The 144,179-nt window shown below is 38.6% G+C and overlaps 1 protein-coding gene and 1 long non-coding RNA gene across 2 annotated transcripts; both read left to right on the top strand.

Moving 5' to 3' along the window:
* The first annotated feature begins 31,384 nt into the window (after nucleotides 1–31,384).
* Nucleotides 31,385–86,593, top strand: ACBD3 (acyl-CoA binding domain containing 3). Its single transcript, XM_074222818.1, has 8 exons — nucleotides 31,385–31,723; nucleotides 53,744–53,885; nucleotides 54,672–54,812; nucleotides 58,444–58,602; nucleotides 60,318–60,492; nucleotides 65,270–65,456; nucleotides 66,633–66,917; nucleotides 69,386–86,593. The coding sequence occupies exons 1-8, from the start codon at nucleotides 31,414–31,416 to the stop codon at nucleotides 69,589–69,591; spliced, it is 1,605 nt and encodes a 534-aa protein (XP_074078919.1). The 5' UTR covers nucleotides 31,385–31,413; the 3' UTR covers nucleotides 69,592–86,593.
* A 16,467-nt stretch (nucleotides 86,594–103,060) lies between these two features.
* LOC141511185 (uncharacterized) lies at nucleotides 103,061–112,916 on the top strand. Its single transcript, XR_012475282.1, has 3 exons — nucleotides 103,061–103,173; nucleotides 111,979–112,328; nucleotides 112,665–112,916. It is a non-coding gene; the product is annotated as an uncharacterized LOC141511185 (long non-coding RNA).
* Nucleotides 112,917–144,179: the final 31,263 nt, after the last annotated feature.

Genomic DNA, 144,179 nt, shown 5'->3' with positions numbered 1-144,179 from the left:
TCCCACCCGTACTTTGAAAGGTCCCCATAACTGAGGCTTTGATTAATTTATTGGATGGGAGTCCAAGAAGAAACCACCAACCATCCAGCCCAAAGTGTGGCAAGGGAAGGGAGCATAGGTTGGTATTTTTCCTGCTTGCAGACCCATGTGGCTCCGATGCAGGGGGAGGGGGAGAAGATTGGGGTAAAGACAGAAGCCCCCAAATGCCTAGAGATTTCTCTAGCTCCAACCACCTTTAAGCATTAAGAGATGCTTTAGGCCCTCTGTTCTTAACCTGGAGTCCTCAATCTTGGTTTTATTTTATGTGTTTTAAAACCTTAGTGTGAGAAGAGGTTCATAGTTCACCAGACTACCAGAGTCCAGGACATACAAAAACCTAAAATCTCTGGTTTTAGCCCCTCCTATCCCATCAGTGCTTGGAGATCACCCTCTCTAGCTTTAAGCGGGGGAAATCCTCATAATCCTGGCTTTCCTCTTTCAGCACTTATTGAGTATTTAGAAATCCCCTTCCATAACAATCATAACATTTAGTAATTAATCCCTCTCAAATAAGTATGTAGAGATCAACTAATTCAGAAAAGTATGCAAGGAGTCCAAGAGCCAGGACTGCTACTGAAGATATAGCCATCCCTGGCTCAGAGAATGAACTCCACTTTCATTGAGGAAAGGTCATTCTGGAGAGGCCCCTATCAATTGATCTCCCCTGGCCCTGTCCTGCTCCATTGGTCAGACAGGAAAACCATTAATAGATGTACTAGTTGGAATGGTAACTTATGATGTGACTATCCAAGCTGTCCCCAGGGATAAAGGTGTATACCCTTGACTTAGCAGTAGGGACAGAAATTGTGTCCCCAAGCCTGGCAGAAAGATTCTCAACTTTGATCAAAATCCTGGGCATTGTTCTATTGTCAGGGTGGCCATTTGGGGAATTGGAGCTTGGGGAAGGCACCAGGCATTCTCCAAATCATATGTGTTATCTAAAGGCTCCACAGTGCTAAACTGCTATCAAAACTAGCTTCTTTTGAGTTTCATTAAAGACTTTTGGACAAAAAAATAATGTAATAACTTTTGTTTCCAATTTGAACAATATCTGTGGAATGAAGGTTAAGGAGATCTAAGAGAACTAAAATAATTTTAAAATTACTTCCTATTAACAATATTATAAGCAAACTAGAAGATCAAGGAGTAGTTTACCTGTCAGATCTCTGGAAAGGGAAGCAGTTTATGACTAAGGAAGAGATGGAGAACATCACTAAAAACAAACTAGGTGACTGATTACATTAAATTGAAAAGCTTTTGCACAGACAAAACCACTATAACCAAGATCAAAAGAAATGTAGTAAACTGAGAAACAATCTTTATAACTAGTGTTTCTGACAAAGGACTCATTTCTAAAATATATAGAGAACAGTCAAATTTTTTTTAAAAAGTCATTTCCCATTTGACAAATGGTCAAAGGATATGCAAAGGCAATTTACAGATGAGGAGATCAAAATAATCCATAGTCATATGAAAAATTGCTCTAAATTATTACTCATTAGAGAAATGCAAATTAAAGCTTCTCTGAGGTACCACCTCACACCTCTCAGACTGGCCAATAAGGCCACAAAGTACAATAATCATTGTTAGAAAGAGTTGTGGGAAATTTGGAACACTAATACATGTTGGTGGAGCTGTGAACTCATCTGACCTTTCTGGAGAGCAATATGGAACTACACCCAAAGGACAACAAAAATGTGCATACCCTTTGATCCAGTAATACCACTACTGGGTTTATACCCTGAAGAGAGGATGGAAAAGGTTAAAACATCACTTGTACAAAAATATTCATAGCAGTCCTGTTTGTGGTGGCAAAGAATTGGAAATCAAGTAAATATCCTTCAATTGGGGAATGGCTTAGCAAACTGTGATATATGTATGTCATGGAACACTATTGTTCTATTAGAAACCAGGAGGGATGGGATTTCAGGGAAGCCTGGAGGGATTTGCATGAATTAATGCTGAGTGAAATGAGAAGAGCCAGAAAAACACTGTACACCCTAATAGCAACATAGGGGTGATGATGGACTTGCTTGTTCCATCAGTGCAACAATCAGGGACAATTTGGGTCTGTCTGCAATGGAGAATACCATCTGTATCCAGAGAAACAATTGTGGAGTTTGAACAAAGACCAAGGACTGTTAACTTTAATTTAGGAAAAAACCCGATATCTTATTGTCTAATCTTGCTATCTCTTATACTTTATGTTTCTTCCTTAAGGATCTGATTTCTCTCTCATCATATTCAATTTGAATCAATGTATACCATGGAAACAATGTGAATACTGGCAAATTCTTTCTGTGGTGGGGGGAGTAAGATTAGGGGAAAAATTGTAAAACTCAAAAAAAAAAAATAAAAAACATAAAAATTACATCCTGTTATTAAAAAATATAAACTTCTCATATCAAATAGGCAAGAGCAAACTCTTCCTTGAGCCATATTGAAAAATAAATGTACCTAAAGAAAAAAAAAATGTACTTCAGTTAAATGAAACCTTATATGGTCTCCAAATATTATTTTAGGTAGTTTAAGCATTTCTCCCTTCTCTACCAAACTTTAAAATATAAAATAGGTCTTGGAGTTGCTAAACAAATGATAACAGAGAATTGATTTTAAAAAAACATGTTAACAAGTATTCAGGTGTCTACTGTGTGCCATTTTAGAGGAATATATGGAATAATCTATAATTTTATTAAGTGTGGGGAGCTCCCTAAAAAGAGGCTTAGAGGCCTAGAGGCTAAGGGGGGGATAAGGGGAGGGGAATATTTATTTTATTTTAACCAGTATCAGTAACAGCATGATGCACTGTTCTGTTGGGTTTTTTTTAAAGTAAAAATTATCTCATTTGATCCTTATAAAAACATTGTGAGGCTGGAGTTATTATCTCCATTTTACATTGGAGGAAACTGAGATAAACAGTGGTTACTTACCCATAAATATCTAAAACTTGAGTTTGAGCTCTGGTCTTCCTGACTCCAGAGTTCATGACTAGTCATTGTATCCCCCAGTTACTTCCAACACTAAGTGACTTACCAAGATCAGAGAGGGTTAGTGAGGGCCAGAGAAGGGGTTTAAACCCACCTCAGCTTTCTCTTATTTATTTCTCTTGCTCCACAGGAGTTTAAATGAATGACCTGGAAAACAGGAGAGAGCAGAAAAAAAGCAGAAACAATGAAATGATCTAAAGAAAAGGATGCTCCTGATTCAAATTCTCCCAAAGTGTTGCATATCCTCTTTCTCTGAAATGTTCAGGCAAACCTTGTTCTTTGCTTCCTGGGTACTTCCTGTTCAAGATCTTTACAAGATCTCGTGCCTCAGTGCCAAAGAGTCTACCCTAGAGCCATTAAACTGCCAAGAGAGGATGCTGGAGACAGCTAGAGCAGAGAAGGTAAAGGAAGAGAGTGGCTCTTGCTGAGATGGAGCCAGAATCCTGGCTGATCAATAATGATCAGAGTTGGAAGGGATCTTCGAAGCCATGAAGTTCACTTCCTATCTGGATGAATAAATGCCTCTTTTCCCAACTCCATTTTGTTGGTACAGTAAATAGATCCCTGAGCTTGGAATCAGAGACATGAGTCTTCCTGAGTTCAAATCTGGGATTAGATAATTTACTAGCTGTATGATCCTGGACAAGTCATTTAACCTTTTTGTCTCACTTTCTTCATTTGTAAAATGAGCTGGAGAAGATAATGGCAAACCATTCTAATATCTTTGCCAAGAAAAGTCGTACATGACTGAAAAGTAACTGATCAACAACAAAAATAGGGATAACATCATTTACCTCAAACACATCATTGTTATCAAAATCACAGTGCTTAACAAAGGACCTGGCATGTGGTATAGGGGCTAAATAAGTGCTTATTCCCTGTCCTGCCTCATATCCCATTCTCTTGCTAATTTTAGAGAATCCAGAGGCAGATCAATTCCCCAAGAAAGTACTTTAAAGTGCTCATCTTTTCATTCAATAAATTCCACCCAATTGTCATTTTTTCTTCTAATATATTCAATGAGCAGTTATTAAGCACTTACTGTATACCAAGTATATACCTAAGTTCTGAAAATATGAATTAAAAAAATGAGCCTGTTACTGCCTCCCTGGAGTTTATCTTTTGTTAAAAGGATATACTACATGTACATAGATAAGAAAATACAAAATATAAATTTTAAAAAAGTAATTTGTGATATGTTAGGACCACTGGGGTGGGGGGCAGGGCAAATATCAAAAAAGGAGGTTGTTGTTCATTTTTTCTTTTTTTGGCAAGGAAATTAGAGCTAAGTAACTTGCCCAGGGTCACACCACTAGTAAGGATTTGAACTCAAATCCTTCTGACTCCAGGGCCAGTGCTCTATCTACTGTGCCCTAGTTGCCCTTATCTTTTGTTTTTGAAGAAGACTAATAACATTATGACTTGCTCATTAATTGGTTTTAAATGAGACAGAGCTGTATCAAGTCAATGTGAGCTGAGTCTTAAAGGAGATTGAGTCAAGATTGAGGAGGTAGTGCATTCCAGAAATAGAAGATAGCTTCTGGCCACAAATACAGGCAAATGCATGAAGAGGAGAGATAGAAGAACAAATAGACCGGTTTGACTGGAACTTAGTGTGTGCCAAGGACAAGAATATCTAATGAATCTGGAAAGAAAGGCTGGAGAGCTTTAAATGCCAAAGAGAGTACTTTGTATTTATCCTGGAGGCAATAAGGAACCATTAGAATTTCTTGGCAGGGAAATGACCCAGGAGATCTGTGCTTTAGGAATATCTATTTGGCAGCTGGGGGAGGATGCTTAGGAGAGGAGAGAGATTTGAGACAATCAGGGGAATTTTTACAATAATCCTGGGGAGAGGTGATGGGGGCCTGAACTCCTGAGGATGTGCAAGTGTGTGTAGGTATGTGTGGGTGTGTGAGTATAAAGGGATGGAAGAAGTGAATATATTGGAGGTAAGATCATACTTTGACTATTGATTGCATGTGGATGGAGAAGCTGACATTGGACAGTGTTTCAAGACCTGGTTAATTGGAAGAATTGTGGAACACTCAACAGAAGAGGTAAAACTTACATGTATTAGATGCAAACTGAAGTGAAGGGAAGAAAGCAATATATATATACAATGATTCTAACAATATAATGAACACTGCAAAATTACAAAGAGTAAGCTTGATTGCAAAGAGAGATGAAATACCTTGTCCAAATTCCTCTGCAGTGGTGTGACTAGATATACATACATATCTACTGATCATGGAAAATATTGTTGGGCTTTTTTTTTTAGATTCATTGATCAGTTTTTGAAAAGAAAAAAAATTTCCTTTTTTAATTTTTGAAAAATTAAGGGATTGTTGCATTGGGGGTGGGGAGAAAATATGGAATATAGGGGAAACAAGTGACATAAACCAAAATACATCAATAAAATTTATTTTAAAAAGTTATAGGGAAGTTGGGAAGAATTATCAAGTACTTTGTTTAGGGTGCTGTGATGGCTCTGAAGTTACAAAAAATGAAATCAGACATCATCCCTACCTTCCAGTAATTTACTACCTATTAGGGAAGATAAGCTATATACCAAAGAACAAGATAAGTGGGACACTCAAATGCTCTAGAAAATTCAAGTGCAGAGAGATTGAGGTCCATTCCCTGACATACCACCCCCCCAGTGAGGTACAAAAACTGTATCCCATTTCATATTTCTCTTAGCTCATTGAGATCTCTAAATCTGCAACCCTGGCTGGGTTCTGTTCTCTCTAGGGGATGATCTCAATATCTCAGACAAGACATTGTCTCGTCATCATCAAGAGGCATTTACTTCCCAAAGTTCTTTCTATTCTGGGACTGTCTGTGTCATCGTGGAACCAGCAGCAAACTTAATAGATTGCTGAAACTACTGGGAGGTGAGATGAGGCAGCTCCTACCAGATCTGAGAGAAGGAATTGAGTAAACCATGAATTTCCTGGGATATGATGCTATTTACTCTTTTCTCCACTGGAGAGCAGAAGGGGTTCACATATTCAGGACAAGAATTTATTTGATAGCATTTTCTCCCTTTCATCTTCTCCATACTTATCTCTCTGAAAGGAATAAAGGGAAGGAAAGAAGGAAAGAAAGAGGAGAGGGAGGGAGGGAGAGAGAGAGAGACAGAGACAGAGACAGAGAGACAGAGAGAGAGAAAATGTTGTTTAGAAATTGCCTAGCAATAGCATTTGCTTTTTGTCCTTCAGTATGATTCCCAGGTGACTCAAGATTTCACACTGAGTCACCTTAAATAAAATATAATTCCCCAAAGCCCTTCTTTCCAAGGCAGCTGGCTAAGTAGTCTCCTGGGAGAATGATGGTTCAGGATTGCTATTTTTCTTCTTCCCCCTACCCCCCATCCAAATCTAAGTCCAAGCACCTAAGATTGGAAGTAAAATTGGTTTCATCTAATTTTGCTGCCACCATATTAGAATCTAGCATGACTCACAGCTCAGAAGAGGGACATGATTGAGTCTTCAGTACCTGACCATGACAGGTCTGATTGGACCAAAGCCTTGCTGTCCGTCAGTGGAAGGTGCAAATCACCTGGGTCTTTGGTTTAAAATTAGTGCAGTAGGACAAGACTGTTCTTCTCAATGGAAATAGGCAGTATGAGTCAGGCCAAAACTTGAGGTATTGCAATGTTGACTTTTGCATTATTTCCTGAAATCTTTACATTGTATTTGGAGTGTAAATTTTGGTTCTGTATGCATGTATGTTTGTTTACAAAAGGGGATAGGTAAAAAAGATGGCAACGTGTAAAGAGTTTGTGGGGGGAGAGAAGTACACAAATTATATTTAAGATAATATCTATACTGATATTGGAGGAAACCAACTAGAATGAATGAATGAATAAAAAAGCATTTAATAAACTCTTACTACTACAATAACAAATATTATGCCAAGTGCTAGGATGTCAAATAGAAAAATACAGACCTCTTTTCTCTTGGGGCTCACACTTCCACCAGGGAAGACAACTTATAAGAGCAATTTCAGCTGCAGGACAGAGAAGTCCCTAAATTCTAAGGGCCCAGCAAAAGAGCAGATGGCAAGACTCGGGTTTCTCTGTCACATCATAGGTCTGATGATAGTGCCAGGAGTCTACAGGACATGAAGATAGGGAGAATGGTAAAGACATGAACATCTTAGAAGTTAGTGGCAGTGCACAGATGGTGATGCCTTATGGTGATACGCACATCTTATCCAAGTGTGTATGATCAATCAAGCATCCCAAAGAGTTTTTGGACTTCTGAGAAGAGGGAGTGAAAGGGAAAGGGGGAAGGGTGACTCCAAGGGATCAATGGAAGGGGATAAATAGAGCAAAAATCAGGGAAAATGGTAAGGTTAAAGGGAATGACAATAAGCCAATCAGCAGATTCAGGTGTAATGTGCAAGATTTTTTGGAGAACATCTAACATCAAAAAGCATTTATTGAATTTTCTGATTAAGGGGCAATAAGTAAACTTGAGTCAGAAGCCCTGGGTTCTGACCTACGTTTGACTACTTACAAACTAAAATTTTAATTTAATTTTTCAATGAATAAAAATACACTTTCTCTCCCTCCCATCTTTCTTCCCCCATTTGAAAAAAAGATTAAAAACTACTCTTGTAATAAATATGCATAGTTAATCAAAACAAATTCCCAAATTGGCCCCACTTGCCCCCCAAGTATTTCTCTGTGCCCCATCTTCATCACCTCTCTGTCAGGGAGTGGGTAGCATGTTTCTTCATGGGTCCTCTGGAATCATAGTTGGTCATTATATTGATCAGAGTTCTTTTTTCCATAAGACTTTAAAAAAATTTTTACTTTTTCAAGGCAATGGGGTTAAGTGACTTGCCCAAGGTCACACAGCTAGGTAATTATTAAGTGTCTGAGGTCAGATTTAAACTCAGGTCCTCCTGCCTCCAGGGCTGGTGTTCTATCCACTACACCACCAAGCTGCCCCCATTCTTTTTTTTTTTTTTTTAGTTTTTTGCAAGGCAAATGGGGTTAAGTGGCTTGCCTAAGACCACACAGCTAGGTAATTATTAAATGTCTGAGATCGGATTTGAACCCAGGTACTCCTGACTCCAAGGCTGGTGCTTTATCCACTACGCCACCTAGCCGCCCCCATTCTTTTTCAATGAACAGAAATTTTCTCTCCTAACTTCTCTCATTGGAAAAATGCATAATTATGCATTGTTGAAAAAAACCCAACTAATTCCTGCATTGGTCATGTCCCAAAAAAGTCACAATCAATATCCTTAGGCTATCATCTCTCTAACAGCAGATGTGTAGCATATTTTATGATGGATCTTCTGAAATCATGGTTGGTCATTGCATAAATAAGGGTTCTTAAATCTATCAAATCTTTCAAAGTTGATTTCCTTTTAATAATGTTATTATTAGATAAATTTTTCTCCTGGTTCTGCTCACTTCACTCTGCATCAGTTCATACAAGTCTTTCTAGATTTCCCTCATCATTTCCTATGGCAACATATTCTATTACATTGTCATATCATGTTTTGTTTAGTCATTCTCCAATTTATGGTTGCTTCATGTTGACCAGAGTTCTTAAGGCTTTCTTTATCATTTGATATTCACATGATTTCGGGAGAATCATTTAATGATTGCTCTGAGCCTCAGTTTCTTCACGTTTAAAAATGGAGATAATATTTGGATTATATTTCAAGGTTAAGGATTGAATGAGATAATATATAACACTTTGTAAATTTTTAAATGGTATGTGGATGTCATTTGTTCATTATTTTCCCCTAGAGTATTGTCTTTTATTTTTTAATCCTTAAAAAAATTTTATTCTGAATTTAAAAAGTAAACATTTCCATAACGAAACAGAGTAGAAGAATATTGCACATGAAACTACAAATCTATTATGTAAAAATTGCTTTTGCTTTTCCTTTTAAATATGTAAAAAGCTATCACATAACTTTCTTTTTTTAATCTCTCTCCCCCATCCTAGAAATGACTACCATTAGATACACACATATATGGAAATCCATACTATATATATTTCTGTTTATCATTTCTTTCTCTGAAGATGCAGATAGTATTTTCCTTCATAAATCCTTTGAAGTCAATTTGGATATTTATAATAATCAAAATGACTTGGTCACTCAAAGTTGTTCTGAAAACATTTTTCATATGGCTAAAGTGTTTTGATTTTTTCATCATAAAAGTGCCTGTTCATATTCTTTTACCATTTACTTATTGGGGAATGACTCATATTCTTATAGATTTACAAGTTCATTATGTATTTGCAATATGAGACCTTTTTTTTCTGAGAAGCTGTCTATAAAATTCTTACTCCCCTCCCCCCAATTTTCTGCCTGCCTTCTGATCTTGGCTACATTGGTTTTATTTGCACAAGACATTTTTAATTTAATATAATCAAAGTTATCCATTTTAGTTCTCACAATGCCCTCTAATTCTTGTTTATTAATAAATTCTTCTCCTATCCAAAGTCTGATAAGAAATATGTTCCATAATTCTTCAGATTTTCTTGTAATAGCTCCCTTTATATCCAGGTCATATATCCATTTTCATCTTATCTTAGTAAATGATGTGAGATTGGTCTATGCCCAATTTCTGTGAGACTGTTTTCCAGTTATCCCAATATTTTTCTTCAAATAATGAATTCTTTTTTGCCATTTATTTTTTCATCCATTGGCATATGTATATTTTTAAGTTATAAAATTTTCTTCCACCTCTCTTTCCCACCCCCCTCCCCTCAGTAGCAAACAGTCAGGTTAGCATTGTCCATACATATTTTTGATAAACATGTTTAATGATTAGTCATTTTCAGTATGAGAAATTAGGATTAAGGGAAAGAAATAAGAAATAATTTTTATAAAGTGTTCATCAGATTCTGAAGAGTTGTTCTTTTGTTTTGTTTTTCTTTCTCTAGATGGGGATAACAAATATGGTTGTCCTAGCTCTTTGAATTGCTGAGAGGAGCTGTTCCATCAAGATTGATCATCTCACATTGTTGTTATTAATGTGTACATTGTTCTCTTGGTTCTATTACCTTCTCTAAGGATCAGATTTTGTAAGTCATTCCATGTTTCTCTAGAGTCTGATCTTTTATGGTTTCTTATAGAACAATAATATTGCATAGTATTTGTGTACCATAACTTGTTTAGCCATTTCCCAATTGATGAGCATTCTCTCAATTTCCAATTCTTTGCCACTACAAAAAGAACTGCTATGAATATTTTGGAACATGTGGAACTTTTCCCATTTTTTTATGATTTCTTCTGGATATAGGCCTAGAATTGGAATTACTGGGTCAAAGGGAATGAACATTTTTATTGCTCTTTAGGCATAGTTCCATATTGCTCTTCAGAAAGGTTGGATCCATTCAGAACTCCACCAGCAATACCTCTTCCCCAACTCAGAGGAGCATAGCATTTCTTCCTCTTCTTCATTCAAAGGCCACCAGGGAAGGAAGGAGATTTTGCCTATTTGTACACTCAGTTTCAGTCAATTAATAGGTTCTTTTAAAAGCATTACTTAGTAAGACAACTGACAAAGGATAATAATGTGTTCTGAACTGTGGAGATCTCTTCCATCACAAATTTTGAAGGGCAGCTAGCTAATACAGTGACTAGAGCACTGATTCTATAGTCAGGAGGATCTGAGTACAAATGCTTCTTAGATACTTACTAATTATGTGACCCTGGGCCACTCATTTAACCCTGATAACCTCCCCCCCAAAAAAAAATTTTCCAGAAGAAGGTTACCAAGTGTCCATGTAATTGGTTGTTATTGTTTAGTCATTTACAGTTGTGTCCAACTCTTCATTATCCCATTTGGAGTTTTCTTTGCAAAGATACTGGAGTGGTTGGACATTTTTTTCTCCGGCTCATTTTACAGATAAGTATCTGAAGCAAACAGGGTTAATCACACAGCTAATAGGTTTCTGAGGCCAGGTTTGCACTTAGGAAGCTGAGTCTTCTTGACTTCAGGTCCAGCACTCTGTAATATGGTACCGCCTATGGCTTATGTAATTGGTAGTAGGCATTTATTTTTAAAAATTTTTTATTTATTTAAGGCAATGGGGTTAAGTAACTTGTCCAAGATCACACAGCTAGGCAATTATTAAGTTTCTGAGGCTGGATTTGAATTCAGGTCTTCCTGGCTCCAGGGCCAGTGTTCTATCCGCTGTGCCCTAGCTGCTCCTGGGAGTAGGCATTTATTGTGCAAACTGTGAGGGATGGACCTTCATTGACAAGTATTATACTCATATGGATAAATAAGATACAGATAAACCTCCTGAGGGCAGAGAGTGCTTCATTTTTGCCTTTATATCCCAGCATTTACCACAATGCCTAGTACAGAAGAGCTACTTAATAAAAGCTTTTTCATTGATTAATTGAAATTACATAATTAAACTTTTGCCCTTTGAAAAAGTTCTGAAGAGAATATGTTTTCATCTGGTGCTGATGTTAGAGTTATTACCTTGGATCTGAAGTTAGCTTAGACAAGTGTCTTAAGAATGGAGGCATCCAGGAAGGGGCAACCACTTTTCTAGTCTTCTTCTTCAGTTGTATATTACCCCCCTCCTTACCTGGAAAGTACTCAAATGATGCTGAATCCAAAGAAAGATATTGCCATATTCCTGATAGATAAACATCCCAAATGAGGTTTAGGCATTAGACATTCATTCAACGAACATTTATTTAGTTGTTTGTTTATTTATTTATTTATTACCTGCTATGTGGACTGTGAATTGTGTACCATCTGGATAAAAACTGGATGATTTTTATGCATCTCTAAATATTCATATCCAGTGGAGAAAACCTTAGGGAAAGATGATTTTGATAGGACTTGCCTAAGGTGATATAGGAGAGTCAGTTCAAATCTTTATTACAAAGTCTCAGTGAAGCACTTTAGCTCCCAGGTCCACTTCCTGTTCTACCTTCTGTCCAGCTAATGAGATTTTAGTAAACTATTTAAAGTAAAAAGTACTGCACTGGATTTCAGAGGCAGCTGCTACTTGATCCTTCTGGATTCCACCCTCCCTTCCCTGAATGATAAGTGAGAGATTATACCTGCACCAGACTGGACACATATAATTGGCTCTAGAGTTCCTTAGGTCCTCTACTCTTGCTCTTATCTTTGAGTCTCTCCTCTGCTACAATGAAAAAGTCCCGAAAGAATTCCAATATCTATTATGCATGGATTATGTGGAAGCCATGGTATGGAGTCACGTTTTCTGTATTTTAGAAATATGTATCTAACTTCAAATATCTTCAATTCCAATGCCTATTATTTTTATAGTAAATGTGAGAATATTCTTTTCTAAAACAAATGGACAGAAGAAAAGGTATTAAAACATTCTCTCTGTCTCTCTTTGTATGTGTCTCAGTTTCTTAATTGCCAACAGAACACAAAGAGTCAGACCTCGAGGGCTTGGATAATCTATCAACATGAACACCTAAATCTAGGATTAAAATAAGTCTCATGATACCGACTTACAGATATAAAAAAAGTATAATTTCATTAGGGTGGGATAGAGGAGAAAGAATTCTCTCCAGCTATCAGGTAGTTCTTGGATTAGTGTTATTTTTTAGAGTTGCAGCAGTTTTTCTGTAAAATGGTGGTGGTGGTGGGGTGAATTAAGGAAATTTAACCATTGGGTAGCTTCTGCCAATGAATGATTTTGTGGCTAGTGTGTATGTATTTCTAATGGAAGGAGACAGCCAATTTACCCAAAATAGCAAAGGAGATTTCCTGAAGGATCTTTATTAAGACCTCAGTGGAGCTTCAGATGGGGATGCTACAAGTCTCCAAGTATCCTTTAGATTCTTTGGGGGTATAGGGCAAGAAACAATTCCAAAGGTGACTTATCAGCTTTCTCCTTTTTTATTGGAAAGGTCTCGTCTCTGACCTTTATTAGGAATGTTTTCCCTGCTTCCCAGGGACTCTAGGGAGGCAATTGGCAAAGAAGCAAGGTGTTATCTTTTACCTCTACTTCCAGATCTATGCTCTGGGATCTTTTAGCACAGTAATTGGTTGAAGAGGTAAATCAAGGAGAAAAGGAAAGGGGGTGAAGAAGGGGAAAAAAGGGAGAAAAGTCTATCTTTTGATCTCTTCTCATATAGATAGGAGCATGTTCTTCATGTCCTTCCCTTGATAAACACTGGAAACTTTCCCAGAGCTCAGGGTTCATTCCCTTGTATAGGTGGTCATGAATTCATAAGGGGATGCACACAAAGAAAAGAACAAAGATGCCAAGGTTTGTTCATGTCCTGAATTTCTCATTTAACTCAACTCCCCTGAAACAGTTTCCAGATTCCAGTTTGGCATGCTTTAGGTATAGTGAACAGATGAACATTCATTTAGGGTCATTTGTTTAGTACTTTATATATTTAGGTAAAAGCTCTCTGAGAGCAGGAATCATTTTTTTATGTCTTTGTATCACTAAGGGTAATTAGGTGATACAATTGATAGGGTTGAAGGAGAAAGAGCAGAGAAAGGTCTTCTTTAGTTCAAGTCTGGCCTCAAACACTTATTAACTGAGTGACCCTAAGCAAGTCACTTACCCCTGTTTCCTTCAGTTTTCCCACCTTAAAATGAGATGGAGAAGGAAATGGCAAATCACTAGTATCTTTATCAAGAAAATCTCAAATGGGGTCAAAGAGTTAGACATGACTGAATAACGAAATGTACTTACTAAATCATTGTTGATTGACCATGACATCTTGTATCTCTTGGCTAGCAGTTAATTTTCAGGGATTTAGAATAATTCTTAACATACCCCTAATATATCACTTTGTAAAAAATAAGTCTAACCTGAAACAAATAGAGGTAAAACGTCTGCTAACAAAAAAAATCCAACGAGCACCTAAATCTAGGATTAAAATAAATCTCATTATGCCAGGATCATAGAGCTGGTAAATTTCAGAAGAAGAATCTGAATCCAAGTCTTCCTGAATCCAAGATCATTTCTCCTTCCTACAAATGGACACCTATATAGTAACCACTATAATCTTTTTCTTTTTTGGTGGGGGATTAGTAATAGTAACAATTAAGTTTTATTGACTCATTTTGCTTTTACCTTTCAAACATTTATATGTTACTTACACTTTTAGGGAGATTCTTGTGACAAAGTAAAACAGTAAAACTAAAAATGCATGCAGCATTTCACTTCTGTAGTACCTCCCTTCTCCTACACTGCTCTATTTAAAAAAACAGAAAGAAAAGTAGAAATCTATTTTCTCTCTCCCTCCTATCCTTTCATCTGAAAAAGAAAAAAGAAAAACAAATTTCTTTCAACAAATATATGTAGTAGAGCAAACCAAATTGTATCAATGACTGTACCTAATAATACCCATGCTGCACTCTACCTCTCTGAAATGGATATATAGAAGTGTACCATGTACTGTGAGTTTGATGGGGAAACAAACCTTCTCTCCAGAAGCAAACGTCTGCTCCCTGAAGAGTGCCCTCTGCAACTCAGGAAAGAGATATATAGTTGGGTATGTAGAAACAGACTCAGGCTTATTCTATTCCCTTCAACTCTGGCAACTGATTTGATCTTGAAGATCTCCCACTGGAACAAATCTGAGTTTTGGCAACCCTTTGACCCTAAAGTTAATGCTATCTTCCCAGCAACTGTTCATCAGCTGATGCTAATTATGTTTTCATATTCTAGCTCTGTCTTCTGATTTTTCCACTGCCAGTCTAATGGACTAAGGTGAGAGGAATTACTCTCTGGGAAGATTTTACAATAGCACCAATCCTGAATGGTCAGTATAATCACAGTTTTTGAAGTTTTCAAAGTTTGCTTTTACAATGTTGCTATTAAATACAATTTCCTCCTGATTGTGCTGATTTCATTCTCAGTCTGTTTATAAAAATACTCAAAATTGTTCATTTTTATAATCTTGATGTTATAGTTCAAATTGTTCTTCTGGTTCTTCTAACTTTACTTTATATCAGTTTATATATTTTTTTCATTTCTTTATTTAAGATCATCTTTCTCAATTTCTTATAGAATGAGAGTACTCATATACCATAACTTTTTCAGTCATTCTTAAATTTTGATGGATATCCCATTAGTTTTTAGTGACTTATTGGTTTGTTGTGGTTTTTTTAACTCCCACAAAAATAGATACTATAAATATTTTGTACATAAAAGGTTGCTAACACTTTCTTTGATTCTTTTGGTAGGCCTAGATGTATAATAGCTGGTCAAAGGGCATACATAGTTCAATAATTTTTTATATGTAATTACTAATTACTTTCAGGAATGGTTCCCAAGTCAGGTCTGTCAGCAGTGAATCAATTTGCCTATTTTCCACACTCCCTCCAACACTTAAAATTTTCCTTTTTGTCATCTTTGCAATTACAATGGTATGAAGCAGAATCTCAGAATTGCTTTAATTTGTGTATCTCTAATTAGTTGTGATTTGAAGCATTTTTTTCATATGGCTATAAATAACCTGGGTTTCTTCCTTTGAGGACAATCTGTTTATATCTTATATCCATTTATCAATTAAGGAATGGCCCCTTTTCTTGTAAACTTGAAACCTTTCCTCATATATCTTAGATATGAAATCTTAACTTAAGTGATAAATAGTCAAAGAATAGAATAGACAGTTTTTGGATGAAGGAATCAAAGATTTCTATAGCCATATGAAAAAATGTCTAATTATTAGACAATATTAACTAGAGAAATGCAAATTAAAACAACTCTTAGGTACCACCTCACACCTATCAGATTGACTAATATTACAGAAAAGGAAAATGATGTTGGAGAAGATGTAGGACAATTGGAACACTTGATGCATTGTTGGTGGAGTTGTAAACTAATCCAAACATCTGGAAATTGATTTGGAACTATGCCCAAAGGTCAATAGGACTAGGCATAGCCTTTGTCCTACCACTACTAGGTCTGTATTCCAAAGAGATCATAAAACAGGAAAAAAGGATTTACATGTACAAAAATATTTATAGCAGCTCTTTTTATTTTAGAGTCTTGATATACTGCATGTTCTATACTCTTCTACATTATAGCCAATTTAGAAGAGTATAGAATATGCAGTATATCAAGACAGGTATTCAGGGTGAGCTAGCATCTCTGACTTGAGAATTCTGAGCCCTTTTAGAACTTCTTTCCACCTTTGGTGGTCACCTCTTAGCTATGACCCCAAGAAACATAGTCAGAGATCATACCCTGGTAAACTATTTCGACAGGCAGACTAAACCAGGTTGAGGGTAACTCAAACCCATCTGGAGAGTTAGCAGGGTATTGAGATGAATTGATTTGGAAATAGCAATAGCAACAGTCACTTACTACTGAAATTTTTTATCCTGATCTTCTCTTTATCAACATTAACTGTCACTGTAAGGAGAAGAGATAGGATGTGAGAGTGACAAAAATGATGTGTAACAGCAGAGTGCTGGACCAATTATAGACTCATCTTCTCCAAGCTAAACATTTGAATTCAACAAAAACAGTGGCAAGACACTAGAAGACTAATATCAACAAATTAGAGCATTTCTCTCTGGGGGTGGGATGTGTGGAGTTGTAGTCAGGACCTGTACATGACCTGCTTATTTCTAACTTGTAGGGAAAGCTGAGGCAATACATGGTAGGCAATAGTGGAGCAGAAAAGGAATGAGCAGCTTTTAAAGATTTGGTGTGCAGTGCTGCATTTGATTATCTAGGTCAGAACTCTCCTATACATCAAGAATGGTTTGATGAAAATGGTGGGGAAATTGAGAAATTAAGTGAAATATGAGAACTTCACAGGATTTATTTTCCTGAAGGATTTATCTTTAAGAAGGAAGTATTTAATTCTATCAAAAACAAAATGTAAGTGAAACTGAGAGTGATGCAAGATTCTTGACTTAGTAATAAGGCAGATGAATTCAGTTTTATGCTGGTAATAATCATCCAAAATGCTTTTCTGATACCCTGAAGGCTGGTTAGGAACTAAAGACCTATAGTGCATCTCAACTACTTAACTCTGATGGAGTCACATTAATTAGAGATAAGGACATAATCCTGGAGAAATGGGCTGATCCCTTCTGTTCTCCAGAGACTGTGATCAACTTATGCTGAAACCATTGACTTAGTTGATCCATTTCTAGCTGAACTTCCAACTGTAGAAGAGGTTTTGAATGCATTTAGGCTCCTCTCATATGGTAAATAACATGATTCTGATTCTATTTTAGTTGAGATTTACAAGACAGGGGTGGTTAGGTGGCATAGTGGATAAAGCACCGGACTTGGAATCAGGAGTACCTGGGTTCAAATCCGGTCTCAGACACTTAATAATTACCTAGCTGTGTGGCCTTGGGCAAGCCACTTAACCCCATTTGCCTTGCAAAAACCTAAAAGAAAATAAAAAAATAAAAATGAGATTTACAAGGCAGTAGTCTAATGCCCATACAAAAGATGATTGAAATCTTCTGGATTATATGGTGGTGGTGGTGGGGGTTATCCCTAGGAGTTCAAGGATGCTTTCTTTGTCCATCTCTATAAAGGAAGAGAAAATAGGTAGTCCTTAACAATTGCAGGAGAGTGTTTCTCCTTATCATTGCCAGAGTCCTCCCTAATAAAGTAATCATTTATCTGGAAGAGCCAATGTGGCTTCAGAAAGGTCCAAGGAACAGTTCATAAAGTGTTTGCTGTCTTGATAACTTCATAAGAAATGCTAGGAGATAGGGCAGCTAGGTGGCACAGTGAATAAAACACTGGCCCTGGAGTCAGGAGGACTTGAGTTCAACTTGGGCCTCAGACACTTAATAGCTGTGTGAATTTGGGCAAGGCACTTAACACCATTGCCTTGCAAAAACCTAAAAAAAAATGCCAAAAGAAGAATGGAGGTTTGTACAATATACTTGCCAATATGATCAAGGCCTCTGATAATTTCAGTTGTGAGAGCTTATGGAAGATCATAGCAAAATTTGGTTGCCCAGAAAATTTAATCAATATTGAAAGCAAGTTTCATAAAAGCATGCTTATACAGGTTGGACGTTGCTCTCATCCTTTTCCAGTGAAACAGGGCTGTGAGCATGCTCCCAAACTTTTTTAGCATATTTTTAGTATTGTGGGATGCTTTCAACAAGGACAAAAATTTCATCAAAGTCAGCTATGACACTGACATTAAATTATTTAACTTGAAAAGGCTACAAACCAACACTAAAGTAGGAGAGTTGATAATATGACTTTTTGTTCACAGATGATAGTGCGTTCAATGCAACCTTTAAGACTAGGATGCAATAGAGTGTAGATCAGTTCTCTGCCACTTGTGCTAATTTTGACCCAACAACACCAAAACAGCAAGTTCTCCACCAGCACAGCACCATCCACATGTGGATGTGAAATCATCAGTTATAGCAATGGAAAAAATCTGAATACTGTGACTTAAGTTAATGCACCTTGGTGATATAATTTCCAGGGAGATATACATAAATGATGAGGTTGGTACACACATTGCCAGAGCTATGGCAAACTCAGTGTTTGGAAAGTGCCATGCTGGGGTCAAGGTTGAGTGTGTCTGACTGTGACTTATCAGACCAATACAAATTCAGAAGGCTCTACTACAGGTTAGGCACAAATAGTCCATTTGAATATTTGGAGTGGAGATATCTCCAAATGTGAGCATCTCCTGTTTCATTTGACATGTTTCATGCTTCATACTGCAATCCTACGTTGCTCAAAGAGTTTTACTTTCTATATTAGAGTTTGAATATTTGGCAGTTCAGCAGGAGAAAGGAGCTCAATGTACTAGAGTACCTTAGTTTACCAGGTATTTTTTAGAATCTTCCTAAGACAGTTCAAATGGAAGTTATTCAGTTTCCTGGTGTCATATCATGTCAGGTTTCACAGACATGCAACAATGAGGTCAGCATAACAACTCTGTAGACCTTCAGTTTGGTAGGCAGACTAATACTTCTCTTCCACTTTTTCTTTGGTGCCTTCCAAGCACTGAATTATTTCAAAGAGGACTAAAATGACATTGCTATGTTGGGGTCAGGGTCAAAAGGAAGAACCAATAAATCACACCAGGGCTGAGAATCAGAGCATCTCAAAAGGCAATGTGGTATATAGATCCTAGCAATAGGAGACCCAAGTTCAAGTCCTTGCCCTATCATTTACTAGCTATATGAACATAACATTCCTGAGCCTGAGTTTTTTTTCATTTTTCATTTTTGGTTTTTCAAGGCAATGGGATTAAGGAACTAGCCCCAGGTCGCAGATAGGTAATTATTAAGTGTCTGTGGTCGAATTTGAACCCAGGTACTCCTGACTCCAAGGCTGGTGCTTTATCCACTATGCCACCTAGCCGTCCCTAGTTTTCTCATTTTTTAAAGTAGCTAATAACTGTCCTCTTAACTTGCTGACTGTTATTACTCACAATGCTTTGCAACCCTAAAGTCCTTTATAGGTTATTATTAAGGGTTAGGAATTCTGGATTAATGAACTTGCAAAATTTTATAGTCCTTTGGGCACAGTTCCAAATTGCTCTTCAGAATGGTTGTATCATTTCACAACTCTGCCAACAATGCACTAGTGTCCCAATATTCCCATATTCTCTACAATATTTATCATTTTCCTTTTTGGTCACATTGACTAATCTGATAGGTGTGTGGTAGTACTTTGCCTTTCTCTTATCAATAGTTATTTAGAGCATTTTTTCATAAGACTATAGAGAACTTTGATTTCTTCTTTTGAAAATTTCCTGTTGATATCATTTGATCATTTATCAATTGGAAAATAACTTCAATTCTCATCAAGTTGACTCAGTTCTCCATATATGTGAAAAATGATGTTTGAGATTAAGGATTCTTTTAAATAATTTTCAAAATGATTCCTATTTGTATGTTTAACCACCAGATGGCAGCAATAATCAATCACTAGCCCTTCTCTTCTTAAGCAGGCGGTTTGACTCTGTCCAGCTTTATGATTGACAGAGAGAGGCAGGGGCCACCCAGTATAGGACAGTGTTGATTTGTTATCAAGGAGGGTCTGGGTTTGTGAAATGACACAGTCAAAAATAGCCCTGAGCCCCCATCCACTGTCTCATCCTCCCCCTTCTTTTGAACTAGTTATGATATATGGTCCTTAGCTTTACTGTGAGGTGGTACAGCAGATAGAACACAAGATCTGGAGTCAGGAAGACCCAAGTTCAAATCTAGTCTCAGATACTCATTAACTGTGTAACCCTGGACAACTCATTTAACTCCTGTGTGTCTCAGGTTCCTCCTCTATAAAAAAGGTATCATAATAGCACCTACCTTGAAGGAATACTGTGAGGATAAAATGAGATAGTATTTGTAAAAAGCACTTAGTAGGTACAAGACAAATGTTATAAAATATTATTATTATTATTATTAGCAAAAGTGCTTGATTAGATGCTGTATGTAATATTATACAATATCACTATGCAAATAATCAATAAGCATAAACCCTACATAATAATAAGAGAACACTATATAATAAATGTATAAAACACCTACCACAAAGTTATGAGCCGATTGCTTTCCTAAACCCCACAAGTTCCTCAAGACATTGGATTGACCCTTGGACATGAAGGTTTTTTGGGTTTTAAAGTTCCCTGCCCCTGCTCCCATCAAGCTGGCAGAGGAGGGTTCTTTTAAATCTAATTCACTTAATCATGAATCAGAATTCTTGAGGTCCTGTAGTCCTGAGATTCCAAGACAGGGAATGAATTTGGGATCTTGGCTCAGTCTGGGGTGTGAGACTCAGCATCTGGTGCCACCCAGACCAATGGGTTTGTGTTTTACAGAGCTTGGGCTGTGTGGGGCCTCTAGCTGCTTCTGGCCTTGGCTAGCCCATCAAAGAGCAAAATGAATGGACTCAGTTGCCAGCCCCAGCAAGGAGCTGCATGACCATAACAGGGTTCTTTGTCCTTTTTTCTTTTCTATCTTTCTGGGGAGAGAGAGATGGTTCTTTGACAAAGCTATTTCACATGATCTCACTTCCTATAGCCCCCATCCCTACTGTTTCTGAGGTGGGGCAGAAAGAGTGAAGTGGTTCTATATGTCAGTGCCAAAAACCCCATTATGTATAATGGTTATAATATACGATCTTAAAAATAATAATAAATATTTTCTATGATATCCTATAGGATCATGTTGGTTTTACTATTATAAAAAGATTCAAATAAATATATCATAAGCCCTAACCAAGAGGGTAATTAAATTCTAAGTTTCCTCCATTGGAAGAGTTCAGAGTTCAGTATATTTCAAGATTTATGAACATAAATGCCATAGAATCTATTATAATAGCAAGAAACCTTATTCGGTGTATTTACTATATTGCATATATTTCATCAAATCCATCATGTTAATTTTCTTGAACCATAAATAGATTTCTTTAGAAAATCAAAAAGTTACTTAAAAGAAAATATAGGTAATATAAATACAGGAATATTAAATCAAGAAGAGCAATCACTTTGTAATAACAGATTTTATTATTTTAGCTTCTAATTTAAAACTGAACAATAGGTTTATTTTCAAATTAGAAATGATCATTTCAATCCCCTTCTCAGAAATCTCTAAAAGTTCCCTATTCCAGGATAAAATAAAAATATTTTAGGTTGGCATTTAAAGCCCTCTCCAATTTGAGTTCTATCTACCTATAGAGTCTCATTTCACATTACTCACTGTTGGAATAAGTTGGTAACACTTTCAAGGAACTTTCAAGAATTACAGAAGAAAGGCTAAGAAAGAATGTGCCATACAAACTGGGTTAGTAGTTGACACTTTCAAAATAAGGGTAGCCTAAAGGCCTCCTATGCTGGGACCAGAAATGATACTACCTGAGTAGAAGGTGGTGGAAGGGATATAACTGAGAATGTTTCTGCCAGAGAGGGCAGTTTTGTGAGGGACTATTTCCAAAATGAATCTTTATTCTTGCTGGGACCTTGAGGTTCATCTTCATTCAAGCAATTGAGAAATCAGGGCTATTCAAGGTGGTTTATAAGGGAGGCAGACTGATTGGTTTACTATTTCCAGGGTAACAGGTAGGAAGGTGCCAGTTTGCCAGGAAACTAGAAAGTTTCCAGGCAGAGAGATGTTGATATAAGGGGTCCTAGAAGATGAGAAAGTAAGAGGGAAGAACCATGGGTGAGGTTTCCTAGTTAAGACATAAATAGCTATTTGTTTTATTTTTCCAAATAAAATAGTCCCCTTCAAGAATCCTCCATTTCAGTCAAACTGTCCAGAAAACTGTTTTTTAACTACAATCCTTTCTTAATTTCTATGCCTTTGCATATGTGGGCCTAGAATCTACTTCCTCTTCCCTCTGCCTTTAAGAATCCCTTTGCTTTTCTACCTGCTATATGGAGCTTCTCCTGATTTCCTCTGTTGTTGGAGGGCTCTTCTTGAAATTATTTTATAGTACTTTTTATATAATTTTCAATTACTTGTTTATAATTTGTAACCTACTAAGATAATGTAAATTCCTTGAGGTCTGAGATGATTTTTTTCTTTTCTTTCTTTTCTTTTCTTTTCGTATCCCTAGCCCTTGTAATTGATCAATAAATTATTATCAAATTAAATAGGAATTGAATTTTGAAATCTTCTTGAAGTATATATTTAGAGGTACATGGATAGATATATTATTCTTGCAAAATAAAAAAAATTACTGCAAATTACTAAGTGAAAAAGTAGGATATTTGGATTGATTAAATTGACCAGGAATTGTAACATAAATTTCTAAGTCATTTTTTTTAGTTTTTTTTTTTTTTTTGCAAGGCAATGGGGTTAAGTGGCTTGCCCAAGGCCACACAGTTAGGTAATTATTAAGTGTCTGAGGCCAGATTTGAACCCAGGTACTCCTGACTCGAAGGCCAGTGCTTTATCCACTGTACCACCTAGCTGACCCTTTAAGTTATTTTTATTGGTTGTCCTCTGTATCTTTATCCATTCCATTCAGGTCAACCTTCTAAACTTATAGATGAGGAAACTTAAAGACACAGGGAGTTTAAGTGATTTTTCCAAGGTCAAATAATATATCATTGGTGAGATTTGAACCCAGGTCTTTTGACTCTGACAGCTAGGTGGTCTAGGGGATAGAGCCCTAGGCCTGGAGTCAGGAAGACTCATCTTCCTGTTTTCAAATCCAGTCTTAAACAATTACTAGGTGTGTGAACCTGAGCAAGTCACTTAATCCTGCTTGCCTCAGTTTCCTCATTTATAAAATGAATTGGAAAGAAAATGACCAATCACTCCAGCATCTTAGCTAAACCCCAAATTGTGTCACAAAATGACTGAACAACTTCTGACTCAGGAGCCAGTATCCCCACACCCTGTAAAAATTTATTAAGGTAAAACTATTTTTATATGTAACAGAAGATAAACCCATTCACAAAGTACATCAGCATATTTGACTGATGGGGTTCCTACTTCTGGGAGAGTTGTGATATTGTATAAGGGAAATATTTTAGAAAGTCTCTGAGGCATACTTAGATTATTTTTTTTTTATGCCTAAAATGCTTGATAACTTATTCTGGTCTGCTAAGTAGCAAACAGTTACAGAGTTGCAGTTGTCTTCAAAAGACTTTAATTAGCCTTGACACTTTCTATTTATGGATGTCTGGTCTTGGTTTGACTCCATCCATGACCAAGTCTAGTGAAAGTCAGTATTATAAGGGGAGAATCCTTGGGCCCTCTCCGTCAAGGTAACATATGGCCCTGTGAAAACGGACTGCAGCCCAAAAGGACTCAGAGTTTGTTCTTTCATTTGATTTGGAGGAATTGGTGGCTACAGTCTTACAAGATATAGAAATGAAAGATATCATTTCAAGTTTAGGAAACTACCATTTAAGTTTTGAAAGGTCAGGAGAACAGATCATCCAGGTGTCAAGGCTAGGTTCTGCAGCTAGACCATCTGTGGATTCTCTGAAGAGTATCCTAGTTGATAGTAGCAAGAACTCATAATGGCAGTCATTCCACTCTGGATGTGAACTTGTTGGGAGCAATGCTATGTAGAAACCATGCTAAATCTGAACCTGTTCACCCTAGGGAGTATTAAAAAGAGTTGCTTCCAAGGTTATTTGGGGAAAATATCTATACTTTTGTTTTTATTATGTATTGGAAGTAAATATTTCTTTGTTAAAGAAAATTGATGTTAAGTGGTCATTAAGTGCTACAGAGGGAGCTAGGTGGCACAGATAGAAACTCATCTTTTGAGTTCAAATCTGGGCTCACATATTATTAGTTGTATGACCCTGGATAAGTTACTTAAACCTGTTAGCCTTGGTTTCCTCATCTATGAAATGAGCTGGAGAAGGAAATGGCAAACCATCCCAGTATCTTTGCCAAGAAATGGGGCCACAAAGGGTCTGAGAAGACTGAAAAACTGAACAATATCATAGAGAAACAGAATAGAAACAATAATCACTGGTGGCTAACAATAGGAGGAATACAACCCTTTGAGGTTTCAGCCAATGGCATCCCCTCAGAGCAAATTCCAATATAATTTGTCTGGCTTTGGGAAAGTGAGCAAGAGAACTATGAAAAACAAGTCAATTACGTTAGGACAACCAAAGGAATTTGATTTTCTCTCTAGATCTAGACTCTCTTGAGGGGTTTGGCAAACAACAATTAGGGATAGCTCATTGTAAGGAATACTTAGGTAAATATAACACTTGGAATTTCCAGTTATCCTTTCCACATCTCAGGGTTAGGGACCTGATATCCCTTCAATCTGGAAAATCCACATAAATTTTTTTTGTCCTCCCTTTATACCAGAGAAAACTAAAATTTTTCATTTTTTTAATGGGGTGTTTACAGTACCCTATTATAGAAATTTGGATTAAGTATATGGTCATAGGCTCCCTAAATTCTTGCTAACCTTTACATGTCTATAGTTTCTGCAAAACTCCCCCCCCCAAATTCCCATTTGATTTCTTATGCCAACTCATATATATTGATACTTCAATGGGGAAAGTCAAGATGTGGGGAACAGTTCCCATTCATTATTCAGGGTTCTGAATCAGATATTTTTATATTCCTTTCCCCTAAAAATGCTTCTGTTGGTACCATATAAATGTACACCTCTTGAAATATTGTTGGCCATGATTTAATTCTATTTGCCAAATGTTTATTAAGTAACTCTGTGCAAGGCTCTATAATAAATGAAAAGTATACAAAGATTAATGATTAATGTTGAGTATCATGTCTTGTACATTTCAGGAAATATTTGTTGAGTTTAATAGTCTAAATAATTGATGATTCATAGGGCAGCAAGTGACAACACAAATTTGCCAATTATGTTGTTTTTCTTCAGTTGTTTCAGTTCTGTTTTACACTTTGTGACACCATTTTGGGATTATCTTGGTAAAACTCCTAGAGTTGTTTGTCATTGCCTTCTCCAGATCATTTTACAGATAAGGAAACTGAGGCAAAAAGGTTAAGTGACCTGCTCAAGGTCATATAGCTAGTAAATGTCTGAAGACAAATTTTAATTTAGGAAGATGAGTTTTCCTGATTCTAGGACCTGGATCTACACAGCATTTTAAAAATGCTTTCTCATTTGATTCTCACAACTTTATCAAATAACCTGTCATTATCAAATATCTTATCATTAATATTTCTATTAATTAAGCTGAGATTTAGAGACATTATGTAAATCATTCAAGGTCACATAGCTAATAGGTGCCTGAGGCAGGATTTGATTTCAGATTTAAATCAAGTCCAGTGTTCTTTCCAATGCACCATCTACTTGTGTCTATTGCTATTGTGTATTATGCCAGGATTACAAAGAAAAAAAAATTTGTTCTTGCTTTTAATCAGTTTATTGGGGAGCCAATCCAAGAATAACAGTGGTAGAGCATAGTAGTGATCTGTTTTGTTAAATCATTCCTTTTTACTCTCCATCCTAATACTGATTCAATCAATTATTAGTCTTATTAATTCCTTCTTTGTGCCAGACACTGCAAAGTACAAAGTGTACAAAGAAAAGCAAAAGAAAATTTCACAGTGTAATATACAAATGTCTCCTCTGCTTTGGAGAGTTGAATTGAAGAAGCAGTAATTTTATCTTTTATGAGCCCCCAGTCAGAGACAGGAATATGGCAAAGCATTTTTCTCTTCTCTATGGATATTTCTCTTTATTATCTTCTTCCAAATACATTTACAATAAACACATCCAAACTTGCAAAGGTCTTGTTCAGAATTGCTTATAAATAAAAAACTTGTTGTTGGGACGGCCAAGTGATACAGTGGATAGAGCACTGACCGGCCCTGGAGTCAGGAGGACCTGAGTTCAAATTCCACCTCAGACATTTAATAATTACCTAGCTATGTGACCTTGGGCAAGTCACTTAACCCCATTGCCTAGCAAAACAAAAAAAAAACCAACCCCAAACTTGTTGTTTGTCCTTCATTTTCAAAGAAGACCATGACATCAGTGAGGTGAGGCCATGAAAAGCACATGAATTAGATTTGAGTGAGGGGGTGCTGTGTTAAGTCACCAGCCTCACTTTCTCCTCCAGACCTATTTGGGTCCATGGCCAGATATGAATCAGGAAAACAGGAGATGGCCCTGGATGTGAGGCAATCAGGGTTAAGTGACTTGCCCAAGGTCACACAGCTAGTAAGAGTCAAATATCTAAGTCTGGATTCAAATTCCCATCCTCCTGACTCCAAGGTTAGTACTCTATCCACTGTACCACCTATCTGCCCCAAATTTAAAAAAAAATACATTTAAAACAAAGACAGACATAGATTTTCTCGTATTCAGGAAAAGTTCAGACTTCCATGAGGGAGTCTACAGGAAGGAAGAAAGATTATCAGCTTGAGGTTTGTAGTTGGATGAAGGAGACTGCTTCAGTAATATACGGTCTTTCCTAATAATCCTCCTGCCCAATAAGCCCAAGCAAACTTCTCCCCAGAATCCTGGGAATTCTATTTCTTTTCTGCAGTGTCTGCCATCGTTTGTACTTGTGCTTTCCTTTCCTCTAGCTCAGTCTATCTTTCTCTGCCTCCAAGCAGTTTCAGTCTTTAGCTGGATAGTACTGTAGCTTTTCAAAAAGAATAGAGATCCTTACTCTGTGACTGTCAAAAGCCTCTACATTTCTACTTCTTTAATGTTTGATATAAGAGAATAAGGTCAACCCAGGAAGTTTGTGCTTTTTTAAATCTTGGTCTTGCCTTTTGACCCTTTTCCTGTTACAAAGTTGATTTTCCTCAAAGACCTCACCCTAACTTTGAGTATCAGTAACAGATATGTGGCATGACTTTAATATTCATTCATTGGACTGGCTTGTTCACTTCAATCTACCTTCATGTTGGTAGGTCTCAGACTCCCTCTGGGAAGCTATACTCAAACTCAGAGTTCCAGAGATAATCCTATTGTGGGGAACTATATACATCTACTCATAGCCATAACTCTCAAGAAACTCAACTAGTAAGTTTTGATTTACATAATCCTGGTCACTCAAATGGATCATACATTAGATCATAAATATAACCCTTCACAAGTACTCATAAAGCAAATGTAGGATTAATAAATAAATCACAGTCCACACATATATCTGAGTTACACTTTCCTACCTATGTACTTATCTGTGGAAAAGACTGAGCATATGGAAACCCATGAGAAAATCACATAAAGAAAACTCATATACCCAAGAAAACTCACATTCTGACCTAGAAACTGCATTGTTCCCTTTGTGTTTTAGGAACTGTCCATAAAAATTCTTTAATGAATTTCAATTTATTTCTGTATTGGGCTTCTGATGTAGATTTGATTCAGTGATTCACAATATACTTAACTAACAAGATTAAAGTTACATGACATCTCAGTCAAAGGACAGGACTGGGTGAGTTCTCTAATTCCAAGCTCTCCCTCTGGTCTTCTGAATATACCCCACAGCAGCAATTGTAATATCTGTCACTTAAGCTTTACACTTACCTGTTGATATTTGATCTGTAGATTTCCTGAACATTTTCTCCTCTCTAGATTTTCATGACACTGCTCCCTCCTGGTTTTCCTGCCACTCCTCTCTCTCATTTGCTGCTTTTTAATTCATGTGATGATCCATGTGATGACCACAAATGTCCTCCAAGATTCTATCCAGAGTCTTCTCTTTTTTATTCTAAACTATCTTACTTGGTGATCTCATCACTCCTATAGGTTCAAATGTCATCTCTATAAAGATGTTTCCCGGATCTAAAGGTCATCTTTTTTTGGACATCTTGATTAGTCAAGAGATGTTTTAAATTCCTGTTCAAAACAGAGCTTATCTTTCCTTCAAAAACTCCCCTTTTGTTACTTTTCTTAAGAGCACCACTATCCTCCTAGTAGCCCAGACTTGCAACCTCAATATTCTTTATACCCCTTACTAAACATATATAAGTTGTTTAAATCTGCATATTTGTCTTCACACTATCTCTTGTGTATATATATATATATATATATATATATCCCTTCTTTTCATTTACACAGTTGCAACCATAAGTCAGACCCTCTCCTTAACTATTGCACTAGCTCTCCAACTAGCTTTTCCTGTCTTAAGTCTTTCTTTTTCCCTTTTCTCACTCTAATTCACCTTTTGCTCAACTACCACTGTGATTTTTCTAAAGCATGTTATCACCCTACTCATTTTTAAATATTTATTTTCCCTCCAGTTACATGTTAAAACAATTTTAAAACATTTTTAAAAAAGTTTTCAGCTTCAAATTCTATCCCTCCCTAAGATGATAAGCAGTTAAAGGTCATGCATGTGCAATCATGAAAAATATTTCCATAGTAATCATTTTGTACAAGAAGATTTGAATAAAAAAAATGAAAGAAAGGAAGGAAGGGAGGGAGGGAAGAAAGATGGAAGAAGGAAGGGCAGAAGGGAAGAAGAAAAGAAAGGTGAAAAATGCTTCAGTAGTATTCAGACAGTTTTTCTCTGCAAGTAGATAGCATGTTTTCTTATGAGTCTTTTGGGATTGTCTTGGATCATTGTATTGCTGAGGATAACTCATTCAAAATTGACCATTATATGATATTACTGTTACTGTACACAACATTCTTTTGGTTCTGCTTACTTTTCTTTGCATCAGTTCATATAAGTCTGTCCAGCTTTTTGTGAAATCATCTGGATTGTCATTTCTTTTAACACAATAATATTCTATCATAATCATATAGCTTGCTTAGTCACCCCCCCCCAATTGATGGGCATCCTCTTGAATTCCAGTTCTTAGTGACCACAAAAAAAAACTGCTATAAATGTTTTTGTACAAAATTGATCCTTTCCCTTTTTTAAAAATGTTTTTGGGATATAGACCTAACAGTTCACCCTGCTCAATTAGCAACAGTGGTTCCTATTACCTCCATGGTCAAACATAAACTCCTTTTTTTGGCATTTAAAACTCTTCATAACCTGGCACCTTCCTACCTTTCTAATCTTCTGTGTACTCTGAGATCTAGCCACATTAGCTTATTTGCTCTTCCTTGTTCATCTTTGATTTGTCTCTTTGCATTGGCTGTCCCTTATAGTGATATGCTTTGTCAGTTCACATCCACCCCTTCCCTGACTTCCTTCAAGATTCAGCTCAAGTCCCAACAGTGGGGGTCTCTATCTGTTCTCTTTCCTAACTCTTAGCCCCTTCTCCTTTCAGATTCCATTCTATCTCCTATGTTTCTATCTTGTATGTACCTTGTTATTTACATAGTGTCTCCATCAATAGAATGTGAGTTCCTTGAGAGTGAGGACTGTTTTATTTTTGCTCTTGTATCCCTGTACCTAATACAGTGCCTTACACATTATTAGTTACTAAATAAATTGATTGCTCTATAATTCAAGTGAGATATAAAGAGGTTCAGAATTAAGATACTAGTAGAAATGGTAAAGTGTGGGGCGGCTAGGTGGCTCAGTGGATAGAGCACTGGCCCTGGAGTCAGGAGTACCTGGGTTCAAATCCGGCCTCAGACATTGAATAATTACTTAGCTATGTGGCCTTGGGCAAGCCACTTAACCCCATTGCCTTGTTAAAAAAAAAAAGATGGTAAAGTGGAAAGATTCAAGAGATGGAATTGGAAGTAAAATCAACAAAAATTTGACTGATCAGTCATAGAAATGAGCCAAGATTATACTACATTTGAATATTATTCTCTGGTGGGTTACTGCTTTATAGAAGCCTTTAAACAATCAAAGTAACACATTCAACTTATCACAGAATATCTATCAATAAACAATAGTTGGGGTGGCTAGGTGGTGCAGTGGATAGAGCACCGGCCTTGGAGTCAGGAGGACCTGAGTTCAAATCTGGCCTCAGACACTTAATAATTACATAGCTGTGTGGCCTTGGGCAAGCCACTAAAACCCATTGCCTTATTAAAAAAAACAAAACCTAAAAAAATTTAGGGAAGTTAGGGAGAAGAAAAACTCAAGTTTGGACATGTTTAGTTTGTAGTGAAGGCAGGATGACAAGGACAAGTCCTGTGGGCAGCTAGAGATCCTGGTATCATAGATCTAGAGTTGGATCATCTGAAACGTCATTTTATAAACGAAGTAGCTTTGGAGTTGAGGGGGAAAAAGAGGGTAGGACCAACAATACAGATCTGGGAGATGTCATCATAGTTGGTTCTTGCCCTTCATTTTGGAAGAACAAAATGACGTCACTATGTTGAGACAGGACCAAGTGGTTTTAGGGACGCACGGGCTCCTGGCATGCGCTGGCACGGTCGGGCACCAATAGTCCATCAATATAGCGGAGGGAGCTGGAAGCACGAGTGGGGCCGGACGGTGGCCGGGGCCGGGGAGGGCGGGGTGAGCAGGGCGCCACTGGGGGCCGGAGCGCGGCCACAGGGCGCGGACGGCGCGGGGCCGGCCCGGGGCCGCCTCCAGGCTCCAGCCGGGGAGAGGGAGAGCGGGAAGGCGGCGCCTCCCGGGCCTGCGGCCGCCGGCGCCGCGCTGCCCTCCCTCCCGGGGAGCCCCCCACGGCCCCCGGGGGTGCGGCCCGTCGGCCCGGCCACGCTGCCGCTGTGCCCCGGGCCCCCTGGCGTCTCCCCCGGGCCCGGGGGGCGAGATGGGGAAAATGGCCGGCCTCGTCCGCCCTTCCGGGCCCGCGTCTGGGGCTAAAAGAAATGATTAGTAAAAACGGGGAAATCGCGGAAAACCTAACCAAGGCGTTGGGTCTTGGGTGGCACTGGGCATTCCCGGGGCCGGCGGGCAGGGGGCTCGGGCAAGGCCGCGGGCCCGGCCGGAAGGGGACGCTGCCACGTCGGGGCGGGCGCCGCGGGGGCGGGGCCGGGCCGAGGACCGCCCGCCTCGTCCTTCCTACCCCGCCCCTCCCGGAAGTTCCGCTTTGGGCCGGCGGAGGTCAGAGGGCGGCAGGAAGTAGATACGTGGCCGCCGCCTGTCCGCCGCAGAGGAGGTGCAGCCCGAGATGGCGGGGGTGCTGAGCGCCGAGCGGCTCGAGGTCTCCATCGACGGCCTCACTCTCAGCCCGGACCCGGAGGAGCGGCCCGGCGCCGAGGGGGCGCCGCCGCTGTCGCCGCCCCCGGAGGGGTCCGAAGCCGAGGCGGCGCCGGAGAGGCGGCGGGAGACCGGCGACAAGGGAGCGGCGGCCGAGGGCCCGGGCCCGGCGGCGCCCTCGGCCCCGGCCCGGCCGGCGGCGGACGACTCCGTGTTCCTGCAGGAGTTCTGGGGCTTCGGCCTGGAGGAGCTGTACGGCCTGGCGCTCCGCTTCTTCAAAGGTGAGCCGGGCGCGGGCCGCCGCCGCCCGCCCCGCCCACCTCCCCGGCCCGGGGCCCGCCGCCCGCCGCCCGCCGCCCGCCTCCTGCGGCCCGGCCGCCGCCGCCTCGCGCCCTGGGGCCCGTCCGGGTCCGAGGCCCCCCGGGCCGCCGGCCTCCCAACCGCGGCCACACCGCGGGCCGGCCGGCCGGGCGAGGCGGGAGAAGCCTCCCGGGAGTGGGGACGTTCCTAACCCGGATCGCGCTTGATTACCTGGTGGTTTGGGCCCCGAGGCCACCCTGCAGGGCGTAGCGAACCTGCGGCTGCCCCTCCTGCCTGTCACGCCCAGAGGCCCAGGGATGAGGGAGAGCCCTGCCCGCGATCTTCAGGTCTTTGGGGCTATTACTTTTGCCCCCTCCACCTGAAAGTATGCGGCTTCTATGTGTTTTACTCTTCTTGAAATTACTTCTAACTATTGTCCGTGGTCCGTCGGTCGTGGTTTTCTACCGGTTGGGGAAATCTAGTCTGTTGGTGGTGACGGCCCTTTCCCTGACAAAATAATGAAACTCTTAAAAGAGAAAACAGCACACGTGATTTATGTGTGAAAACTTAAATATTGCCAGTTAGGGTAAAAACTTAACAGACAACTTCCTCACAACAACCCTTTAAAAAAAATAGGAGCCCCCATTTAGCCATGATGACACATTGGAGCTGAAAGGGACCTCGGGGGTCATCTATTTCACTCATACTAGAAAATCTCTTCCACGTTGTACAAGACCTAATGTGGAATTCAAACTTGGGGTCTCTTGACTTTAATCCAGGGCTAACCATGAAGCTATGTGCTTTTCCATGTATGTGTTTTATAGTAAATACTTTAAAAGTAGTTTCTGCACAGTGTGCTATGCAAATTATATATTATATATGTTTATTAGAAGTTAAGGAGATCTTGTGTCACTAAACTGTCAGTGATTTTAACTGTACAAGCTAGTTCAGAATCACCTGGTCGCTGTTTAAAATTCATTGCACCTTATTGTCTCTATTTACAGTAATGGTTAACTGAGGTCAGTGCTTTGAGGATTACATCGCTTAGAGAAATGACAGTGAAAAAATAGATTTTAACCCATTTAATTTAAATGATCAGTGTTCAGTGGTTTCATTCTTTTGGTATATTGCATCTGATAAGACCCTAATAAATGTCAGTCAATAAGCATTTATTAACTTCCTATTCAGTACCAGACTTAAGGTATTTGAATTGAATTTTGGCATAAACTGGTAATGATGACCAGACATTTTTTTGGTCTGGGATCAGCAGTTTTGTCAGTATATAGGGAAGTCCTAGTGCAGAGGTGCTCTTCACTAAAGCAGATTAGGCACCTCTCTGTACTTTATAACCCAAGTTCCTAGAAACTTCAATGAGTTAAATGACTTGTCTAGAGTCATTCACTTAGTTTGGATCAGAGTTAGAATTTGTGCCTTGCTCTCTCTTTGTAAATCTCATTTATGTGAAACTATGGGTCTCAGTATAGTTCAAAATACTCTTGTCTTCTTCTATCTTAAGTTTTCAGCCTCCACAGAATATGACAAGATTGGGAGAAAATTGATAAAATGATTTCCCCTTGTATTAAGTGATACCATTCTTGAATAACACATGTTATGCTTGGATAATAGAACTCGCTTTTGAAAGTTTGAAAGCTTTGTTTTTGGTGTTTGAAATCTCATACCTTGAAATAAAAGGTCCTTGATGTGTAGAGTTCATTTATTTCCTAGTTAACTGCCTCAAGCTGATGCCAAGAGTTTATGTTATGGAGTCAGTATAGTAATGATAAAAGACCTCCTTCATTTCTGGATCATTTGGCAAAAAAGATGCTTAGTATAGTAAATGCCTAATTGAAAAATAAAAAGGAGGGACCAAAAGTGGTCAGAAGAAATTGTACATTGGATTAATGGAAAAGTAGAATGGAAACATTCCCTTCCTTTTCACCATGGGTAGTTTTGTTTTGTTTTGTTTTGTTTTTTTCTTTCCAGCTTGCTGACTTAGTGAACTATTTGGGCTTTGATTCATTTTTCTAAAATTGTAATGCAAGGTGAAATTTCCCTTAGGATTTGTGACATTGTTATGTGAATTTTGCTCAGGAAAGTTTACCTGTTCCTCAATGAGTTTCAGCTATGAAAGCCTTCTTTTACTCTATCAGATTGGCTAACATGACAGAAAAGGAAAATGACAAATACATATAGAAAATAAGGACACTAATGCAGTACTGGTGGAGTTGTGAACTAATACTTCTATTCTGGAGAACATTTGCAACAATGCCAAAAGGGTTATGAAACTGTATAGCATTTGGATAGAATAAAAATAGACTTCGAAAATGAGAATATCTTAGTCAATTTGAAAGATAACGTTCTGAAAGTACAGATAAACATCTACTCCAGCTTCTCCTGCTAGAGTTAGTTTTGTAATCCTGTTAATCCTCTGTGCCTTGGCATATCTGTCTATGGTGGGATAATATCACAAAGTAACATGAAGATGACATGAGAACAGATGAAATTGATTTGAAAAAGTTAAATGTAAGTATAAGATAATTCTTTCAAAAGCAATTTTCAGTTAAATTTAGGGAGACATGTAGAGTTGAATTAGCTTTTTTCTTAAGTATTTCTACTATTTGGATCAAGACAAACAAGGGGAGTAAAGTTGTGATCTTTAAGAGTTACAGACCATTTAGTTTCTAATCATAGGATGACTGCAGGATAAAGTAATTATACTAAAGCTATTTCTGTAATAAGACTACATGAATTGAAAATTAAATATTTTCAAATAATTTATTAACACTTCAGAAGCTTTAGACATCTACAGGGAAGGTTTAGAGAACAGGAGGACAGATGTTCACCAGGAATTTTAGCCAGGATTAATTTTAGAGTTGGATGGTACCTGTCTGAAATACCTACACCCTACTTTAAAAAGTTCCACTTTAAAAATTTGACTATGAAATCCTCCCCAAAGTAAGGTCTTAAAAGCCTACACAAACCAACAAAAAGTTAAAGTGTAGAATCATATTGTTAACTGGCTAGACATTAGTTTGGCAGGCCATTTTCTTATCCCTCAAACAAATTAATTTTATCCTTTGGATTGGTTCATTTGCAGTTAATACAGTTGTTCACTAGGTATCATACTTTTGTAGCCTGATTTTATTCTTCTAACTGAGGTCACTGGGAATTATAATTCTCAAGGAAATAAAAAAAATTTTTTTTTTAGGTTTTTGCAAGGCAAATGGGGTTAAGTGGCTTGCCCAAGGCCACACAGCTAGGTAATTATTAAGTGTCTGAGGTCAGATTTGAACCCAGATACTCCTGACTCCAGGGCCTGTGCTTTATCCACTGTACCACCTAGCCGCCCCAATAAAAAACTTAATGAAGTGTTCACTGTGGCTTTGCTTTTTGCTACATTTCATGTAACTTACTTGTACTTTTGTTTTGCCCTCTACCATAAGCCTCTTAAAAATAAGATCTTGTGTATCTCTTCTCTGCTCCTACCCCTTCCTGCATAATATGGGTCTTTGCTTAATAAATATTAGAATGACAATATTTCTAGATTAAATCACAAAGAAATACACACACTAAAAAAAATAGCCTGGATCCCAGGCAAGAATTTGCTGTCACTATTTTGCCTAAAGTTTTATTTTTGACTTCCTTTGCATTTTATTTGAGGCAGCTGAATTTGGGGGGAAAAAAATTTATCTTGAATATCCATAGATGTTTGCTATGTTAAAATGTGAATTCTTGGATAATTTTTTTTTTGCAAGGCAGTGTGGTTAAATGAATTGCCTCAGGTCACACAGGTAGGTAATTATTAAGCTTCTGAGGTCGGATTTGAACTCAGATCCTCTTGACTCCAGGGCCAGTGCCCTAACCACTTAGCCACTTAACTGCCTCAAGCAAAGATAATTTTTGCCTTTCTTTGTATGACCCAGCCCCTAAAGGGTCTAGCTCACAGTAAACATTTAATAAATATTTGTTGCCTTTTGTTGACATTGAAAATTTTCAAAATTTGGAAGTTATATGGACTTTTTAAAAAAATCATGTGGAGGATTGTTGCTATTTGTCCTTCATTTTTGAGATGTCTGTGACATCAGGAAGGTGATGCCATGACCTGCATGTGAATTGGATTTGAGCGAGGCAGTGCTGTGTTAAGTCACCAACCTCAATTCTTCTCTAAAGCCATCTGGATCCAGTGACCAGATATGATGATTCAGGAAGACTGGATTCTTGAGGATAGTTGCTTGTTAGCTGACAGAATTATTATTACCAGTAGATAGTTTTGTGAAAATACTAAGGTTTTTATTTCCCTTTGACCATCCTGAAACATATTATAGTTTTGTTTTGTTTTTTTAACCAAAGGCCATATTAGAGAATAGGGAATAGGGTTGTATTGGGGGTAGGGGTGGAAAGAATGAAGGAGAGTGTGTAGGTGTAGGCATGTGCTTAAAGAAGCCCCCCCCCCCCCAAGGTTTTAATGCTATTTGAAACTCACTTGAGGTGTTCATTTTCATGCATTCATTTTACCCTTTTCAGATACTACTAAATAAGTGGTTATCTAGAGGGCTGAGAGAGATATGGGTCATCAGAAATTTTATCTAGGCCTTTGGCCAATTCTGCCTTAAACAATATTGTTTCAGTTTGATAGGTCTTATCCAATTATTTGAAATCAAGATTTTTCCACTTTGGAGGCTATTTCAGGTTCATTTCCAAAAATGACTGCTGGAGCAGCTAGGTGGCACAGTGAATAGAGTACTAGCCTTGGAGTCAGGAGGATCTGAGTTCAAGTCCTACCTCGGACACTTAATAATTACCTAGCTTTGTGATCTTGGGAAAACAAAAACAAAAAAGATGACTGCTTAGTGAATAAAACAGTACAAATATTCTTCTCATAAATCATGAAGATTCTTAATGTTAATTTGCTTATACAGCTGTCTGGTTTAGAGGTATTTTTGAATGCTAGTTGTGAGAATTTAGTATTATCCTTAATTTTTAGCTATAATTTTTCTAAAAATCAGATCTTTTCCCCAAGTCTAATGTATTTGTTTTTCATATCAGTATAGCATTAATGCAGTTTTATGTTTTATTTTATTTAATTTTAAAATTTTGAGGGGAGCATTGATTCAATTTTTCTAGACATCAGAATTTCAAGGAATCTGTAAGGTTCTTTGTTCTATCCATTCCACAGCACTACTCTTAAACCATCTCAAATAGTTGTCTATTTTTTCTAGATTTTGGTAAACATTGTTTTTTAAGAGAGAAAAGGCTTCAAAAACTTTTTTATAATTACTCATGTGTATGTAGAGTTTCCTTCCCTCAACAATCCTTTGAGGGTTTTTTTCATTTTTAAGATGAGAAAACTGATTTGTCGGTGAGGTATCATAATTTGCCCAAGGTTTACACAGTAATTAGTATCAAAATTTGAACTCAGGTGTCCTCCACATCCTATACTGTAGGATCATATTGCTGCAGTCCAAGACTTACACAATTTTGATTGGATAGCTATAATTACATAATGATTGTCATTCCTTAAATAGAAGAGGTTACAGAAGTTTTATTGTAAGTGTAAAGTCATTACATTAACAAATTAAGCAAGAAAATAGCCTAGAAGCTGTCTCTTGACAGGAAATTATTGCATGCTCTGTCGGCCTCATTTACCATATGAGTAGATTGAATAAATGAGTGTGTGAGTGCAAATGATGTATATATGACCTTATATATTTATTTCCCCTTTATTATTACATTTTCTGTAAAACTGCCTAAAATTTGGCATATTTGTCTGTTGGCCCCTTTGCTGTTTTCCAAGCCCTTTTTAGGTAAACTTTTTAAGGTAAAGAAATCTTGAATTGCATTTCATTGTTGATCTTCAGTTTTGCTGAAAATTTATTTCTTACTCTGCAGCCCTCATTCCTTCTTTACCATTCTTCTGCCTTAATTTAGGGTCACATCTGAGGGGAGGGGGGAAGCGTAGTAAGAAGGGAGTGCTTTTGTTAGTTAAACTATCTGAAGTATTTTCCTGTTCAGGATCACAAAGGTATATTTTTTATACTTTGAAAAAAATATTCCCTGTTGAGTAGCCAATATATTCCTAACTTAGGTTAAAAATGAAAAAGCTATTAATATTTCTAGAAAAAAAGTGTTGTCTTCTGATTATTTATTACTACTTTTTTTAGGTTTTTGCAAGGCAAATGGGGTTAAGTGGCTTGACCAAGACCACACAGCTAGGTAATTATTAAGTGTCTGAGGCCGGATTTGAACTCAGGTACTCCTGACTCCCAAGGGCCGGTGCCCTATCCACTGTGCCACCTAGCCACCCCTATTACTACTTTTTCTTAAAGAACTCAAGGTTACCTTTAAAAACTTGCTAAAGCATTCTTAATAGTTTTACTTAATATTTCAATTAACTAATTTCAGTATAGCATTCTTTGTAATTCCTATTTACTTTGTTTTATGCATTTATAGCTTTATTCTGAAAAGGAGTCAATCAGCTTCACCAGACTATCAGATACATGACATTAAAATAATTAAGAACTCCTGATTTAGAGGATAGAGTGATATTTTTAGCAGACAGGGTAGCAATTTAATTACTTTCCCCACTAATTTCCACATTTGTTCCTGTTTGGTGTCCTCTTCATGACCCTGTAGATCTTTATCATATGTGAGGTTTCCTTGGTATAGATAGTGAAATGGTTTGCCATTTCCTTCTCCAGTGGATTAAGGCACAGAGAGGTTAAGTGACTTACCTACAGTCATATAGTTAAGTGTTTGAGGTTGGATTGCAACTAAACTCTTCCTGATTCCAAACCTGGTGTTTTATCACTGAGCCACTTAACTGCCTCCCCCTTATTCTGCTGCCCTAGCCTTAAGTTCATTCTTCAGTTGTGGAACATTGATTTTTTTTTTTAAATAAATTTCTTTCATTACACCTACTTGCACAGATAGTTTTCAACATTCATTTTTGGGTAAGATTTTGAGTTCACATTTTTCTTCCTCCCCTTAACAGTGAGTAACTATATATAACATGTTTAACTATATGGAACATAAGATTCTTAAAAGCTGTGATTTTTGTCAATGTTTGATAACAGGGCATTATAGTGTTTGATATTATTCTACTTTAAGCTAAACACGAGTAAGTCTTGAATCTTAAAGACTGAATCAGTACAAGTTTCCATTTTTCTTTTGTCTCAAGTCAAAGTAGCCTTTGTTTACTTTTATAAATCTTTTTTCTTAGATTTTAAAATTAGATGGAGAATTTTGTTTATGAATTATGCCTCATTTCTAATAATGGCTTTCTCCAATCAGCAGCATAATTTAAAATAATAATGCTTAAGTGTCTGATTCTGATTCTTTATGAAAACAAACCTTTTAAAGAATGATTGTTCTTTTTTAAAATTAATTAATTTATTTTGAATTTTCCCCCCTTAATCTTGCTTCCCACAGAAGGCAGTCTGTTAGTCTTTATGCTGTTTCTATGGTATACAATGATCTAAGTAGAATGTGATAAGAGAGAAATCATATCCTTAAGGAAAAAAAAGTATAAGAAATAGCAAAGTAAGATAACGTTTTTGTTTTTTAAATTAAAGATAATAGTCTCTGGTTTTTGTTCAAACTCCACAATTCTTTCTCTGGATACAAATGGTATTCTCTACCACAGTTATTCCAAAATTGTGCCTGATTGTTGCACTGATGGAATGAGCAACTCCCTCAAGGTTGATCATCACCCCCATTTTGCTGAAGAATGATTATTCTTTCAGTTGTGAAGTTGAGTCCCAAAAAGTTGTTGTTGTTTTAGTTGTATTTCATAATAAAAGTTTTATATTTTTGAAATCTTTAGCCATTCTGCGGGTTTTTTCTATTAATTGTGTAAAATAACAACCCATCTTGTAAAAGGCAAGTGAAGTTTTTCATAACCTTCAATAACAAGAGAAGAAAGTCTTGCATATCAACAAAAAGTAACTATACTAATTTTGCTTTGGTTTATAAGACACTTCTGCAGTGTCAGAAATTACAGTAATAGCTTGATTTTTAAAATGAGACTAGGTTGCACAGAAGTATATTGTAAAACATAGGTTGGGAATAAAGAACGAGAGAAGTCAAAGACTTTCAGGTTTACGGAAATCTCACATCTCTACATCATGAATACTCTCTTTTAGAAAACCAGAGGATATTGAACATGGTAAGCAATCACACTCTCCTCTGACTTTTGTGCTATTCATATCTACCACCCCAACAAAATCCTGGTTTCTTTTGTCTATAGAATCTCTCCATGAGTTTGATACCTGTTAAAATTTTTTTCTCCTCCCTAACTCCTGTCTTCATAGTAGGGGATTTCAACATTATGTATTGCTTCTCCCTCAAATACTTCAACTATTTGGTTCTTCAGTCTACTCACTTCCCATGAGTTACCCTACCACAGACATGTCTTTATGAGTCATACCCTTGATCTTTCCAACACCCACATATGTACTACACTCAGATTTAAGAGTTCTAAAATCCCCTTATCCAACCATTTATCTAATGGTTTTTCATCTTTCCCTCTGCCTTCCCTTATATAACCCTTCTCTTCATCTTCACAGAGATTTATAATCCATTGACCTCTGTTTTCCTTCTGCACTATCCACTCTTTCCTCTTCTTTTTGTCTTAATTTCTTGATCAACCAATTCAACTCTACATGGTTTGCCCCACGCTTCATCCTAAGAGCACTTTCATCATTCATCACACATGTGTGCTACTGAAGGAAGATGTAGAAAATCACACAACTTCTGACTGGGTTCACTACAGATTTATATTTCATAACTTCAGCTAAAGTCCTCACTTGCTGCTTAAGCAATCCTTCTGTGCCTCTCTAATCAATTTGCTTTCCCATTCCAGTGGATAGAGCATTGGCCTTGGAGTCGGAGAATGGGAGTTCGAATCCTCATTTACTAACTTGTCACTTTGGCAAGTCACTTAACTCTGATTGCCTTAAATACAGGACCATTTCCAGGCATCTTGATTCATCAGCTCACTGGACCCAGATGGTTCTGGAGGAGAAAGTGAGACTGGTGACTGAGCACAGCAACCCCTCACTGAAATCCAATTCATGGCATTATCTCCCTGATGTCATGGTTTTCTTTGAGAATGGACAAACATCACTTTCCTACTCTCTACAGTGACTTTTTTCCAGTTCAAACCTTCTATGGCTCTTCTTCCATTTTCTCAGCTGAGATTTTTGCCTCATTATATAGGAAAAAAAATTAGGTCTTTTGCTGTGAATTCTCTTCTCCCCTTTTCCTCATTTTAATCACTCAGTTGCCTTCAGCCACCCTTCCTTCACCCTGTCTAACAGTAATGAAATGGCCTTACTCCTTACCAGAGCTAATCCCTCCACCTGTTCAGGTGATTCTATTCCTTCTTATATCCTTCAACAGATTATCCTCATTCTTACAATTATTTCCAGTCTTTCCTTCTCTGCTGACATTTCCTACTGCCTACAAACATATACATATCATCCCTATTCAGAAAAAAACCCTTACTTGATTCTTCTATTACTGCTAATAATCATCCTTTACTGCTTTTTCCTTTGTGACTAAACTTGAGATGCCTCTACTTTTTCTGCTCTGACTTTCTTCTTAAATACTACATTATGGTCTTATCATTCCACTGAAAATGCTCTCCAAAATTATTAATGATCTTGTCTTCTGCAGTTTTTTACTTTTTGGTATTTGCTTTTCCTCCTTGATATTTGCTTCTCTCTAAGTTTTGGGACATCATTCTCTCCCAATTTTCTTTTTAGCTATCTTGACTGCACCTCCTCTGTCTTCTTTGCTGGATCTTTGTTCACATCATGCTCTCTAACTTTACATATAACCTTACATATAACCTTACAGGTTCTATCCTGGGCTCTCTTCTTTTCTCCCTTTATAGTATTTGACTTGATGATCACATCAACTCCCAATGATTTAAATGCCATCTTTATGCTGACGATTCTCAAATCCACTTCTGCTCCAATCTCTGCTGAGTTTTGTATCACATATTCAACTGCCTTTCAGATCTTCAGCTAGAACTGAATGTGCAGCCTCAATTTGTCCAAAACAGACAGAGTTTCAAGAATATATTTCAAGATTTTAGAAAACACAAACTTCTTTTGAGTGTATTTGCTACTTCATTCTCAGTTGACATCAATATGTTGCCTGCATACTTGCAAATAGAATGTATATTTATTGGACTTTTATAAGTTGTTCCTACCTAAAGAAAAATATCTGACATTTTACAAAAATGCCTATTCATGATGTCTGTTTTGAGTAGTACATATATTTGTGAGCAACTTTTTTTCCCATATGAAGTATACAAAAAAGTAACACTAGATTACATATTTCAGGCAGACTTATTCTTCACATTGCTACAGCCTCAGTCAAACCAGATAAAATTTATGTTCCAGAACAAAATTTTCACCATTGTTGGCATTTCAAACCACCACACTTAAGATTCTAACATCATGGACCTTGGCTCCTCATTTTAGAAATGGCATTGAAGAACAGAAAAGCATGGGATTAATCCAGGTGTGTGTAGGAAATCATTTAGGAAATTTAATAATTTTGAGGATTGACTCCAATCTAAAAGAGAAGACACTGAATATGTGGAAAAAAAGAGGTCTTGGACTTATTAATATTGCAAAAGGAAACAAGGAAAAATTTGATTAATTGCTCTATATATCTACCTTCTATACGAAATGTTTGAGATTCATTTATGCATTTATCAGTGCTATCTTCCTTGGGAGGATTAGTGGGAAATAGGTTTTTGAATATGTATTATCATAAAAGATGTTCATCACAGTGATGATGAATATATATATAGAATAGAATTAGAAGCAGAGTAACTGTTTTATCTCCAGGAAATGGATCTCAAACTTCTAAAAGCCTCTATTTTGAATATTTTGCCTGTATGGGTGTGGAACTCTACAACTGTTAAAGAATTAGAAGTGAATGCCACACAAATGACAGTAAACATGGTAGACACAAGCAGTCCACAACATACAAATTAATGGAGAAGTTAATAGAATCTTCAAGGTACATAAAGGATATTTTCAGGAAAATTTAAATCCAGCCTCAGATACTTAATAATTACCTAGCGATATGACCTTGGGCAAGTCATTTAACCCTATTGCCTTGCCAAAAAAAACCCCAAAAACCTTAAAAAAAAGAGGTGTTTGATCTGGTCCCATTGGGAGAGTAAGGGATGACACTAGTCCTCCATTAGCATCACTGTATATCATCAGAAGAGATTGAGCAAAGCCTTTAGTTGACTGAGTGGATTTCACACAGTGAACTTATGAGAGAGATGAGACATAACATCAATGATGACATGACATCAGTGGATGGAACATCCTAATTTGATGAGATTGCAGGTACATTTTATTGTTTTGGAAGTAATTTTTAATTTAATTTTTTAATTGAAATTTTATTTTTTTTTCAATTATACATGCAATAGTTGTTTTTTTTTAACATTCATCGATTTGCAAATTTTTGAGTTCCATATTTTTCTCCCCCCCCCCACTTCCCCTCTCTCACAGCAGTGAAGAGTCTGGTAAAAGTTGTCCATATACATTTATGTTTAACATATTTACATATTAGTCATTTTATGAAAGAGGAATTAGAACTAAGGGAAAGAAAAATCTTGAGGAAAGAAGGAAGAGCATAAGAGAAATTTTTAAAAAAATGAACATAGTATGCTTTCAGACTCCATAGTTTTTTCTCTGGATGTGAATGGCACTATCCATAGCAGGTCTCTCAAGATTGTCCTTGATCTTTGAACTGCTGAGAGGATGCATCCATCATAATTGATCACAGAGTAATTTTTATGTAATTGTGTTGATAAATTTTTGAATTTTATTTTTTATTCTGAATTTGACAAATACCTCCTAGAGAGAATATTTCCACGTGTGAAATCACAAAATTTAATATATATGTAGCTTGCTTTTTTATTTTTCTTAAAATATGTAATATATTCAGTAGATTACTTTAAAATCCTCGAGGATACCAAGAAAGGCAAAAACAGTCCCTCACTCTAGGGACTCACAGTCTAATAACTGTACAAAGAAAATATAAAGAGATACATTTATCGCATAGTTAGAGAGGGAAGGCACTAAGATTAAGGAGGACTGGGAAGGATGAGGTAAAAGTGAATTTTCTTTGAATTTAAAGCACTTAAAATAGAATTTGAAATGCTGCTGTTTGGTGTGTCAGGCAGTTTACTCATCCTCGAATTCCCTGAAACAGTGAAAAAATGAGTTATGAACAAACTAGATGGTGCCATGGTTGGGATGCTGAACCTAGGGTCAGGAAGTCTGAGTTCAAGTGTATCCTCACGCTTCCTGAACAAGTCAGTTGACCTCTGCTTGCCCCATTTTCCTCATTTATAAAATGGGTTAATAAAAGTCACCTACTTTTTGGGGTTGTTGTGAGGATCAAATGAGATAATATTTATAAAGTGCCTAGCACATGGCAGGCCCTATGGAAAAGTTTATTTCCAGTTCCTGACCCTTTGAGTACAGAGATGAGAGCTTCTTAAGTAACAGTAAATATCTATGTTCAAGGTATGGTGATAGGATTATAATCATATTTATTTTTGTATTCTTTGAGATTTACAAAATGCCAGGTGTGCTCACTTAGGTGTTGTAGATAATGACAGAGTACTGAATTTGGAAATAGGAAAACTTGTTTAAATTCTGCCTTAAATATTTACTAGCTGTGTGACCTTGAGAAAGTCACTTAACCTTTATTTGCCTCCATTGCTTTTTTGTAAATTGGAAGAAATAACACTGTCTACCTCTCAGGATTGTATAGATAAAATGAAGCTATATGTAAATTGACATATAAATATTTGTTATCATTTGTAAGTGAAGAACCTGTAGCTCACATAGTTACTTGCTTAAGTTTGAACAGCTTACAAATGTGAGGCTGGGATTAGAACTCCAGACCCCCAGACTGCAGGACTACTAAATTTTGTAGTTTCCCTTTAAACATCATTGGTTTGGTTCTAGAATTTTTTTAATCTGAAAGAGAATTCTGACCCAACTTTTTAGTTTCCCTAGTTTTTAAAAAAATAATTCCTTGTGCGGTGGTTAGGTGGCGCAGTGGATAGAACACCGGCCCTGGAGTTAGGAGTACCTGAGTTCAAATCCGTCCTCAGACACTTAATAATTAATTACCTAGCTGTGTGGCCTTGGGCAAACCATTTAACCCTATTGCCTTGTGAAAAACCTAAAAAAAAATAATTGCTCTTGACATAAATTAAGATAGTTCATCAGGATTTTGTAACTTTCCATGTTTTTGACCTTACTTTCTAATTTTATGCATTTAATAATAGATATAATATACTTAGTGCTTTGAACCTTATAAAAATATATCATTTACATGGAGTTTTTTTTTAGGTTTTTTTTTTTGGTGTTTTGTTTTTGCAAGGCAACGGGGTTAAGTGGCTTACCCAAGGCCACACAGCTAGGTAATTAATTATTGAGTTCACTCAGGTACTCCTAACTCCAGGGCCGGTGCTCTATCTACTGCACTACTTAGCTGTTCCCTAGATCTAGATCTGACTCCAAGGTTATCTGGTCCTACCCTTTCATTTTACAGATGAGGAAACTGAGATCCAGGGATGTGAAGTATCAGAAGTGAGTAAGTCAGTCGCAGTTACAGCTGATATTATCCTGTAATCCTGATGCTGTATATGTCTGAGGTGAAATTTGGACCAGGTGACTCTTTTTGACTATCCCTTACTGCCTCTCATGCTACTTTTATGTAAATAGGGAACAAATTGTTAAAATGTCAACCTCCTCCCTAAAAGAAAGAAAAATATCTAGTTCTTACTAATAATATTTAGTGGCAGATTCATTTAGTTTCCCATGAAATTACCTTGAAATGAAATACCAAATTTTAATTGTTGGCCTTTGTTATGTAAGTATTGCCTTTGATATGTGCTTCTGTAGTTTTATATTCTTTTTTTAAGGCAGTAGGGTTAAGAGTGACTTGCCCATGGTCACACAGCTAGGCAATTATTATTAAGTGTCTGAGTTCAAATGTGAACTCAGGTTCTCCTGACTCTAGGGCTGGTGCTCTATCCACTGTGCCACCTAGCTGCCCCTGTAGTTTTATATTCTTAAATTTATTCTATCCTCAATAAGCCAAGGTTTTGTTTAAGCTTTGGGTAGGATCTCAGTACTAAGGTAGTATTTATGCTGTTCTCTTTGCAAGGCCTCCATAAATGTTTTCAGAGATGTGCTACATTTTTACCCATATTCTGTTACTCATTTTCTTGTTTTTTTTTGTAGTGTCTAAATTAGTACAGATGAATGGTAGGGGTCAGTAGTGCTGAGTACATTGCTTTATGTTGCATTCTTCTGTAGTTTTATCATTAGAAATATTGATCTTTAAAATATCTTTTAAGTTTTTAATACTATTTTAATACTATTGAGCATCTTTATAGAAACATAAGCATGTGTACATTATAAATGGATGTGAGAAAGTGACACTATTAACCACTTTTTTTTAAAGATTTTATTTATTTTGAGTTTTACAATTTTTCCCCTATCCTTCCTTCCCTCCCCCACCCCCACAGAAGGAATTTGCTAGCCTTTACATTGTATCCATGGTATATATTAATACAAATTGAATGTGATGAGAAATCATATCCTTAAGGAAGAAACATAAAGTGTAAGACATAGCAAGATCAGACAATAAGATCTCAGTTTTTTTCCTAAATTAAAGGTAATAGTCCTTGGTCTTTGTTCAAATTCCACAGTTCTTTCTCGGGATACAGATGGTATTCTCCATTGCAGACAGCTCCAAATTGTCCTGGATTATTGCATTGATGGAATGAGTGAGTCCATCAAGGTTGATCATCACCCCCATGTTGCTGTTAGGGTGTACAATGTTTTTCTGGTTCTGCTCATCTCACTCAGCATCAGTTCATGCAAATCTCTCCAGGCTTCTCTGAATTCCCATCCCTCCTGCTTTCTAATAGAACAATAGTGTTCCATGACATACATATACCACAGTTTAAGCCATTCCCCAATTGAAGGACATTTACTTGATTTCCAATTCTTTGCCACCGCAAACAGGTTGGCCACTTTTCTATATGAGGCCTTAGAGAATTGTTTTGAAAGTTCAGTTGTTGTTGAGCCTCTCAGTTCCTTCATTTATAAAATGGAAGATTAGATTAGACAAGGTCAGGGGCAGCTAGGTGGCGTAGTGGATAAAGCACCGGCCCTGGAGTCAGGAGTACCTGGGTTCAAATCCAGTCTCAGACACTTAATAATTACCTAGCTGTGTGGCCTTGGGCAAGCCACTTAACCCTGTTTGCCTAAAAAAAAAAAAAAAAAGATTAGATGAGGTCAAAGATCCTTTCCAGCTCCAATTCTGTTTGTGTTTTTCTCCATCTTTCTAGGTAGCATAGTATTATGCAGAGAGCCTAGAAGCTGAAAGGCCACGGAGAAGCCTTGTTATGATTTTGCAAGACTTTTAATGAGCTTTTATTAAAGTGGAGACAATTTTCATTTGTATGAAATCCTTAAATGAGATCATAGCTGGGAAAACTTTTGAAAATTGTAACACTACATGTGACTTTCATCCTTCCTATTTACTGAAGAAGAAAGAAGTAGGAAAGTTAGTCCTAGCTATAATGTTACAATTGAAATTTTGGTTTGCTCTTTTCTTTTCAGTATGAATAAGATGACCAATTAAAGACCTTCAAAGTAATCAGAGAGGAGTTTAACAGAGATTTTAAAGTAGCTCTTTATGCATAAAATTGAGTCCTGAGTTGTTTTACATGAACCATTTCTTATACCATTAAATTTTTTCAGGTCATTTTGCATGTGGGTGAAATAAACATAAAAATATATAGCACTTTTTTCTTTAAACATTTTGGGGAAAATGTAATCTATTATGCCACTGAAACTTGCGATAATCAGTATTCCTTATTTATTTTCCTCACATGCACATTGATTTGGAAAACACTGCCTCTATGTCTCTTTCAGGGAACAGAGATTGGTTAGGATTTCTTTGGTCTAATTTTGACTTGCCCAAGGTCACATGGGTCGAATTTGAACTCAGGTCCTCCTGACTCTAGGGTCTGTGCTCCTATCCACAGCACCACCTAGCTGACCTCTTTGGTCCAATTTTGGTTTTACTTTTAAATGACAGTATAGAAAAAATATTTAAAGGTTACCATAATGGTTAGAATGGTTATGTTTTGAGTATAGCAGATCATGATAATGTAGCAAAAATTTTTCATATCTTTGCAAGCTGGATGCCCTGTTAAAGCTATAAAAAGCTGAAACTACCCATATTAGTTCAATTTATTCTTATACCCGGAAGTTAAGTAAGGTCTTTTAACTCTCATGATTGCAAATGGATGTTGTTAATTGTGACCCCATTTATTTGGGCTTTTCTTGGAAGTTACTGGAGTGGTTTGCCATTTTCTTCTCCAGATCATTTTATAGATGATGAAACTGAGGCAAACAGGGTTAGGTGACTTACCCAAGGGTCACACAGCTAGTATCTGAGGGTGGATTTTGAACATCCTGTCTCTAGGACCAGCACTCAGTTAACTTTGCTACTAACTGGGTATTTAGACAGGCAGACACGCTAGGTGAGAAATTCTTGATTCAAGACAAGGTATTTTGACTAGTAACTTGAAAAATAGTGAGTCATACCTTTAGAAATGTGACTTGTGTAATCTCTGAAATATTATTCATTACATTTTAAAGTTTGTATAATCATGGGATCTCTAGAATTACAAGGGACTTCAGTGGCATTCATCCTGTACCCAGCAGCATGATACAGTAGAAAGAACACTGGGACTGGAGTCAGGAGACCTTAGGCAAGTAATTTAACTTCTTTAAGTGTTAGATGGGCATAAGAATACTTTTAGTAAGTACCCTCTAGGTTTATGATGAAAAGGCTTTTATGTAAAACTTGAGTTTTTTATTATGTTGGACAGATGATCATTCTATTGCTAAACATCTCTAGTGATAGGAAACTTGCTCCCTTATCAGACAGTATGTTTCATTTTTTTTACTAACTTTTAAGTATTAGAATATTTTTCCTTATTACTGACCAAAGTCTGCCTTTATGTGACTTATATAACACATTGGTTTTAATTTTGCCACTCAGCATATCCAGTCTTTTGTCCTTGTTAATCCTTCAGATATTTGAAGATAATGATGGTATCATAGCTATATCTTTTACCTTTCAAGTAAAATCTCTTGTTTATTTCTCATTTGATAATGCTTTACAGCCCCTTAAAATCCCAGTCATCCTTCAGGTTTGATCTGACCAATATAGGGAATAGATTGTTGCAGCCTATATGCTTCCATTAATGCAGCCAAAGTGAAGATTAAATATATTTTGGGCAGCTAATTGCATTGTTGACTTATAATATATTATTGGACTAAAGAGCCTGTTTTAATTCTCTAGTCTTTCTTCCCACTGTTAAGTTTACTCTGTCCTCTACTTGATCAATTGAATTGGTATGGGTGGGTAGAGAAGGGGAATATAAAAATTTTAAGATTTTTCATTCCTGTTTAAATTTGATTTATCTCTACCTAAAATCTAGTTACTCTCCACATTTTTCCAGTCTGTCATGTTTTGGGAATCCAGTAGCAGTATTTCCCAGTATATCACTGTCTTCTAGCAATGTTTCTTTAAAAAAAATTTTTTTTTTATGGAAAAGAGTGAAATGATAGAATAGTCTCCCAGACCATTGAAAAATTTCTTCTGAGTTAATATAGATCAGTCTGTTAATATTCTTTGATAGTGTAACATGTATCATCTAGCCTGTACTAATTATCTGGCTCGCATTTCCTCAATTTGTCCTTAAGAAATTTCTTAGGGGCGGCTAGGTGGCATAGTGGATAAAGCACCGGCCTTGGAGTCAGGAGTACCTGGGTTCAGATCCGGTCTCAGACACTTAATAATTACCTAGCTGTGTGGCTTAACCCCATTTGCCTTGCAAAAAAAAACAACCCTAAAAAAAAAAGAAATTTCTTGAGAAATTTTATCATGTGATAAAAACCGAAGTTTTCTCATCTGTAAAAAGGAGATAAGGATGCTTTTGGTTGAAATCCAAATCTACTAACTATATGGCCAGATTTTCCTTAATCTTTCAATTTCTCTTACAAGGAGGAAATTTGACTAATTTGGTATGATGTGTTCTTAGTGAATCCATGCAGCCTCATATTTATTACTATTTCCTTATAAGCCAGCCATTTAATATGATTTAGGTAGGATATTGCCTGGGATCAACATCAAGTTTACCGACCTATAGATTGTGGAATAAGTTGGCCCAATTCATCTTTCAGAATGCCTTGTATTTCCTAGTATGCCTGAAAATGTTCTTTCTTCTGATCATTAACATCTGGGTAATTCAATTATCATACCTGCAAGTTCTTTTTTAGTTGTTTAGGGTGTCAGTCATTCACTCAGACTAAGGCATTTAAAACATCTCAGTGTTCTTATTCTCCTTACCAGTATTTTATTCCAATATTCCTTTAACCATTTCTTTTACCTTTTCTGGTAAGAACATTGTTGAAAAAGAAAACTAGTTATTATAAAAATTTTTACTCAATTCTTTCCATAGGGACTAAGGGTAAGGAAGACCTGCATTCAAGTTTTGCTTCTTGATATTTACTGGCTATGTGACCATGCCAAATTACTTAACCTTGTTGTGTCCCCAGCCAGATTTTTGAGACTTAAAATTGCAAAGTTGCTTTGGTAGAGGGAGTTTGATCACTGATAGTGCGCTTACTAATGAAGAAATAAAAAAGCCAAACAGTATTCAAAGTTCTGGGAATAAAAAACTTACATTCTATATGGGAAACAACATAGGGTGTTTGTGTGTGTGTAGGATATAAGTATGTATTAAGTAAACACAAATTAACTTGATTGGAAGTGGATCAGGAAAGACTTTGAGAAGGAAATGATTCAGTGCTTACTTTGTTTTAGGGTTTTTTTTTTTTCTGTTTTTAAGTTTTTTTTGCAAAGCAAATGGGGTTAAGTGGCTTGCCCAAGGCCACACAGCTAGGTAATTATTAAGTGTCTGAGGCCAGATTTGAACTCAGGTACTCTTGACTCCAGGGCCAGTGCTCTATCCACTGCATGTAGCCGCCCCCAATGCTTACTTTGGAGGATGCTAAGGATTCTGAGGAATAGGGAGGAGGGAAGACAATCCAGGTAGGGAGAATAGCTCAAATGTACTGAGATGGGCAGAGAGCATGTTGTGTGTGTAAGGAAGAGTAAGTCAACCAGTATGATTGGGCTATACAAATAGGGAATTATGAAGCAGAACAATACATAAATAAGCTTGGAAAGATTGGTTGTAGCTACATTGTGAAGTTTCAGATGTCGAAAAGGCATTTGTATTTATTTGAGCCTGTATTTGATCAAAGGAATTCAGTGCTGCTTATTGAGTTAGGAATGTGACATGATCATAACTGTGCTGTATTGAATACATTTTGGTAGCTGTGTGCAGGATGGATTAGAAAGTGTATAGACTAGAGTTCAGACAAAAGGTATGAAGATCTGAATCAGTAGTAGCCCTGAGTGCAATAGTTGAGAGAGATGCTATAGTTGAATTGACAAGACTTGACAATTGAATAAATAATGTATAAGGAAGAATGAGGAATGCCAGGATGTAAACTGGAGAGATTAGAAAAATAGTGAAGAATAGAAATAAGGAAGTAAGAAAGCAGGGGTGAGCTTAGGGGAAAAGATAAAGTTTGGATGTGAATGAAAGCAAAATAGTATTTGATTCATTCCACTTATCTCTGTTAATCATTATCATTTACCATCTACCCCAGTCAGCAGACCTCTTCAGTAATCATCTCTTTTTATACTATGTTATTTTATCTTACGTTGTTTTTTTTTGTCTTGTGTACAGTTAATTTTATTTGAAAAATGTAGTTTAAACCCATCTTTTTGGGGGGGGGGCTTGCAAGGCAGTGGGGTTAAGTGACTTGCCCAAGGTTACACAGCTAGGTAATTATTGTCTGAGGTTGGATTTGAACTATTGAACTCAGGTCCTCCTGACTCCAGGGCCATTGCTCTATTCATTGTGCCATCTAGCTGTCCCTAAACCTTTCTTCTATAAAAAAAAAATTCTTAATTTTGTTATTTTTTGTTTTTATATTACCTACATTTTCCATTTTGGATCTCTTCTTTTATAAAAAAAGATATCTTAAAGGCTAATTTTCTAAGATTTCATACAAACATATCCAGGAAAATGGAAAAGTAATAGTATGCAGTATTCTAAAGCTACATCTCCACAAAGAGGGTTGGAGACACTTTTTATCATTTTCTTATTTGTATATGTATGTTTGTGCATATGCATATATATGCAAATGTGTATATATATATATATATATACATACACACACATATAAACGATACAAGCATGTATTAAATTAACTTGGTTAGAAGTGGATTAGGAAAGACTTTAAGTTCAGCACTTACTTTGAAGGATGCTAAAGGATTCTGAGGAACAGGGAGGAGGGAAGGCAATCCAGGTGGGGAGAAGAGCTAAAATACACTGAAATGGAGACATGTTGTGTGTGTAAAGAAAGAGTGAGGCAGCCAGTATGGGACTAAATTTGATCATTTTAATTTCACATCATTCAATTTTGGTTATTTTGTTCTTTTCACATGCAGTTTAATAGCTTTATGTTTTCCTGGTTCTTTTTTCACTTTATATCAGTTTATGTGCCTTCTTATACTTTGAATTCATCATTTCTTATAGCACCATAATATATTTGTCTTTATACATTCTTGGTTGCATAGCTCTGCTCCTTTTATACATCCTTAAAAGCCTTAGATTAATAACTTCTTAAAAGATGACTTTTCAGCCCAATTCCCTTCTTGTATAAATAATTTGCTATTATATGATCAGTCTTTTTTTGTTTCCTCTTGAACTATCATCTTAAATTTTCTGAGAGATCCTGTCTTTTCTCTGAACTTTTTGAAATAAGCTTTCCCAAAATCTAGGGAAGGTATTGTTTGAGCATGTCTTTTATTTCCATCTTTGCTATCACAAGATCTAGGATGAGATGATTTTCTGATTTCCTTCTTCAGCCAGTTCTTCTCTGATTGGAAGTTAGTTCTGATGTGACAGTTTTCATTATCTCAGTCTCTTTTTAAGTTAAACAGTCATCCAAAAACCAAGTCAGGTGCTTTTCTTTGAATGGAGAAGGAACTTCAGAAGCTATAGAGTGCCATATCACATTTGTATCTTGCCTCTGTGTTAGAAACTTATCACTTCCTTCCTTATAGCTAGGCCAACATATTATCATTTGTTTCTGCCTTTTTGTCCTAAACCAGATGTTGCTGCTGCTTATATTTCTCATTTAAGTATATTTCCACAGAATTCTCTGCCTTCTTGGCATACATTACTAATTTATTTAACTCAGAAGTGGTGTTTTGAAAAAAAAAAACCTTTGAATTCCGTTTTGTTTTAAAGACCTCAATCAAATTTCTTTCAACTTTACAGGTTCTTTTCTGGTTGGCTGCTCCATTGGCAGATGGATTCCTATAGACCTTAGCCACATATGCTGCCATACAGCTATATGATGCTATTCTCTAAAATAGAGAATAGTGTTAGGGAGTAGGAGTGAGTGGATGTATTTTAGGTTAGTATTTAATTACTAAAGTTAAAGGAAGAATCCTGTTTTGTTACCTATAATAAGTTACTTTTGTGGCATAACCCCAATAGAGGGATTTTAGTATAAATTGATGAACAATAACAGTTTTCTTTTAAAAATTAATTTATTATGAATTCCAAGCAGTGATAAATCATGTAAACTCATATTTACACCTAATTAAACTTAGCCCTTCAGGAAGCAACTGTTACTGTTACTTAGAAACTACTTTCCATGCCCCCCTTCCATTGTCTTTGTCCATTTGCCTCTATTAGTATTTACATATTATCCTTTATGTAGTTGCATTTTAGGATCATATTTTGTGTTTGTGTGTATGCTCTTTTTCAGATAAAGATGGCAAAGCATTTCATCCAACTTATGAAGAAAAACTAAAACTTGTGGCACTGTACAAACAGGTTCTTTGGGGTCCGTGTAATCCAGATACTTATCCTGAGGTTGGATTTTTTGATGTCTTGGGGAATGACAGAAGGTAACATGGATTTGCTTTTTGAGGAATATAATGAAAATGACAGTGAGGGCTAAGACAAGTCAACTAGGAAAAGAATTTGACTTCTGTTCAGTGTCTGAGAAGATGTATTTGAGTCAATTCATTTTTTACTTTTATTTTCTGAAATTTTCAAATGTTTGGTTTGGAGATGTTTGGGGCCAGATATTGTGGAAAAATAATTCATTTAGTTATGAATATGACAAGTATAGTTTCATTTGATTTTTTTCTCACTAAAAATTATGGAATAGACTTTTAAACATTATTTTCATTTTAATAGCTTAATACTATCATTATTGGATATCAGAGATCTCATCCAAGTCTCAGACCCTGATTTGTTTAACAGGGTTATGACAGAAGGAAAATATATTGAGCATTCTATCTATTTTTTAAACTATCTGATACGAGGCGAGAAAAATCAAATCTGGTAACTTTTTTGCCACTGAAAAATTGATGCCTTTTGGTAGCTCTCTGAACTAAAGCAGCTTGATATCTGAAGTGTATTCTTATGCTTAGATTATGTGCAGCATGATGAGCTAATGAATTTAGTAAATGGTAAATTATTTTAGTAAATAATAGATGTTAGATTTTATTGGAGGAGGAGAAGGAGGAGGTGGTTGGGGTTCTCATATGGGAAAACAAAGTTGCATTTTACTGCTCCATGGAATTCATTTTAGTGACAGTTGGGATTTATTTATTTTAAGATTATATTAAGTTAAATAAAATTCCCTTTAAGGAGGGATGGTGATTGTTGTTGTTTAATTTTTACAGGAAAGAATGGGCAGCCCTGGGAAATATGTCTAAAGAGGATGCTATGCTAGAGTTCGTCAAGCTGTTAAATAAATGTTGCTATCTTTTTTCAACATATGTCACATCCCATAAAATAGAGAAGCAAGAACAAGAAAAAAGAAGGTGAAATTTAAGGGCACGGAGTTTTCGTTTGCAGTCATGTATATTGTTTATTTGCTCTAAGGCACATTGGTTTATATCAAATAACTTACTTTTCCCTTAGGATCTTACCATGTTTCAGTTGCTTTTTTTCCCCTGAATGAGCTGGTATTTTGGAATTTCTGGTTTTTCCTAACTATAAGTTTAAAAGGTGATTGCTATCTAGTTCATCTATAGAGGTCTCAAATTTCTTTTTCTGACATTTAGTCTTTCAGTAATTTCATTATAAGCTTTTATCTTATAAAGACTTTCCTTTGAGTCTGCATATCACTTTCCTCACCTCACTTGACTACACTCTTCATTAAAATTGTTGGATATTTACTCATAGCATTAACTGTGCTAAATAAATAGCAGGACAAGTTCAGTCATTCATGTCTACCTGGTATGGTTAATGTTGAAGACTTGGACTACTTAAACAAAAATATATTAAGTGTTAATCATGCTCAAGAACTAGAGATACTAAAATAAAATTGAAAAAATCCCTTACCTCAAGGAGCTCATATTCTACTGAATGGCTTGCATTTTTAAAATATAGAAAAGTAATGAGAATTTTAAGAAGAAAAAACAATAACAAGATCCCTGAACCTTGCTAGGAGGTGAAGGTAGTACTTCCTAGTACTAGAAGATAGTATGTGAGTTTGAGGGACCACAGTTTCCTCAACTAAAAAATAAGTAGGTTAAATTAATTGTTCCTGAGGCCTTTTCTACATCTCTGATGTTACTGTCTTCTGACCACTTAGGCAAAGGCAGGAAGACTAGTTAGTTATAGAATGCTTCAGATAGGAAGTAGCTAGCAGTTCAATTTGATTTAGTGATATGAAGTAAGACTGGAGACGTATTTGGGAGCCATGTTAGGGAGAGTTTTAAATTCCTGCCTAAGGATTTTGTATTTTCTTTCAGAGGCAACATAGAACTACTGAAGATTTTTGAATATGAGAGTGACATAGATTTTTGTGTTAAGACTATCAGTTTGTCAGGAGAATAGATTAGAGAGGTGGGATGGACTAAGCATAGAGAGATGTTAGGAGTCTTTATAGTTATTTCAGTGAAAAGGGATGAAAGTCTGAAGTAAAATAGAGATTGTGTAAGCAGAGAGAAAGGGCACATGTAAGAGATGTAAAGGTTGAATTGATAAGACTTTTCATCTTTGATTGGATGTGGAAGATAAGGGAGAAGGAAGGCATGGATGACAGACTACAAGGTTAGGAACTTGGTTGGAAGGGTTGAATTTGAGCAGGAAATTTGAGTATTCTTTGGGGTTTGTTTTTAAGTTTTTGCAAGGCAAATGGGGTTAAGTGTCTTGCCCAAGGCCACACAGCTAGTTAATTATTAAGTGTCTGAGACTGGATTTGAACCCAGGTATTCCTGACTCCAAGGCCAGTGCTTTATCCACTACGCCACCTAGCCGCCCGAGTATTCTTTTAGATAGGTTGATTTTGATATACTTTCAGGACATTGATATTGGGTGGAGATCTCTAACAAGTAGTTGGTAATACAGAGAAAGATTAAGATTCAGTCTGGTCATCTAGTAGGTGTTAATGAGACCACAAAGGGAAAAAGTATATAGAGAGAAATAAAATAAGGACATAGGACGCAGAGAGTTGGGTGGAGAGTTATATACATGGTGAATTGATTATGATAAAGCAAAGGAGACTCTGAGAAATCTGAGACCAACAGGGTGGGCAGAGTGTGTATGTGTGTGGGGGGCGGGGCTGGAATTGGAAGGTGGGGTGTGATTAATAGTCCTGAAGACAGCAGAGAGATCAAGTAGAATGAAGACTAAGAAAAGACCATTGGATATAACAAAAAAAGAATTCGTTGGTAGCCTTACCCAGGGCAGTTTCAAATAAGGGTATGGGTAGAAGATGTAGTAGTTTAAGAAGAAAGTTTAGGATGAGAAGAACTAGAGGAAATTAACTTAGGTGTTTCTTTTGGGGAGTTTGGTTGTGAAAGGGATATAGAATGATAGCTTGGGGAGATGGTTAAGTAAAATTTTTTTTTAAGGGAGAAGGGAAACCTAAGACATTTATAGATGGTAGGGAAGGAACTAGTGGCTAAGGAGAGATTGAAGACAAACTTAATAATTAAAATGTTTGTTGAACTGAAGATGAAGAAGGGAAGATCTAGGGACAAACTCCTGGAGGAGATTGGATCTCAAAACATGAGTGGAGGAGTTAACCTTGGTAAGAACAAAAGCTATCTGTTTATCAGAGATCCAGACAAAGGCAGAGAAGATGTAGTCGACACTGAAGGATTTGTGAGTTTGTAGAGTGAAGTAGGAGGAGTTTGCCTTGATAGCCTCTAGTTTCAGAAGGCAAGATCCTCTGCTGAGAGCTTGGTGAGTGGGACACAGTAAGAGGGAAGAGATGGTTTTAGAGGTTTGAAATTGGTGCTGTTTAGAGTGTGATCCAATTAGGGGAAGAATAGGAAAAACTGCTTTGTAATAGTGAAAGTCTGGTTGAGATTAGGCAACATACATTTGTAGTAACCTTAGTGGACACAAATGCATAACTTTTTGCAGTGCAGGAGTAGGAGTGAAGAAGGAAAATGATGGGAATAAATTAGGGTTGGGGTATGGCAGTACAGTTGGTGAGAAGACAACGGGTAGATGATTCAAGGGTAGCTGACAAATGTTTGGTGGAATTACTTTTCTGTAAGTTGAGTGTCAAGGGAGAGAGGTGAGACAAGAATAGTGGTCCTGGACTAGTGGAACAGAGAAGAATATTGAGACTAGAAGGGCAGTATAGTTTAGAAATGAAGTTGAGGGAGAGATTGAAGATCAGAAGATGTTGACATAGTTACAAATTATGGCAGAGAACTAATTGATTTTTTCAATTAAATAATTTTTTTTGCTAAAAATATCTTGTATGTGTACATATGTATATATATTATAATATAAAAAGATAATAAAATCCATTCTATAATTTGAATTATCTAAAAACATCAGTAAACCCTAACATCTAAGGAAAGAGGCTACTGCATGGCCCAAGTTGATGTCATAAGAAATCCAGGTATTCTATTTAGAGAAGCAGACAGCATGGTACAGTGGAACTGGATCTGACATCAGCCCATCCTGTGTTCTCACCATGCTGCTTTTGCTGCCTCTGTGGCCATGGACAAAGCTGTTAACCTTTGCTTGGATTTTTGTCTGGTCAGCTGTAAAATGAGGGAATAGACTAAAAGGCCTCCATGGATCTTTCCAATCCAGGTGTACATTTGATATTAAATGATTCACTGAACAAATCCCATTTGGTAAAATATAAACTTTTTCTTTAACACTTGTCTCACAGGGCTCTTGGGAGATTCAATTGAGATGACATGTAAAATCATCTAAGTAAATGGCTGGCGGTGGTGGTGATTGTATTATGTCAGTGACATGTTGATCATAGTAAGAATACCTGAGTAAAATTATCTTCTCTTATTAGCTTTTTGTTCTTAGGTTTAAATTCACCAGAAACATACTGCCTAGTATTACAAGTAGTGAAACAAAACATACTTTGAAATTGTAGAACCTGCGATCTCAGTTGTCTCTTTAAAAAGAGAGGGGAAAGTTTCATCTTAATAGAATTTTCTATCTGGGTTTTTTATCTTAAAGGAAGGAAGAGGAGGAGCAAAGACGTCGGGAAAAGGAAGAAAGAGAACGTTTGCAAAGAGAGGAAGAAAAACGTATTCAAGAAGAGTCTGAAAGATTGAAAAGGGAAGCAGAGGAAAGGAGGCGAATGGAGGAGGAGAAATTACGGCTGGAACAGCAGAAGTAAGCCTCCTCCCTGGATTGCACTTAAAAATGGGCTACTAAGTCAGTCTTTGGAAGCTTACTTTCTACGTGTGCTTTGGAGCTGTGCTGTTTTTGCAGCTTGATAGTAGTTTGTACCAGTGATAACTTAATGGTTAAAAAAGAGCCTCTTTTCCCTATAAAGGCTTGGCCTTGAAGAGGTGAAGTGACCTCTGTCTCTACTTCTGCCTTGAGGTATTTGTGGGTTCTCTTTTTCGAGAGCTACTGGAATTTCTCCTACTGTACCTCAGACTTCTGGACACTTTGATTCAACATTGAGGAAATTCCTGCTGTGTGCAGTAAACTTGACTTTTTGCTGGGGAAAAATACAAAGATAAGTAAGATTCAGTTAGAGGATCATAAAATTGGAATTCAGAGAGGCCATTTTGCAGATGAAATAACTGAGGCTGGCTGAGGCTATGGATCTTGCCCGAGGTCACACAAGTAAGAAGCAACAGAGCTAGGATTCAATACCCAGTCCTTGGGTTTCCCATCCTGTGTTCTTAACAACCCTACCACCCTGAGTCCCTGTCTTCAAGTACCTGAAAATGTAATGGGGAGAAATACAGCATGGACAGAGGTTTTCTTTGGTATTATAAGAAAACTGTTAAGTACTTGGAGATCAGAGGACCTAGGGAAAATCTGGTGTATGGACATCTTTCATTTCTGTCCTTAAATTAGTGAAGTAGGGAGCATTGACTCCATCTGTCATAGAATCTGTGACTACCCTGATGTGTCAGGGTGGCTTCTTTTACAGTTTCTGAGTTTCTGGTGATTTGACCATGTTGCTTGCAGTTTATGAAAACATTTCATATTACTTTTTGCAAGGTTCTAAATATCATAATAGTGGAAAGAATTAGAGCTTTGAAATCAGAGATCCTTGGTTCAAATCCTCACTGTTCACTTACTCTTGTGATCTGGGGCAAGTCACCTAAGTTTTCTGCATTTTGGTTTCTTCCTCTTTAAAAGAAAAGAGTTGGATTAGATGACATGTGAAGTTTCTTCCAACTCTGAGTTTACATATCTATGAACAAAATGAGAGAGAACTTTATTATAAAAAGTTTTATATGAAATGAAGTGCAGTGAAACCTTTTTAAGGTAGGCCTAAAAATGCTATGGAAATCCAGAAATACAGTTAACTTGTACTTAATAATTCTAACCACATTATCTAATCATGAATCCTGTCCTCTCATGCTGCTTTCTGTTTTATATAAAAGCACCCACAAATGGCAGCATATGATGTGTAGTGGATAGAGAGTTGACTTGGAGGCAGGAAAGCTTGTGGCCTCTCCCCGCCTCTGGCACAGCCTGGCAGTGTGATTGGGGCAAGTGATTTCACCTCTTGGTTCCCCAGACAACTCTCAAGGTCTGTTGAAGACTACAGCTGTCAGAGCAGGGCAGAGTCATCTTGATAGAGTTCTACACCAAAAGCTCCATAAGCCAGGCCCTGTTGAAGAAGGAAAAAAAGAAACCCTACCAAGCTATATTACTTTAAAAAGTTAACTAAAATTTAATAGCAACAGTATTTATTACAACTAGGTTCAGTGCATTATTTCTTCTAGGCCAGAAGCACATGTTAATGAGCATAATTGGCCCAGTCATTTCAAAGGGTTTGTAAAATTTAAAATATAACACTGACTTGCCTTTCATAGTAAATAGTCCTTTGTAGTCAGCTGGTCTATTTTTAACATTTTTAGGCAACAGATAATGGCAGCACTAAACTCCCAGACTGCTGTGCAGTTCCAGCAGTACGCGGCCCAGCAGTATCCAGGGAACTATGAGCAGCAGCAGATTCTCATTCGTCAGCTGCAAGAGCAGCATTATCAGCAGTACATGCAGCAGTTGTATCAAGTCCAGCTTTCGCAGCAACAGGTATGATAGATTCAGAATGCAGGGTTAGGGAAGGTGTTCAGTTTGATGGAACAGAGATTCATTTTAGCACATGATAGTTGAGAGACAATATGCCATAGTATGAAAAGTTCTTCACTTGGAATGAGAAGAGGCCTGAGTTCTACCCCAACCTCTGATTCTCTGTAGTTCTGTGAGCATGGGTACTGCCTTAACCTCTTTGAGTCTTCATTTCCTCATTTGTAAAAGGGATGTAATCCCTATAGTGTAGTCCTCTTTCATAGGATTGTAGAAAGGGATACTTGAGATAATCTATGTTAAAGTACTTGGTAAATCTTAAAACACCATAGAAATTTCCATTATAATTTTAATACCTTAGAGGATAGAGAGATTGAAGAGCTAGCCTAATAGGTAGACAATTTGACTTCAAGTCTCATTCTGACTTATGCTGACTGTGTGACCCTGGGCAAGACCCCAGTCAACTCTCTCAAGATTCTTGACTTGTAGAGGAAGACAGTCTGCATTTGTAGAGAGCATTTCCTCACCTGGAGCTTATTTGTCAGTGAAATCTTAAGGCCGAGCCTTAGAACAAAGTTAGTGAATTTTAAGGTGTGATTTGAAATATAAAAAAGAGCTTTAGTTTTGTCCATTTTGATTAGATTGTAGATGTGATTTTGTGGACAGTTAACAAAAAAACACATGAGGAACCATCTTGTGATAGCTTTTTTTAAAATGAGTGTTAGATGGACAGAAAAAGAGTGTCTCCAGAAACTGCTTTATTATCTCTTATAACCTGGAAAAAATGACATTGGATATAGGAGTATAAATTAGGATCAGCATGGCCCAGCAGTCTGCTGTCTGAGGTGATTCCAGAGTGTAGGATGAGACCTGCAACTCCTGAGGTCTCAGCAAACCGTAGATTAGAGAAACCCCAGGAACTGGACAGTTGTTAGTGCAACCTACTTAGAAAAAATATTGTTGAGCAGATGTGAGAGGACCTGACTTTACTGTTTACTCACTGTATATTTTTATACAAAAAAGTGAACAATATAGCTAACATTTAACCTTGTATTTTAAAGTTTGCAAAGCTGATTCACAGCAACCCTATGAGTAGGTTACTATCATTCTCATTTTACAGATAAGAATGCTGAAGCTGAGAGAGGGCAAATGACTTAACTTGGTGTCATTTCTTTGGTGACTAAGGGAGAATCTCATGCTAGGCCCCCATCTATCCATTATGCCAGGTTGCCTCTATGTTTCATCTGAGACCTCTTTTTAAGTGAGGAAGGTTAGATTCTTATGTGCCAAGGGCTTTTGCAGCTGTAGATCCTCTGATCTCACATCTCCTTCAAAATTACAGAACTGACTTGGACTGACAGCAGTGTGAATGATGCTGCCTGTATCCCTGAATTGGTCTTGACTTGTGAGCTGGAAGACCCCTCTGGGCTGGTAACTGTGGTTAGATCACACGGCAGGCAGTGCTCCCTGGAACATTCAGCATCCCAGTAGAGTGTATCTTAAGAGCACTGGGTTAGAAATCAGTTAGTTCTTAATTCTACCCTTGGGGAAGTAGCACTGGACTAAAAACCAGTCCTGAGTATTGGTTATGCTAGAATCCCTATGAACTTAAGCAGAAGTTTTCATTTAAACTTCATGTGATTCAGCTTCAGTTTCCCAGTCTTTCAAATTTCTAAGTTTTTGGTGGTCCTGTCCTCTACCAAATGGTAACAGGACCCTTATTTTCTTCATTTGTAGCTTGATTAGAGGGATGAGATAAAACCCCAGCCCTGAAACCTCATTTTGATAAGGAGGTAGCCCTGGGTTCTTGTGGAGACTAAATTCTTAACAGTGCCTACCAACCCTGAGAGACTTTATCTTATAGGCATAGTTTTATTTATTTAGCTTTGATAGAGCAATTATGAGCACAGTCTGAGTAAAGCAAGTGAAACTATAGTCTTCCTATTTATTATTATTATCATCATTACTATTTTTTTTTTTTTTTAGTTCTTTTGCAAGGCAGATGGAGTTAAGTGGCTTGCCCAAGGCCACACAGCTAGGTAATTATTAAGTGTCTGAGACTGGATTTGAACTCAGGTCCTCCTGACTCCAGGGCGGGTGCTTTTATCCACTGCGCCACCTAGCCACCCCTCCTATTTATTATTAAAAGAAAAATACAAGCCACTCCACATAAATAGGTTTCCCAAATATACAAATGTATAGCTTATGCTTTGGAACACAGAATTTGTGAATTCTCTACTTGCAACATATTTAAGAGTCTGTCACCAAGAGTATAGAGGACAATGTGACAATATGGAGAATGCCACCATGTTCTTTGAGTCCTGGTAAAATCGGATGCTCTATCAGAAACCTAGTTTTGTTTGTGAATCACATCTTTGATATCTGTGAAAAGCTACAAGATATCACTGATTCTTCTTGAAATTCCAAGTTGTATTTTTGGTATATGCATACAATCAGTCGTACCATGACTGTGTGTGTGTGTGTGTGTGTGTGTGTGTGTGTGTGTACATGTACACAAAATCATGCAATAAAAACCACAGGGCTTGTGGGAGAAATGAAGTTAGGGGCATAACACAAATATTTTGTTGGTGACATGTATAAAAAAGATAAGAACCTAACAAAAATAATAGCATAGTTTTATTCATGTTAAATAGTTAAGAAATGCATTGATACTACAATAAATAGTCACTGTATTTACAAACTTGGACCTGGACTGCTCAGGCAGCTTGGGCAGGATACTAACTCTGGGCCTTGGTACTAAAGTATGGCAGAAAGGGAAGAAGTGCTGACTAGCCCTCCTCCATCCACAGTTCCTATTGCACCAGAAGATGTACATAAATATGGAACTTTAACTTGGTCTGACTTGGATATAGGCATTTTTGGAAGAGTTGTGGTTTTTGAGTAATTGTGAAGTGGTACATTTTTCTGCATTCTCACTGCAGAGGTCTTGTGTAAGCAAATAAATATTTGCATTATGCTCAGTATATTCATTAATATATGAGTTGTCCTGAAACAGAATCTCTCCAAATCCTAATATTCTTTGACTTGCTAAAATGTTGTAGCAGCTGTCATTTCATTCTTGGTTTCCTCTTAAAGTTCAAGTCAGATGTTCTTTCTGTCAACTTATACTGCAAAAAACTTCTAGAAATCCCATTACCTGCTCATGCTAGTATATATTTATGTAAACAATTTTTTTAGTTAATGAGCAGAAAGCCTTGATGAATATAGGAAAACAATAAAATCCTGGAGGGGAATATTATGCAATATTCTAAAAACCACTGATAAAATCCTGATAAGTCATTTGAAGAGAGTTCTATACTGGGCTTCAGTTGCCTAATATAGAAAATGAGAGGTTAGATATGTAGAAGAATATTTATTGTAGCTCTGTTTTTTGTGGCAAAAAGTCAGAAATTGAGAGAGTGCCCATTAATTGGGGCTTGGCTGAAGGAATTGTGGCCTGTGAAATACTGTAAGAAAGAATGAAGGGGACAATAAGGAACTCACATCCTGAAGGTCAGCCATAATTCTAGAGGACTTCTGATGAGATGTGCTCCATATCTCCAGATAAGAGATGGAATGATCCCAAAGTATAGTTTGATATCTTCTTATGGACTTAACCAGTAAGAAAATTTGTTTTGCTTCACTGTGTTTGTAACGGGATTTTATTTTTCTTACTTCCTCAAGGAGGAGGGTGAGTGAGGGGAAGGGAAAGAAGCCAGATCTTTGTGAAAATAAAATTTAAATTTAAAAAATAAAATGGTGTAGCTAGGTGGCACAGTGGATAGAGCACCAGCCCTGGAGTCAGGAATACCTGAGTTCAAATCCGGCCTCAGACACGTAATAATTACCTAGCTGTGTGGCCTTGGGCAAGCCACTTAACTCTATTGCCTAACAAAAAACAAACAAAAAAAAAACCCTAAAAAATAAAATGAAGGGTTAGAGTAGATCTCTGAATTAGTTTTTCCTATGAAACCAAATTCAAAAGCTTTAAATCCTTTGTTTGCTTCCTTATTCCTGGCTTTTAAAGACATATTCTGTGGGTAGTGTATTGATATTGACTTGGAGACCTTGATTCTAATCCTGTTTCAGACCCTGACTAGCTATATGATTGCATAAGCCACTTCAGCTTTGTGCCTTAATTTGTAAATTGAGAGGTTTGGATTTGATAGCCTCCATAATCTCTTCAAGTTCTAAATCTGTGATACTAGTTCTCCTTGAATGTGATAATTTTGCTAATACTTCCAAGTGGGATTGTTAAATGATCTTCTCAAAAATGGAAGCACATTATTTCTAGAATATTTCTATTTACTTTTTTTTTTGACTCTCCCTCAGTTGTTACAATGGTGGCAATTTCCTGTTAATATGATATTTGCCTCTGGAAAGAAAGCATTTTGTTTTTGCCAAGGCAATGGAGTTAAGTGATTTGCCTCAGGTCACACAGCTAGGCAATTATTGAGCATCTGAGGTGGATTTGAACCCTGGTCTTTCTGACTCCAGAGCTGGTGCTCTATCCACACCCAGCTGCCCCAGGAGACATTTTGAAAGGAAAAATCCCATTCCCCAAGTGTGCAGTTGCTAGTAGACTCAAGCAACTTTTATCAGATTAGATGTATTATTTATTTATTTGGTCTTTGCTAATTGCTATAGGATCAGGTGATTTTAGAATAATTCATAGCTATTTCAAGTTCTTATACATCTTTCCCCTTTGGTGAAAGGGCAGTATCATAGCTTTAACTAGTCAGTCTTCACATTCAGTGTGTTTTATGTTTTTCTTGAATTATAGGCAGCATTACAGAAGCAGCAAGAAGCCACAACAACTGGAACATCTTTGTCTGCAGCATCAAAGGTGAATTCAGCCACAACTGGTGAAATGCTTTCAGTCAATGGACAGGCCACACCTCACCCAGACAGCTCTGCAAAAGAACTAGAACCAGAAATTTCAGAAGAAGTCCTAGAGAATGGACCAAAAGGTATTATTAAAAATTTGTGTACATTATCTTTCTTCTTAAGACTAAAAATGAGAATTCCAAGAGGGTGAGTTAGTTGTTTTTGAATAACATTCATGAGAACATTAACAGTTGTCAACTGAGCAACATTTTTTGCCCTTATAGACTAAAACATCTAGTAGAGCTATCTCTATAGAGGTTTTGTTTTTTGTTTTTTTGTTTAGATTTTTCAAGACAATGGGGTTAAGTGGCTTGCCCAAGGCCACACAGCTAGGTAATTATTAAGTGTCTGAGACTGGATTTGAACCCAGGTACTCCTGACTCCAGGGCTGGTGCTTCATCCACTGTGCCACCTAGCCACCCCTTGTATATGCTCTTAATCCTGTTAGATATCTAAAAGTTTTAAAGGTAAAAGTATTCTTTTATGTGGTAAGTCATCTCATTCTAGCCAGATACCTTTCTTTAATGATGGCGACAGCAACAATGACAATGGCCTGTAGTAGTTGTAATTTAAAGCACTAAACTGAGCTTGGTGGCTTCTCTCTGGAACATTTTATAGAAAGTAGCATCAGAAGGAACCTTAGAGATACCCTGGCCTGCCCTTCTGCTTACCAGCAGGAGTTAACAAAATCTTCAAAGGGGAAATTCTGGGTGAAATCTGTAATTAAATATAGCAAATGTGTCCAATATTTCAGGGTAGATTCTACTTAGTATCCATTGTTCTCCTGTTCACTTCAGTCCGAGTTTCATTCTTGGAGGTTTCTAAAGCTTTAGAGACAGATTTAAAGTCAGGTACCAATTTCCTTAGACCATCACCCAGATAAGTTTATCTCTGAATTTTTTGTTTCCTTTCTATGGTAAAATGCCCTTTCGGTTATTTATGAGACTTCAGGAACAGTCCCTTTTATAAGTGAAGTATAAAAAAATAGTTGTAAATAAGGTAGTGAATTGTATTGATAAGTATAAGGATTGGTAAGAATTGAGATAATGCATGGCTTCTTCTGGGTGCCCATATGGCACTGTCATTCAGTGAACCTACCAGGAATTGTGTTCTAGGTTCAGAAATCCAGAGGAGAAATAGCCCCTTGAGCCTTATCATCAGGTGGTAGACCATAGTTGTCAGAGTGATATCATATAATTGGTTTTTAGCCCATATTGTGGTTAGACCTGTTTAACTTTTATGAGTCCTTTTGTTGCTAGAATCTGTTCCTGTAATAGCTGCACCTTCCATGTGGACAAGACCTCAGATCAGAGACTTTAAAGAGAAGATTCGGCAGGATGCAGATTCAGTGATCACAGTGGGCAGAGGAGAAGTAGTCACTGTCCGAGTACCTACACATGAGGAAGGATCTTATCTCTTCTGGGAATTTGCAACAGACAATTATGACATTGGTTTTGGGGTATTTTTTGAATGGACAGAGGCTCCCAATACTAATGTCAGTGTGCATGTCAGTGAATCCAGTGATGATGATGAAGAAGATGAAGGTATAATAACCATACTTAAGAATATGTCTACATATGTTATAAAAATCTTTGGCAAAAATGACAGAAAAAGTCATGGCATTTGATATGGCTAGAGGACCTAGAATGCTAGGATCAGCAGTTTAAACTTTATTACATAGGCACTAGGAAGCCATTGAAGGGTTTTGTGCATGGGAGTGACATAATCAAATATAGATACTTAGAAGAATAATATGACGCTAGCATGAAGGAAAATTAGCAGAAATTAGTAGAAGATGAGCTCTCTTTTAAATATGTAAAACTGTAGGTGCCACTAAAATATCCTGATGGAGACATTCTTTGGATGGTTTACATTAAGTGTATGATTCTCAACCTTGAACTTTCTTCTGGAGATTAAATTGCAGTAGTTATCTTTAGAGGAAAGGAAAAGCTTTGAGAATGAATAGAAGTGCCAAAGGAGAGAGTGGAGAAAGGGAGGGGAGAGAAACTTGGGGAGTCTACAGATAGAGCTGACAAAGGAACCATGAGGACAGCACATGTTAAGTATTTACTAAGTTGTTTAACATTTCTATAGAATATTAATGTTTAAAGAACATTTCTGAAGACAAAAGTGTAAAGCAAATAAAGCATTTATTACTCTTTCACTTAATTATATATCCTCACAAGGAAATAAATTATTATACTTTTTCCTTTTCAAAGAATCCTAGAATTTGCAGTTTTAGGGGAATTTAGAGATTACCTAGGCCAGTCTTCTTCTACAGAGGAGTAAAATACTTGGCTTGGGATTGTATAGGGAGTAAGTGATAGTTAGGATTTGAGTCTGGGGCCCTTGAGTCTGTTGCTAAATGTGTTATTCCATGTTATTGATGAAATTGTATATGTCATGATGAATTTCTTTGTCTGTTGCTCATAATCTGGGCACTTACATACATGTGGCTGAGAGGACAAAAAAAAAATCACCAAATCCTTTCCTTTGTGAAATACTTTTAAAGAAGACTTTTAAAATTTGGATTAACAAAATAGCTATTCAGGCAGACTTGAAAGGTAGGGAGAATGGGTAGGTTCCTTTATTTTTCCTAGGTTATAATATACACTAATGGGTAGGAAGTGTTTTCTTTAAAAAAGAAATGCATTTAAGCCAGACTATTCTCCTGTATTACTTTGCACTTTTCCCTTTTTTGTCTTGTTTCTGAACAGTTTTTATATTGATTAAAAGTTGTATTTTCTTGCCCATTGTGGCAATATATAGTCTAGAACCTTTAATCTAAAGCCAGATCTTCAGTTTACAAGCCTGTCTCTTTTATACAGGAACATAGAATGTTTCTCATTTGCAAATGAGCCTGATTTTAGATGTTTTTTCCTTCAATTAAGCAAATTTGATCTTCTTTTGGGAGTTCAGTTTTACAGGTGTGCCAGTTGACCCTCATGTTTTAAAAACCTGATGTATAATGATATCATAGAAAATTATTCCCTGTAAGTTCAAGTTCCTTTATTTTTCCTAGGTTATAATATACACTAAATTCATAAATGCTGGGAGGAACCTTAGGAATCAGTTTAACCCTTCAGGGTTGGTTTAAAAAAAAACAACTGGACTTCAAGCCCCAGTCCCCTATTAATCAACACAGTAGCTTTTTTTTCTTAATTTGTTTTTAGATTTTTCAAGGCAGTGGGGTTAAGTGGCTTGCCCAAGGCCACACGGCTAGGGAATTATTAAGTGTCTGAGGTCGGATTTGAACCCAGGTACTCCTGACTCCAAGGCCGGTGCTCTATTCACTGCACCACCTAGCCATCCCCAACACAGTAGCTTTGACCTGTTCCCTGAGCCAGTTTCTTCTTCCTTAGGCAATTCTCCCCCCCCCCCCCCACATCATGTTAAGAGCAGCTAACATCTATTTAACAATTTAAGGCTTATGTGGCTCTTGGCAAATACTGTATTTTCTCAGTAACCCCAGGAGGTAGTTATTCTTATTATCCCCATTTTTACAATTGAGGAAGCTGTTACACCAAGAGATACACCAAGAGATTAAGTGACTTGTCCAGATCACAAGCTCATTAAGTATCTATGCCACGATTGGAATTGAGGACTTCTTAACCTCAAGTCCACCATTGACACTGGACCCCTCTAATTGCCACACTCATGGCTCAAACATCTGATTGGAGTAGCTACCTGCAGCTCAGGAGCTCTGGCAGCCCCAGACTTCCTATTATTATCAAGAAGAAAACCATGACCCAAACAGCTAAAGTCAATTTCCCAGGGTCACCAACCTAAGTGCTTTTATTTTCTTTTATTAAGGATCTTAAAGTAGGATAAAGAGAGAAGAAGGGACATAAAAATCTAGAAGCTGGACTACTTCCTGTGCTGCCATAGTTCTGGTTTGGATTGAGGAAAATCAGAACCATTCTGAAAATCTACTGCTATTGAATTGTTTTAAGTAGATATGACTTTATTAAACCAATGATGATTTATCTATATTCACTTTTTTTTTTAACAGAGAACAGTGAAGAGAAAGCCAAAAGGAAGGCCAACAAGCCTCAACTAGATGAAATTGTACCTGTGTACCGACGAGACTGTCATGAGGAAGTATATGCTGGCAGCCATCAATACCCAGGGAAAGGAGTCTATCTCCTTAAATTTGACAATTCATATTCTTTATGGAGATCAAAAGTAGTGTACTACAGAGTCTATTATACTAGATAAAGATAGTGTTACAATATCAGTTGAGGCTTGGGTTGGGCAGAAGAAGGCCTTTTATTTGGGAATCTCTTCTAACATTACAGAACGTTAGAGTCAGTGTTTACCCCATTTGGTTTTGGTCTGACAGTCTGTGAACTCTTGAGAGTCAAGATTACCTCCTAAGACTCCCTATCATAATTACAAGAATTCTTTGGTGTTGAAAAGAGATCTCCAGACTCATCCAGCACTTAGGGGTTAACCAAGAGAGTCACTGATGGATGGAGCTTAAGCTGAAATTACGTGAGTTACATATGTTAAATCCCTCAAACCCTATTAAATGAAATGCCCCAGTGTGAACCCTGTTTGACTGATGGTTAGTCTACTGTTGCCTGCTCCATGTGCTTTGTGATTGCTAACAGTTGAATTGCGTTTTAATTTTGAAACCCCTCTATTAATGGGCTAGAGCTATATTTTGACATGTCCAGATTTTTTTGTACAATTAGAAATTCAAAATTGTTACCTGAAGCAGTTTTTAAAATGTGTTGTCTTTCTTTGGCTATGTCCTACATAGCCCCAAATGGCAAGACTTAGGCAGATTGTCTTTATTTTTAGTTAGTTCAAAGTAATATAAAGAAGGATTTTCTGAAAGAACTGGATGCTAAAATTTGTTCAACCAGGATGATGAATGAATTATATAGTACTAGTTAGTTAGCTGTCTCTCAGCTGACCAGCTTCCCATTTCTGCCTGCGATTGACTGTCAGGAGCAAAACAAAGTTAATAAATTATTGATTTGATTGGCATTTTATGTCAAATATAAAGCTTCGTTTTCTATCTAGTTCAGTATTCTTGCTTTGTATTTTATAAATGCAAATTGGCACCTGGGGCATTTAAATATTTTAAATTATTTTAGTATAATTCAGGGTGTAGGGATTCATGTTGCACTGATCAATCACTGCCACTCTATTTTCTCACATTTGGTACCACTTGTGCACAAAATCCTATGTAATTCTTCTTTAGAATTAAGTATTGTGGGAAGTTAAAATGCCCCCATCACATACCTAAATTTTAATTCTAGTTTTAATTTACATTATGTCTGTCATGGATGATGTTGGAGCATCTTATGGTTCTGTTCAGTTCAGACAAATATATATTTGTCTGGCCCATATTTATGAAAATAATTGGCCAGTATAGGGAGCCTTGGAGGAATGTAATATAGACAGATGTTAATAAACATTTAACACTGTTAATGTATGGATTTTTTAATATCACAAATCACTTCTTGAAGAAGGATTTTCATTATTAATTAGCTACAGTTTGTACAGTTCACTACCTAATGGGGACACTTGAGTTTTGCTTGTGATGGGTTTGTTTCTGTTTGATCCATGGTTTTGTGTGTGTGTGTGTGTGTGTGTATGTGTGTGTATACATACATATATTTGTATGTTTACACATATACATATATACACACATGTGTGTGTGTATATATATATATATGTATATGAGAAAATAACTTTTTTTTCCTCTCCTCATTTACAAACTTTTTTTTTCCTAAGTAGTTCCACAATGCTTACTTTGAGGTTTTTGAATTTGGTTCAGAAACATAGTACCACTTTATGGCTCTCAGTGCTGTTACATCCTAAACATTTTTAAGGCAGTCTGCTCTCTGTATATACAGAATGTAAAATTGTGGGGTTAGGCAGTTCCTTGCTTTTTTTTTTAATAAGAATTCTGTATTTAAAAATGTAAAATAAACATTTAAAAAAAAGCAGACATTAATATATTTCTTCCAGGATTTGATTACATATTTTGACCTTGCCCACACTGAGGTTATCTCACTAATAGAAATGTCATTGTTCTAGGGAGCAGCATATGTGGCTTTGAATGGCAGCAGTTCATAAATGTTCATGTCAAAACTTTTGGGTTTTAAACTTTTTTTATTCCCTTTGACTGTTGATTATAACAGTGCAAATACAATTTAAAAATACTTTCAAATAATATATTTAATCAATTAAAATACATTTACTTATAATTGCTTGACTTTTTTTTAACATAGTTGTTTTCTGAAGTATTAGTACTGTACTTCCCTATTCAGGTATGACAAAAAGAAATGTATTAAAAGGCCTTTTCTGGTTTTAAGAAGGCCTAGTTTTTTAAAAAAGCAAACACACACACGTGCACACACAACACACACACACACACCCCAACACAAACATACACACCCCTTTTCTGACCATCTCTTTTTCTTTCTGCTGTAAATTATGCTTTTGTGGACAAATAGATTTAATTTTTTTCAGACTTATTGATTAAAATCACCACCTTTGTTCAACATTTTGTTCTAAAACAACAGTTTTTCCATTCCTCACAATAATGTGTGTTTATTGTTACCTGAGACATGTGAAAGATGTTCCGAAATAGAACATGAAATGGGACAGCCAAGCTACTGATCCTGAAAGTTGATGTTTCAGAAGCAGCAGGGTCACACCTTATTGGTGTTCTCTGGAATACCAGGAATTGACCCATTTAAAAAAGCCTTATTTGGTTTTAAGGAGATGCTTGGACATCTTAACCTACTTCCATTTGTTACAAGGGTTTCAGCAAAATTAAAAAGATTAGGTTGGTATACCTGTTTCTGAGATACCATGCAACTAGTCCAGATTGTTGGTTTGGTGTGCGCATGTGCGTGTGTGTGTATACATATATATGTATACGCACACATATATGTGTATGTGTGTATGGAAGACTTGTTGGTAGCTGTCATTTTATGAGACAAACAGTTCTTTTGTTTTGGAGGCTGAGAAGAGATTTATTAAAAAGTAATTTTTAATGCAATAATAAACATAAATTTCTATTGTGCCATCCCCCGAAATCAATATCAGAGAACACCACTGTTAGTAACCAGGTACCCAGTGGAGTGTCAAAGGAATGGAAGATAACTTATTTGATCTTCAGATGAACTTGGTGATCAATGAAGACATGAGTTTCTTAAGAATTGGAATTGGGAAGGTAGAGAGTTATCAGAATAGACAAGTGGGAACAGTCATTCTGTTGAATATGTTTTCAATCTTTGATGGTTAGAATCTGGTTCTCATTTGTGAACTTAGAATTCTGTGACTTATTGGTAGATTTTTTTCAAAGTTAAATTCTTATCCTTTTCATTCCCTACTGGGATGTTAGTGGTTTTTCTGACTGAAGAAACTGATGCTTATACTTACCATACTGTAATTTATAGTTATTACACAGTTAATACAAGTCTATCTTTGCTTGTGAATGTTTTGTAATCAAGATTAAAATTAATTGTTAATTAATCTTATAATTAGATTAGCATTATAAAAGTGATCCCTTATTCAGCCACTTGACAAGCTGTTGAAGAATTGTTCATTTAAATAGTTTTACACATTCTGGGAGAATAAAATTTAGAATTTAGATCTAGTTCAGCTCTCTTTTTATAGGAAATGAATGTAAGGAAACCCATCCCAGAGAAATTAAGGGACTTGCCCAAAATGACCCCGGTTAGCTGCAGCAGACAGAGTCATTTGGCTTCCTGCCTTTACTTTCTTCTATAACACACACACACACACACACACACACACACACACACACCACACACCTCACTTTCTCCCTCACTTTCTCTCTAAAAATGACTTCTTTACTAACATACCAAATAGAATATGAACCATGCTTAATTACAATAGCTACCTGTGCTTAGGTGAATATAAATGGGCTTGAAATTCTTTTCTGCCCATGTTAAGTGATGAGATGTTAGTTTAGATGTATAGCTTTATGCTCCATTAGCATATTCATTTTTACTGGCAGAGCTAAAGGTCCCAGATACTTCTAGAGTATTTGGAAATGTTGGGTGGATAGAATCTGGATTTGTGCAGCTCCCCTGTATCTTTGCATAAGTAGCAGCAGAATATGACACAAACAGGCATCTATCTCTTCTTAAAAAGCACTTTTTGGGGGAAAGGTGATACTACTTAGTCATGAAACTGGTCATATGCCATGAAGTAATAGGCAAAGATTCCTGGGAGAGCTGTGTGTCCTTTATTTTTATTTTTATTTTTGCAAGGCAATGGGGTTAAGTGATCTGCCCAAGGTCACACAGCTAGGTAGTTATTAAGTGTCTGAGGCCAAATTTGAACTCAGGTCCTCCTGACTCCAGGGCCAGTACCTAGCTGCCCCTGAGATCCTTTAATGTTCTGTTCATGCTTAAAACCTTATGTACTACATCTCTGTTTTAGTGATATAAGCTCAGAATCATCCGCAGAATTAGGTGGCACTTTGGGACTAGATACTAGCTATTTTGCCTATAAGCTGTAAATTTTTGTGAAGGGATTTATCAGTTCTTGGATCCAGTATCCCTTCCTTTGTTTTCTGAATGTCTTCTCTGAGATATCTAGTGGTCTTTTCCTACTCAACCTCTCAATTGTATTTCTTTCAATAGAAGACTTAGTTATGAATTGGCCTATATATTTATTAGGTGAAGTTTTGAAATAATATTTTAATGGTTGCCTTTTTCCTCCTGAGTGTTTTTATCTCTTAGAATCTGATGTTCTTTTTCCAGCGGCATCTTGTCTCTCTCCTCTGCCATGTAGAAGGCTGTTATTATGCCAACCTAGATGGTGGCTTTTCATACTTTAGCAGCTGGGTCAGATTGTTTTAAAAATTGAATGAAATCCTGGAGAGGGATTTGATCAGCCCAGAGATCAAATATACCATCCCTGTAGTAGGATTTATACAGCTACCAAGAAAAATGTTTTGGAGCATAGAGCTGACCATGTCACTACTTCACTACTTAAGAAGCTCCAGTGGCTTCCTGTTACCTCTGAAATCAAAAGAAGACTCTTCTATTACTATTTAAAAACTCGTTTTCAATCAGCTTTTTGAACTTAATATACAATGTTTGCATTCATGTACTCTGTGGTCCAACACATTCCTCCATCCTGTACTCCATGTCCCATTTGTGCCTTTGCCCAGGCTGTCCCCCTTGCCTGGAATGACTCTCACACCTCTGCCTGATTTCTTTCAAAGCTCAGCCCAAGTGCCACCTTGTACAAGAAGCCTTTCCAGTGCTCCCCAGTTGCTAGGGCTTCACTTTCCAGATTGTTTTGTATTTTTGTATTTTATGTACACTTAGGATGTATACGTTGTTAGTCTGCCTTGGAGAATGTATGCTTCTTATGGGCAGCAATTGTTTGTATTCTCAGGACCTGGCACATTGTAGGCACTAATAAATGATTGATTTGCATAGTTCTGGGAGAGATTGAGAGTTTGTTTTTATTATTATTATTATTAATATTATGATTATTATTATTTAGTAAGGCAAATGGGGTTAAGTGACCTGCCCAAGGCCACACAGCTAGGCAATTATTAAGTGTCTGAGACCGGACTTGAACCCAGGTATTCCTGACTCCAAGGCCGGTGCTCTATTCACTACGCCACCTAGCCGCCCTGAGATTGAGAGTTTGGAAGTTACATAAGTGACAGGTAGCAAAGACAAGTTCAAACTTGAGTCCTTTGACTTATGAATCTTGTGCTTTTGCCACTGTCCTATGTCTGCCTTCAGGGGGGTCTGGGGTCTGAAAAACACTTCAGGGCCAGTACCTGGAAAGAACAAAGGTGACTCTCCCCTAAGTGTCCCTCAAATGTGTTGGTCTTTAACACTTCATTCCAAGGCCACTGGCTACTGTGCTACAAAAGTTCTTTTCAGAATTTTACAATTAACTGACAGTCTTAATTTTACAATCTACAACGTTTTAAGGGCTTTTGTCTATGGAAGAAAAACCAAACAACAGGGGAAAAATAGAATAAGGCCCAGCTTTAGATATAGGTAGGGAGTGTGAGCCTTAATTCTTAACTATTTCTCCCACCTGTGACTATCAGGGGTCAGCTATTCCTGAATTATGCAAACTGAAATGTCCCTGAAGCAGCAATTAATGGTGCTTGGACAAAATACTTACCCTCTGGAGCCACCTGTAAATGTGCCTTTGTTCATATAAGTATACTGTCTGGGATATCAGGTAAATAACATGTTCCACAATTAGGTGGAAGATTCCATCACCCTTCAGACATAGATGCTCCTTTGGAGAGAATAGAAATGAGTTTTTTCAGTAAAATTAAATCTCCAAAGTGAATAGCCAGATAAACTCTCTGAAAACAACTTTTTTACTTAATGTATATAGTAAACAGGTTTTGCCCAAGTGACTGAACTGTATATATCTTCAGGGTCTTTAGGAAAATGTTAATTCCTTAAAGCAGAATATTGACCATCCATGTTCAGTGCTGTCCAGCATATTACCCTATGTAAAATATCTCTAGCCAAAAATTACAGATGGATGCTATATCTTTTCTGAATTCTTGGACTAGTAGCAGGAGTTAAAGTACTCTTATCATTTAATCTTCCTTTTTCACTTGTTCATTTTGATACTTTTTTAAGAGCATTAAAGTGTAGAGCAGGGGTCTACTGTCCACAGCCCTTTTGATTTGAGAGCTAAGTATGATTTTTACATTTTTAAATAAAAGTTTGTATTTTTAAAAATTAAAAAAAAACATTCTTAGTTCTGAGGAAGTATTTAAAAAAAATAGGTACCTGCCAAATCCCTTGGTGGAGGAAAGTAGCCTGGAATAGGCTTCTGGAGGTAGGTGTACTTCCTCCATTGCCATAGCTGAGTAGCTTGTATAGATCCCTGGGAAGTTGCAACCTCTCTGTTTAGTCATCTGTAAAATGGGAGTGAGATTGGCCTGGATTTCTAAGGTACCTTTTTGCTCCCTTACCATATATTCAGACACTAAACATTATTCTTGATCCTTTAACTACTTGTGTTGAGATTCTTGGCCTTTGTTGTTGGAATGTCCAAGAGTATCTTGAAAGTCTTAAAGAGAATTTCATCTTGAGTTAGTAGGAGATGAAAATACCTCAGGATGCTTTGGCCGAAAAGATTGTCTTGCCACTCTCAAAGGTGCCAGGCTTCCTTTTTTGCAACTGCTTTTTGTTGCTAGGCAACAGACCTGGGGCACAGCAGATTTTTGGCATTCCAGATTGAGTCTTTTTGTGGACCTTACTGTTGCTGCTGCTGTAAGCCATGATAACAACTCAAATTTGTAGTAGGTCAGTTAGTTCTCATTTAGAATTTTTTTTAAAGACCTTGAACATCTCCAGTCTTTGCAGGAATTTAACCATAATCACTCAGACTTAATGGAATTTAACCATTTGAATCATAAGTTAATTTTACTCCATTCATGTCAGTGACCTGTTTAATGCATTTTAAATGTTTAAATATATTAATTTTTTTAAATTTTGGTACAAGTTATTAATGACCTCATAACAAACACTGAAACACTCCTTTAAAAAATTACTCAACTGCCAAATAGTTAATTTATTGATTATCAGAAAGGAAGACCATACTTTTTTACTCAAAACATTGCAACACTAGCTGTAACTTAGTTATTTGACCAGAATTTTGTTGCCTTTCCATGTTGACTTGATTTCCATTCTTGCAATCATGGCAGTATTATTCTTTTACATCTGATTTCTTCCCTCTGCATTACTTCATACAAATCTTCCCATGTTTCTTGGGTACATTTTAGACAAACCATTTTTCCTGCAGAATCCAATTATTGTGACCACATTATATATATATATTTTTTTTGCAAGGCAAATGGGGTTAAGTGGCTTGCCCAAGGTCACACAGCTAGGTAATTATTAAGTGTCTGAGACTGGATTTGAACCCAGGTACTCCTGACTCCAGGGCCGGTGCTTTATCCACTGCGCCACCTAGCCACCTCAGCATTATATTCTTAGAGGGAGCTCACATGATGGGACCTTTGGAGGAGGTGAGGGATTGGCACAAATAGTGGAAACAGTTATTTTTTTGAATCCTACTAGAAAAAACTGCTTAAAGGAGAAATTATTGTTAAAAGAAAAATATAAGACCTCCTGTGGAAAGAGAAGGACTGAGAAAAAGAGGAATGTTCTCAGCAAGATTTTTTTTTAATTTATTTTTTTCACATTGCTACAATAGTCTTGTAAAAGTAAAAATAATCATCTCCTCCTTAGAAAGAGAAACTTCAAGAAAAATAAAATGAGAGAGAAAGAAAAAAGTGTACTTCAGGCTGTGTTCAGAGACAACAATTGATTGTCTCTGGGATGGAATACATTCTTTATCATAAGTCTATCAGAGAAATTACTTCACTGTTTTTCCCCACACAATTGCTATTGCTAACTGTATTTCCCTCCATTCTATTCCTCCCCACTCCCATTTATTTTATTCTCTTTCCTTTCACCTTGTCTCTGCTCAAAAGTCTGTATCCGACTTCTCTCTTCCATGATCTTTTCTCTACTCTGTCATCTACACCCTCCCTTCCCTCCCTCCCTCTGACCTCTTTCTCCTATCCCTTTCCTTTTCTTCTTTTTTTGTTAGTCCTTGATTTTCTTTTCTTTTTTTAAATTAATTTTTATTAAAGATATTATTTGAGTTTTACAATATTCCCCCCATCTTGCTTCCCTCCCCCACCCCCTCACAGAAAAGCACTCTGTCAGTCTTTACTTTGTTTCCATGTTGTACCTTGATCCAAATTGGGTGTGATGAGAGAGAAATCATATCCTTAAGAGAAGTCTAAGAGGTGACAAGATCAGACAATAAGATATCTGTTTTTTTCTAAATTAAAGGGAATAGTCCTTGAACTTTGTTCAAACTCCACAGCTCCTTATCTGGATACAGATGGCACTCTCCTTTGCAACAGCCCAAAATTGTTCCCGATTGTTGCACTGATGGGATGAGCAAGTCCTTCAAGGTTGAACATCACTTCCATGTTGCTGTCAGGGTGTACAGTGTTTTTCTGGGTTCTGCTCATCTCACTCAGCATCAGTTCATGCAAATCCTTCCAGGCTTCCCTGAATTCCCATCCCTTCTGGTTTCTAATAGAACAATCGTGTTCCATGACATACATATACCACAGTTTGCTAAGCCGTTCCCCAATTGAAGGACATTTACTTGATTTCCAATTCTTTGCCACTACAAACAGTACTGCTATAAATATTTTTGTACAAGTAATGTTTTTACCCTTTTTCATCATCTCCAGGATATAGACCCAGTAGTGGTATTGCTGGGTCAAAGGGTATGCACATTTTTGTTACCTCCCTTTCCTTTTCTTTTTCCTCTAGGGTAAGGTAAATTTCTATACCTTATTGAGTGTCACAACAGGATTTTTAAGGTAACCTAAAATTTATCATAAGTTCCTTGATCATTTTTCAGCTGATGTTTTTCTCCTGGATTTTCAAAAATTACATATAAGTTTTGAAGAGGGCAGTGGTAAAAAAACAAACAGGGAAATCACCCCCCTCATGCCAGTATCTGCATGCAGTACTGTGAGTTTCTAACTTCTGCTGTGGCATGCTTTAACTCACTTATTATGGTGAGGGCTTTATATCTGTCACCCTAGGGGAAGGGAAGATAGAACCTAACACCTTTTTGAGGACCAACCTTGGCACAGTCCCCAGACTAGGTGAGTAAAAAAGATTAAGTCAATTGTCAAAGTTTCATTTCTTGTTTTCAAATTATCTGAAAGTGGATTATTATTGTTTGCCCAACTACCTTACATTAGTTGCAGAAGGTGTCCTTCTAGGATTAGGTAGCTCTCCATTCCTTCCCTACCTTCCCCTTCCCCTGGTTTGTGAAAGCAAGGCTTTTCTGAGGAAACAGAAGGAAAGAGTAGAAGAGGAAGAGAAGAGATAGTCTCCACAGCCTCACATTTGAAATGCAGATTATCTTGAGAGGACTGGAAATGAGAAAGAACGTTAGGGCTGGGTCTTACCAGTGAATCAACACTCTATGACTTATTTGGAAGGGCACAAATGAAAGAAAAGTTCCCTTGTAGAATGAAACTTTAGACCGGTGGTCAAATATTTACATAATCTGATGTCAAGGGCAGATTTGAGATAGAGTATAACAAAGGGAGTTAATTACCCTGTGACTGACTGAATTTGGATCTTGTACTGGTGCCAAAGTTTAAAAGGGACTGTCCTTGTAGTGTTCCCTGTAGCTGTAGTGCAAACTGTATCTTCCCATTTTGCTAGTGAAAAAACCAAGGCTCAGTGGTACCACACATTGCCAGGGTCTTTAGCTCCAAATCTAGTGCTTTTCCTATTTTGCTTTTTTGAGGTTGGCCTCCAGTTTTGTGACAGTGTTTGTTCCTCGTAATGGAAAGGCCCTGTTGTCAAATATGTGATGACATGGCTTGCACAATTGTGTGTATTATAGAGAGGGGGAAGTGTTGCACAAAGATATCCTTCTCACTTGTCTTTACTAGGACTATTTACCAGAACACTCCATGGCCCTGATTTGATAGGAAACGGGACTTTTGCTGTGGGAATCTTTGGCCCTTGAGTGTGGTGCTGTAGATGCCAGGCAAAGCTCCAGTATCTGGTATCTGGCAATGAGATATGTGACTCACAGCATATGAGGCACCACGATGTTTTGGCAACATTGGACTGTGACAACACTGCTCATCCAAACCTGTCTCTCAGTGGACTAATTGTTGGTGCGGCCTTTCCTTTTGGGCCATTAAACAGTAGGGTAATATCCGTTTCTACTCAAGGTAGGGATGAAGGGAGATTAATTTTATTACTTTTGCAAAACTTCCTCACCAAAATTAAGACAACAGCTACTCTTTTTGATGGCCCACCAGAGTTGAGATTGATTTTTATTAATTTTATCATAAGGAAATGAGATCTTGATAGAAATGAAATTGTAGATATGGTCATTTTTTTTTAAACATGAGTGACAAACCATCTTAATTCAAGCACCCATTTGCAGAGCACTGTGCTAGAGACTGAGAAACTACAGAGTTTTCCTCTTAATAAACTTTGAGTTTGGCAGAGGTTTATAACATATATGTGTGTGTGTGTATGTATTTAAGGATAACTGCAGAATATAAATGTATAACTAATGTCATAATTTGCTGGTAAATGTTTAACAACCCTGCTGTCTGAACAATATCACAACACAGTTATAGTCTATATTATTAATATTTTCTCCATCACTTTCATAAATCTAAACTATCAACCAAACAATAAATCAAGCTCTGATTTGTAACATTTACTCAATTCCCAAGATGTAAAATTTAACAGTCTCCTTTGGGAACCAGTATAAGCTGATGCCAACATACCCCTGCTACACCTAAGATGTATGAAAGTGTTTATATAAAATTTTGGTCTTCATTTTTGTAGGGAAAGGTCATTAGCAACTGAGGAAAGGGAAGGCTTTGGAAAAATGTCATTTGAGTAACAAGTGAATAGAGAAGGGTGGAATGGGAAAAATGAGAATAGATGCAAGGAAGACATTAGATGTATTAGAGGAGACTATTCCATTTTGATTAGAGCATAGAATATATAAAGGTTAGACTTGAATTCTAGATCAAAGAATTTGACTAGAGGGAGTGACTGAAGATTTCTAAGCAAAGGATCAGCGTGGCCATATTTATCTTGACTTCCATTTTATATTAGACAAGTCATTTTACCTATTTCCTGCCTCCCTTTGTTTGTAAAATATGGGTGCCCTTCCCCTTACAGTAGTGTCGTAAGGTACACACTTTATAAGGTTGCGAACAGAAATTTATGAGCTGTTCTTAAGTAAGATGGGTCTGACATTAGGTGGAGCAAGACAATATAGGCAGAAGATCTGATAGCTGACTTGTTAACATTAAGCTTGGTTGGTGATAATGAAGTCCTAGGAGTTTTGGAGCTTTGGCATAGGAATAGAGAGGAAGTAGAAATGATAGGATTTGATATTCTGTTGGCTGTAAGGTGACAGAGGAAGAGGTCAGGAATACTCTGAAAGTACCCCTGAACAACCAACATCATCCTTTATAGAATTACCTGTAGTGTACAAAAACCAAATCAGATTTAGGAGTTTTACAAAAGGCTCTATTGGCCAGACTTCCTGTGAGGATCGAGAGATAACTGCCTTATCACACCCCTCCCTCAACATTGTTGGGAGCTGGGGTTCATTAGAGCCTCTTGCCCTGGGAACTCATCCTTCTGTCTTCATTCCTGCTCAAGGAATTGGGTGAAGAGAGCGTTGAACTAGGTGGTCCTTTCTGACTCTTATTGCTGTGTCACGTGACTGATATCTTCTGTTCTCTTTAGTCCCAAACTACCCAACACACCCTCTACAGCAGGAAGGGGAACCGATGGTTCATGTGCCCTCCCACTTAACCCACAGGGGGTGGTGGCGACCTGGGAGCAGATCAGACTGCCTCCTCCGACCCCACCTCTGATCTCACTTGGTTCCATTTCTCTTTGGTCTCCAGCCTTCGTGTCTCAGGGCAGGAAAAAGAGACGTTAAGGAAAATTAGGAGCCCACTTCACCATTCAGTTCAATGGGGCCCACTCCTCTTAAAACTAGTCAGTAAGTGTGTGTGTGTTGTACCCATCACTGTGCTGGCGGGGCCCTGAACTGAGGAGCACAAAGAACTTTGCAACAGAAGTTTACATTCTCTGTTGGAAACATGCAAATACATGTTACTTATAGAGTACATACAAGATAATCCAGTGCATGTGTGTAAGGGAGAGGAGCAGGAAAGGCCTCATACAGGAGGCAGTGTTTGAAGCTCATCATCCTCATCACGGGGGGGGGGGGGGTTAGGGGTAGAGGGAAAGGTCATACTGGACTTGAAGTGAGAAAATCTCTGTTCAAGGGGTTCTCATGCTTGCTAGCTGGATAACCTTGGACAAGTCATATAACCTTACCTGCCATTTGGCTTCTGATTTTTTTTTAAAACAACCTATCTGTAAAGGCAGGAGTAACTTCAGTCCCAGTTAAGCATTGACAAAGGTCATAAGTTCTTTAAAAAAAAAACTCCAAATAAAAGACAGAACAGTTGTGGAAAAGAGTTTCCTTGATATGGGGTTTGGGAGGATGATTGCCTGCAGGAGAGGACTTTACTAGAGCCCTATTTTAACACCAATTTAGGATGAATGTGAGGAGGGGAAGAACACTTAGATTCTGAACTGCTTGTATCAGAGACTTAGATGCAGCATTTTGTAGCCAAATAGGATTTGACTTGGAATAACTAATCCCAGCAGTCCTGATTAGATAAATTACAGGATATCCTGTTGAGTATTTGTGGGCTGTAGCCCACAAAGATTTTTGTAGTTTTTATTGATAAAATTTACTTTTACATGACTTTCATTTCTGAATATATCTCTCCTCTATCTAGTAAACCTCTCTTTGTAACAGAGAGAGGAGGAGGTGGAAAAGTTTTCCAAAACTAACCAACACAAGTATGACCATCTGTTTAAAGCTGGAGTGTTCTTGTCCGTCCCCGTTGTTGTACAGGTGAACTCAGAGTCTGTATAATTTATGTAGTGCTTTCTGTATGAAGCAGTTCTCTCATAGGCATTATTCTCATTTAACTTGAGCTCAAGGTCATATATGTGTGGTACCCAAGGTGATGTGGGTTAATGACTTGTCTATAGTCAGTCAACCAGTAGGCGCTCATAGGTGGACTGAGCCCAGTTTTACCCCACCCCCACTCCAAATCATTTCCTTTTTTTCCTCTGCTAGGATAAGGGCTGCTACCTCTTTTAAGAGGAGGCCTTCCTGAAGTTAAGTGGAAAGGAGAGGACATTTTCTGTTAGAAGACCTGAGTGATCATTTTGAGGACATTTCCTAGAGGCTGCCTGGGAAGTGGGTGATGCCCTTTCCCAGAAAATTCTGCCCAGAGAAGCAGCTGGAATCTATGCCGCCTCCTCCCCTTCCCTGGAGTTTACATTGGTTGTTTGCTTACTCCTCCCTTGGGTGTGTGACTCTTCAGAGGGAGGCTAGACCTAGGGGAATTGGACTGGGCTCTGTTAAGAGCAGGTTTTTCCTGCTGAGCCACCCTTCCCGATAAGGCGTCTTCTGTGTTACCACTTCTCTTTATGGTTTCCACCCCTCCTGTTCTGAGCAAGTTGAGGAATGGCCTAATTTGAAAGGTGTTGGGAAGGTTTTGCTTAGATCTCCTGTCATTCACCCATTACCCTTACTCTTCAGATTTAAAGTCTTAGCTCCTGTTACAGTGTAAAAGTACCCATTCCCGGGGAGGAGTGACACAAGAAGCTCATTGTGTTTGTTAATTAACAATAACCATTCTTACAACTAGGCAGTTTGGCAGTGGATAAAGACCTAACCTTGGGAATTAGAAAGATTTGGGATCCAGTTCTGCTTGTCTTCATTGGGAAACTGCTTGACCTTGCCCAACAAGTTACTTAGGTTTTAGAATCCCAAACACTTTTAAATCCCTCTGCATTGGTGGAGTTTCCATACCAAACATTCTCTCCACTCCTCTATCCATCTCAACCCCATTCTTATAAGTGTAACAGATTACAAAGCACTTTCCTCAAAACAATTCTTTAAGGCAGATTGTGTAAAAATCTTCATTTTGCAGGTGAGAAAGTAAAGACTTAGGGAGATTGCCCTCAATTACACAATAGGCATTGATGCCAAGACTGGAACATATTTATTTTGTTTTGTTTTCCCATAGCTGGGAAAAAACTAGCTTTATCACTCAAGTGTAGAACACAGAAGAATCAGGAAGAGACCTTAGCCATTACCTAGTCTTATATATGCTTAGCCTCTAGGTTCCTTGAAGATAGGTAACAAAATAAAGCAAGATATTTTTAGCCTTTTCAGTGTGAAGTAAGAAAGGGAAACTATTGAAATAGGAAAAAATTTGCCTTTGGAGTCAAATTATCTTTATCTCACATGTCAGAAATGCCAAGCTTCTGTTGCCACCCTTCTGGTCCCCATGATCTGTCCTGCCCAGGCTTGCTTTGCTTTGCTTTGCTTTGTTGGTCGAGGCAACTTCTATGCTCCCATGAACATCTCATCTTTAACCTCATCAAAACCACACTTGAACATTGGACTTGGAGTCAGAATTATTTGGGTTTGACCCTTTGGGGCAAGTCATTTCATTTGCCATTTCAATTCAGTCCATTCATTAGGAACCTCTTGGATTCATTATATTTTGTGGGGCTTTAATATTCTATTCGTTTTTTTGTTGTCATTTCCTGGCAAATGGCCCCCACTTGGTTTCTCGTTTTCTAAGTTATAAGTGCAGCTGGAATATTTGACATATGTAGGATTTTTGTCTTTGATCTCCTTGGAATATTATGTGACCCAGGACAGTCTGATGGACTGAGGAATGAAAAAAAAAATTAAAAACATTCTAGTTCTTTCAGTTTCTCAGGCCTACATTCCATCTCAAACCTCAGTAGGACTCAAACCAAATAGGAGACTTTGAAGATAGTGTCTAAATTAGTGGGGCCCCAAAGGTGGGAAGGAGGCTGTGGCAAGACCCCAAGGGGTGTGTGATCAACCAACTAGAAGATGGGAAGAGAGGTCACATCCTAATCTTGCCCTCAGGAGCCAGATGGGGACTCAACTCCATTGCCAACTCCCAACCACGACTTTCTGTGCCAGATATTCTTCCCTCAGGGTATTTATGATCTAGCTCAATTAGACATGGACTGCCCAACAGGAGCTTTGGAGATGCCATAGAGAAAATTCCCATTATTATTTCCTAACTGTCCAGGGAAGAGCAAAAGGTTTCTTAAGGCACCCTTTGGAGGGCAGATTACCCCTGAGACAGTGTCTGATATGAACCCTCTTCCTCCCTTTGTTTTGGGTTGCACGAAGATAAGCTGATATTCATAGGCTTTGAGCCAGTCTGCCTCACATCTCACATTGTTTCTTCTCCTAAAGCCCCCCCCCCCACTCCCCAACCCACTGTTTTTGGGTGTTGAGCATCATCATCTTATTCTCCCAGGCTTTTAACCTGGGTATTATTCTCAACTTTTCCCTTTTGCTCACCCCACCTAGCCTAGCAGTTGTCGTATGTTGTCCCCTCTGTCTTTACATTTCCCTCGTCTCCACAACCTTCCTCCCACAACACAACCATTACTGTAGTTCAGGCTTCCACGAACTCTCACCTATACTTGCAATGGCCTACCAGCCTATCCACTCCATACACATACCAAAGTGTTTTTCTAACTATATCACTGTCTTTAATTCTGATTTCTCTCTACTAATATAATTGAAGATCAAATAGAAAATGGACCTTTGAAGCTTTTCAGAATCCAGCCCCAACTTATGGTTTTCCAGACTTATTATAAATGACTCCTGACCTCCATGCCCTCTACATTCAGTCAAACTGTTGCTGTTCCTTATACAAAAACACAAAACATCTAAATATGAATAAGAATTTGAAGTGTGATGCTACTAAGCAGAATTATGAAAAGAAAGACATGGGTTTATATGGAAAACTTTTTGTTGAGTTGAAATCCAAGACAATTTTTTTTATTGTATGAGTGAATATTTACAGAGATACATGAATCCTACTGAAAAGCTGTTAAGTTCACTGACTGTTATGACTTGTTATTTGATTGTTGTATTGTCTATCTTTCAATAAAAAAAGTATCCAAAACCAACCAGAAATATTGGCTAACTGCATTGATCAGATAGAGGTCTCCTCTAATTCTCAACACATACATAAGGATTTTTTTCAGAAATAAGGATGCGTATTTTGTTATTTTGCCTTCAAAGGCAAAAATGTTTTTTAAAATACCATTAAAAACTAAAATCAGGGGCTGCTAGGTGGCACAGTGGATAGAGCACTGGCTCTGGAGTCAGGGGTACTTTGAGTTCAAATCTGGCCTCAGACACTTAATAATGACCTGGCTGTGTGGCCTTGGGCAAGTCACTTAACCCCCATTGCAAAAACCTTTTAAAAAAACTAAAATGAAAGAACATTGAAAATTATTATTTCACCTTTAGCTCATCTTTTAATTTCTGTTTTTTAATCTTAATAATATACATGATATAGTAGTTTTAAAAGTATTAGGGCAGCTAAGCAGCACCACCAGTGGATAGAGTGCTGAGTTTGAATTTAGAGAGGCTTATTTTCCTTTGCTCAAATCTGTCTAACTCTAGGCATCTCACTTGTTTGCCTCAGTTTCCTCATGTGTAAAATAAGCTGGAGAAGAAAATGGCAAAACTACTACAATATCTTTGCCAAGAAACCCCCAGTGGGGTCATGAAGATATCAGAATGATTGTAAAACAACAATAATTGGTAGTATTTGTATATAATAAAAAAAAACATTTAGAGATGACTATTATGCTGCACTTTCCATTTGTTTACTTAGTTCTATTTCACCTACTTGCACATTAGTTTTCCTTATGGAATAGCATGACTTTGTCAAAAGCTTGTTGAAAACCTAGTAGACTGTATCAGTAGTATTTCCCAGATCTACTGGTTTCTTGCCTTGTCAAAAAAAAGTGGGTTTCATATAATCTGTTCTTGAGGAACCTGCCATATTGGCTCTCTGTAATAGTGGTTGCTTTATCTAGACATTCACCAAGAACCCTTTTGATAATTTGTTCTAGGATTTTTACTGATAAATGAAGTTTGTTGGCCTATAATTTATGGAATCTTTTTTAAGTGTCTGAGACCAGATTTGAACCCAGGTACTCCTGACTCCAGGGCCGATGCTTTATCCACTACACCACCTAGCCCCTTATGGAATCTATTTAAACCCCCCCCCCATTTAATTTTTAATAGGATTTTCACCAATTATGTGTAAAAAACAAGTTTAGTATGTTATTTAAAATTTGAGTTCCAAGTTCTCTCCCCTCCCTCCTTCCTCCCTAAGATGTGATTTTATATAGTGCAATCTATGCAAAATATTTCCACATTAGTCACATTGTGCAAGAAAATAAGGATAAAAAAAAACATGAAAAAAAGTTATCCCTTTTTTAGAAATTGAAACATTTGTTCTCCAGTTAATCCTAAGAGACCCCTCTTGACTCTTTGATGTCCCTCATCAATCCATGGGAGTATCTCAGCAATCATCTCTGCCAATGTAGACAATGTCCTGGGATATGGGATTAGTGACTTGAACTCATCAAGAGAAGTTAAGTCCTCTTGTCATCTCCCTGTCTATCCTGCCTCAACTCCCTATCCAATTCTGTATACCCTACTCTAAAGAAGGAGCTGCAATGGGAAATTATGATGAGTTCCCCCATCAGTGACATTAAGTTTATAGATGTGAACCTTTGTTTGAAAGCATCTGAATGGTATCTTCCCATGTAGAATTTGGCTATGCCCCTGGCCACCTTGTTTAGAGGCTATGAAAACTCCTAATTGGTTTGGGCTGCCACCAAGATGAACGGCTGACTGAAACTCTTATTGGAGGTATTACCCCTCACCAAAAATGATAAAAATGCCGACAAACTCGCTCAGTCCCTTTTTGGGGAGGAGAAGAGAAAGAGGAATTGAAAATGACACCTAAGTTGTGAACTTGGGTGACTAGGATGATGGTAGTACTCTCAATAGTAACAGGTGATTTAGGAAGAGGAGAGAATTGGAGGGGAACCAGTTTAATTTTGGATATTTTGAGCTTAAGATGTCGAAGGGACGTCCAGTTTTAGATGTCCAATAAGTAGTTGGAGACACTAGGAGAGTTCAGGGCTGAACAAGATTTGCAAATCATCAGGTGACTAGTGAATCCATGGGAGGGTCTTTGGAGGATGTAGAAGACAAGGATATGTGGGCAGGCAGCAGGGAAGCAACCAGTAAATAGGGAGAATTTGAAAATAAATGAGCTACTATATGTAATTTGGTAACAAAAACAAAGAATAAAAAAATAAAAAAACATGAGACCATTTATTAGATAAGTCAGAATGGAATGCTAACACAAGAGTGAGTAGAGAGGTTTATCCTAGCAAAGAGATGGGTTAAGGAAATAGGGTGAAGTATCTGAATTAGATGAAGTGGGAGAGTAAGGAACTTTTGGTGAATTGCCTCATTTTTTCTATGGGCAAAGTTCTCTTCAGAGAAGTGAGACATTTAGGGAGGGATATAAAGGGATGTAAAAGCTGTTGTCACAGGTGGGATAATGGATAAATTAGGTATAAAAGGACTGCCTTGAAAATGATAAATGTTGCAGGGGATGTGAGAAGCAAACTGCTTCACTAATATTCTGTTGGTGGAGTTGTGAATGGAAACAACCATTCTGGAAAGCATTTGGAACTATGCCCAAAGGGCTACAAAACTGTTCATATCCTTTGATCTAGCAACACCGCTACCAGTCATTTAAAAAAGGGGAAGCAGCTCTTTTTGTAGTGGCAAAGAACTGAAAATTGAGGGGATGCCCATCAGTTGGGGGATGGCTGAACAAATTGTATGTGAACATGATGGAATACTATTGTTCTGTAAGAAATCATAAGGTAAGTAGCCAAACTTCAGAAAAGCCTGGAAAGATTTACATTAACTGATGCTAGAGAAATTATACATATTTTCTTTCTCATTGGATTTTCCCCCTTTTATTCTGATTCTTCTTTAACAACATGACTAATTTGGAAATATGCACAACATGATTGTACATGCATGTCATTGTCATAGGAAGGAGGAAGAAAAGAAAGGGAAGTACAAATATATGAAATTCAAAATCTTTCAGAAAACGAATATTGAAAACTCTTACATATAATCAGATTTATTTAAAAAAGGACTGCCTTGCCACAATGACAACCCAGTTGAAATTATACATAAATTCATAGTAAACTCCAGCATCATAGTTTTGTGATTTTCTGATATGGACCAAAGAGAAGGAAAGAGGTGTAGAGGTAAAGTGACCCCATGGATTAAAATGGAGAAAGGAGGGTAGTGCAACCGGCATAGCGGTGATGGCCTGGGAAGGAGCTACTGAGGGGTCAAGGGATTGAAGGTCACATTATGAGGATGAAGATCAAGGCAAGGTGTTGCAAGGTAGAGGGAGAGGTGGAATGATGACAGATTGTGAGCAGATGAAGGAATTTCATGAACATTGTCCATGAACAATGTGTATTAGCAGGTGATGTGCCTCTCTGGTGTGTAGCTGAGGTGGGATAGAGTAGCAAGTCATGTAAAATGAATAAGTTGGTGAACTAGAGACAAGAAAGGAAGAATGAAAAAGAGAAAGAAAAACTACACTATGCATACAATATATAATACACGTTTTGTGTGTGTGTGTGTGTGTGTGTGTGTGTGTGTGTGTGTGTGTTGATAGTACAAATCTGGGAGTTGGAGGAGAGAGAATTGGGAACCCAGCACTGAGCTCATTGCTGAAAAGAGGATTATTTACAAGGTCAGTAAATGACATCTATATGAAAATTCTCTCTGGAGGGTAGATGTGAACTGATCAAACTTTATCAGAAGTGGTGGTGGCCCAGGGGGGCAGGAGTGTTGGGAGACCTTCCATGGTCCTGGAGTCAGGAAGGTCTGAGTTTAACTGTGCCTGCAGATGCTGCTGTGTGACCCTGGGTCAGTCACTTCTGCCCCAAGTTCATCAGCTGTAGAACACGGATAGTGACAGCCCCTCCTTCAGAGGCTGTGAGAATCAGCTGAGAGAAGTCCGTAGTTAGTGGTGACTGGCACCTGGTGGGCTCTTTAATGAGTCCTCCTTTCCTCCCCCTTCTAAGGAGTTCAAACCTCACCTCTGATCCACGCAGTCTGTGTGACTGTGGGTGGGTCACTCATGCCCTGGGAGCTCCTGATGATTCATTGTCTAGGTGCTGCAGTGGGAATGTGGACCCCAAGACCCTGCCCTGGGAGCTGGGCCAGTTCTCCTAGAGGGGTTCAATCTTTACAGACAGAAGGAAATGCAATAATGGGATAAAACAATCATTTCTATAACATAGTAAGATGATTATACCTGAAACTGAAAATCTACTTTGCACACCTTGCTACTTCTTTCAAATATACAACAAAATTATCATGTAAATTTCTTTTTTCTCTCTCCTTTCCTCCCCACTCTCAGCCTTCCCTAAAGATGGCCACTGTTAGAAATTAGTGTGTGTATATATATATATATATATATATCTGCTAGGTGGTGCAGTGGATAAAGCACGGCCCTGGATTCAGGAGTACCTGAGTTCAAATGTGACCTCAGACATGTAATAATTACCTAGCTGTGTGACCTTGGGCAAGCCACTCAATCCCATTGCCTTGCAAAAAAAAAAAAACTAAAAAAAAAAAAGAAAAATCAAAGTTGTTCTTAAAGCAATACTGCTATTACTATACACAATGTTCTCATGGTTCTGCACATTTCGTGCAAGTTTTTCCATGGTTTTCTAAAATCCATGAGCTCATCCTTTCCTATAGCACAGTAGTCTTCCAATGTAATCACATACTACATACAGCTTGTTCAACCATTCAGTCCCCAATGGAAGGACATCACTGCAATTGCCGGTTCTCTGGCTCAAGAAATCAATCCATTAAACAATTAAGCTACTAGGTGCCCAACAAAGAAATACAGCACTCCCTTTTCTTTTAAAGGGAGAGTGGGTCAATAGATTAAACTGTGTTTGAAAGAAAAATGGGGGGTTCACAGAAGTGGAGGTGAGGAGATGGAGTGTGGGGAGAGAATAGGGAGAGAATGAGGAGCGCTCTGGACCAGAGGGACTGGAGTGGAGAATCAACAAGCAATCATAAACTACTTGAATTGCTATGTTCAGAGAGTGCAAAGGACTGGAGATGCAAAGAGAAAAGCCAAAAACCCTGCCCTTGAGGAGCTCCCATTCTAGTTAGGGGGACAAGATGCAGACAATTTGATCCATACAATATATACACAATGTAAATGGGAGGGCACCTCAGAGGGGGAGCATGAGAGGGAGAGAGAAAGGGAACAAGAAGGAAGTGGACCAAGGTACCAGAACCAGACTGCAAGGGACTCCAGTTGCTATTTAGTTGTATTTTTGTCTCAGGGACGATAGGGAGCCACTAAAGACGATTGAGTAAGGATGTGGCGGGGTTGGATAGGTTTTGGAAGTCTCCGTTTTGTAGTTGTGTAAAGGACAAGACTGGAGGCACTGGGACCATAATAGTCCAGATGAGGAATGATGAAAGGTTGAAGGTGGGTCATGGCTTCATAAGTGTGGAGAAGGGACAGGTTCGGAGTGGGGCAGAGGTCAGTGAGATTTGGCCACTGATTGCATTTGAGGGATGACAGAGAGAAGAGTCCACAATAACTCCATCTTTGTGAACTGAGTAACTCAAAGGATGGTGGCAGTTGAATCCCATTTCAGCTGTTTTCCTCAATAGGCTGTGGGCATAATCCCAGGATGTTATTAAAATTTATCTATTCTTACACATTTTGAATTAAATCTTTCTGACTCATCTTTCCGAAGAGTGACAAATTACCTGCACACGAGGGAGTCCTGGGAATTCATTGGCGATTTAAAGAAAAAAAAGCTTAGAAAAGATGTGACACTGAGGTACCACCTCACACCTCTCAGATTGGCCAGAAAGGATAATGATCACTGTTGGAAGGGTTGTGGGAAATCTGGGACACTATTACACTGTTGTGAACTCATCCAACCTTTCTGGAGAGAAATTTGGAACTATGCCCAAAGGGCAACAAAAATGTGCATACCCTTTGACCCAGCAATACCACTACTGGGTCTATACCCTGAAGAGATGATGAAAAAGGGGAAAAACATCACTTGTACAAAAATATTCGTAGCAGCCCTGTTTGTGGTGGCAAAGAATTAGAAATCAAGTAAATGTCCTGCAATTAGGGAAATGGCTTAGCATTAGTATGTGTATGTCCTGGAACACTATTGTTCTTTTAGAAACCAGGAGGGATGGGAATTCAGGAAAGCCTGGAGGGATTTGCATGAACTGATGCTGAGCAAGATGAGCAGAACCAGAAAAACACTGTACACCCTCACAGCAACATGGGAGTGATGATCAACCTTGAAGGACTCGCTCATTCCATCAGTGCAACAATCGGGAACAATTTTGGGCTGTCTGCAAAGGAGAGTGCCAGCTGTATCCAGATAAGGTGCTGTGGAGTTTGAACAAAGTACAAGGACTATTCCCTTTAATTTAGGAAAAAACCAGGTATCTTATTGTCTGATCTTGTTACCTCTTAGACTTCTCTTTAAGGATATGATTTCTCTCTCTCATCACACCCAATTTGGATCAAGGTACAACATGGAAACAAAGTAAAGACTGACAGAGTGCTTTCCATGGGGGGGAGGGGGGAGGGAAGCAAGATTGGGGGGAAAATGTAAAACTCAATATCTTTAATAAAAATAAATTTAAATTAAAAAAAGAAGATGCTTTTAGGTTCCAGATCCAGTTTCCAGAAGGAAATTTGCCTTTGAATGGTTTGCTTTATTTAAGAAAAAACCCAACATCCTTGGGAAGCATGAAGGTCTCCAGGTAAGATATCTACAGGATCAGGTGATCTCTGGGCAGGGCACCAGGGAATGCGCATTGGAAGCGGCTCTTTCCTGGGCTTCTGCCATGATGCTAAAGCTGAGGCCAACCCAGGTCATGTACCTAGATGCCTGTACTGGAGAAACCTGACTCTAAACTGGAGATCTTCATCAGCGACACCAGGCTGAGGCCATGGCTGGAAAAAATGAGAAGACGGTGAAGGGACCAATGTGTCTTACACGAGTGGAAAGTGGCAGCAAGCCCCAAGGGGCTCTGAGGTGACCTACGGACACTGTTTTTTAATAATGATGATTGCCGCTGTTCATGCAACACTTAATGTTGGTAACATTTTTCCCCCCCACAACAATCCTGGGAGATAAGGCTCTTATCTCTTACAGATGAGGAAGGATGGACAGGAGAGGTCTGGAGTCAAGAAGACTCATCTTCCTGAGTTCAAATGCGGCCTCAGATATTTCCTTCTCCAGCTCATTTCACAGATGAGAAAACGGAGGTAAACAGGGCTCGGTGACTTGCTCAAGGTCACACAGGTAGTGACAGCTTTCTTGAATATGAAGGGTTAGAAAGGGTGAGGCATGGAGGAGGACACCTAGCTAAGAGCCTGGGTGACTTCACAGGATGATGGAAGGGAGGAAACTGAGGCCTGGAGTGGGAGGTGTCCATGGTCACAAAGCTAGGAAATAGGGGACCATTTGTCAGATATGTTAATACAGATTCTTTAGGATCTGGGCTGGATTGATGGTTATCTCTTCCAAGTCTCAAATTCTGGTGTTCTGGGGCCGGAGAGTGATGACCTTGGAAGTTGACTCCAATCCCAGGCCTCCCTCCACTGTCATGCTGCCTAGACAAACAGCCTCACATACAGAGCATATAAACAAAAAGATAACAGCCAAGCCCCTATCGGGCAGGTAAAGGTGTCCGTCAGGTGGATCAGAGGTCCCGGCCCTGGGGGGAGCAAGGAGGGAGAGCATATTCCTGTAGGTTGGGGCCTGGGAAAGAAGTCTTAGGTCCCGATCTACTTTGCTATTTATTCAAACATGGCAGGTTCAGATCAGAATGGATTTGGGGGGGGGGCTTGATTTTAACCCCTCGACTTTAACTGTAGTAGGAGCATCAACACCTCCACATACCTAACCCCCTCCAATCCCTGTCCCCCAAATGCATACTGTAGCAAGCTGTGATAGGAGAAAAAAGAAAAAACTTGCTTAACTGCAAGGGCTAGGTGTCCAGTTACAGCTGTCCCGACAGTCAGGGATGGAGGTAATTCCGGATCAGATGCAGCAGATTGAAGAGCCCAGGAAGCCAAGCACACTTGGGTACCAAGGAGGGCAGGAAGCTGTTTGGTGACCTTAAATAGCATCGGTGAAGCTTTGGGAAACAGGGAAAGGTGAAAACCTCGGGCCCAAGGCTTCCTGAGTTCATTTTAAGGGTCTGAATCCCAGGAGGGGAAGTTCAGGGCAGTGTCAGCCTAGGGACGGGAGCCCAGGAGCCTCCACTCCTCCCCACCTTTAGAATGGCAGGACATGGGAAGCCGGTAGGGTACCCAAGAAAAGGGACTCCCCCGTAGAATGTGAGCCCCTTGAGGGCAGGGAGTGCTTAGTTTTGTTTCTGAAGCCCCAGCATCTAGCACAGTGCCTGTCAGGGATTAGGTGCTAGATAAATAGCTGTTGATCCATTGATTGATGGTTGGTGAAAAAGAAATGCTGACAAAGAGGGATTTGAGAAGGGGAGGTTCCTGCCAGCTAGTGAGTGACACTGGTCAGAGGCCTGCAAAATGAGAGGATTGGGTTAGATGTGATTTCAAGGCTAGCTTTGTTTCCTTACTTGCACACACACACGCACACACACGCACACGCACACGCACATACACACACGAGCACATGAGCACACATCTATGAATACACGCAGGCACACACAGGAAGGTGGGTGGCAGGGCATCTTGTATGAAGGGAGGGAAGAGCTCCTATGTCGATAATGAAGAACCTGGACTGGCAAGAGTCATGTTCCATTCTGGCCACCAGAGGGCAGGCAGGGTCCATTCTGCAAGCCTATCTGGCTCCAAAAACTCTTGGTTTGGCCTTGGCCTTGCTTTTATTGGAGAAGGGAGAAGGGAAAGGTGACTTCTCATTGGTTCTAAGCCATTACCTACCACCACCAGCTCACCCAGCAGAGAGATATCATCTCCCTCTGCCCCCACATCTGCTCCCCCCCCATTATTTCCCTTGAGGTCCCCACCGTTCTTGGGGTTACTCAAGGTTGAAGTTTGGGGGTTATCTTCAACCACCCCACTCACTTATAATCAGCCAGTTGCCCAATCTTGTCAATTCAACCTCCGCAGAATCTCTGGATCTGACTCCTTCCCTCTACTCATCCCACAGTCATCTACGCAAGCCCTCATATCTTCTTACCTGGACCACTGCTGTAGGTAGTCTCTTGTTTGCTCTCTCAACATTCTCCTTGTCATCCCACAGATGACAAATTAATATTCCTAAAACACAAGTCCAACAAAGTCACTGGTTACCTCTTGCATCTGGGCAAAAAAGACTCCTCTATTCAGAATTTAAAGGTCTTTATAATCTGGCCCAAATCTATTTTTTCTGGCTGGTTATATGTTATTTTCTTTCATATATTTCAGAATCCAGATGAACCGGCCTATTTGCTGTTCCCTATGTTTGGACATTCCTTTTTCTTACTCTGAAGCTTTGCTAATTGTGGAATGCCCATCTTCCTCACCTCTTTGGACTCCTAACTGACTTCAAGGCTCAAATCAAATGCTACCTCCCCCAGGAAACTTTCCTAAATCCCACGCTCATTAGTGGATCTCCCCAAAATTATTTGATGCATATTTTGTATTGAATTCTTTGAGAACCTTTTTTTTCCCCTTTTAGTGGGGAAATTCAGAGAGGACTCTGAATACTAAGTGCCAAATATATTAGAGGCTTAACAAAGGTTCTCATTGAATTATATGATCTCCAATGACCTCAATTTGCAAAAATCCTATTGCTGAAGATGTCAAGACAAACATATCATCCCACAAAATCCCCCACACAGGTATAGGACAGTAATGGAATATTATTTTGCTATAAGAAATGATAAGCATAGTTTTTTAAAAACCTGGAAAGATCTACACGAACTGATGCAGAGTAAAGAGAACAGAACCAGGAGAACATTGTACACAGTAATGGCAATATTGTCCAATGAACAACTGGGAATGATTTTGCCCTTCTCAGAAATACAATGATTCAAGACAATTCCAAAAGAGTCAGAATGAAAAATGCTCTTCCCCTCCAGAGAGAGAACTGAGGGACGTGATGCAGATCAAAGTATATCACTTTTCACTTTTTTTTGTAGTTTTAATTTTTTTGGTCTGCATTTTCTTTCACAACATGATTAATATGGAAATATGTTTTAAATAATTGCACATGTACTACGTATATTAAATTGCTTACTCTCTCAGGAAGGGGTGGTGGGGAGGAAGAAAATTTGGAACACAAGGTTTTAAAAAATGTTAAAAATTATTTTTATATGTAAATGGAGAAAAATAAAATAGCATTTAAAAAAAAGTTCTCACATGCAAACCATTGAGAAGACAAATCTCCCCAGGGTTTGGTGGGGCAGGTAATTCATTTTAATTAAGTGCAATGAGTGGCTCTTATTACATATTACCATATTGCTCTCCAAAATGTCTGCTCTCCTTCACAACCTTACCAACAGAATGCCGATTTCTCCAGGGACTTGCTGTCCTTAAACTTTTTAATTTTAAAAATTTTGTGGCTCTTCTATTGAGTATAAGAGGATAGACTAAGGTCATCTTAATTTGCATTTGCACTTTAAACAACAATAAAATCAATTAAACATACACTTGCAACTATTTACATTTTTAAATAGAACTATGAGTATATCCATAAAAGCTCATTAGTTATTCTCTTTAGTCTTTGACATTCAGTATTTTGTTATATATTTTTAAGGTTGTATAACCAGTCTATATCTCATTCTTCTAGTTCCACTTTCTTCCTTTCATTTTGCCTCATAGAAAAATGTTCCTCATATTTTTCTTTATTAATGTCAAATTAATTCAGAAGCAATAATCCCACTGTAATCTGCCCTTGATAGAGCATAGCTAGAACAATGCATTCAGTTCTGAGCATGCTGTTTTAGGGAGGACATTGCCAAGCTAGACCTTGTAAGTGAACACAAGTATTGGTTCATTGAATGTTTAGCTTGGAAAGAACATTTCAGGAGATGTAATGTCTGTCCTCATGTATATTTGAAAAGTTCTTATGGGGAAATCAATCAATCGATAGAAATTTATTAAGTACCCACTATATTCCAGGCCTCTGCTAAGTCCTAGGGAAGAGAGATTATTAGAATTATGCCCCTCTGAATGACCTTCCATTGAGGGCTTGACTCTGAAGAGGAGCCTTTGTTTCCTTTGGCATTTGGGCTTTCATCCAGCAGCCCTCTGAGCTTGGGCATGCTGTCCATCCCTTAGGCTGGCCATGCTATCCCTGTCCATGTCCTGATTGGAATCCTGATGTCCTGGAAGACTCAACTTAAGTGTAAAACACCACGCAAGGCCTTCCCCTGTGTGTTGTGCTCACCACCAAAACAATGACTAGAGTTTGCATATATCCTTGACATCAGGACTGTCTCCTTCACTTCTTTGTATCCATGGTGTCTGGCACCAAAAGGCGCTCAATAAATGTTTGTTGATTCGAATCACTTGGACTCCTGAGGATGGAGATAGAAATGATAGGTGCAATGCAAAGGACCAGGTTTAAGTTTGATTGAAGGGAATGTTTCTAAAATTTCAAGTTCACCAAAAGAGGAATGGTTTGCCTGGAACCCCACCCTCAAAGAACTGGAGGACTATGGGATGTTGTGGGAGGGATTCATGCACTCAGGTTCAGGTTGGTCTAGATGGCCTCTAACATTTATTAATGTTACTGTTTTCAAGGTCCTATCAAAGAGCTCATATTTTACTTGGAGGGGGAATAAGCATTTATTAAACACCTATTGTTTTAATATTCTCAAAGAGTTAATATTTTAACAAGCATTTATTAAGTACCTACTGTTTTCAAGCACCTACCATGACCTCAAAGAACTCATGTTTTACTTGGAAGGAGGGGGACAAGCATTTCTTAAGCACCTACTATGTTCCAGTCAATGTGTCTCATTTGATCCTCAGAACCAACCTCTGAGGTAGGTGCTATTACCCCTATTTTACAGTTGAGTAAATTAAAGCATCCAGTGGTTAAGTGATTTGCCCAGAGTCACACAGACAGTAGATGTCTGAATCTGGATTTGAACTCAGGTCCAGCGCACAGAACTATCTAGCTGGAGAAGACTTGAGGGGTGGCTGCAGGAGGAGGGACCACAATGCAGCAAATGCCAATACAAAGTTATGATGGGGGGGAAAGAGAGTAGGGTGAAGGAATCAAGAAAGTCTTCCCAGAGGAGGTGGCCTCTTGCATCTAAGGAAATATGAGGTGGAAGAAGATTTGACTTCCCTTCAAGTTATGTTGGTGGAGTCACCTGAGGTCATCACAGATGATGAGAGAGGTGTTCATGTGTTAACAAGGTATTAACGCTCTGTCATCCCTTGGAGAAGAATCAACAGGTCTCTCTGAGTAAGAAGGAGCAACAACATTGGGGAAATAATAATTGTCTGCGACCCTAAAAAGATATAGTCTGAAGGAGGCAGTTGAGGCCCAAGCTAACAGGAAAAAAACTTAGCTCTTGACCTTTTGGGGTGCAGGGAAGATTTTTTTCTCTCTCCCTATCCTGACACACCACACTGACCATGACATCTAATAGCTGAGCAAGTAGCACACAAGGAGACACTCCACCCAGTGGTTTGAGAGATTCTGGGCAGGGCCTAGTTGGACAGACACACACTTTCCAGATAGACACGAATACAAGAGGCATTTACATGAAGCCAGAACCAGCTTCAAGGAACCTGACCCCCGGCAGCAGAGAAGAGAGCTAGCCATCAGCTGAGGGGCAGAAACAATAAAAAAGAGGAGAAAAAGGCTATGACTCAGTGGAGTTTTGTCTCACTACTGTTGTATTCTAAGTTTAGTCTACTCATGTGTTAGTTTTGTCCACTCTTCCCATGCTATGTGTATCTTTGGGAAAGTGTGACCCAAATTTATGGGGTGAATATTTTATAGTTACTGTTCTTTCTCTTGACATTTTCTTCAAAGCCTTTTTCTTTGTTGTGTCTACAGGCTAAGAGTTAATGGGCAACACACCAGGGGAAGATCATGAGTCACAGTTTTAGGAATAAGGTACTTTAAAGCCCCAAACAGCATTTGCCCCTTGGGAAACCCCATGAACCAATGCAAATGAGAGTTAAGAATGTATCGGAAACTCGGGATCCTAAGAGGGATGAAGGGATAAAGAAGCAATGCATTCAGTATATTGGGGAGGGAGGCAGTTTGTACATGGTATGGAAATGGGAGAGGAATTCTGAGTGAATTGGCTGGAACAGAGAGAAAATGGAGGGGAATGATATGAAGTAAGTATGGAAAGTTAGGCTAGTTAGATTATATAGGGCTTTGAAATGCTTGGCTGAAGAATTTGTTTTTTGTCAGGAAAGGTCCTGAAAATTTCTGGTCAGAGAAATGACAAGTCCTGATGGATGTCTTGAGCAGGTAACCCAGATTATCCCAGAAGAATTTGTGATGAAAATGAAAAAGGGTCAACAGATGGCCACAAAGGGGAACAGACCTGCTGGCATTTGTATAATAATCCATTTTCATTGGCTGCTACAGTGGAGCCAATACCTCAGTACTTACTCAATGTACTAAATGATGAAACTCCATTAGCATTTAGAAATATGAAGGTAGGAAGAATGTCTATTTAACTATATCTATACAAATATATAAAGAAGAAAGCTATCCTGGAGATGACACAATCTTAAATGTATTTTCAAGAATCAGTTTTTAAAATAATCCAAAGACAATATTATTCTAAAAAAATTGGCAAGATTATGAATGATATTTAAATAGCAACAATAATAAACCCAAATCAAAATTAAAGATAACAACTATAGACCCATATGCTTGCTTTTTCCTTTTCTATAAAATATTTCATTTATCTCTCTCTCTCTCTCTCTCTGCTTGTTTATGACAATAAGACTTGCCCCAAATCACATACCTAGTAAGTGTCTGAGGCCATTTTTGAACTGAGGTGCTCCTGACTCCAGGGCTGGTGATCTTTCCACTTCACTATCTAATTACACCCTTTAAAAATCTTTATTGGGGGGTGGCTAGGTAGCGCAGTGGATAAAGCACTGGCCCTGGAGTCAGGAGTACCTGGGTTCAAGTCCGGTCTCAGACACTTAATAATTACCTAGCTGTGTAGCCTTGGGCAAGCCACTTAACCCCATTTGCCTTGCAAAAACCTAAAAAAAAACTTTATTAAAATGGTCTACATATGCATTGAAGCTGTCCTTGATGGAAAGAAAATTAGAAAGTTGCAAGCAAGTTTTTGCAGAGATTTTTCTATACCAGCCTAATTAACTGATAAGTATTTATTAGGTGTTTACTATGTGGCAGGTACTATACAAGATTCTGGGAATAGAATGAGAAAAATGAAACAGTCTCTGCCTTCAAGTTATTCCTATTCTACTTGCACACTTCATTTAAATAAACACACAATCTACACAAGGTTATTTTCATTAGGCATTACTAGGAGGGAAATAGGAGGCAGCACTCAATTGACATTCTTAAAGGAAGGCAGAGATTCTAAGAGGGAGAGACCAAGAAGTATAGTCATGTAACTAATTGACAATGAAATTCCCCCATATTTCTTCATTTTTTAAAAGCATTTGATCCAGTGAAATGGGATGCAGCCTTGAAGGCTTTCCTCAGACAAAGTGTCTTAAGTTCACATTAAAATTGTACAAGAGTCTATGATAGCTGCTGCAATAGCGATTATTTTAAAAAAAGATCTGCTAAAAGAACAGGGAACAAATTAGTTGCCCATTGACTAAACAAGTTGTGGCTCTTTCATATAAGGAAATATTACTATATTATAAAAATGATTAATATAGAGAAGTATGGAAAAGCTCACATGGTACTATATGCAAAATGACTACAGTGGTATAAATGGAAAGAACTTCCAAACAAGGTTCTAGTGACCAAACTTTACCCCAAATAAGAGATACAAAAAAATACTTTCTTCCCACTTCTTTGTAGAGGTGGGGGATTATGATTGTGGAATACTGCATAGGATTCCAGACTTCTTGGTTAATTTTTCTAAACTATTTGTCCTTTTTTTATTTTCTGTTATAAAGGATGGTGCTTTGGGAAGGGGAATGTTGGCAAATACAGATGGTGTAAAAACAAACATCAATAAAAATATTTTAAAGATAAAAACAAACAACATCAAGTTAGGCACAAAGCAGGAAGGCATAATGGAGACCTAAGGTGCTCTCCAAGGTGACTCAAGTGGACTCCAAACAAAATAATACTCTATTTTTTAAACAACTTTCTACAATACAGCAATGAATTAAATATCCACCGAGGCCAGAAAACTCTCAGGTCTCCTCCATGAAATCCATAGCAGTGTGAAATTGCTCTAAATTATTCCCACTAAAGTGAATCAAAAACACCTAATGTCCTGACTGAACATACAGGTAGATGGTAACCCACAGAGTTAACCCATCAATCTATACTCGAACAGGCACTGCAGATGGGCAACGAGCTGGACCCAGAAGTGAGGAAGGGGAAGAAAACAGGCATTTATTTAATGCCTTTTATGTGTAAGAAATTATGCTAAGCACTTTATAAATATCTCATTTGATCCTCACAACCACCTTGGGAGATTGATGCTATTATGATAATCCGCATTTATATAGTAGAGGAAACTGGACAGACAAATATCAAATGACTTGTCCAGAGTCATTTACCTAGTAGGTGTATGAGGCTTGATTTGAACTCAGATCTTCCTTATTCCAGGCCCACTGTGTTTTCTACAATTGCACCACTAGAGTTGGAAGATGGCAGTGATTCATCACCTTTAGGAAATTGTTTTTTATTTTCAATAATCCCAAATTAGTTACTGCACACTCCCTCCCCCCAGTGCAGTCCATTTTTTTTAACACCAATATTATCTTATTGATGCAACCTAAATGGCAAAGAATTCTCTTAGAAGATCTCAGAACACAAATTTCAAAATCACAAAGAGTAATAGAAAAATAAATGCGTCATAGGGAATAGTAAGCTATAGCAATGACTTATGGGTATGAAATGATATAAAAGATATTGTTGAGTACATAACTGGAAAATTGGTATATTGGTCACAAATAATGAAAAACAACAGATGGTGAGTTCAAATGGCACAATGATACGCCCAATGTATTTAAAAAGTAAAATTTAAATTTTTTATAGGTACTAAAGAAAAATCATTTCCATATCTCTTTATTTCTACCTGTTCCATTTCAAACATATCATGCATAAAATACATCAAGGATTCATTTATGGGAAATGTGACTGAGAAAAGCTACTAGAAACTCTTTATGTGATTATTTTTTAAATTGAAAAATATCAATCATCACTTCAAAATTCACAAGTGACTGTCCAAAAGAATAGTCTTATCTTCCCAAAAGTTACTGGCCCTAACTTTGGCAAAAGCAAGGACTCTGACAGGATAGTAGGGAGTGAAACGATCAACACAGATCTCCTGGATGTCAGAGGTGAACATGCGGCTGCACACCTGAGGCGCGAGAGTAACTGAACTCTCTGCTTGCCCAGAGAGTGAAATGAAATGCCTCCTCCATCTGCTGTTCAGAAACCTTAGTCGCTTGTCCATCTTGACTGGTGATCCAGGGGCAAGGATTATGAGAAAAGATTCCTGGAAAGTGAGTTTGCAAAGTCACATAGTAGACACAAATAGCTAATACAACTGATTCTTTGTTGAGGAAAATTCTGTCCTTGGGTCCTGGGTCTTTTTGAACAAAATAGAAGAATGTCCTTCATCTGAACCAGGCATAGGTATTCATCTACCGGGAGGTGGGTTGGCTTTCTGGTGTGGGTGTTGGACATGGAGTAAGGCTTTGGTTGTGTAACCTTATGCTTGCTGTGATGATTGCAACGCCTTTCTTGAGTTGTACCGGTATGAATGGCTTCTTTGTGGGTCAGTCCCCAGAGGGATTCTTCCATCACCCTAGAATGTCATCGCCTTTCAGTCTCCCAGCCGCAGCAGCTCCATTTGAGCCTCTGCTGGAATCCTCACCTCCCACAGTAGGGAAGCTTGCCTCTTCCTTTCATCAACTCAATATTTGAGATAATGGAGGGCCAAGTTAGTCTCCAAGGGAATTTCACCTGAGTGGTGCTCAAAGTAAGTTGATTTTTTTTCACAACATGGTGTTCCTATCTTTCCCCAGAAGAGTCAAGCTGCTATGAAAGGGAATGTTTTTGGACCCTTAAGGAAGGTTTCTTCAACATCTCCACAAGGGCAGTCATCATTTTCTAATGCTACCTCATCATTTCCTTCAACAGATTCTAGATGAGAAAGTTTCCTCAACATTTCCACAGTGAAGTTAACCATTTTTTTATTTTTGACCCATCATTTTCTTCTTACTATGAATCAGTTCATATGTCTTTCCTTGCTTCTCTCAATTCTTCATATTTGTCATTTCTTTTAGCACAGTGATGTTGTGATGGGAGAATGGGGTTTGGTTAGGTTCTTTGGAAGAGTGGCAAGATAGTGAGTTTCAATAGAAGTAAGAAAAGGATGGGAGAGTTTGGGGAATCACACTCTCCCAGAGAGAGCTGGCTTCCTACAGAAAGACAAACAATAGGAATAAGTAATAGAGAAGGGCAAAGGGGTAGGAGAGTTTGAGGGATGACACTCTCCCACCCTCCCCATCTAAAGTGGGTTGCCCTCCAAAGGAAGGCAAGCTGCTATAAACACTAAAGAAGGCTAATAACAGAGGTGTCACAGGCTGCCCTCCAAAGGCAGAGGAACCTAAAATTTCATTTTTTGATAGATTCTTCCAGAGACTACAGAGACTGTTATGTCTTAAAGAGGCTTTGGAATCTTGCACAGGACAATTTAACTGCCATCGCTTGATGAGTCTGTGAAAAGACTGGCAGTTTAAACTGTCACCCTGAAGAAACTGATAATAGTGATGGTTTAAGAGAAAATGTGAGAAGATAGAACAAAAGAGAATTTTAGAAAACTTTTTTCCTGAGAGAACTATTTTAATTTTTATCTTATTAAGAAACTTTATTTAAACAATTCTTGAAGAGTTTCTGAGGAATCTAGAAACTTTAAGCTTTTGTTTTGGAGAATGACCTATTATGCCTGGAGAGGACAGAGAGAAAGAACTTATTCCCCGAGAGAAATGAATTTAAACTTTTGTTATTGTCCAGTCTTTTCAGTTGTGTTCAACCCTCTCTGACCCCATTTGAGGTTTTATTGGCAAAAATATTAGAATGGTTTGCCACTTCCTTCTCCAGCTCATTTTACAGATGAGGAACTTAGACAATTAGGGTTCAAGTGACTTGCCCAGGACACATAGCTTGTGAATGTCTGAGGCTGGATTTAAGCTCTGGAAGGTGAGTCTTCTTGATTCTAGCCCAGAGCTCTATCTACAGCCACTACCTAGCTGCCCCACATTTAACCTTTACATTCTGAATAAATAAAATGAGGTTCTTAAGACTCTTTGATTGCAATTTTGAGAGCTGAATGATTGGAATCTGTGCTCAAAGTGAAAAGTAAAGAGTAAAAGTGATTATTGGAATATTGGAGGTGATTGCTATTTTTCACACAGATAAAATATTGTAAAATTGTTGGTGCTTTGAATTACCATTAGTTTCATTGCTAATTAATATATAGTCAGTTAATTTTGATAGTAGGAGATTAGGGTTTTATTGCAAACATTTATACATATAGCAACTACTATATGTTTTGTTACATAGGAAAAGAGTTTTGTCTAGCTTATTAAATAAATGATAATAAATAACTTATCCTGGAGGCTCTGATAATTCATGTGAGAGTAGTTGACCTAGAAATCATGTTCCAAGGGAATTGATGAGTTAAATTTCTAGATGTTCAGTGGGGAATTTATAGAAAGACCTGGTCAAAAATTGCATGGGATTGGGGGTGGCTAGGTGGCGCAGTGGATAGAGCACCGGCCCTGGAGTTAGGAGTACCCGAGTTCAAATTTGACCTCAGATACTTAATAATTACCTAGCTTGTGGCCTTGGGCAAGCCACTTAACCCCATTGCCTTGCAAAAACCTAAAAAAAAATTGCATGAGATAAACTATAAAGCAGTGATGTCACTATTACACTGTTGGTGGAGCTGTGAACTCATCCAACCTTTCTGGAGAGAAATTTGGAACTACACCCAAAGGGCAACAAAAATGAGCATACCCTTTGATCCAGCAATACCACTACTGGGTCTATACCCTGAAGAGATGATGAAAAAAGAGTAAAAACATCACTTATACTAAAATATTCATAGCAGCCCTGTTTGTGGTGGAAAAGAATTGGAAATCAAATAAATGTCCTTCAATTGGGGAATGGCTTAGCAAACTTTGGTATATGTATGTCATGGAACACTATTGTTCTATTAGAAACCAGGAGAGATGGGAATTCAGGGAAACCTGGAGGGATTTGCATGAAGTGATGCTGAGTGAGATGAGCAGAACCAGAAAAACACTATACACCCTAACAGCAACATGGGGGTGATGATCAACCTTGATAGACTCGCTCATTCCATCAGTGCAACAATTGGGGACAATTTTGGGCTGTCTGCAAGGGAGAATACCATCTGTATCCAGAGAAACAACTGTGGAGTTTGAACAAAGTTCAAGGACTATTCCCTTTAATTTAGAAAAAAAACCAGATATCTTATTGTCTGATCTTGTTATCTCTTAGACTTTTTGTTTCTTCCTTAAGGATATGATTTCTCTCTCATCACACTCAATTTGGATCAATGTACAACATGGAAACTACAAAGTAAAGACCGACAGATTGCTTTCCAGGGGGGTGGGGATAAATTATTTATTATCATTTATTTAATAAGCTAGACAAAACTCTTTTCCTATGTAACAAAACTTTTACCCTTTTTTATCATCTCTTCAGAGTATAGACCCAATAGTGTTATTGCTGGGTCAAAGGGTATCACTCATTTTTGTTGCCCTTTGGGCGTAGTTCCAAATTTCTCTCCAGAAAGGTTGGATGACTTCACAGCTCCACCAACAGTGTAATAATGACATCACTGCTTTATAGTTTACCTCATGCAATTGGGGAAAAAATTGTAAAACTCAAAAACTCAAATAAAATCTTTAATAAAAAAAGAAAAAAAAGCAGTGATGTCAAAATGAAATAGAAATGAGGATCGGTAAACTATACATAAGGACTTCTGTGGACCACAGACTAATAAACTGCATATTAACATTCTCTAAGCTTTCTTATATATTTATTTATTGTATTAAATATTTCTCAATTTTTTAAAATTTATCTTAGATGGCACTCAAAGGTGTTGTAGGTCAAATGTGACTTATGGCCTGTGTTTTTGATACCTGTTTTATAGAGAAAATTTTCAACTTTCATTAATGGGGGAATATCCATAGCAAAGAAATCATGAATTCAATATCAGAATAAGATATAAGTGTAAATTTGAATTTACACAAAAGATGTATTAGATTACTGGGCACACTTGTGATCTGTAGCTAGAGAAACAGAAGGGCTCACTAAAGATCATTTAGTCCAAGTCAAGATTTTACATATAAGGAAATAGCAGCCCAAAGTGCTTAAGTGTCTTACTGAAGGTTTCATAGGTAGTAGATATCAGGGCTAGGATTCAAACAATTCAGGTCTTCTGAATCCAAAGCCAGTGTTCTTTCGCCTGTTATACAAAAGGATTATTTGACATATGAGAGACAGACAGACAGACACTGATGATGGTGAAATCATTCTCTCCCTGCTGCTTTAAGTAGAGATCTTGTTCTTTGCTGAAGAGCTCATTTGTTTTTAGGTATTCTTTGGTACTTTAGTATATTTTAATCTGTTGAACTTGTTTAATTTCTATTTTTTTTTTGCTTGGATAAATGAGTTTGCTTGCTATTCATTATTCATGATGGTCTGTGTAACCAGCATTTGGTGGAAAGGGATTGAACTAATGAGTGTAGACTAAAGGCTACTGTCCCCTTTAAGAGTGATTAGGAAAATAGCTTTCCAGATTCATACCCCTTAGTCTGGCAATTTTCAAAAGTGGTAGATAAGATTTAATGCTAATCCTGCTCTTGGATAGTGGAGGGGCAATCACTTAGCCTCAGGCACCATCTGGTGGTGCTGGTCTGATTGTAGTAACTGGGATAGCTTTTTCTACTACTCCCTTCTCCTTGGAGACAGAGTAGACAAGATTGGATCCCAAATTAGGACTAGCCCTGCTACCCTAAAGCCAGGCCTCTATATTTAGAAAGCTCTATATAACATTCTTATACATAAACTATGTTTTTGTAAATGGAATTATTTTAAAATGAACTCAGTGAGTTGACAGCAAATTCATGTATAAAGTGAAGAATCTATTTTTTTGTGAAGTGAAGAATTTATTTTGTAAATCCAGGCTTTCAGTCACGAATCTTTTGTTATAGTAGCACAAAAGTGTAAAGTGCTGTAAGCTCTTCTGATTGAAGAATCCAGGAAATCAAAAGTCCCTTTTCATTGCCTGTTAAGCGTGGGGATAGCCTGTGTGAGTGGTATTGTGCCGTAGCAACCGAGGCGAGCTGCTAAGGAGCTCCAGACAAGACAGAGCAGACAAGAGCTGAGCCAAGGCAGGGAGCCAGAAGCCAGCAACCCCGAGATGGTCAGAGGCACCAGGAACACAGTGCCGCATTATGAAGACAAGTTGAATCTTTCCTGCTTCCAATCTGCCTTTCATCTAGCTGCCAAATAAATAAGTCTCAGGGTTGACCAGACTACTCCCTGTTCTAAAAGTTTCAGTGTTTCCTTACTCTCTCTAGGAGAATTATGTAAATTCCTCCGTCTCACTTCAAATTTCTCCCCAAAATCTGAGCCCTGTCTGTTTCTTAGATACAACTATGGGGTGTGGTAGACAGGGTGTGAGATCTGGAGTCAAGTCTAACATCTCTTCAAATCTGGCTTTGTGACTCTGAGCAAGTCACTTCACCTCTGCCTGCCTCAATTTCTTCAACTGTAAAATGGACACTTTTTGAGGTTGTTTGAAAGGATCAAATGAGACAGCATATAGTAGGAACTCGATAAGTGTTTGTTTCTCTCCTTTCTATACCATGATACAGACAGTGGGATCCATGGGTTCTTTTAATGAGGAACCAGAATCATTGGTCACATATACTTTCATGCCTTAAGGTAGTTATCACAGCACAATAGCATATGGAAGCTGGGCATATCCCCAAGCAGTAGCTAAGGGATAAGTGGGGTGGTTAAAGTCTTGTATATGGCAGCTAGGTGACCCAATAGATGGAGCACCAAGTCTGGAGTTAGGAAGACGAGATAAAATCCAGCCAAAGACACTAATTAACTGTGGGGACCCTGGGCAAGTCACTTAACGCTACCTGCCTCAGTTTCCTCATCTGTAAAATGAACTGAAGAATAAAATGGTCATTCCAGTAACTTTGCTAAGAGACCCCACAAAGAGCCAGACATGAATGTAACAATTGAACAATATATACAATTATAGATCATATATAATATTTTATTTCTATATTCACACATATGTGTATTTATATATATCTAGTTCTCTTGACGCACATATACATTTTTGTGTGTATTTATATATGTTATGTTTGAACATATCTAGTTCTTTTGATTCTGGGGGAACAAGAGGCTTCAATAAAATACAGGCCACTGTATCCTACACTAGACCTCCTCCCTGCCTCCAAGATGTCTCTATCAGCTCACTCTCCCCCTCAGTTGCACGCTGTTCTTTAATGCTTGCTTCTATCTCCCTCCTGTCAGTTTTCGTGATGATTATGTGTATGTTCACTTTCTCTACCTCCACCAGAAGACTTTGTCGTCCATATTTGTGGAGTCCAACCCTAGGCTCCCGTGTGTAGCACAGGGCTCCGTTGTACCCGGTGGGTTCTCAATAAATCTTGAGGGAGGTGCTGCTCTTAGAGCTGGGATGAGTGGATGAATCCCTTACATCCATCCTCCACACCTCAGACTTCCATCTTGAGCTCAGCCCTTCCTGATGGAGCTCCCAGGTCCTCGACTCCTTCTCCCATCTGGAACCCCCCTCCCCATACCATTAAAACAGATTATTTTCCAGCTTCTGACATATACTCACTCATGGAGTCCAACTAGACCTTGATGGATCTGCAGAGCCTTGCTCTCCTGGTCTCTGCATAGACACTACGATGCTCACATACCAAGCACACTCACAAGCATCATCTTATTCAGTCTCCATAACAGCTCTATAAGACAGACTGGGTAGTTGTATTATGACCATTTTTCAGATGAGGAAACTGGGTTTCAGAAAGGGTAAGTGAATTGTTCAAAGACATAGTAGAGCTGAGACTCAAATCCGGCTCTTCAGAATCTGAGAGCAACATCCTTTCTACTCTACAGTTGCTCCCTCTCACCCCCCATCATTCAGTCAACTCAACATGTCCAAATTGGAACTCATGATCTCTCCAGTGGAGTGCAAAAGCCAACTCCTCCAGGTGCGTCAGAGCAGATTGTTATAATATCAGAATGAGCATTTACACCTTGGGCATTAGCAACCGCTAAAGCCAGTGCTTGATTAATTGTTTTGTTAATTGTCCAGACTTAAGAAAGCAAAGGAGAAAATGTTAATAATGCAAATTAAACTTTAACGAATGTCATTCATAAAAAAGGCAGGCAGGTGGCCCAGGGAATAGAGAGTGGAGCCTGGAGTCAGGAGAATCTGAGTTCAAATCCAATCTCATACACTAACTGTGTGACCCTGGGTAAGTCACTTAATCCAAAATGCCTATCTGGAGAAGAAAATAGAAAACCATTTTAATATCTTTGCCAAGAAAGCCTAAAATGGGACCATAAAGAGTGGGACATGATTGAAAAGACAACAACAACAACATTTGTAAATTTTTTTTCATAGAATTGCTAAACATTTATCAGCTCACCCCTATATCTACCCTACCCAAACCCTCTTCACATTACTCATTATCTTACAGCCATTGAGGTTTAAAAATTTGTATTCATAGGGGGCAGCTAGGTGGCTCAGTGGATAAAGCACTGGTCCTGGAGTCAGGAGTACCTGGGTTCAAATCCGCTGTCAGACACTTAATAATTACCTAGCTGTGTGGCCTTGGGCAAGCCACTTAACCCCATTTGCCTTGCAAAAACATTAAAAAAAAATTTGTATTCATCTCTGACTTATGCCTCTCATTTACCCCCTACATCTCATCAGTTTACAACGCCATATTAGTTTTTCCTTCTCCAATCTACCTCTATACAGCTGCCAAATATTCCTAAGAAACAGAAATGACTATATTACTTTCATACTTCAAAAGCTTCAGGCTCTATTGCCTCTAGGATAAAACAGAAACTTCTCAGTTTAGCATTTAAAACTTTCCAAAAATCTGACCCCAATCTGCTTTTATATCCTTATTTCCTAGTGTTTCCTTTGCCGGCTCCACAATTCAGCCAAACTGATCTATTTGCTTTGCTCTGAACTTGATGTTGCTTCTCTTATTCCAGGCCTGTTTCTGATGCTTGGGCTGCATTCCCTTCTGCCTCTTCTAATACCTATTTTCTGGAAAGGTCCCACTCACTTCCCAAAGGAAACTAATTCTGATAACCTCTCCCTCCCTCTTCCCCATTTATTGGTACTTTCCCCTTCCTCAAAGTAGTTTCTTATTTTTATCTCCAATTAAGTTCCGCAGGGCAGGGATTGTTTCATTTTCTTCTTTGTATTCCCAGTGTCTTGCCTGGGGAATTTTTATCAATGTTTGTTGAATTTAAGAGTATCGCTTGAATATATTTTACAGATCATTGCTAGGCTGGGCACATGGCTAAGTGTCAACTTGAGGCACAATGAAAGTAGCCGTATTAGAAGGGGTCCTATGTTAAGGACATAATCAATTTGAGCGTTAAAGACCCATGCCTCCAGGCTGGAGGTTGGAGGAAAGGACCTCTCAGGATCCAGGACCCCCATGAGGGTTCTTTTTAAAATTTTTACTTTTTTAATTTTTTATTTATGGAGTAAAACAAGCATTTACACAAGATGAGATTGCACATGAAACTGCAAATCTATTATGTACAACTTGCTATTCCTTCTAAATATATAATAAAGTTATCATAAAATTTTTTTTCCCTGCCTCTCCCCCTCCCCAGAGATGTGTATGCAAATATTGAATACTCCTATTCATGTGTGTAAATGTATATGTATATTCATGAAATATATGTGTATAATGTATGTGTATATATAAATGTAAAATCATTTTATTCATATATTCATCAGTTCTTTCTCTGGCTGCAGATAGCATCTTCCTTCATATGTCCTTTGTAGTTAATTTAATTATTTATTATAGTCAACATGATTTATTTGGGGCGGCTAGGTGGCGTAGTGGATAAAGCACCGGCCTTGGAGTCAGGAACACCTGGGTTCAAATCCGGTCTCAGACACTTAATAATTACCTAGCTGTGTGGCCTTGGGCAAGCCACTTCACCCCATTTGCCTTGCAAAAAAAAAAAAAACAACAAAAAACCTAAAAAAAATGACTTATTTACTCAAAGCTGCTCTTAAAACACTTGATGTTATTGTATACAACTTTCTCTTGGTTCTGCTCATTTCACTGCTGTGCTATGAGAATGATGAACTTGATGAGGGTTCTTTTTTTGCAGATTGCAAAATATATTTTATTTTTTTAAATGAGAAAACTTTTCATATCACTTCCGATGAGGGTTCTTAATGCATATTTAGATATGTGACCAGTTACACATCCCTCTACCCACATCCTGCATCGCTGTTTAGCCAGGGAGACTAGAGGCAATATTACAATGGAGCTGGAAAGGACCTGAGAGATCACCTAGTCCAAATCTTTCCATTTTTCCAGATGAAGACAATGAACTTAGGGGACTTGGTCAAAGTTTCAGGAATAGTAAGTAGTCTGTCTTCAACCCCAGGTTTCTGGATAAATCCATTCTTCTTTTTTTTCCCTAGACCAGAGGGGAAATCTGCTCTGCCTTGGTGTTGGTCACATGTCAGGGGAATGTTCCTCCAGGAATTGGGACAATAGATAAGAACCTACCTTCCCCCATTTATGGGAATAAATCGACAGTGTTGCTGCTCATGAATGTAAAAGCCTCAGAATGCCCTGCATTTTTTCATCAAATCCCAAAAGCCAATTGAACAAGCTCTGGCTCCTTCCCTTCTGGACCTAAGCAGAGGTAGATACTAGCATCGGGACTTGGGGACTTTGGGATTCTTCAGCCTCATGTGGATAGCAAGAATTCCCCTCTGCTCAACTTGTGAGGCAAAAGAGAAAGGCTCAGCCAAGTTGCTATTGACAGGTAAGGGGCAGCAATATCAAGAGAACCTTTAACTACCTGACTGCGCACCTTCTCAGCCTGTGTCACCAGTCTCAGGAGGGAGTAAGACCACATGAGCCGCAGAAGTGAAAGGCTAAAATCCACACAGCCATGAATATATGTGTGTGCTACAGAAAACTTATTGAGCAGCCAAAAAGCCTATATAATTTAATCCCCTAAACAAATTTTAGGATCATAGATTTTGACCTTCATTTTTTGTTGTCCAGTCATGTCCAATTCTTTGTGACCCCATTTGGGGTTTTCCTCAGCAAATATAATGGAGTGGTTTACCATTTCCTGCTCCACTTCATTTTACAGGTGGGGCAAGCAGGTTTAAGTGATTTGCCTAAGATGCCGTAGCCAGGTAAGATTTGAATACAGGAAGAAGAGTCTTCTGACTCCAGAGCTGGGACTCTCTCCACTGTACCACACAGCTGTCTTGATATTCATAGACTATTCCATGTGATATGATGGTTAGACCAAGCACCGACCATCAAAAAGACCTATGCTTTACTAATCTTTATAGATAAATTGTTCATCTTTATATATAATATATTTATACAATTAATTATACTATTCATATTATGACATTCATCTTTATAGTTATATACAATATATTATTCATGTTATACATTATATTAAATAATATATTGTTCATCTTTATAGTTATATGAAATATATTATTAATTGTTATATTATTCATATTGTATATATTCATATTTATATATTATATATTTGTTGTTTTTTATTATATTGTTAATATGTACACAGTTGTCCATCTTTATATTGTACTTTTAGATCTACAAAGCACTTTTCTAAGAAACAAAAGCAAAAAGCCCCCATCATAAACACTGTGAATAGTTATCTTTATTAGAGATAGGGAACAGAGGCACAGAAGAATTCATCTTCTTGTCCATGACTGCCTGTCAGAGCCAGCTTTTAAACCCATCTACTGATTTCAGAAATTCTTCATCAAACACAGCAACTACACTTTTAACAGCCTCTGTGTCTGATGTGATCCTCCTGTCCCCCTCACCCCTGCTAGGGTTGGGATGTGTTGTCTCTGAGACATCATGACTTTATCCTGTTCCCCTTGTTACTAAGAGTATTTCCTTGTGAGATAGATGGGGTGGAGGATCTACCTGGAGAATTAGAACTCAGGTTTTCTGAGTATCTGGCAGACTGACTTCTATTGGTTTTAAAAACTGTTATAAAAATTGGTTCCTCATTACCCTTCCTGTTAGCTGTTTTTTCTTGTGGTACCATATTGGATTGATGTTCTAGGTTGAAAGATAATGACCAACTTAGAATTCTCTAAGTCACTTGGTTATCCAAAAAAATCACACCAAAAGTTCTCAAAGGATATTGAATTAAAAGAGACCTTAGACATAACCTAGTTCAAGCCATGAATGAATGAATGAATGAATGAATGAATGAATGAGAAAACATTTATTAAGCATTACTTTGTGGTAGGAAGTCCCAGGAATGGTGAATTGGTTAGGGCCTGAGGTAATTTGTCAAAGAAGGTGTGTGCAAAATATACATATTTGGAGAATCCACAGTTATCCCCATGGACTGCTTGTGCCCGACTTGTGGTACTGTGTCCTGAGCTCATATTGATCTGATCAGCCACAGTCAGACACACTGTAACTCAGCTATAACTTAGTGATATCCTTTTGGTCTTCTTTGAGGATGAAGGACAACAACCAACCAACCAGCTCATTAACATGCCCTTTCCAAAAGTTGTCACTATTGATTGAATCAGAAAAAGAGGAGGTTTATAGGGGAACTGGAGAGGGGGGTGAGGCAAGGTAGAATAACTGGCAATGTTTGGGGTGGGGAGAGTGGGAATGACTATTATATTCCCCCAAAATAAGCCCTAGCATGATTTTTTTTCAGGATGCTCGTAATGTAAGCCCTACTTCAAAAATAAGCTCCAGTTAAGATCACCAGCCAGATGGACTCAGTATGAGCATTGAAACATATGACAGATGTATTGAATTATAAAATAATTATATTAATATATAAATAATATTATTGACATTAATACTTAAAATAAATGATAATATAAATTATAATTAAGTATTTTTAAACCTCAAGAGGTAAACACATGTAAACAGTTGAACTCAAAACTTATTGCCCAGTGACCAATTGGAGTACAGACAAAACCCATGAACAATGTGGGCACTTGATAAAGTCTGGATAGAAAGAAAGCTCCATCTCTAATCATCACTAAGGGGAAGAAAGATGAAATAGAATGTGTTTCAGGCATTCATATAAAGTTCTTGAATCCCAAAAGCTGGTGCCCACTAGCACTTCTAAGGAAGTAGGTCAACTGAATACTGTCACTGGTTTCTCGAGGAGGCCAAAAGCCTAGTCTGGGATGTGAAGAACTTAATGCAGAGAGAAGAATAATGATTCCGGCAGGAATGACCCAGCTCCAGACAACCCTTGAAAATGAACTATAATTGTTATTGTCTCCTGCTTCCCACAGAGCCTGGCACATTCTAGGAGCTTAATAAATGCCAGTTGATGACAGTCTATGGTGACTCTAAGGTAGTAGTAGGGACTGTCTTTGCTTCTCTATTTCCATTCCCATCACTTGGCCAAGTCATTATTTTGCCCCTGTTGTTGTGGTTGAGTCATTTCAGTCCATGTCTGATTCTTTGTGGCCCCATGATGGGGTGGGGTGGAGGGGGGGGCAGCAAAGATACTGGAGTGGTTTACCATTTTCTTCTTTCTTCAGGAAACTGAGGCAAACAGGGTGAAGTGACTAGCTTAGGGTCACACAGCTAGTACGTGTCTGAGGCCAGATTTGAACTCAGGAGGATGAGAGATCCTGACATCAGGTCCACTCTATCCACTGCAGCATCACCTAGCTGCCACCTGAATCAATTGATTAATTGATTCTGGTTTTCTTGTTGCAAGGCTGTCTCTGGAGTGACATCTTGGGCCTAAGGAGATCCACTAGAAATTTCCTCCCAGAGTGAGATTTCATTTATAGCAAGTAGTCCTTGAGCCCGGGAAGAAGTCACATCATCAGTCCCTTGATTAGGCTGAAGCTGATGAAGACCCAGGGCTGATGCAGCTGGGATGGAGATTGTGGAGTGTCTCCATCTGCTCCCGCCAGCACACTTCAGAGACTGAACCAATGACATCATCCCAGGGCACTGGCGTGTGGTTCCCTGCTGCCAAACCAGAGCTTGGCCTTGGGTCTGCCTCTGGCAGCACAGCCCCTCTGGAACATGGGACTGTAGCCCAGGAGACCTGGACTGGCCTCTGAAACCATCTGAGAGAAGTTTGAGGGAGAACAGAAATGATTCTGCAGCTTTGGAGTTTGCAAAAGGTTCTGTATAAACTATCTCATTCAATCCTCCCAGTAACCTTGTGACTTGGGTCCTGCAAGAACTTTTATTTTTGATCACAGCTTTGATTTCATTTGATATAGGAGAGAGACGGAGACAGAAAGAGAGAGAAACAGGGACAAAAAGAGAGAGAGACAGGGACAGAGAGATAGAGGCAAAGAGGTAGAGAGAGAGAGAGAGAGAGAGAGAGAGAGAGAGAGAGAGAGTGAGACAGAGACAGAGACACAGATATGGACACAGAGAGAGACAGACAGACAGACAGAAACAGGGAGAAAAACAGGAAATAGAGGCAGAGAAAGAGATGGGAGGAGGGAGACAGAAACAGACAAGGGAGAATAAGGAGAGATACAGAAAAAAGAGAGAGGTAGACAAAGAGACAGAGGAGAAAGAGGGAGACAAAGGGGAGACCCGAATTGAGTGGTACCTCTGGCAGTTACAGACTAAGTGACCCTGAATGAGTTGCTTAAACTTTTAGGGTCCCAACACTCTCTAAGACCATAAGAAGCCAAGCAGGTACTGGTCTTTGTTGGTAGAGGTCTGATACAAAATGAAGAAATAAAGAAAACTCACCCTTCCTGTGCAGATCAACATTTGTTCTGTAATTCTGGGTCTTAGAGAGTAGTTTGAGGCCCCATGAGTTTAGGTAACTAGCCAAGGGATAGCCAGCATAGGTCAGAGGCAGAATTTGAACCCAGGCCTTCTGAGTCCCAGATCCCCTCTCACTATGACTATCATTAGCCCCTTCTAGAGAGCTGATAGCACAAATGGATGGAGCCCTGAACCTGGAGTCAGGAAGACGAGTTCAAATGTGGCCTTTGACTCTTACTAGCTGTTTGACCCTGGATAAATTACTTAATATCTATTTGCCTCAGTTTCCTCCACTGTAAAAGGGAAATCATCATAGTAGCTACCTCATAGGATTGTTGTGAGGCTCAAATGAGATATTTTAAAAGTACATGTAGCAGGGTGGCGCAGTAGGTAGAGCACTAGCCCTGGAGTCAGGAGGACCTGAGTTCAAATGCAGCCTCAGACACTTAATAATTACCTAGCTATGTAACCTTGGGTAAGCCACTTGATCCCTATTGTCTTAAAAAAGTAATTTAAAACAAAGTGCATATAGCGCAGCCTGTCACACAGTCAACACTTTCCCTTCCTCTTCCCATTTTATAAACGAGGAAACTGGGAAGGCTAAGGATAGTAAGTGTCAATGGAAGGTTGAACCCAGATTGCATCTTTTTCCACTAACACAGTTATTATTGGACTTAGAATTGGGAACCCATTTGGATCCCATTGCTGATATTGTTAGCTGTTGTCTGTTAGGCAGCTCCCTTAACCTCTCTGAGGCCTCCTTATCTGTGAAATAATTCCCGAAGAACTTACTTTATAGGGTTGTTATTATGATCAAATGAGATTTTATATGTCCAATATATGCATATGTAACATACTGACATAATATCCATATATGCATATATATAGTATATCTCAAAAGGTTTGGTGAAGTTTTAAGCTATTGAGGCTATCATATATAATAACTATTATATATTGCTCTAAGGTTGATGAAGAGGCAACCAGGTGGCTCAGCACAGAGAGCACCAGGCCTGGAAGATCTGAGTTCAAAACCAGTCTCAGATACTTACTACTGTGAAACCTTGGGCAAGTCATTTAACCTCTGTTTGCCTTAACTCACAGGAAGTGAAAAATGGAGAACCACTCCAGCATCTTTGCCAAGAAAACTCCACAGACAGAGGTCCAAGAGTCACAAAGAATCAAAGATGATAGTAATGATCAAACAACAAAAGTTTATAAAAGTACTGTATATATGGATACACCCACACATACATAGGGTATTCCAAAAGTCTGTAAGAGCTCTAAAAGTTTAAAAATCAATGTTAAATATAATAGCTTTACCATTGTATATCTATATATAAATATATACAGATTGTCCCAAAAGTCTTAGTGCCAGTTAGACTTGAAGGTGCACTAAGACTTTTGGGACATGCTGTGTCCATAGATGTGTAACTTGGCCCAAGTGTCTGAGGTCAGATTTATAGTTCAGATTTTTCCTGACTCTAGGCTGGCACTCTATCTGCTGTACTGCCTCTTTATAAATCTTAGAGCAATATATAATAATTATTGTATATAATGGTTTCAGTAGCTTCAAACTTCACAATCGTTTGAGACACTTTCTATTTGTACATATATATAATGTTATAAATGCATATATATGAATATGTATATATATTGATATATTATATAAAATCTCATTTGAACATGACAACTGTATAAAGTACTATAGAAATTGTTTTGCAGATAGGTAAACTTAGTCTCAGAAAAGTTAAGGAATTGCTTATAGTCACACAACCAAACCCAGATGGTTTCCCAATTCTAATATCAATAGTGTACAGAAGTATTCATGCATACGTATCTATTTCTATTTCTATTTCTATTTGTCTTTGTAAATTTTTAGGGCCATATATAATTGTCAGCTATTATTAAATAAACCCTATCAATCCATGACCTATGCCCCTTTCCATCTTTTCTCCTTTTTTTCCCCTCCAACTTAGTCTCCTTCCTTCCTCTTGCCTTTTTCCACTCCTCTCTCTTTCTTGCCTTCCTTCCTTTTGCTGTCTATCTATGCATTAGGCTTGCCAAATAGTTTAGTATCTGCTGGTGATCTCTGGGACTAAAGGCTGCCCAGTCAGATGTCTAAATGCAGATCCATTGAGTAAAGGAAACCCCAATGAGACATAAGTCTGAAGAGTGATTCAGTGGAAAGAACACTGGCCGGGCTCTAGTCCCAGTTCTGCTACTAACTAGCTATGTGACCATGGTCCAGTCATCTCTCTTTCTGGATCCTAGACTTTTTCCCCTTTCTAACCCTAAGATTATTAAGTATTTCTTTTTCTCTCTTTTTTTCTATCTATTTATGAAAAAGAAAGTAAGCAAGACCCTTGTAAACAAGGCAAATTCTTGGGGTGGCTAGGTGGTGCAGTGGATAAAGCACCGGCCCTGGAGTCAGGAATACCTGGATTCAAATCCGGTCTCAGACACTTAATAATTACCTAGCTGTGTGGCCTTGGGCAAGCCACGTAACACCCATCTGCCTTGCAAAAATCTAAAAAACAAACAAACAAAAAACAAGGTAAATTCTCATGTTGGCTAAATCCAAAAATGTATTTCTCATTCTACATAACATTTCATCGTCTCTTTTGTCACAAGGTAGGCAGTTTTGAAATCATGATTGCTCATTTAGCTGATCAGAGGTTTCATAGTCTGATAATCATTATTATTTTTTTTTTAGGTTTTTGCAAGGCAAATGGAGTTAAGTGGCTTGCCCAAGGCCACACAGCTAGGTAATTATTAAGTGTCTGAGACCGGATTTGAACCCAGGTACTCCTGACTCCAAGGCCGGTGCTTTAGCCACTATGCCACGTAGCCACCCCTATAGTCTGATAATTATTTATTTTAACTAAACTGATAATACAGTATAAAGTCTGATTCTGCTCATTTCACAAAGTATTAGTTCAAACAAGTCTTCCCAGCTCTCTTTGAAACTTTTTCTTTTCCTTCTTTCCTTCCTTCCTTCCTTCCTTCCTTCCTTCCTTCCTTCCTTCCTTCCTTCCTTCCTTCCTTCCTTCCTTCCTTCCTTCCTTCCTTCCTTCCTTCCTTCCTTCCTTCCTTCCTTCCTTCCTTCCTTCCTTCCTTCATTCCTCCCTTCCTTCCTCCTTCCTTCTCTCCCTTCCTTCTTTCTCCCTTTATTTTAATACATCTGAGTCCTTTTCCCTCTTTCTTTGATCTCTAGGGTATAAGACTATTAGGGATTAGCTGGGCCAAAGGATAGACGTAGTCTAGTAATTTTAAACTTGAGTCTAAAATTCTACAAGTAGTGAGGAAAAAGCAGGGAAAGGCCCATAAAAGATGGTCCCTAGTACCCTAATACAATCTGGACCTCTCACCTGGGTTGAATAATTTCCACTACACAGGCCAATTGGCAGGCCTCTGAGGTTCCCTGGACCTAACCCTGTAAGTGTGCAAGGGGTAAAGGAATCAGCAGGGCTAAGTGCTATTGTGGTATAACAGAATGAGGCTTAGGAGTAGAGAACACAGCTCAACTCTCCCTCTTGATGACCTTGGGTAAGCAAATTAACTTCCCTGGGCCCTCAGATTAACTTCCCTGGGCCCTCAATTGTCTCATCTGTAAAGTTAGAAGTTTGGCATAGGATCCTAACAGGTCAGGGGGATGGTAGGTAAGGACCCCGCTCCCAAAACCTCCCCAGGACTCTGCATGATCTCCGAGCCATCCCCAAGCTGTTGCTTCAAGCTGATCCATGGGGGACGGCGCCCTTGCACGGGAGGGATGACACCATGGAGAAGATCTATGCTTTATCTCATCCGATATTAATCATCATGATTTTTCATCTCAGTTCCATTAATACCAGGGAGTTCTTTAATGAGCCTTTCAGCTGCCGGCTGCCACTGGCAGGACCAACGCTTACCCCGGCCCCAGCTCTGGCCAGACATCTGTAGACACCAGACTCCCTGGTCACCACCTCCCCCCTCCCCACTTCATTTTCCCCAAACCCCAGAGTTCCCTCCTAAGAAGTTCCCCGAGGGGGGTCAGATCTTCAGGAAGGCTTCCCTAAGCCCCCTCCCCACTTCAAGACACACACAAGGTCTTTATCATTTCCTTGCCCAATAGAGTTCCTGGAATATAGTAAGCGCTTAATGGATGCTTACTGAATTCAACTACTTTGAACTGAATCACCTTTGCTTCACCAGGCTAGCATTTAAATTGAGTCCATCAGTTTGGCCCAGCACTGAGGGAGGCATTACCAATTATTTTGGACTGGGTCTCTGATTTCTGTGGTAGAGGTAGCTTCCAATGAGGAAAATCCCTCTGCTGGGTCGATCAGTACCAGCTTCTATGCAGTCTTGCTCCAGCTTTGCAGGGAGGAGACTGGTTCTGTCAGCCTGACTGACCCAAGGTCTCTAGGCTTCCACTAGGAAAAACGGAGAAGGGAATTTGGAGACTAGGTGAGGTCTGACAGCAGCCGTGAGAGGGGTGTGTGTGTGTGTGTGTGTGTGTGTGTGTGTGTGTGTGTGTGTGTCTGACTGTCTCTGTGTGTGTTTGTGTAGGTATCTGTGTGTGTCTGTGAGTGCCTGTGTCTCTGTGTGTGTGTCTGTGTCACTCTGTGTGTCTGTGTGTGTATCTGTGTCTGACTGTACGTGTGTCTGTGTGTATCTGTGTGTCTGACTATGTGTCTGTGTATGTGTTTGTGTGTCTGTGTGTATATCTGTGTGTCTGAGTGTATGTGTGCCTCTGTGTGTCTGTTTCTGTGTGTTTGTGTCTTTGTGTCTGTGTGTGTCTATGTTTGTATCTGTGTATCTATGTGTATGCCTGAGTATTTCTGCGTGTGTATCCGAGTCTGTTTCTGTAGGTGTATATGTGTCTGTGACTGTGTGCGTCTATTATCTGTGTGTGTGTGTGTGTGTGTGTGTGTGTGTGTGTGTGTGTGCTGGGGTAATGTGAGAAAGTACCAGAAAACAGAAGTCACTGTTTGACTATGGGAGGAAACATGAGAGATGAGGGGGATTGGGAGAGTTCTTAGGGAAACAAGACATACATAAGGACTGGACATCCTGCCGGTGTGATCTGGGGCAATGAACTTAACCTCTCTGGGCCTCAGCAATTCTAAAGTGAGGTCACTGGACTAAAAGATCTCTAAACTTTCTTCCACATTTTGTGATGTGTAAGACTCCCCATACAAGATTGTTTTTTTTTTTTTTAATGGAAAATGTTAAATGCATGGTCTGGAAAGTCCAGAGAAAAACAAAGTCCTTCTCAGGGTACTGAACTCAGACTGCTTGGAGTCAATGGGGAGGACATCAGAATAAGTGAATAAGCATTTATTGGATGCCTTATTATATCTTAGGAACTGGACACAAAATATGGGAAACACCAGACTCTGCTCTCCAAGAGCTCAGTCTTCTGGGAAGACAACGGACAAACAATAAACAGGACAAATTGCATTTCATAGGGTGGGTGGGATATTTGGAAGCTTGTTGTTGTCTGTCTATCCTTCATTCTTTTTGGGGGGAGGATTTGCAAGGTAATGGGGTTAACCCAAGGCCACACAGCTGAGGTCGGATCCGAACTCAGGTCTTCCTGACTCCAGGGCCGGTGCTCTATCCACTGCGCCACCTAGCCGCCCATGTCCTTCATTCTTGAAGAGGACCAGTGATGCCGGCAGAGGGATGTCTTGACTGGGCCATGAATTAGATGTAAACGAGTCAGGGCTGTGCAAAGTCATCAGCCTCACTCCTTCTTCCATAGTCATGGGAGTCCAGTGGCAAGACATAAGTCAGGACCCGGGTGATGACCCCAAGATTTGGAAACAACTTAGAAAATGGGATTTCAGCTAGGACTTGAAGTCAGGAAGTGAGGAGGAGAGAGCATGCTGAGCACCAGAGATACCCAATGAAAATGCAAAAATCAGGGGATAAAAGAGCACCAAAGTGAGTGTCACTGGATTGTATTGGAATGAGGTGTGAGAATCCTGGAAAAGTAGAAAGGGACCAAGTTGGGAAGGTTTTAAAAGTCAGAGGATTTTATATTTTATCCCAGGGGTATTAGAATGGGCAATCAATATTTGTTGTGAAACCCTAATGTAATTTTCTATCCTAGCTATAATATGGGCAGTTGAGTGGCTCAAAAGAAAGGGTAGTGACCCAATAGTCAGAAGAAGGAACTGAGTTCAAATTCAGACTTAGCTAACTGTGTGATGTTGGACAAGTCACTTCACCCTGCTTGCTTCAGTTCCTCATCTGTAAAATGAGCAAACTACTCCAGTATCATTGCCAAGAAAATCCAAATGGGATCATGAAAAGTTGGATCCAACTGAGTAAACAATAGTGATAAATTCACAATATTCTTTTAGATTTATTCATTAAATGTTTAAATAACTACAGTGATAACTTTTGCTCCCCAAAAGCTCCAAATTAAAACTATAATATATAATTATAAAATATAAAATGTTATCCCACATATAATTATAAAAAATCTAAATGTAAAATTATAAAATTCTAATTATACAATAATAAGTATTTTATGTAGAACATTCTGTAAGGATTAAAAGAAGTAATTCAATAAGACTACATATGCTTACTATTATTTACATGACTTTATATTAAATTTTTTAAAAATAAACTTTGAATTTAAACATTTTGATGAAATAAGTTACTACTTAGAAGATGTTTAACCTAATATAATATAGACTAATATATATTATATTTTGTTGGACTTTTTTATTTGGAAAGAGGTCTTTGATATTTGACTCAACACCAAATACAATCTTAAATCTGATTCTGCATTATGTTTATTTCTGTATTTTGATTTAAAACAAGAATAAAATGAAAATGCCCACTCATATAAAACTGTATTAGAAAATGTAGAAGAATTTTACAAGCTGTCTTGCTGAGAGATATAAATTCATTTTTTATTTCTAGCTAAAAACTTATGACTGTCATATTTGAATGATGTTTATAATTCAAAATCCATTGATGTGTCAATTAAATTTTCTTTTTCATCCACTGTCAATTCCTCACCTAGAGACATAAAAAATGTCTTAAATGTGTTGAGAACTCAATTTAATTTATTGGAAATTTTAGGAAAATATTCGTTGAAAGTCACTTTTAAAACTTTCAGCTGATGACTGGTGTTTTTCTTGACAGCCTGACCCAATGATAGTTCATTTTTAATAAGAAATTATGTAATGTCACAAAGTACTCAGTATTGTTCTCAGTTGTGTAGTTCCAAACTTTTAGTTTCTTAGTCATTTTTTCACTTTGTCCTGAACTTTGAAAATGTTTGTATATTCACTTAATAATGATATGTTGTTGGGGTTGATGATCAATCTTAATGGACTTGCCCATTTCATCAGTGAAACAATCAGGGACAATTTTGGGGTATCTGAAATGGAAAACACTATCTGTATCTAGAGAAAGAATTGTGGAGCTTGAACAAAGACCAAAGACCTTTAATTTTTTTAAAAAAAACATTATCTCGGGGCGGCTAGGTGATGCAGTGGATAAAGCACCGGTCCTGGAATCAGGAATACCTGGGTTCAAATCTGATCTCAGACACTTAATAATTACCCAGCTGTGTGGCCTTGGGCAAGCCACTTAACCCCATTTGCCTTACCCCCCCCCAAAAAAACCCCAAACCCCCCCCCCCCCAACAACAACATTATCTTATGTAATTTTGCTATCTCTTGTATTTATTTTTTTCTAAAGGATATGATTTCTCTCTCAACACATTCAACTTAAATCAGGGTATGGCATGGAAACAATGTAAAGACTAACAAAGTGCCTTCTGTGGAGGGTGAGGAGAGGGAAGCAAGATTGGGGGGAAATTGTAAAATTCAAAGATAAATAAAAAGCTTAAAAATGATATGTTTGTTCATTTTTTTAGAGTTTTTTTTTTTTGGAAGGCAGATGGGGTTAAATGGCTTGCCCAAGGTCACACAGCTAGGTAATTATTAAGTGTCTGAGGTCAGATTTGAACTCAGGTACTACTGACTTCAGGGCTGGTGCACTATCACTATGCCACCTAGTCGCCCCATTGTTTGTTCATTTTTTAAAAAGATGTCTGAAACTTAGATTAGACCAACACCTGAAACGCTATACCAAGATAAGATCCAAATGGATACAGGATTTAGACATAAAAAACAATATTATATTATATATTATATATATTATTATAATATCAGAATATCAAGGACTAGTTTACCTGTCAAATCTATGGAAAGAGAATCAGTTTATGACCAAGGAAGAGATGGAGAACATCATTAAAAACAAACTAGATAAATTTGATTACATTAAATTAAAAAGCTTTTACACAGACAAAACCACTGTAACCAAGATCAAAAGAAATGTAGTAAACTGGGAAACAATTTTTGCGACTGGTATTTCTAGCAAAGGACTCATTTCCAAAATGTACAGAGAACTGATTCAAATTTTCAAAATAACAAGCCATTCCCCAATCGACAAATTGTCCAAGGATATGCAAAGGCAATTTACAGCTGAGGAAATCAAAGCAATCCATAGTCATACGAATAATTGCTCTAAATCATTACTGATTAGAGAAATGCAAATTAAAGTATCTCTGAGATACCACCTCACACCTATCAGACTGGTCAATATGACCAGAAAGGACAATGATCAATGTTGGAAGGGATGTGGGAAATCTGGGACACTAATACATTGTTGATGGAGCTGTGAACTCATCCAACCTTTCTGGAGAGAAATTTGGAATTATGCCCAAAGGGCAACAAAAATGTACATACCCTTTGATCTAGCAATACCACTACTGGGTCTATATCCTGAAGAGATTATGAAAAAGGGTAAAAACATCACTTGCACAAAAATATTTATGGCAGCTCTGTTTGTGGTGGCAAAAAATTGGAAATTAAGTGAATGTCCTTCAGTTGGGGAATGGCTTAACAAACTGTGGTATTTGTATGTCATGGAACACTATTGTTCTAAAAACTAGGGGGGATGGGGATTCAGGGAAGCCTGGAGGGATTTGCATGAACTGAAGCTGAGCGAGATGAACAGAACCAGAAAAACACTGTACATCCTAACAGCAACGTGGGAGTGATGATCAACCTTGATGGACTTTCTCATTCCACCAGTGCAACAACCAGGGACAATATTGGAATATCTGCAATGGAGAATGCCATCTGTATCCAGAGAAAGAATTATGGACTTTGAACAAAGACCAAAGACTATTACCTTCAAATTAGAAAAAAAAAAACCATTATCTTATGTAATTTTGCTATCTCATACTTTATTTTTCTTCCTTAAGGATATGATTTCTCTGTCATCACATTCAACTGAAATCAATGTATGACATGAAAACAATGTAAAGACTAACAGAATGCCTTCTGTGGGGGTGGGGGGAGGGAAGCAAGAATGGGGAGGAAATTATAAAACTCAAAATAAATAAAAATCTTTCTAAAAAAAGATATCTGCATGATATGTGAATCTTTGTAGTCATATCACTAGTATGCTTACCCAAGTGAAAAAGATGGTCAGGGGAAAAAAAAGAAATAACTCTTCTCTCAATTCAAATAGATGAGTAATAACTCTGCTATGGAAAATTCACCTAACACTTGTGTATGTTAGCGGTGTAACATGCTTACTGCCCAATTCTCTGCATAAAATGGTAAACAATGGAGAGTATCCATGTCTCATTTTTAGAAAATTAATGATTCTGATAGTGACAATCTACTAAATTTTTAAGTTGTCATAGTATTATCTTTAATTACAAAATTTGTTGTATATTCTGCAATGGATCTATACTGTAGTTGTACAAATTTCTTAATGCACAAAGCAATACTCCCAAATTTCCCAGTCATCAATTTTGCTTCATCTGTGCAAATTCCACAAGAGGATCATTTGATTTATTTTACCTCAAGTATGCATTAATTAGATTAAAGATGTCTTTCCTAGTTCTATCTACTCTCAGCTAGTAACAAAAGAGCATACTTTCTTCCACTTTCCCATCACACAGATTTCTTAAAAAATACAATTAAAATTGTTAATTTACAAACATCGTCTCATCTATTTCAAAGCATAAATGTGACTTATTTGAACTCCTTCTACAGTAACTGATTCAATATAATTGGGATACCCATGTATCCATTAAGACATTATATTGTTAGAAATGGATATCATCTCTAACTTGTTAGCATAATTATCTCCAAACATACTCAACAATTGCTTAGACACATGGCAAAATTAATTTTCAGCAATGGTATCAGCTTCTCCATTTTTTTTTTTTTTTTGCAATTGGTGGCTTGCTAAATATGAAGCTTCAATTTCTTTTCTTTCTCATTTATTTACAGAAATAAATCAACACTGGAGTGTTTTCAAAGCTTGTTTTTTCCACTTTTTAAAAATATCAACATGTTTATCAACATAACTTTCATGTACTGATTGTAAATGTTGAAACAATAGAGAAATTTTCCAAGAATTTCAGCAAAAAATACACATTGTGGTCATGTATACTCATTATCTCCAAGAAATAAAAAAACTGAATTTAATGTATTTTTCATGATATTTCCTCTTTTCTTACACTTGTGATAGAGGTATCTTGAATACCTATATGTAATTTTTCAGAATTGGAACCTATCAAATATCTTTTTACTAATTTCCTGATAGTATTACATCTCCATTTTACAGAGAAAGGAAGAAACTGAGGCTGAGAGGTTCAGTGATTTATCTAAGACTGGTTAGTTTTTAAAAGAAGCAAGACCAGAACCCAAATCTCATTATCCAAAGTGAGTTCAGTTCCTATTGTCCCATACTGCTTCTGACTTTGTTACCAGGCAATATTTAAAATGAGCAGGAACATTACTAAGGGTCTTATTTAAGACTCGATTTCAACAAGAGGAAGACAAGAGCCTGGGAGCATGGAAAATAAAAGCTACCAAAAATAGACTACTTTGGGGTTTTCTTTTGAATTTATTTTTAGCAAGGATCAGTACTTAATTCTGTATTATAATAGCTGAAGGCAAAAGTCATTGTTTCAAGCCCCTTTATGCTAGAACTGAGGGAGGCTCTTGGTGGGGAAACATCTCAGTCTGCCAGAGCTGGAAAATTTTGGAATGTCTGTCATAGAGTAGAACTCCAACCTCCTCTCCCTAACCCCTCTACCAGAATAAAAACAATAAACTGAAGGATTTATCACTTAAGGCCTCCAACTAACAGGAGAAAATACTGCTCCAGATTAGTCTTTTAGGAAGTTTCTTGATTAAAAATCTTGTTCACTCTACCATGGATGTGAAGTCTAAGAGATTTATAATTTTCCACCCACCTTCTTGAATAGGTGGTGCAGTGGATAGAGTGCTGAAGACTCAACTTCCTTTGTTTAAATCTAGCCCCAGGGGGTGGCTAGGTGGCACAGTGGATAAAGCACCTGCCCGGAGTCAGGAGTACCTGGGTTCAAATTCTGTGTCAGACACTTAATAATTACCTAGCTGTGTGGCCTTGGGCAAGCCACTTAACTCCATTTGCCTTGCAAAAACCTAAAAAAATAAAAATAAAATAAATAAATCTAGCCCCAGACGCTTACTATCTGGATGGTCCTGGGTAAGTCACTTCCCTCTGTTTGCCTCAGTTTCGTCATCTACAAAACGATCTCGAGAAAGAAATGTTAAACCACTCCAGTATCTTTACCAAGGAATTGCAAAATAGGGTCACAGAGAGTTGATGTATGACTGAAATGCCTCAACAACAACAACTTGACACCAGTTGGACTTTTGTTTAGTCATTTTTCAGTCCTATCTGATTCTTTGGCCTTCTGTTTGGGGCTTTCCCTTCCGCTGGGCTTGGACTTCTAAAGAACAGCCTATGTAATGCTACATATATATTAGGGATATGACTAGATTATTTGAGAGACTTCTGGGAGAGAGAAGAAGAAAAAGAGGTAGGGCAAGGAATTGTAATCTCATATATAGCATATCTGAAATGGTGGTCATCCAGCCTTTGCCTGAAGAGCTTTACTAAAGTGGAAGCCACTATTTCCTGAAGCAGCATATTTCCAGTTTGCACAACTCTCATTTTTTAAAATAGTATTTTCCAATTATATGTAAAGACAATTTTTAACATTCATCTTTATAAAATTTTGAGTTCCAAATTTTTCTCTTTCCCCTCTGCTCTTCCTTAAATAGTAGGCAATTTTATATATTATTTATGTGCAATATTGTAAAGCATATTTTCATAATAGTTATGTTGTAAAAGAAGAAATAGACCAAAAGGGAAAACACACACACACACACACACACACACACACAGACACACACACACACAGACACACACACACACAAAAAATGAAACTAATATACTTTGATCTGCATTGAGAGCCTATCAGTTATTTTTCTGATAGCATCATGAGTCCACAAATCTTATTGTTCAGGAAACTTTCTTTTCTATTGAGCTTAAATCTACCCTTCTGCAACCTCCATACATTATTCCTAATTCTGTTCTTTGGCACCAAGCAAAACAAGTCTGATTATCTCTCTTCCACATGACATTCCTTCTAATTTTCAGAGACATTCATCATGCCCTTCTAAATTTTCCCTTCTCCAGGCTAGCCATCTCCAGTTCCTTCAGCTAGTCTTCATACATCATGGTCTCCAGTTTCCTTACAATCCTGGTAAACTGTATGTTCTCCAATTTGTTAACTTCATTCCTAAATTATGGCTCCCAGAACTGAACTCCATGCTTCAAATATGGTTTGTTTGTTTTTTTAGGGTGTTTTTTTTTTGCAAGGCAAATGGGGTTAAGTGGCTTGCCCAAGGCCACACAGCTAGGTAATTATTAAGTGTCTGAGGCCGGATTTGAACCCAGGTACTCCTGACTCCAGGGCCGGTGCTTTATCCACTACGCCACCTAGCTGCCCCTTCAAATATGTTTAAACAGGACAGATTATGATGGGGCTATGACTTCTCTCATATTGGAGTCTATTGACTGTTAATATTGGCTGAGGTCACATTGGCTGGTTTTTGTTTGTTTTTGGCTGCCATGTTGATTCATGGTTTGCTTACAGTTTAACTAATCATCAGATCTCTTTCACTTACAGAAACTGTTGTCTAGAGAAACTTCCCCATTCTATATGTGTGTTGCTGGTTTATGAATTCAAGTGAAAGATCTGATGTTATCTCTGCTCAGTTTGTCTTACTAGATTGAATCTGAAAAGTAGTAATAAAATATCATCTAGAAAAAGCATAGTTGGAGAAGGAGGTAGCTGGGTCATGCATTTAGAGGAAGAGGAAAGAATAATAATAGCATTTACAGAGTGCTTTTAAGGTTTGTAAAGAACTTTAGAAAAGTTATATCATCTGATCTTCATAACTACTTATTTCCCCCATTTTACAAAGTGGGAAACTGAGGCAGATTTTAAGTGACTTGCCTGGGGGTCACACAGCTAGGAAGTGTTGATATTGGATTTGAACTCATCTATATGATGCCAGGCTTAGTATTCTATTCACCTAGTCATTAGGTAATAATATTTAGTGGATGGATTCTCATTGGAGGATTCATGAGACAATATGGCCATGAATGAGATGTGGATGGATGATATCACTGGGGAAGAGAACACTCATCTATTGAAGCAGAAATTTCCTAAAAAACTGAATTAATCTTGGTAGCCTAGTGGGCTCTTTAGGAATCCTACTTCTGTTCTAATGTAATTGGTTCTAGCTTTGTGTCCTCCTCAAATACAAGGCCTTTATCTAAGTTATTTTTTTTTTGCAAGGCAAATGGGGTTAAGTGGCTTGCCCAAGGCCACACAGCTAGGTAATTAAGTGTCTGAGGCTGGATTTGAACTCCAGTAGTACTCCTGACTCCAGGGCTGGGGCTCTATCCACTGCACCACCTAGCTGCCCCTAAGTTATTAATAAAAATATTTGAGTAGAGCAAGCCCAAGGACAGCTTTCTGGGTGGTTTCAATGCAGGAGGCCTCTGAGGTCATATAACAGAACCTAGGAATCAGAAAGAATCCTCTTTCTGAATTCAAATCTGATTTCATGCACTTACTAGCTGTGTGACCCTGGACGAGTCACTTAACTCTGTTTGCCTTGGTTTCCTCATTTGAAAAATGATCTGGAGAAAGGACAAATCACTGTAGTATTTATTAAGAAAACCCCAAATGGAAAACGAATGAACAAGACTAGTAGTAAGAGAAGAAAAGAAAGAAAGGAGAAAATGACGGTGGTGATGATGATGATGAAATGCACTGGACATGGAGTTAAGAAGACCTGAGTTCAAATTCAGCCTCAGACACTTAGTAGCTATGTGATCCTGGGCAAGTCACTTAACCACTGTCTCTGCCTCAGTTTCCTCATCTGTATGGAGGATGGAGATAATAATGACTCCTCTCCCAGGGTTGTTATGAGGATCAAATAAGATAATTGACCAAGTACTTAGATGGACTTGGCACACAGAAAGCACTCTCTAAGTATTAGTGCCTTACATGCCTTCTGGTGAAAGATTATTTCTTTTTTTGTCATTGGATCCCTGTGTTTGCACATGATTGAGGTTAATAGCTACTTTTTGATTGATTGATTGATTGATTGATTTAAGGAGTGGCCAACTATGCTGTTACTTATACAGCTTCTAGCAGCATGAATTTTCAAAATTCAGTTCTAACTTACAGCCTTAACAATTATGTGGAGGGTGGCAGGGTGGCATTGGGACTGGACAGTTGATGGTGGAGGATAGATAAGGCAGCCCTATAGGAAAAATAACAGCCCATTACTCAAAGGATTCCTATAGGAAAATTGTACTTCATGTGGTAAGGTATTTCAATGGCCTTAACTGCAATAGGGAATAATATGGAAGGAAGGGTAGAAGCTTGAACTTCCTCCTCTTCAAGATATCAGAGTTGGTGGTTATGTTTTGGTATTTTAATTGGAAATAAGAATTTCAAAGTTATTCAGTCCCATGAAAATTACAGAGTATTTCAATACAAGGTAAGCATTACAGAATTCCTCCATCAAGGTCTCTTGAATGAGGACCTAAGCTCATAACTAATACAAAAAAGGAGTAAACCTCAATCTCCCTCAGCCCAGGCATCATCATGTACCCTGTGCTTTGGTTTAAGAGATCTTATCTTGTCCAGATGTTCAATACTAACATGAGAAATAAGTCATTTCAGGAATTGGCAGGATGGTTTCCCATGGGGGAGTGGTATATTGAGTCATGAGTCTGTTGAAAACATATTTCCCTGGTCACAGCAGTCTAACCCTGGGTGAGGCTGCTGCAGAAGGAGCACTGACCAGCCTCTTTTGGCAGGGTTGGAGGACCCAGGAAGATGGTCAGTCATTTGTGCAGTGGCAAATGGAATGCTTATTATCTGCAGGTTTTACTGTGGGTTTTTTTTTTTTTTATTGTTTTCTTGTTTTGGAGAAAATGGCCTTGGCCTGTTGCCCTGGAAACACTACAAGGCCGACATCATAAAATTTGCCCTGGCTTGCTTAGCTCATCCTTCTTCCTTTTTCCTGGGCATTGTAGAACAAAGGTCCCATAAACAGCGATGTTAAGCAAAGCTAGATGATGGGGTGGCTGCCTCAGACACCAAACCTTGAGGCCTCACCCCAGGTCTGGTTGAGTAGGTAAGTGGGAGTACAAACCTGGTTCAGGAATTCAGTGAGTGCTTGGTGGAGCATACAGAAGGGTTGGGGGGTCAGAGGATAAGAGGGAAGAGAGAGTATGGGTCTCAGCTTTTGCCTTCTGACTGTGAACTTGGAAAAAACTGACTTTAATTTGTACTTTGTCCCTCACCTTAAAACCCCAGGCTGTGCATCTGTGCCTTCCTGAAAAATTCACTCAGTCGTTCAATGCTCATATCAAGCCCTAAAGCACAGTAGGGGAGTGTGGGCACCGTGGGAGCGAGGAAGGTGTATAAAGGAACTGTGGATCTTCGCCATCTCAAGCCAAGTGTCCTCAGGGGCAAGGGGCCTCAAGGAGCTGCGGAGAGGCGGGCTGGCCGTGCCAGGCTAGGCTCAGCCATACTGGCTCCTCAGCAGGGGCAGCCCCTCAGGGGCACTGGCGTCTGTTCCAGCTGTCTAGCGGACTTCCCTTCCTCCTCGCCCACCACTCCTTGCCCTGCTCGGAACCCTCAAACCTGAGACTAATTGCTGGCATCTGGTGGCAAAGGGAGGCTGCCACTCTTGAGGCTGCCTCTTCCTCTCCTTTCCCTCCCCCCAGCACCCCTGTCTCCCACTCCTTTTCTCAAGCCTGCGCTTGGAACCCCCCCCCCCAGGGAGCAGGGGACCCCGGGGAGAAGGAGGAAGGCTGCCCGTCTCCGTCCTGTCTCAGCTGCCTCTAGCCCAGGCTCCCACCAGGTCCCCAAGGTGAAGGCCGGCCTCCTGGGGGAGCCCCCGCCTCGGGAGGGGAGGCATCTCCGCCCTGCAGCTGCCGCAGCTGCCCACAGGCCGGACCCTGGGGCCGGCCCTTTCCCACACACAGCACTTAAGGCGGCTGCCAAGAACTGAAATATTAATAGGTCCGAACTTCCTGGAAAGATCTGAGCCTCCAAAAGAGACGCCCCCCCCCCCCCCCCGAAGGGAAGAGAAAGGCAATTAAGCGATGAGGTCATGAGGATGGGGGTGAGGGGCCGCGGCAGCTACTTTCTAGGCTCTGACTGCAGGAGCGGCCCCCCACCCCATTAGCCGGCCGGACCGCAGGGAAGAGGCGAGCCCTCCGGCGGAGGAGCCGAGGCTCCCGGGCTCGTGGGTCCGGGCCAGCGGCCGGAGGACAGCCCGATCCAGGATCCTTCTGCCGGCCCGGGCTGCCAGGCCTTCGGGGCGTGGGTGCGGGGCACCTGTGTGGATGGATCCGCGGCCTCCGGAAAGGCCGGGTGCCCCTGCCGGGCCGCCCTGGCCCGGGGATGCTGGCCGTGCGGGCCGCCCTGGCCCGGGGATGCCCTGGCCCGGGGATGCTCCGCGGTGCCCGCCGCCCTGGCCCGGGGATGCCCTGGCCCGGGGATGCTGGCCGTGCGGGACGCCCTGGCCCGGGGATGCCCTGGCCCGGGGATGCCCTGGCCCGGGGATGCTGGCCGTGCGGGACGCCCTGGCCCGGGGATGCCCTGGCCCGGAGATGCTGGCCATGCCGGCCGCCCTGGCCCGGGGATGCCCTGGCCCGGGGATGCTGGCCATGCCGGCCGCCCTGGCCCGGGGATGCCCTGGCCCGGGGATGCTCCGCGGTGCCCGCCGCCCTGGTCCGGGGATGCTCTGACCCGGGGATTCTGGCCATGCCGGCCTCCCTGGCCCGGGGATGCTGGCCATGCCGGCCGCCCTGGCCCGGGGATGCCCTGGCCCGGGGATGCTGGCCATGCCGGCCGCCCTGGTGCGGGGATGCCCTGACCCGGGGATGCTCCGCGGTGCCCGCCGCCCTGGTCCGGGGATGCTCTGGCCCGGGGATGCTGGCCGTGCCGGCCGCCCTGGCCCAGGGACGCTCCACCGCGCGGGCCGCCCTGGCCCAGGGATGCCCTCCTCCTCGCCTTCTCCAGGCAGCCGGATGGGGCGGTTTCTTAGGAGACCAAGCCAGAGCACGACAGGCTGGGTCCATTTTAAAGCCCTTTGTCCCGGCTACAGCTTTTCTCTACGCCCCCCACCGTGAACGTGGCTTTACCATTAATGGTGATTGCAGGAAGACCCCTCTCACTCACTAATGGGGGCCTTAGCTGCTTATGGTGGGGAGCCCCCATTGGAGGGGGAGAGGAAGGCATTATGGGCCAATTAAAACTTCAGTGAGAATATTGATGGAAGGAAGTGTCTTGCAGAAGCCGGGGAGAGATCACAATGAATGCGCACCAGTCATGGGAGCGAATTTCATTTATAGGCCAAGCCTCCTCAGGGGCTTAAGAGGGGCTGGGGCTGTGGAGAGGGAAAGGTGAATTAAGTGGGACCTCTCTTGGGGGGAAGTCTAAGAAAGGCCATCTTGGTACAGTCTAACCAATAGTGGCCCCGCTACTCAGCAAATAGCAGCAGTCCCAAACTTCGGTGCAGATTCTTTTCTCTTACAATCATATTTTACCGACATGACTTTTGGGTATTTTTATACTGGCTTTGCCAAGCTCCAATATAGATAGAACTTTAGTCATTGTGTGGAGATGTAAGTCAATGCAATGTCTCATTTCCTTAACATTATCTGCCTCCTCCTCCTCATCTACATTATCATTAGGAAGCAATTATTAAACACCTGCTGCATTGCTTGCTACAAAAGGCAAATTAAGCATTTTTCTTATTCTCTGGGTATTTACATTAACTATTTTTTCAATCAAAGAGAGGTGGAAATGGGTCTAGACCTATGACTTCACTGTTATTTTAGTTGATGTTGTTTGTTCATTCTGTGGGAATCTGACTTTTCGTGATTCCCTTTGGGATATTCTTGGCAAAGATACTGGAGTAGTTTGCCATTTCCCTCTCCAGTAGATTAAGGCAAACAGGGCTGGCTGAATGACTTGCCCAGGGTCACATAGTAAGTGTCTGAGGCTGGATTTGAACTTAAACCTTCCTGACTCCAGAGCTGGTGCTCTATCCTCTGTTACCTGTCTCCTTACTAACATACAACTCCCAAAATGAGGAAACTTCCTCTATCAATTAAGATTGGCTCCAGGATGTAGTCTTAGAGTATTGCCTAGATCATAGAAAGGTGAAGTGACTTGCCCAAGGTCATCATCATCATCATCATCATCATTATCATCCTACCATCATCATTATCATCATCTAGTTAGCATTTCTATAGCACCTACTATATATCAAGCACTGAGCTAAGATCTCAAATACTGTTTCATTTGGTCCTCACAAAAACTTTGGGAGGTAGGTGACTTGCCCAGGGCCACTAGTGTCTGATTCCAGATTTGTATTCAGATCTCCCTAACTCCAGACTTAATACTCTTTCTGCTTGTTCCAACCAGTAGCAGACAATGTCATAGCAATAATGCTATTTTAACTGTTGTGAATTTTTTTTTCAGGACCTGATTTCCTTGGTAACTGGTGAAGAAAGTCTTTTTCTGAGATAAATTATTACAACTTTTAGTCTTTGAGAGTTGCCTGGTATGCCTGAAATAATTGAAGAACCAAGGATTAGAGCTTCCAAACATAATGACTTATAAAGCAATGGGTGCCGATTGCATAACAAATCAGGACTAGGCCTCCTTCACTTGGCACTGGATCCTGAATACAGGGGAAATCAGATTTTTATGCATTAAAAGAAAACAATTAACAGGATATAAACTAAGATACAAGACTAGGTAATCTGATTTCTCTTTGGAAGAAACCATTATGGAGAGCAATTTGGAATTATGCCCAAAGAGTTATTAAACTGCCTATACTCTTTGACCCAACAATACTACTACTGGGTCTATTTCCAAAGTTGATTAGGGAAAAGGAAAAGAATCCATATGTTCTAAAATATTTATAGCAGCTCTCTGTGGTGGCAAAGAACTAGAAATTGAGGGGATGCCCATCAATTGGGAACGACTAAATAAGATGTGGTCTAGGATTGTGTTGAAACATTATTGTGCTGTAATAATTCATGAGCAAGTTGATTTTAGAAAAACATGGAAAGACTTGCAGCAAATAATATAGAGTGAAATGAGCAGAACCAAGAGAACATTGTGTATAGTAAAAGCAATATTGTTCAAAGAGTAATAACTAAACCATTCTGAGTAATTTGAACATTCAAATCAACCACAAAGGATTTATGAAGGAAATTACTATCCCCCCTCCAGAGAAAGAATTGAAATATGGAAGTATGTATTATATGGTTCCACATTTTGTGTGTGTGTGTGTGTGTGTGTGTGTGTGTGAAATGCGGGCCTCTAATTGGGACTGGGAGAGAGGGAGACTACTTGGAACTAAAAAAAAAAACAAAAATTAAGTAAAATATTTTTTTTAAAACTTTCAAAATTGGGATGGGGGAGAATGAACAGGTACAATTCCCTGAAATCAGAAAAAGAAGTGTCCCTTTCCCCTCCAAGTGTCTGTATTCAATCAAAAGAATAAGGAAATAGTAAATGATTAACCAGTATGGGGTCACTTTTCAAATAAGACATGTTGATGGCTTGAGACATATAAATGTGAGAAAGTTTTATGCATCAATTCTTGGATCTGACTTACTTTTTTTTTTTTAGATTTTTCAAGGCAACAGGGTTAAGTGGCTTGCCCAAGGCCACACAGCTAGGTAATTATTAAGTGTCTGAGGTCAGATTTGAACCCAGGTACTCCTGACTCCAGAGCCGGTACTCTATCCACTGCGCCACCTAGCCACCCCATTGACTGACTTTCTAAGCAACAGGTAGAGGTGGTCCAGCTTTCCAGCCATGAAGGGTTACAGCTACTTGTGTGGAGAAGCATGACTCCTGACTGGGGAGAGAATGCTAAGAAGCTTGGTCTCTCTTTGTGAGGGGTAAAGTTGGAACCAGAGCTACTTTGAAAAAAAGACACATTCTTTGAGATATTCATGGTACCAGTCAGTCCACAACCCCTTTTGGAACTTGCTTTGTAAATCAATACATTTGGAAGCTCTAATCCTTGGATCTTCAATTATTTCAGACACACCAGGCAACCCTCAAAGACTAGAAGTTGTAGCAATCTACCTCAGTAAAAAACTTTCTTCACCGGTTACCAAGGAAATCGCAAGTCTTGGGAAAAAAAAGTTTGCAACAGTTAAAAATACAAAAGTTTTCTCACAATTCTCATAATTGAATAAAGATTTCTCACAAGATAGACTTTGGACTAGACCCATAATTGAATAGAAAGGGATTAAATAAAATCCAGAATTGAGTCTCAAAATAGAATCAGTATGGCTCACTCAATTCCCAAATTCTCTGGCCACTACAACATGGTGGCCTCAAGTTGCATGGGTAACTTGGGTTTCTAGTCAAGCCCAAGCATTTTACATGCTATGGTTGCTTGTGTGGAGTAGCATGACTCCTGACTGGGGGCAAGAATACTAAGAAGCCTTGGTCTCTCTGCGTGAGGGACAAAGTTGGTACCAGAGCTACTTGAAAAAAAAAAAGACAGTCTTTGAGATACACATGGTTCCAATCAGTCCACAGTCCCCTTTTTGGAACTAACTCCAAGAGAAAGGAAGACTTGGGGAAGTGGCAGTCAGGTAAAAATATCCAATTAGTTCCTCAGTATGTCCCTGGCTTCCAACTTGTTTCCCCTGGACTTTAAAGGGAGAATTTACCTTTCTGATGAGAAAGGACCCTGACGCACTCTTGAATTGAGCTGAGATCTCACTCTGCTTCCATTAGAAAGAGTTCATTCACTCTTTTGTATTTTCTTGTATATTCTAATCTGTTTAACTGTTTTCAAAATCTATTTCCTGTTTTGATTGGATAAGTGGGTTTACTCTATTTGTGATGGTCTTTTATATAACTGAAGTTTTGTGGAAAGGGGCCAAGTTGATGAATATAAGCTTGGGAGGGCAACTCAACCTTGGGAGGGCCAAGAAAGTGACTTTTTGTTTTGAGCCAAAATCATGTCTCCTCCCCAAGAACAGCGATATTTAGTGGGGCAGGACACCACCGTTAGAGATAATCCTAATCCAGCACCCCTTTTAGAGAATGGAGAACAGAGATGTCAACCTTATGTCCCTTCTCCTGGTACACTTAAGGCAAGAATTATAATCTCCCTTATTGAGAAATAGACAAGATTCCAGAGTTATCGATAATTCTTGCAGGTCGTATTTAGACTACTTATGTAGACACATCTTGCATGCATACCCACATATGTACAGTATTTTATTAAAAACAGGGCAGGAATTATCATTCCTGTTTTGCCAGGGAAAAGATTGAAGTTTAGAAAAAAATGTATTGATTTGTCCAGGATCGTACAATTAGTAAGTAAAAGAACCAGGACTGCAACCTAATTTTAAGTTCAATACTTTTTCAAGTAAGCTATAAATTTATCATCTTTACTCAGTCTCTCTGAGGGGTAGGTACATATTTATTAGAGCACAGGGTAGTATTTCTGGGTTCAGATTTGGCCTCAGACACTGTGTGACCCTGAGCAAGTCACTTATCCCTGTTTGCCTCAATTTCTTCATATATAAAAAGACTTGTAGAAGGAAATGGCAAACCACTCTAATATCTTTGCCAAGAAAACCCCAAATGAGCTTATGAAGAGCTGGACACAACTGAAAACAATGAACAACAACGGAAATAACAAATAGTTATTGCTGAACCCATTGAAAGACAAGAGAATTCTAATCAAAGATTTAAGAAACTCCTCTAGGATAAGCATAGATTTTAGTGCTTTTAAATGTTTACTCCCATTTGCCCTGCCTTTTCTCTGGAAGTTTGTAATAATTTAAATACATTATAACAATTTATCATTTGCCTCTTTATATAACCACCTGTGAATGTTTAGTTCCAGGCTTGGCTTCCTACAATCAATCACCCTGTTCTCTTTTGTCTCCCTTCTCCTAACTTTCACCTCTTAAAACACAGAAATCTAATACTATTATGCAGAATGGAAATTTTTTTTAATATTAGGATGAGGAAAAAACATCATTAGATGAATTTGCAATTGAAAAAAATCATGTAATAGATGAATGGTTCTTTGACAATGACTTTTAAATGACCCCCCCCATCAACTTTATGGTTCACCTCCACTTTTGTTGTTTAGTGTCTGACTCTTCCGTAACTCCATTTGGGATTTTCTTGGTAAAGATACTGTAATGGTTTGCTATTTCATTCTCCATCTCATTTTGTAGATGAAGAAACTGAGACAAACAGGATTAAGTAACTTGCCCAGTGTCATACAGCTAGAAAAGTGCCTAACGTCAGATTTGAACTTGGTATAGTGAATAGAGTGCTCAACTTTCCAAATTCAAATCTGGCCAGATACTTATTACCTTTGAGACCCTGGGTAAGTCACTTAACTTGCATTAAGGGGGTCATATAGCTAGTAAGTGTCTGAGGGCACATTGGAACTCAGATCTTCCTGGCTGTAGTGTTCTCTTTGCCCTAAAGAACCTCCGGCTGCCCTTTTACCGCCACTATCTGAAGAATTAAGATGGTTTTATTTGGGTCAGTTAGGTGGTGCAGTGGATAGAGCACCAGCCATACAGCCACCCTGGAGGACCTGAGTTCAAATGTAGCCTCAGACACTTATTACCTAGCTGTGTGACTTTTGGGCAAATCGCTTAACCCCATTGCCTTGCAAAAAAGCAAAAAAAAAAAGGTTATATTTGTCATGTGTCTCCCCATCATTTGAAGTGACTAGCCCTCTCTTTATGCTCTCTTGGTCTTATCTTTAGCTGTTTTTACTGACTTCTCACTTTCATTCCTCAACAGAAGCTGTTGAAGGTTAAAAAGTACCTTTTCTGGGGTGGCTAGGTGGTGTAGCGGATAGAGGACCAACCCTGGAGTCAGGAGTACCTGAGTTCAAATCCCGCCTCAGACACTTAATAATTACCTACCCGTGTGGCCTTGGGCAAGCCACTTAACCCCATTGCCTTGCAAAAATCTAAAAAAAAAGTCCCTTTTCTCCCTCCTTTTTTGTTCATATAAATGATGGCTCTCTGGGAGGAAAGTAGGGAGGGATACATTGGGAGATGTAGGTGACATAAAAAATAAAAGGTATCAAAAACAATTATACATTAAAAACAATAATGCATTATTAGGATGTCTGCCCTTACAATCCCGATTATCCTCTTTTGTCATTTTATCAATTTGTTGGGTACAAGGTGGGACCTGACATTTTGGCTTGCATTTCTTTTACTTTAAGTGCACACATTTCATTCTACAGATGAGGAAATAGAGCAGTCCGATGATTTTTTCCAAGGTCACCCAACTAGTTAATAGCATCCTTCCAACATTCTGTGTCCAGTGCCCTTGTGGGCTTCCTGGTTGCCCTTTCCTTTCCCCCCACAGCATCTCACCCCAGGTCTTTCTTTACAAGTTTTATGTCTTGAACCTGTGCATCTTTCCTTGCAAAGCTGCTAGATCTGTGCGTGCTTCCTAGACATTGTTCCATCCCTTCCTTCCTTTGACCTCTGGGCTGTTTACTCAGACCCAGTGAACTTCCTGGACCCTCGATCCTGAGTTTCTGTCTTCTGAATTATCTATAGAGACCACTCAAGGTCAAACTCCTGCTCCTTACTCATCTTCAATCTCTACTTTCTCTTTCCTTTTTTAAGAAGCAAGAAGGAAGGAAACACATTTATTAAGAATTCATTCTATGCCAGACACCGGCTAAGCACTTTACAAATATTATCTCTTTTGTTTCTCACAACATCCTTGAGAGGCAGGTTCTATTATTACTCATTTTACAATTGAGGAAACTGAAGGAGGAAGAAGTGAAGTGACTATTTAGGATCACACAGCTAATAATGGGGTGTAGCTAAGTGGCACAGTAGATAGAGCACCCTTTGGAGTCAGGAGGACCCAGGTTAAAATCCATCCTCAGACACTTAATAATTACCTAGTTGTGTAGCCTTAGGCAAGTCACTTAACCCCCACTGCCTTGCAAAAACCAAAAATAAAAAAGTATCTGAGACCGAATTTGAATACAAGTCTTCTTGACTCCAGGTCAAGTGCTCTATCCACCCGGTTACACCCAAATTATGGTATCTCTGGTTTTTATATTGTCCATTTTTCCCATTTTTTTTTACTTCCCTTTCAGAGAGCCATTCTTTAAAACAAAGGGGGGAAAAAGAAGTTAAAAAAGCTAGTTTAGGGGCGGCTAGGTGGTGCAGTGGATAAAGCACCGTCCCTGGAGTCAGGAGTACCTGAGTTCAAATCCAGTCTCAGACACTTAATAATTACCTAGCTGTGTGGCCTTGGGCAAGCCACTTAACCCCGTTTGCCTTGCAAAAACCTAAAAAAAAAAGCTAGTTTAGCAAAACTAATCAACATATTGAACCAGTTTAACATTATCTGCAATTTTCCACACCTATAGTCTCCCATCTCCGCAAGGAAAGGAGGGAGGTTCTTTCTCCAGTCTCTTCTATGGGGCCAAGTTTGGTGATTATAATGCATTTCAGTCAGTTCTTTGCTTTGTTTTTATAAAAATTGTATAAATTTGTTTATAATTGTTGGTTTTCTTTCCATTTCAAATGTAATCATCGTGCATCTTGTTCTTGCTCTTCTGATTTCACCTTTTTTGTTTTGTTTTTGTGGGGCAACAGGTTTAAGTCACCAGGGTCACCATGGCAAGAACATATTAAGTGTCTGAGACTGAGACTGGATTTGAACTCAGATCCTACTGACTCCTGGGTTCTATCTTAATTGCCTCCCCAACCCCAATTTTACTTGTTATCAATTTCTTCAAGTCTTTCTCCATAAGAATGCCTTAGAAAGGAGGAAGGAAAAGAAAAGGATAACTGCAAATTTAGAGCTAAAAAATAAATTTGAGGTGCTTCCTGAAGAGAGTGAGGGAGCTGGGTGTCCTGAGGAGGATATAACTACTTTCCCTTCAATAAATGATGAAGTAGGGTCATGGGAGCTATCAGATGACAGACCATCCAGTAAAAGTCAGAGGATGTAATGGTGATTGGTGACTTCCTACTTAGAGGTAGTGAAGCAACTATTTGTAAATGTGATAACAATCTAGAGATATCGCTGTCTCTCTCTTTTCCCAGGCAAGTGTCCAAGATGTAATAGAAAAACTTCCAAAGTCTGTCAAAAACAAGTGATTAGTACATGTGTACAAATCACTATTCACATATGTACAAATGATAGTATTAGAGGGAACCTAGAAAGTATTATGGAAGATTATGAAGGCTTGGGTAAAAAACTGAAGACCATGGGACACAGGCTATATTTTCCTTACTATTGCACATTGAAGACAATGAATGCAGAAGAGAAAAATAGATTTGAGAAATGAAAAACTGGATAGTCAGATAGATTTGAAAATGGGATCTGCACTTCTGAACCATGGCTTAAAATATAGAAATGACAGGCGCCTGCCAGGATTGGAGCATATCTAAACTTACATGATTTTATTTGCATGATTAGGCCTTTGAGTCTAATTAAAGACATTTTTTAAACTAAAGAGGGCAGAGCAGGGAGGAAATCTTCCTAATATCATAGAGAGTAGGTACAGTGAAGGAAGCAGTTCCAGTATTTCACAGACTAACTTAAGAGCCAGTAGTAACCCGACTTCCAATGTCTACATACACAATACCCAAAATTTAGGCAAGAAGAGAAGCTAAAGATGTAACACAAGGAGGCAAATTTTAGTTCACAGTTATCAGTGAATCTTGGTAGGATAAATAAAAACTATGACTAGGACTCTGGATAGGCAGACCACATTCAATGAAGCAGGTGTAGAGAGGCTATTCCCCATCATGTATCAGCTAAGGGAAGCAGATTAAACATCTCTAGCTCCTCCTTCCTCCACCTTTCTCCAAGAGATAGCTTCATTCTCATCTGGAGAAGCAGCAAGAGGCTGGAATCAGAAGTTTGACCACTCTGCTCTCCCCAGAGAGAGGAGCTACTGGACTAGGATTTCTCTCTGCTATCTTAACACTACTGTAATTTTCAGGTTCAAGTTAAACTTGTGATTGTGGTTCATTAACGAGAAAGGCAAACCTTAGCTTTATATCCAAGACTTGACTCCCTCCCACCAGATTCCAGCCCCACAATAAACATACTTAGCAAATACTAAAGAAAACCAAGTTAATAGCCAAACAGAAATCAGAGAAAGTAGATAAGAGAATATCTACTGGACAATTGGCAATGAAATAATTCAGCTCACCAAGAGAGTCCCAGATCTCACCCAAAGGGAAGTTCCTTAACTTTCCAAGTGGAGCAAAATCGGGAGATAGGACATGATAGTGCCAGTTCCATTCTTGTGGGCATCTTCCCAGAATTTTATTCTTCCTTCAGCAACCTGAAGTGAAGCCAGCATCATACATATTATCTCTTGAAGCTGGAGCCCAGAAGCATCCAAGGCCTTCAAGAGCCAGAAGAAAAGGACCTTTTTCCTGGTCTTGTCAACTCCTATCTCCCATTCCCCACTACCCTACCCCCCAGGGCTGAGTCCAAGATCTCAGCCAATGAGGAGAGAGTCCCATTATCAATGGGCTTTGGAACTTGGATTATACAGGATAAGTAAATTAATATATAAGCTAACATTATATAATAAGAAGGCATACCAAAGTGAGGAAATCCAGAAACCAGTGTAAGGAAGTATGAGATGGAGAGCATTTGGATAAAGGTCAATGGAGGGAGAAACAGAAGTGATTTTTGTCATTTTGTCACTGTCACAATGGAGTATACTACAGACCATATGGATTGAAAGAAAAAAATAGATGATGAGTTCAGGAAACAGGGCATAAGACTAGCTCAGAGACATGGATATGAATATTAGGGGATTTCAATTATCCAGACTCTGTTAGAGTTTGCTCTTTCTCTACCAAAAACAGAGCAACTAAAACTTCATAACTTGCTTTAATAAAAATTTCAATCTGGGGGCGGCTAGGTGGCACAGTGGATAAAGCACCGGCCCTGGAGTCAGGAGTACCTGGGTTCAAATCTGGTCTCAGACACTTAATAGTTAAATTACCTAGCTGGCCTTGGGCGAGCCACTTAACCCTATTTGCCTTGCAAAAACCTAAAAAAAAATTTCAATCTGTAAAAGAAGAACCAATGAAGGGAAATTTCTATTGTGAATCTTATTTTCACTAATAAGGAGAAATTTTTTTTTATTGTAGTGGAAATTATGGGAACATTTAGGGCATTTTTTTTCCTTTTAGATCTTGTGATAGAAAAGGAAAAATGAAGCAAAATCTGCCATTAACTTGAATTGGGGCAGATTTCAAACGATTCAGAAGGATAGGAAATATCTAATGAACTAAAATTCTATAGTTGCAAAAGAATGGGAAATACTCAAGGACCAAATTGGAAGATTAAAAAGTAAAATAATTCCAATGAAGAAGT

This window comes from Macrotis lagotis, chromosome 2 (assembly GCF_037893015.1).
Source record: "Macrotis lagotis isolate mMagLag1 chromosome 2, bilby.v1.9.chrom.fasta, whole genome shotgun sequence".
Taxonomy (NCBI): domain Eukaryota; kingdom Metazoa; phylum Chordata; class Mammalia; order Peramelemorphia; family Peramelidae; genus Macrotis; species Macrotis lagotis.
The sequence above is the reverse complement of the archived record's forward strand: the minus strand, read 5'-3'. Positions and strand labels throughout refer to the sequence as shown.

Coding starts and splice junctions, on each gene's coding strand:
- ACBD3 (XM_074222818.1), top strand. CDS start 31,414: ATGGCGGGGGTGCTGAGCGCCGAGCGGCTCGAGGTCTCCATCGACGGC. Junction 31,724..53,743: donor GGCGCTCCGCTTCTTCAAAG/GTGAGCCGGGCG, acceptor GCTCTTTTTCAG/ATAAAGATGGCAAAGCATTT. Junction 54,813..58,443: donor CAAGAACAAGAAAAAAGAAG/GTGAAATTTAAG, acceptor TTTATCTTAAAG/GAAGGAAGAGGAGGAGCAAA.